The sequence below is a fragment of the Neolamprologus brichardi genome, chromosome 9 (genome assembly GCF_056152115.1).
Source record: "Neolamprologus brichardi isolate AB-2024 chromosome 9, ASM5615211v1, whole genome shotgun sequence".
Classification (NCBI taxonomy): Eukaryota; Metazoa; Chordata; class Actinopteri; order Cichliformes; family Cichlidae; genus Neolamprologus; species Neolamprologus brichardi.
The window spans coordinates 10,240,637-10,353,695 of NC_142112.1; the positions used below are offsets into that span (position 1 = coordinate 10,240,637).

The 113,059-nt window shown below is 46.6% G+C and overlaps 8 protein-coding genes across 11 annotated transcripts in view; 3 read left to right on the plus strand and 5 right to left on the minus strand.

Moving 5' to 3' along the window:
• The window catches only part of nid1b (nidogen 1b), a 44,004-nt gene extending 42,677 nt beyond the window's left edge, over positions 1–1,327 (minus strand). The window contains exon 1 of the mRNA XM_087845890.1: positions 1,040–1,327. Coding sequence (XP_087702016.1) covers positions 1,040–1,252 — 213 coding nt within the window. The 5' untranslated portion in view covers positions 1,253–1,327. The remainder of the gene's footprint in view (positions 1–1,039) is intronic.
• A 26,540-nt stretch (positions 1,328–27,867) lies between these two features.
• On the plus strand, positions 27,868–34,087 carry gpr137bb (G protein-coupled receptor 137Bb). Its single transcript, XM_087845891.1, has 7 exons — positions 27,868–28,931; positions 30,581–30,630; positions 30,728–30,950; positions 31,040–31,189; positions 31,459–31,587; positions 31,677–31,798; positions 33,365–34,087. The coding sequence occupies exons 1-7, from the start codon at positions 28,533–28,535 to the stop codon at positions 33,477–33,479; spliced, it is 1,188 nt and encodes a 395-aa protein (XP_087702017.1). The 5' UTR covers positions 27,868–28,532; the 3' UTR covers positions 33,480–34,087.
• Positions 34,088–38,151: 4,064 nt separating this feature from the next.
• Positions 38,152–56,995, minus strand: ero1b (endoplasmic reticulum oxidoreductase 1 beta). Of its 2 annotated transcripts, none has more exons than XM_087845892.1 (16): positions 56,554–56,995; positions 52,611–52,730; positions 49,670–49,753; positions 49,472–49,513; positions 46,398–46,480; positions 45,196–45,269; positions 44,830–44,950; positions 44,710–44,756; positions 43,688–43,699; positions 43,569–43,595; positions 42,820–42,912; positions 42,250–42,496; positions 41,461–41,530; positions 40,079–40,165; positions 39,282–39,415; positions 38,152–39,199 (listed from the first exon to the last, which is right to left on the minus strand). In XM_087845892.1, the coding sequence occupies exons 1-16, from the start codon at positions 56,716–56,718 to the stop codon at positions 39,139–39,141; spliced, it is 1,467 nt and encodes a 488-aa protein (XP_087702018.1). In that variant the 5' UTR covers positions 56,719–56,995; the 3' UTR covers positions 38,152–39,138. The 2 variants fall into 2 exon arrangements, with proteins under 2 accessions (XP_087702018.1, XP_087702019.1); XM_087845893.1 differs by lacking the exon at positions 56,554–56,995 and adding an exon at positions 55,758–55,972.
• A 6,818-nt stretch (positions 56,996–63,813) lies between these two features.
• On the minus strand, positions 63,814–67,507 carry gstt1b (glutathione S-transferase theta 1b). Of its 2 annotated transcripts, XM_087845895.1 has the most exons (6): positions 67,457–67,501; positions 67,035–67,248; positions 66,659–66,746; positions 66,434–66,584; positions 65,859–66,035; positions 63,814–64,352 (listed from the first exon to the last, which is right to left on the minus strand). In XM_087845895.1, the coding sequence occupies exons 2-6, from the start codon at positions 67,144–67,146 to the stop codon at positions 64,155–64,157; spliced, it is 726 nt and encodes a 241-aa protein (XP_087702021.1). In that variant the 5' UTR covers positions 67,147–67,248; positions 67,457–67,501; the 3' UTR covers positions 63,814–64,154. The 2 variants fall into 2 exon arrangements, with proteins under 2 accessions (XP_087702021.1, XP_087702020.1); XM_087845894.1 differs by having other exon boundaries at positions 67,035–67,507.
• Positions 67,508–74,424: 6,917 nt separating this feature from the next.
• Positions 74,425–77,866, minus strand: ddt (D-dopachrome tautomerase). Its single transcript, XM_087845896.1, has 3 exons — positions 77,592–77,866; positions 74,880–75,055; positions 74,425–74,763 (listed from the first exon to the last, which is right to left on the minus strand). The coding sequence occupies exons 1-3, from the start codon at positions 77,697–77,699 to the stop codon at positions 74,691–74,693; spliced, it is 357 nt and encodes a 118-aa protein (XP_087702022.1). The 5' UTR covers positions 77,700–77,866; the 3' UTR covers positions 74,425–74,690.
• Positions 77,867–80,583: 2,717 nt separating this feature from the next.
• On the minus strand, positions 80,584–84,084 carry chchd10 (coiled-coil-helix-coiled-coil-helix domain containing 10). The gene is made up of 4 exons (XM_087845897.1): positions 83,940–84,084; positions 81,366–81,588; positions 81,101–81,242; positions 80,584–80,763 (listed from the first exon to the last, which is right to left on the minus strand). Exons 1-4 carry the CDS (start codon positions 83,978–83,980, stop codon positions 80,744–80,746), a joined length of 426 nt encoding a protein of 141 aa, XP_087702023.1. The 5' UTR covers positions 83,981–84,084; the 3' UTR covers positions 80,584–80,743.
• Positions 84,085–85,624: 1,540 nt separating this feature from the next.
• LOC118455827 (uncharacterized) lies at positions 85,625–89,834 on the plus strand. Its single transcript, XM_087845898.1, has 3 exons — positions 85,625–86,079; positions 87,224–87,354; positions 88,915–89,834. The coding sequence occupies exons 1-3, from the start codon at positions 85,791–85,793 to the stop codon at positions 89,827–89,829; spliced, it is 1,335 nt and encodes a 444-aa protein (XP_087702024.1). The 5' UTR covers positions 85,625–85,790; the 3' UTR covers positions 89,830–89,834.
• Positions 89,835–105,652: 15,818 nt separating this feature from the next.
• LOC102790736 (uncharacterized) lies at positions 105,653–109,111 on the plus strand. 2 transcript variants are annotated; one of them, XM_006808690.3, is made up of 4 exons: positions 105,653–106,078; positions 106,618–106,694; positions 107,683–107,797; positions 107,877–109,111. In XM_006808690.3, exons 1-4 carry the CDS (start codon positions 105,805–105,807, stop codon positions 108,899–108,901), a joined length of 1,491 nt encoding a protein of 496 aa, XP_006808753.2. In that variant the 5' UTR covers positions 105,653–105,804; the 3' UTR covers positions 108,902–109,111. The 2 variants fall into 2 exon arrangements, with proteins under 2 accessions (XP_006808753.2, XP_035771682.2); XM_035915789.2 differs by having other exon boundaries at positions 107,686–107,797.
• Positions 109,112–113,059: the final 3,948 nt, after the last annotated feature.

A 113,059-nucleotide genomic window follows, 5' to 3' on the forward strand; every position in this document is an offset into this window, starting at 1 on the left:
ACTCTGACCACCGTGCTTTCTATTTTTGCCCCGCCCCCCAAAAAAGCCACAAACGATACTGAGGCTGACACAGTCTATGAGGTTTAGTATTAAATATTTAATACTTACTTTGTTACTATAATACTACAGTTTCTGTCACAGTTAATTTTACCTGTTATAGAGTGAAATCATCTTTGATCAAACACTGAAGCGTTGGACACGAGCGAGCTGGGAGCAGCCTGGCTCTGCTCCAGTAACAGCTCACATTTAAATTCACATATTCATAAAGAGTCGAGCACCTGTGTCAGACTGAGCCAATCCAATCGCACACCTGTCTGTTCACACGACAAAACCTGAGATATGTCACACAAACCCACAAATCAAACAATGAAAGCAGCAGGAGGATGGGGAGCTCACAGCTCTCAGAGGACAGAGGCGCCAATAAAAAAGCTTATCAGGTGACAAACAGACAACGACTGCACTCCTCAGGTAGGTGTGTGGAGCCTGAAACGAAGGCAGAGCTGTATTTACAAAGTGAACTAAGTTTGAATCATCAAGAGTGAGTGAAAGACGGAGCGGAGCGTCCTGGAGCAAAGCGATGCCACTTCAACTGGAGCTGAACGAAAAGATGAAGAGCTGTGAGACTTCACTGAAAACGTCACTTAAACATGTGATCAGCGTTATAAAGATGGAGGACATCCTCACCTCTCTGACCACACACCTCTGAAAGCAGTTCCCAGACATGTTTCGCTAAACTTCAGCGTTCAGCCAACATGCGCACGCAGCGCACGCAGCGCGCTGAACCTGACCATGAGCAGATCCTACAGGACGCAAAACCTCACAGCGACTTTACTTCAGCCCTCAGCTTTGTCCTTAGAAACTCTAATAAATCAGAAATGATTTCTCCCACTGGGCCTCTCAGTCTTTACCAGCTTCACTTCACTTTGGTTTTTGAAAGGTGACAAAAAGCTGATTCTGGATTTTTTTTTTCTGCGTACTCCTCTTTTTAGAAAGAAACTTTAACACATCATCATCATCATCCTCTGGATATGACACTCACATAAACTTTGTCGTATTTTTCCTCCAAGTACACCAGTGACCCTTTCAGAGGCAGCGCGGCCGTGGAGTCGGAGCCGGGTGGCAGCTGCAGGTCTCCGGCTGCTTCTCCAAACTCAAACAGCTCCTCCAGCTTCAGAGCCCGAGTCACAGCACCCAGACCCGCCAAGGACCAGCAGAGCCACCAGCAGAGTCGGGACACGGCCTTCATCTCCATCTTCACCTGAGGATTCCCACCGACCTACGAGCTGAGCGCAGCGGCGGAGTGAGGACGGGCGCACGGATGGATGGATGGAGAGCGATGGGAGTGACGACCGCACAACTTCCGGTGACTTTTTCAAAATAACGTGAAGTAAAGTTAGAACTTAGAACTTTTTAAAAGATAATTGTTTAAAACACTGAGTGAGGGACAGCTTTAGAAATGTGCGCCATGCTTTTTTGCTTTTAGCCTTTACACGTGACGTGTTGTCTAAGTTGGACTCGTGTCTGTAAAATATAAGTTTGTTACACAGTGCTGCGTCGGTCCCATGCGTCACTGCCATCTACTGAGCGCAGTCTGTAACTTCATACAACCACAATCGGACTTGTTCCGGAAACCCGAGAAGATGATGGGCTGATTTGTGCAGCTGGGGTCAGCAGGGAGTCAGGTGTGCAGCTACCTGAGGTGCTCCAGGGCCTGTGAGGGCATGAAGGGCAAGGCCAGTTTAACAGAAGCATCGTCACAGGAGCCTTTTTTAAAAAGGTCACAGGTTTGAATCTGGTGTGAGGTGTGATGCAGGCAACATCCAATCAGCTGCAAAATATTTTTTAATCCTTCAACAGATTAATTGTCCTTACAAAGCCTGTATATAAAGGGTGGAAGTAACAATTGTTGCTTATTGGTTTCAATTCAATTCAATTTTATTTAAATAGCGCCAAATCACAACAAAAGTCGCCTCAAGGCGCTTCATAGATACAGAGAAAAACCCAACAATCATATGACCCCCCATGAGCAGCACTTTGGTGACAGTGGGAAGGAAAAACTCCCTTTTAACAGGAAGAAACCTCCGGCAGAACCAGGCTCAGGGAGGGGCGGGGCCATCTGCTGTGATTGGTTGGGGTGAGAGAAGGAAGACAGGATAAAGACATGCTGTGGAAGAGAGACAGAGATTAATAACAGATATGATTCAGTGCAGAGAGGTCTGTTAACACATAGTGAGTGAGAAAGGTGACTGGAAAGGAAACACCCAAGAGGAAGAACATTATATATATATAGTATATACATTGGGTGCATGTGCAGTAGTAGCAGCAAGCAGGTGAATTCTGTACATTAATAAGAATAGACAATCTGACTATTTTACAGAATAGACAATATAAACATATTTAAAATTAAATGTACATTGTGCCTGGGTTTAGAGTGTCTGGAAGAGAGTCCTGTCTCAGTCAATTATAGATGATGTGAGGGGTCGGGTGTGTGTGTTTAGGGCCTGGATGGCTTGGGGATAGAAGCTCCTCTTGAGTCTCTCTGTCCTTGCCTGGATGATGCAGAACCTTCTGCCAGATTGCAGAAGTTGGAACAGTTTGTTGCCAGGATGTGCCGGGTCCTTCAGTATCTGCTCTGCTCTAGTCTGGCATCTCCTGGTGTAGCAGGGGGAGAGCAATCCTGCAGCAGCGTTCTGCTGTACGGATCACTCTCTGGAGAGCTTTTTGGTCCTTCACACAGCTGTTCCCAAACCAGGATGTTCTGTGTGAGGATGCTCTCCACAGCGCCTGTATGTTTTTTACAAACCATGTAGGTAGAAGGATTTTAAACTTTGTGGACAGACTCAGCAAGTTGTGTTATTTGTATGAGGTGCCGTAAGGGACATCACTACTGAAACACTCTCACACACACACACACACACTACTGAAACACTCTCACACACACTACTGAAAAACCAAGGCGTTTCAGTTGAACAGGAAGTTAATTCTTGACAAGGAAACTGAAGGAAAAAGTGGTAGATTTCCACAAACCACTACACAGATGTCTACTCAGCAACCTGCTAGTTAGGGGTGGGTTTTGATAATCAATTTATCGATTAAAATCGATTCTGGCTTGGATAACGTGAAATCGATTCATTAAAATCCTGAATCGATTTTTTAATTCAAATTTATTTTGCCCGAAATGCCAGAATCTCAGGTTGAACCTCACAAAATTTCAACAACCACCAAACAGCTAAAACAGTAAATGAGAGCAGGAACACGGATTCTGCACAAAGACATAAACACACACAGGGAAAGTAATGCGGCTGCATCACTTAGGCTACAAGCACAGCCGTCCCCAACCCCAAGGTCCTGGACCAGTACCGGTCTGTGAGTCGTTTGGTACCGGGTCGCAAGAGTTGAGGCTTGAGTTTGAAATGTATGGTTTTCATGGTATTTATCGTTTTTTTATTTTTATATCGTTTACGTGGCGCAAAAAAGGTTGGGGACCGCTGTACTAGCAGGTTGCTGAGTAGACATCCTTCTGGTGTTTTAAAATATACCACTTTTTCCATCAGATTCCTTGTCAGGAAACAACTTCCTGTTCAGCGGAAATGCCTCTGGTTTCAGTGGAGTGCGTAAGTGCATTTCAGTTGTGTGAGACCGTTTCAGTAGTGTGTGTGAGAGCGATTCAGTAGTGTGTGTGAGAGCGTTTCAGTTGTGTGTGTTAGAGCGTTTCAGTTGTGTGTGTTAGAGCGTTTCAGTTGTGTGTGTTAGAGCGTTTCAGTTGTGTGTGTTAGAGCGTTTCAGTTGTGTGATAGAGCGTTTCAGTAGAGTGTGTGAGAGCGTTTCAGTTGTGTGATAGAGCGTTTCAGTAGTGTGTGTGAGAGCGTTTCAGTTGTGTGATAGTAGTGTGTGTGATAGAGCGTTTCAGTAGTGTGTGTGAGAGCGTTTCAGTTGTGTGATAGAGCGTTTCAGTAGTGTGTGTGAGAGCGTTTCAGTTGTGTGATAGAGCGTTTCAGTAGTGTGTGTGATAGAGCGTTTCAGTAGTGTGTGTGAGAGCGTTTCAGTTGTGTGATAGAGCGTTTCAGTTGTGTGATAGAGCGTTTCAGTTGTGTGATAGAGCGTTTCACTAGTGTGTGTGATAGAGCGTTTCAGTTGTGTGATAGAGCGTTTCAGTTGTGTGATAGAGCGTTTCAGTTCTGTGTGTTAGAGCGTTTCAGTTGTGTGTGTTAGAGCGTTTCAGTTGTGTGATAGAGCGTTTCAGTAGTGTGTGTGAGAGCGTTTCAGTTGTGTGATAGAGCGTTTCAGTAGTGTGTGTGAGAGCGTTTCAGTTGTGTGATAGTAGTGTGTGTGATAGAGCGTTTCAGTAGTGTGTGTGAGAGCGTTTCAGTTGTGTGATAGAGCGTTTCAGTAGTGTGTGTGAGAGCGTTTCAGTTGTGTGATAGAGCGTTTCAGTAGTGTGTGTGATAGAGCGTTTCAGTAGTGTGTGTGAGAGCGTTTCAGTTGTGTGATAGAGCGTTTCAGTTGTGTGATAGAGCGTTTCAGTTGTGTGATAGAGCGTTTCAGTTGTGTGATAGAGCGTTTCAGTTGTGTGTGTTAGAGTGTTTCAGTTGTGTGTGTGATAGAGCGTTTCAGTAGTGTGTGTGTTAGAGCGTTTCAGTAGTGTGTGTGTGTGTGAGAGCGTTTCAGTAGTGTGTGTGAGACCGTTTCAGTAGTGTGTGTTAGAGCGTTTAAGTAGTGTGTGTTAGAGCGTTTCAGTAGTGTGTGTGAGAGCGTTTCAGTAGTGTGTGTTAGACCGTTTCAGTTGTGTCTGTGTGTGTTAGACCGTTTCAGTTGTGTGAAAAAGCGTTTCAGTAGTGTGTGTTAGAGCGTTTCAGTAGTGTGTGTTAGAGCGTTTCAGTTGTGTGTGTTAGACCGTTTCAGTAGTGTGTGTGTGTGTGAGAGCGTTTCAGTAGTGTGTGTGAGAGCGTTTCAGTAGTGTGTGTAAGAGCGTTTCAGTTGTGTGTGTTAGAGCGTTTCAGTAGTGTGTGTGAGAGCGTTTCAGTAGTTTGTGTGAGAGCGTTTCAGTAGTGTGTGTGAGAGCGTTTCAGTAGTGTGTGTGAGAGCGTTTCAGTTGTGTGTGTTAGAGCGTTTCAGTAGTGTGTGTGAGAGCGTTTCAGTAGTTTGTGTGAGAGCGTTTCAGTAGTGTGTGTGAGAGCGTTTCAGTAGTGTGTGTGATAGAGCGTTTCAGTGGTGTGTGTTAGACCGTTTCAGTTGTGTGATAGAGCGTTTCAGTAGTGTGTGTGAGAGCGTTTCAGTTGTGTGTGTGAGAGCGTTTCAGTTGTGTGATAGAGCGTTTCAGTAGTGTGTGTGAGACCGTTTCAGTTGTGTGATAGTAGTGTGTGTGATAGAGCGTTTCAGTTGTGTGTGTGAGAGCGTTTCAGTTGTGTGATAGAGCGTTTCAGTAGTGTGTGTGAGAGCGTTTCAGTTGTGTGTGTTAGAGCGTTTCAGTTGTGTGTGTTAGACCGTTTCAGTAGTGTGTGTGTGTGTGAGAGCGTTTCAGTAGTGTGTGTGAGAGCGTTTCAGTAGTGTGTGTTAGAGCATTTCAGTTGTGTGATAGAGCGTTTCAGTAGTGTGTGTGAAAGCGTTTCAGTTGTGTGATAGTAGTGTGTGTGATAGAGCGTTTCAGTAGTGTGTGTGTGAGAGCGTTTCAGTAGTGTGTGTGAGAGCGTTTCAGTAGTGTGTGAGAGCGTTTCAGTTGTGTGATAGAGCGTTTCAGTAGTGTGTGTGAGAGCGTTTCAGGTGTGTGATAGTAGTGTGTGTGATAGAGCGTTTCAGTAGTGTGTGTGAGAGCGTTTCAGTTGTGTGATAGAGCGTTTCAGTAGTGTGTGTGATAGAGCGTTTCAGTAGTGTGTGTGAGAGCGTTTCAGTTGTGTGATAGAGCGTTTCAGTTGTGTGATAGAGCGTTTCAGTTGTGTGTGTGAGAGCATTTCAGTAGTGTGTGTGAGAGCGTTTCAGTAGTGTGTGTGAGAGCGTTTCAGTAGTGTGTGTGAGAGCGTTTCAGTAGTGTGTGTTAGACCGTTTCAGTTGTGTGTGTGTGTGTGAGAGCGTTTCAGTTGTGTGTGTGTGTGTGAGAGCGTTTCAGTGGTGTGTGTTAGACCGTTTCAGTTGTGTGAAAGAGCGTTTCAGTAGTGTGTGTTAGAGCGTTTCAGTTGTGTGTGTTAGAGCGTTTCAGTTGTGTGTGTTAGACCGTTTCAGTAGTGTGTGTTAGACCGTTTCAGTAGTGTGTGTGTGTGTGAGAGCGTTTTAGTAGTGTGTGTGAGAGCGTTTCAGTAGTGTGTGTTAGAGCGTTTCAGATGTGTGTGTTAGAGCGTTTCAGTAGTGTGTGTGAGAGCATTTCAGTAGTGTGTGTGAGAGCGTTTCAGTAGTGCGTGTTAGAGCGTTTCAGTGGTGTGTGTTAGACCGTTTCAGTTGTGTGTGTTAGAGCGTTTCAGTTGTGTGTGTTAGAGCGTTTCAGTTGTGTGTGAGATTGTTTCAGTAGTGTGTGATAGAGCGTTTCAGTTGTGTGTGATAGAGCCTTTCAGTTGTGTGTGATAGAGCCTTTCAGTTTTGTGATAGAGCGTTTCAGTAGTGTGTGATAGAGCGTTTCAGTTGTGTGATAGAGCGTTTCAGTAGTGTGTGATAGAGCGTTTCAGTTGTGTGTGATAGAGCGTTTCAGTAGTGTGTGTGAGAGCGTTTCAGTAGTGTGTGTGAGAGCGTTTCAGTAGTGTGTGTGAGAGCGTTTCAGTGGTATGTGTGTGTGTGAGAGCGTTTCAGTAGTGTGTGTGAGAGCGTTTCAGTAGTGTGTGTTAGAGCGTTTCAGTAGTGTGTGTTAGAGCGTTTCAGTAGTGTTTGTGTGTGAGAGAGCGTTTCAGTAGTGTGTGTTAGAGCGTTTCAGTAGTGTGTGTTAGAGCGTTTCAGTAGTGTTTGTGTGTGAGAGAGCGTTTCAGTGGTATGTGTGTGTGTGTGAGAGCGTTTCAGTAGTGTGTGTTAGAGCGTTTCAGTAGTGTTTGTGTGTGAGAGAGCGTTTCAGTGGTATGTGTGTGTGTGTGAGAGCGTTTCAGTAGTGTGTGTTAGAGCGTTTCAGTAGTGTGTGTGTGTGTGAGAGCCTTTCAGTAGCGTGTTTGAGAGCGTTTCAGTAGTGTGTGTGTGTGTGAGAGCGTTTCAGTGGTATGTGTGTGTGTGTGAGAGCGTTTCAGTGGTGTGTGTGAGAGCGTTTCAGTAGTGTGTGTGTGTGTGAGAGCGTTTCAGTAGTGTGTGTGTGTGTAAGAGCGTTTCAGTAGTGTGTGTTAGAGCGTTTCAGTAGTGTGTGTTAGAGCGTTTCAGTAGTTTGTGTTAGAGCGTTTCAGTAGTGTGTGTGAGAGTGTTTCAGTAGTGTGTGTGAGAGCGTTTCAGTAGTGTGTGTTAGAGCGTTTCAGTGGTATGTGTGTGTGTGTGAGAGCGTTTCAGTAGTGTGTGTGAGAGCGTTTCATTAGTGTGTGTTAGAGCGTTTCAGTAGTGTGTGTGTGTGAGAGAGCGTTTCAGTAGTGTGTATTAGAGCGTTTCAGTAGTGTGTGTGTGTGTGAGAGCGTTTCAGTAGTGTGTATGAGAGCGTTTCAGTAGTGTGTATGAGAGCGTTTCAGTAGTGTGTGTGTGAGAGCCTTTCATTAGTGTGTGTTAGAGCGTTTCAGTAGTGTGTGTGTGAGAGCATTTCAGTAATGTGTGTTAGAGCGTTTCAGTAGTTTGTGTTAGAGCGTTTCAGTAGTGTGTGTTAGAGCGTTTCAGTGGTGTGTGTTAGACCGTTTCAGTTGTGTGTGTGTGTGTGTGAGAGCGTTTCAGTAGTGTGTGTGAGAGCGTTTCAGTAGTGTGTGTTAGAGCGTTTCAGTTGTGTGATAGAGCGTTTCAGTAGTGTGTGATAGAGCGTTTCACTAGTGTGTGTTAGAGCGTTTCAGTAGTGTTTGTGTGTGAGAGAGCGTTTCAGTAGTGTGTGTGTGTGTAAGAGCGTTTCAGTAGTGTGTGTGAGAGCGTTTCAGTAGTGTGTGTGTGTGTAAGAGCGTTTCAGTAGTGTGTGTGTGTGTGAGAGCGTTTCAGTAGTGTGTGTGTGTGTAAGAGCGTTTCAGTAGTGTGTGTTAGAGCGTTTCAGTAGTGTGTGTTAGAGCGTTTCAGTAGTGTGTGTTAGAGCGTTTCAGTAGTTTGTGTTAGAGCGTTTCAGTAGTGTGTGTGAGAGTGTTTCAGTAGTGTGTGTGAGAGCGTTTCAGTAGTGTGTGTTAGAGCGTTTCAGTGGTATGTGTGTGTGTGTGAGAGCGTTTCAGTAGTGTGTGTGAGAGCGTTTCATTAGTGTGTGTTAGAGCGTTTCAGTAGTGTGTGTGTGTGAGAGAGCGTTTCAGTAGTGTGTATTAGAGCATTTCAGTAGTGTGTGTGTGTGTGAGAGCGTTTCAGTAGTGTGTATGAGAGCGTTTCAGTAGTGTGTATGAGAGCGTTTCAGTAGTGTGTGTGTGAGAGCCTTTCATTAGTGTGTGTTAGAGCGTTTCAGTAGTGTGTGTGTGAGAGCATTTCAGTAATGTGTGTTAGAGCGTTTCAGTAGTTTGTGTTAGAGCGTTTCAGTAGTGTGTGTTAGAGCGTTTCAGTGGTGTGTGTTAGACCGTTTCAGTTGTGTGTGTGTGTGTGTGAGAGCGTTTCAGTAGTGTGTGTGAGAGCGTTTCAGTAGTGTGTGTTAGAGCGTTTCAGTTGTGTGATAGAGCGTTTCAGTAGTGTGTGTGAGAGCGTTTCAGTTGTGTGATGGTAGTGTGTGTGATAGAGCGTTTCAGTAGTGTGTGTGTGAGAGCGTTTCAGTAGTGTGTGTGAGAGCGTTTCAGTAGTGTGTGTGTGAGAGCGTTTCAGTAGTGTGTGTGAGAGCGTTTCAGTAGTGTGTGTGAGAGCGTTTCAGTTGTGTGATAGAGCGTTTCAGTAGTGTGTGTGAGAGCGTTTCAGTTGTGTGTGTTAGACCGTTTCAGTAGTGTGTGTGTGTGTGAGAGCGTTTCAGTAGTGTGTGTGAGAGCGTTTCAGTAGTGTGTGTTAGAGCATTTCAGTTGTGTGATACAGCGTTTCAGTTGTGTGATAGAGCGTTTCAGTAGTGTGTGTGAGAGCGTTTCAGTTGTGTGTGTTAGAGTTTTTCAGTTGTGTGTGTTAGAGCGTTTCAGTTGTGTGTGAGAGCGTTTCAGTAGTGTTTGATAGAGCGTTTCAGTTGTGTGTGATAGAGCGTTCCAGTTGTGTGTGATAGAGCGTTTCAGTAGTGTGTGTGAGAGCGTTTCAGTAGTGTGTGTGAGAGCGTTTAAGTAGTGTGTGATAGAACGTTTCAGTAGTGTGTGTGAGAGCGTTTCAGTTGTGTGTGATAGAGCGTTTCAGTAGTGTGTGTGAGAGCATTTCAGTTGTGTGTTAGAGCGTTTTAGTTGTGTGATAGAGCGTTTCAGTAGTGCGTGTGAGAACGTTTCAGTAGTGTGTGAGAGCGTTTCAGTTGTGTGATAGAACGTTTCAGTAGTGTGTGATAGAGCGTTTCAGTAGTGCGTGTGAGAACGTTTCAGTAGTGTGTGTGAGAGTGTTTCAGTTGTGTGATAGAGCGTTTCAGTAGTGTGTGTGAGAACATTTCAGTTGTGTGATAGAACGTTTCAGTAGTGTGTGTGAGAGCGTTTCAGTAGTGTGTGATAGAGCGTTTCAGTAGTGCGTGTGAGAACGTTTCAGTAGTGTGTGAGAGCGTTTCAGTTGTGTGATAGAGCGTTTCAGTAGTGTGTGATAGAGCGTTTCAGTAGTGCGTGTGAGAACGTTTCAGTAGTGTGTGTGAGAGTGTTTCAGTTTTGTGATAGAGCGTTTCAGTAGTGTGTGTGAGAGCGTTTCAGTTGTGTGATAGAACGTTTCAGTAGTGTGTGTTGGAGCGTTTCAGTAGTGTGTGTGAGAGCATTTCAGTTGTGTGTGTTAGAGCGTTTCAGTTGTGTGTGTGAGAGCGTTCCAGTTGTGTGTGATAGAGCGTTTCAGTAGTGTGTGTGAGAGCGTTTCAGTAGTGTGTGTGTGAGAGCGTTTCAGTTGTGTGATAGAGCGTTTCAGTTGTGTGATAGTAGTGTGTGTGATAGAGCGTTTCAGTTGTGTGTGATAGAGCGTTTCAGTAGTGTGTGTGAGAGAGCGTTTCAGTTTTGTGTGTTAGAGTTTTTCAGTTGTGTGATAGAGCGTTTCAGTTGTGTGATAGAGCGTTTCAGTAGTGTGTGTGAGAGCGTTTCAGTTGTGTGTATTAGAGTTTTTCAGTTGTGTGTGTTAGAGCGTTTCAGTAGTGTGTGTGAGAGCGTTTAAGTAGTGTGTGATAGAACGTTTCAGTAGTGTGTGTGAGAGAGTTTCAGTTGTGTGATAGAGCGTTTCAGTAGTGTGTGTGAGAACATTTCAGTTGTGTGATAGAACGTTTCAGTAGTGTGTGTGAGAGCGTTTCAGTAGTGTGTGATAGAGCGTTTCAGTAGTGCATGTGAGAACGTTTCAGTAGTGTGTGAGAGCGTTTCAGTTGTGTGATAGAGCGTTTCAGTAGTGTGTGATAGAGCGTTTCAGTAGTGCGTGTGAGAACGTTTCAGTAGTGTGTGTGAGAGTGTTTCAGTTTTTTGATAGAGCGTTTCAGTAGTGTGTGTGAGAGCGTTTCAGTTGTGTGATAGAACGTTTCAGTAGTGTGTGTTAGAGCGTTTCAGTAGTGTGTGTGAGAGCATTTCAGTTGTGTGTGTTAGAGCGTTTCAGTTGTGTGTGTGAGAGCGTTCCAGTTGTGTGTGATAGAGCGTTTCAGTAGTGTGTGTGAGAGCGTTTCAGTAGTGTGTGTGTGAGAGCGTTTCAGTTGTGTGATAGAGCGTTTCAGTTGTGTGATAGTAGTGTGTGTGATAGAGCGTTTCAGTTGTGTGTGATAGAGCGTTTCAGTAGTGTGTGTGAGAGAGCGTTTCAGTTTTGTGTGTTAGAGTTTTTCAGTTGTGTGTGTTAGAGCGTTTCAGTTGTGTGTGAGAGCGTTTCAGTAGTGTGTGATAGAGCGTTTCAGTTGTGTGTGATAGAGCGTTCCAGTTGTGTGTGATAGAGCGTTTCAGTAGTGTGTTAGAGCGTTTCAGTTGTGTGTGATAGAGCGTTTCAGTAGTGTGTGTCAGAACGTTTCAGTTGTGTGTGTGAGAGCGTTTCAGTTGTGTGTTAGAGCATTTTAGTTGTGTGATAGAGCGTTTCAGTAGTGCGTGTGAGAACGTTTCAGTAGTGTGTGAGAGCGTTTCAGTTGTGTGATAGAACGTTTCAGTAGTGTGTGATAGAGCGTTTCAGTAGTGCGTGTTAGAACGTTTCAGTAGTGTGTGTGAGAGTGTTTCAGTTGTGTGATAGAGCGTTTCAGTAGTGTGTGTGAGAACATTTCAGTTGTGTGATAGAACGTTTCAGTAGTGTGTGTGAGAGCGTTTCAGTAGTGTGTGATAGAGCGTTTCAGTAGTGCGTGTGAGAACGTTTCAGTAGTGTGTGAGAGCGTTTCAGTTGTGTGATAGAGCGTTTCAGTAGTGTGTGATAGAGCGTTTCAGTAGTGCGTGTGAGAACGTTTCAGTAGTGTGTGTGAGAGTGTTTCAGTTTTGTGATAGAGCGTTTCAGTAGTGTGTGTGAGAGCGTTTCAGTTGTGTGATAGAACGTTTCAGTAGTGTGTGTTAGAGCGTTTCAGTAGTGTGTGTGAGAGCATTTCAGTTGTGTGTGTTAGAGCGTTTCAGTTGTGTGTGTGAGAGCGTTCCAGTTGTGTGTGATAGAGCGTTTCAGTAGTGTGTGTGAGAGCGTTTCAGTAGTGTGTGTGAGAGCGTTTCAGTTGTGTGATAGAGCGTTTCAGTTGTGTGATAGAGCGTTTCAGTTGTGTGATAGAGCGTTTCAGTTGTGTGATAGAGCGTTTCAGTTGTGTGTGTTAGAGTGTTTCAGTTGTGTGTGTGATAGAGCGTTTCAGTAGTGTGTGTGTTAGAGCGTTTCAGTAGTGTGTGTGTGTGTGAGAGAGTTTCAGTAGTGTGTGTGAGAGCGTTTCAGTAGTGTGTGTTAGAGCGTTTAAGTAGTGTGTGTTAGAGCGTTTCAGTAGTGTGTGTGAGAGCGTTTCAGTAGTGTGTGTTAGACCGTTTCAGTTGTGTCTGTGTGTGTTAGACCGTTTCAGTTGTGTGAAAAAGCGTTTCAGTAGTGTGTGTTAGAGCGTTTCAGTAGTGTGTGTTAGAGCGTTTCAGTTGTGTGTGTTAGACCGTTTCAGTAGTGTGTGTGTGTGTGAGAGCGTTTCAGTAGTGTGTGTGAGAGTGTTTCAGTAGTGTGTGTGAGAGCGTTTCAGTTGTGTGTGTTAGAGCGTTTCAGTAGTGTGTGTGAGAGCGTTTCAGTAGTTTGTGTGAGAGCGTTTCAGTAGTGTGTGTGAGAGCGTTTCAGTAGTGTGTGTGAGAGCGTTTCAGTTGTGTGTGTTAGAGCGTTTCAGTAGTGTGTGTGAGAGCGTTTCAGTAGTTTGTGTGAGAGCGTTTCAGTAGTGTGTGTGAGAGCGTTTCAGTAGTGTGTGTGATAGAGCGTTTCAGTGGTGTGTGTTAGACCGTTTCAGTTGTGTGATAGAGCGTTTCAGTAGTGTGTGTGAGAGCGTTTCAGTTGTGTGTGTGAGAGCGTTTCAGTTGTGTGATAGAGCGTTTCAGTAGTGTGTGTGAGAGCGTTTCAGTTGTGTGTGTTAGAGCGTTTCAGTTGTGTGATAGTAGTGTGTGTGATAGAGCGTTTCAGTTGTGTGTGTGAGAGCGTTTCAGTTGTGTGATAGAGCGTTTCAGTAGTGTGTGTGAGAGCGTTTCAGTTGTGTGTGTTAGAGCGTTTCAGTTGTGTGTGTTAGACCGTTTCAGTAGTGTGTGTGTGTGTGAGAGCGTTTCAGTAGTGTGTGTGAGAGCGTTTCAGTAGTGTGTGTTAGAGCATTTCAGTTGTGTGATAGAGCGTTTCAGTAGTGTGTGTGAAAGCGTTTCAGTTGTGTGATAGTAGTGTGTGTGATAGAGCGTTTCAGTAGTGTGTGTGTGAGAGCGTTTCAGTAGTGTGTGTGAGAGCGTTTCAGTAGTGTGTGAGAGCGTTTCAGTTGTGTGATAGAGCGTTTCAGTAGTGTGTGTGAGAGCGTTTCAGGTGTGTGATAGTAGTGTGTGTGATAGAGCGTTTCAGTAGTGTGTGTGAGAGCGTTTCAGTTGTGTGATAGAGCGTTTCAGTAGTGTGTGTGATAGAGCGTTTCAGTAGTGTGTGTGAGAGCGTTTCAGTTGTGTGATAGAGCGTTTCAGTTGTGTGATAGAGCGTTTCAGTTGTGTGTGTGAGAGCATTTCAGTAGTGTGTGTGAGAGCGTTTCAGTAGTGTGTGTGAGAGCGTTTCAGTAGTGTGTGTGAGAGCGTTTCAGTAGTGTGTGTTAGACCGTTTCAGTTGTGTGTGTGTGTGTGAGAGCGTTTCAGTTGTGTGTGTGTGTGTGAGAGCGTTTCAGTGGTGTGTGTTAGACCGTTTCAGTTGTGTGAAAGAGCGTTTCAGTAGTGTGTGTTAGAGCGTTTCAGTTGTGTGTGTTAGAGCGTTTCAGTTGTGTGTGTTAGACCGTTTCAGTAGTGTGTGTTAGACCGTTTCAGTAGTGTGTGTGTGTGTGAGAGCGTTTTAGTAGTGTGTGTGAGAGCGTTTCAGTAGTGTGTGTTAGAGCGTTTCAGATGTGTGTGTTAGAGCGTTTCAGTAGTGTGTGTGAGAGCATTTCAGTAGTGTGTGTGAGAGCGTTTCAGTAGTGCGTGTTAGAGCGTTTCAGTGGTGTGTGTTAGACCGTTTCAGTTGTGTGTGTTAGAGCGTTTCAGTTGTGTGTGTTAGAGCGTTTCAGTTGTGTGTGAGATCGTTTCAGTAGTGTGTGATAGAGCGTTTCAGTTGTGTGTGATAGAGCCTTTCAGTTGTGTGTGATAGAGCCTTTCAGTTTTGTGATAGAGCGTTTCAGTAGTGTGTGATAGAGCGTTTCAGTTGTGTGATAGAGCGTTTCAGTAGTGTGTGATAGAGCGTTTCAGTTGTGTGTGATAGAGCGTTTCAGTAGTGTGTGTGAGAGCGTTTCAGTAGTGTGTGTGATAGAGCGTTTCAGTAGTGTGTGTGAGAGCGTTTCAGTAGTGTGTGTGAGAGCGTTTCAGTGGTATGTGTGTGTGTGAGAGCGTTTCAGTAGTGTGTGTGAGAGCGTTTCAGTAGTGTGTGTTAGAGCGTTTCAGTAGTGTGTGTTAGAGCGTTTCAGTAGTGTTTGTGTGTGAGAGAGCGTTTCAGTAGTGTGTGTTAGAGCGTTTCAGTAGTGTGTGTTAGAGCGTTTCAGTAGTGTTTGTGTGTGAGAGAGCGTTTCAGTGGTATGTGTGTGTGTGTGAGAGCGTTTCAGTAGTGTGTGTGAGAGCGTTTCAGTAGTGTGTGTGTGTGTAAGAGCGTTTCAGTAGTGTGTGTGTGTGTGAGAGCGTTTCAGTAGTGTGTGTGTGTGTAAGAGCGTTTCAGTAGTGTGTGTTAGAGCGTTTCAGTAGTGTGTGTTAGAGCGTTTCAGTAGTGTGTGTTAGAGCGTTTCAGTAGTTTGTGTTAGAGCGTTTCAGTAGTGTGTGTGAGAGTGTTTCAGTAGTGTGTGTGAGAGCGTTTCAGTAGTGTGTGTTAGAGCGTTTCAGTGGTATGTGTGTGTGTGTGAGAGCGTTTCAGTAGTGTGTGTGAGAGCGTTTCATTAGTGTGTGTTAGAGCGTTTCAGTAGTGTGTGTGTGTGAGAGAGCGTTTCAGTAGTGTGTATTAGAGCGTTTCAGTAGTGTGTGTGTGTGTGAGAGCGTTTCAGTAGTGTGTATGAGAGCGTTTCAGTAGTGTGTATGAGAGCGTTTCAGTAGTGTGTGTGTGAGAGCCTTTCATTAGTGTGTGTTAGAGCGTTTCAGTAGTGTGTGTGTGAGAGCATTTCAGTAATGTGTGTTAGAGCGTTTCAGTAGTTTGTGTTAGAGCGTTTCAGTAGTGTGTGTTAGAGCGTTTCAGTGGTGTGTGTTAGACCGTTTCAGTTGTGTGTGTGTGTGTGTGAGAGCGTTTCAGTAGTGTGTGTGAGAGCGTTTCAGTAGTGTGTGTTAGAGCGTTTCAGTTGTGTGATAGAGCGTTTCAGTAGTGTGTGTGAGAGCGTTTCAGTTGTGTGATAGTAGTGTGTGTGATAGAGCGTTTCAGTAGTGTGTGTGAGAGCGTTTCAGTAGTGTGTGTTAGAGCGTTTCAGATGTGTGTGTTAGAGCGTTTCAGTAGTGTGTGTGAGAGCATTTCAGTAGTGTGTGTGAGAGCGTTTCAGTAGTGTGTGTTAGAGCGTTTCAGTGGTGTGTGTTAGACCGTTTCAGTTGTGTGTGTTAGAGCGTTTCAGTTGTGTGTGTTAGAGCGTTTCAGTTGTGTGTGAGATCGTTTCAGTAGTGTGTGATAGAGCGTTTCAGTTGTGTGTGATAGAGCCTTTCAGTTGTGTGTGATAGAGCCTTTCAGTTTTGTGATAGAGCGTTTCAGTAGTGTGTGATAGAGCGTTTCAGTTGTGTGATAGAGCGTTTCAGTAGTGTGTGATAGAGCGTTTCAGTTGTGTGTGATAGAGCGTTTCAGTAGTGTGTGTGAGAGCGTTTCAGTAGTGTGTGTGAGAGCGTTTCAGTAGTGTGTGTGAGAGCGTTTCAGTGGTATGTGTGTGTGTGAGAGCGTTTCAGTAGTGTGTGATAGAGCGTTTCAGTTGTGTGTGATAGAGCGTTTCAGTAGTGTGTGTGAGAGCGTTTCAGTAGTGTGTGTTAGAGCGTTTCAGTAGTGTGTGTTAGAGCGTTTCAGTAGTGTTTGTGTGTGAGAGAGCGTTTCAGTAGTGTGTGTTAGAGCGTTTCAGTAGTGTGTGTTAGAGCGTTTCAGTAGTGTGTGTTAGAGCGTTTCAGTGGTATGTGTGTGTGTGAGAGCGTTTCAGTAGTGTGTGTTAGAGCGTTTCACTAGTGTGTGTTAGAGCGTTTCAGTAGTGTTTGTGTGTGAGAGAGCGTTTCAGTGGTATGTGTGTGTGTGTGAGAGCGTTTCAGTAGTGTGTGTTAGAGCGTTTCAGTAGTGTGTGTGTGTGTGAGAGCCTTTCAGTAGCGTGTTTGAGAGCATTTCAGTAGTGTGTGTGTGTGTGAGAGCGTTTCAGTGGTATGTGTGTGTGTGTGAGAGCGTTTCAGTGGTGTGTGTGAGAGCGTTTCAGTAGTGTGTGTGTGTGTGAGAGCGTTTCAGTAGTGTGTGTGAGAGCGTTTCAGTAGTGTGTGTGTGTGTAAGAGCGTTTCAGTAGTGTGTGTGTGTGTGAGAGCGTTTCAGTAGTGTGTGTGTGTGTAAGAGCGTTTCAGTAGTGTGTGTTAGAGCGTTTCAGTAGTGTGTGTTAGAGCGTTTCAGTAGTGTGTGTTAGAGCGTTTCAGTAGTTTGTGTTAGAGCGTTTCAGTAGTGTGTGTGAGAGTGTTTCAGTAGTGTGTGTGAGAGCGTTTCAGTAGTGTGTGTTAGAGCGTTTCAGTGGTATGTGTGTGTGTGTGAGAGCGTTTCAGTAGTGTGTGTGAGAGCGTTTCATTAGTGTGTGTTAGAGCGTTTCAGTAGTGTGTGTGTGTGAGAGAGCGTTTCAGTAGTGTGTATTAGAGCGTTTCAGTAGTGTGTGTGTGTGTGAGAGCGTTTCAGTAGTGTGTATGAGAGCGTTTCAGTAGTGTGTATGAGAGCGTTTCAGTAGTGTGTGTGTGAGAGCCTTTCATTAGTGTGTGTTAGAGTGTTTCAGTAGTGTGTGTGTGAGAGCATTTCAGTAATGTGTGTTAGAGCGTTTCAGTAGTTTGTGTTAGAGCGTTTCAGTAGTGTGTGTTAGAGCGTTTCAGTGGTGTGTGTTAGACCGTTTCAGTTGTGTGTGTGTATGTGTGAGAGCGTTTCAGTAGTGTGTGTGAGAGCGTTTCAGTAGTGTGTGTTAGAGCGTTTCAGTTGTGTGATAGAGCGTTTCAGTAGTGTGTGTGAGAGCGTTTCAGTTGTGTGATAGTAGTGTGTGTGATAGAGCGTTTCAGTAGTGTGTGTGTGAGAGCGTTTCAGTAGTGTGTGTGAGAGCGTTTCAGTAGTGTGTGTGAGAGCGTTTCAGTTGTGTGATAGAGCGTTTCAGTAGTGTGTGTGAGAGCGTTTCAGTTGTGTGTGTTAGACCGTTTCAGTAGTGTGTGTGTGTGTGAGAGCGTTTCAGTAGTGTGTGTGAGAGCGTTTCAGTAGTGTGTGTTAGAGCATTTCAGTTGTGTGATACAGCGTTTCAGTTGTGTGATAGAGCGTTTCAGTAGTGTGTGTGAGAGCGTTTCAGTTGTGTGTGTTAGAGTTTTTCAGTTGTGTGTGTTAGAGCGTTTCAGTTGTGTGTGAGAGCGTTTCAGTAGTGTTTGATAGAGCGTTTCAGTTGTGTGTGATAGAGCGTTCCAGTTGTGTGTCATAGAGCGTTTCAGTAGTGTGTGTGAGAGCGTTTCAGTAGTGTGTGTGAGAGCGTTTAAGTAGTGTGTGATAGAACGTTTCAGTAGTGTGTGTGAGAGCGTTTCAGTTGTGTGTGATAGAGCGTTTCAGTAGTGTGTGTGAGAGCATTTCAGTTGTGTGTTAGAGCGTTTTAGTTGTGTGATAGAGCGTTTCAGTAGTGCGTGTGAGAACGTTTCAGTAGTGTGTGAGAGCGTTTCAGTTGTGTGATAGAACGTTTCAGTAGTGTGTGATAGAGCGTTTCAGTAGTGCGTGTGAGAACGTTTCAGTAGTGTGTGTGAGAGTGTTTCAGTTGTGTGATAGAGCGTTTCAGTAGTGTGTGTGAGAACATTTCAGTTGTGTGATAGAACGTTTCAGTAGTGTGTGTGAGAGCGTTTCAGTAGTGTGTGATAGAGCGTTTCAGTAGTGCGTGTGAGAACGTTTCAGTAGTGTGTGAGAGCGTTTCAGTTGTGTGATAGAGCGTTTCAGTAGTGTGTGATAGAGCGTTTCAGTAGTGCGTGTGAGAACGTTTCAGTAGTGTGTGTGAGAGTGTTTCAGTTTTGTGATAGAGCGTTTCAGTAGTGTGTGTGAGAGCGTTTCAGTTGTGTGATAGAACGTTTCAGTAGTGTGTGTTGGAGCGTTTCAGTAGTGTGTGTGAGAGCATTTCAGTTGTGTGTGTTAGAGCGTTTCAGTTGTGTGTGTGAGAGCGTTCCAGTTGTGTGTGATAGAGCGTTTCAGTAGTGTGTGTGAGAGCGTTTCAGTAGTGTGTGTGTGAGAGCGTTTCAGTTGTGTGATAGAGCGTTTCAGTTGTGTGATAGTAGTGTGTGTGATAGAGCGTTTCAGTTGTGTGTGATAGAGCGTTTCAGTAGTGTGTGTGAGAGAGCGTTTCAGTTTTGTGTGTTAGAGTTTTTCAGTTGTGTGATAGAGCGTTTCAGTTGTGTGATAGAGCGTTTCAGTAGTGTGTGTGAGAGCGTTTCAGTTGTGTGTGTTAGAGTTTTTCAGTTGTGTGTGTTAGAGCGTTTCAGTAGTGTGTGTGAGAGCGTTTAAGTAGTGTGTGATAGAACGTTTCAGTAGTGTGTGTGAGAGAGTTTCAGTTGTGTGATAGAGCGTTTCAGTAGTGTGTGTGAGAGCGTTTCAGTAGTGTGTGATAGAGCGTTTCAGTAGTGCGTGTGAGAACGTTTCAGTAGTGTGTGAGAGCGTTTCAGTTGTGTGATAGAGCGTTTCAGTAGTGTGTGATAGAGCGTTTCAGTAGTGCGTGTGAGAACGTTTCAGTAGTGTGTGTGAGAGTGTTTCAGTTTTTTGATAGAGCGTTTCAGTAGTGTGTGTGAGAGCGTTTCAGTTGTGTGATAGAACGTTTCAGTAGTGTGTGTTAGAGCGTTTCAGTTGTGTGTGTGAGAGCGTTCCAGTTGTGTGTGATAGAGCGTTTCAGTAGTGTGTGTGAGAGCGTTTCAGTAGTGTGTGTGTGAGAGCGTTTCAGTTGTGTGATAGAGCGTTTCAGTTGTGTGATAGTAGTGTGTGTGATAGAGCGTTTCAGTTGTGTGTGATAGAGCGTTTCAGTAGTGTGTGTGAGAGAGCGTTTCAGTTTTGTGTGTTAGAGTTTTTCAGTTGTGTGTGTTAGAGCGTTTCAGTTGTGTGTGAGAGCGTTTCAGTAGTGTGTGATAGAGCGTTTCAGTTGTGTGTGATAGAGCGTTCCAGTTGTGTGTGATAGAGCGTTTCAGTAGTGTGTTAGAGCGTTTCAGTTGTGTGTGATAGAGCGTTTCAGTAGTGTGTGTCAGAACGTTTCAGTTGTGTGTGTGAGAGCATTTCAGTTGTGTGTTAGAGCATTTTAGTTGTGTGATAGAGCGTTTCAGTAGTGCGTGTGAGAACGTTTCAGTAGTGTGTGAGAGCGTTTCAGTTGTGTGATAGAACGTTTCAGTAGTGTGTGATAGAGCGTTTCAGTAGTGCGTGTTAGAACGTTTCAGTAGTGTGTGTGAGAGTGTTTCAGTTGTGTGATAGAGCGTTTCAGTAGTGTGTGTGAGAACATTTCAGTTGTGTGATAGAACGTTTCAGTAGTGTGTGTGAGAGCGTTTCAGTAGTGTGTGATAGAGCGTTTCAGTAGTGCGTGTGAGAACGTTTCAGTAGTGTGTGAGAGCCTTTCAGTTGTGTGATAGAGCGTTTCAGTAGTGTGTGATAGAGCGTTTCAGTAGTGCGTGTGAGAACGTTTCAGTAGTGTGTGTGAGAGTGTTTCAGTTTTGTGATAGAGCGTTTCAGTAGTGTGTGTGAGAGCGTTTCAGTTGTGTGATAGAACGTTTCAGTAGTGTGTGTTAGAGCGTTTCAGTAGTGTGTGTGAGAGCATTTCAGTTGTGTGTGTTAGAGCGTTTCAGTTGTGTGTGTGAGAGCGTTCCAGTTGTGTGTGATAGAGCGTTTCAGTAGTGTGTGTGAGAGCGTTTCAGTAGTGTGTGTGAGAGCGTTTCAGTTGTGTGATAGAGCGTTTCAGTTGTGTGATAGTAGTGTGTGTGATAGAGCGTTTCAGTTGTGTGTGATAGAGCGTTTCAGTAGTGTGTGTGAGAGCGTTTAAGTAGTGTGTGATAGAGCGTTTCAGTAGTGTGTGTGAGAGCGTTTCAGTTGTGTGTGAGGGCGTTTCAGTAGTGTTTGATAGAGCGTTTCAGTAGTGTGTGTGAGAACATTTCAGTTGTGTGATAGAACGTTTCAGTAGTGTGTGTGAGAACGTTTCAGTAGTGTGTGAGAGCGTTTCAGTTGTGTGATAGAGCGTTTCAGTAGTGTGTGATAGAGCGTTTCAGTAGTGCGTGTGAGAACGTTTCAGTAGTGTGTGTGAGAGTGTTTCAGTTTTGTGATAGAGCGTTTCAGTAGTGTGTGTGAGACCGTTTCAGTTGTGTGATAGAACGTTTCAGTAGTGTGTGTTAGAGCGTTTCAGTAGTGTGTGTGAGAGCATTTCAGTTGTGTGTGTTAGAGCGTTTCAGTTGTGTGTGTGAGAGCGTTCCAGTTGTGTGTGATAGAGCGTTTCAGTAGTGTGTGTGAGAGCGTTTCAGTAGTGTGTGTGTGAGAGCGTTTCAGTTGTGTGATAGAGCGTTTCAGTTGTGTGATAGTAGTGTGTGTGATAGAGCGTTTCAGTTGTGTGTGATAGAGCGTTTCAGTAGTGTGTGTGTTAGAGCGTTTCAGTTGTGTGTGAGAGCGTTTCAGTAGTGTGTGATAGAGCGTTTCAGTTGTGTGTGATAGAGCGTTCCAGTTGTGTGTGATAGAGCGTTTCAGTAGTGTGTGTGAGAGCGTTTCAGTAGTGTGTGTGAGAGCGTTTCAGTAGTGTGTGATAGAACGTTTCAGTAGTGTGTTAGAGCGTTTCAGTTGTGTGTGATAGAGCGTTTCAGTAGTGTGTGTCAGAACGTTTCAGTTGTGTGTGTGAGAGCATTTCAGTTGTGTGTTAGAGCGTTTTAGTTGTGTGATAGAGCGTTTCAGTAGTGCGTGTGAGAACGTTTCAGTAGTGTGTGAGAGCGTTTCAGTTGTGTGATAGAACGTTTCAGTAGTGTGTGATAGAGCGTTTCAGTAGTGCGTGTGAGAACGTTTCAGTAGTGTGTGTGAGAGTGTTTCAGTTGTGTGATAGAGCGTTTCAGTAGTGTGTGTGAGAACATTTCAGTTGTGTGATAGAACGTTTCAGTAGTGTGTGTGAGAGCGTTTCAGTAGTGTGTGATAGAGCGTTTCAGTAGTGCGTGTGAGAACGTTTCAGTAGTGTGTGAGAGCGTTTCAGTTGTGTGATAGAGCGTTTCAGTAGTGTGTGATAGAGCGTTTCAGTAGTGCGTGTGAGAACTTTTCAGTAGTGTGTGTGAGAGTGTTTCAGTTTTGTGATAGAGCGTTTCAGTAGTGTGTGTGAGAGCGTTTCAGTTGTGTGATAGAACGTTTCAGTAGTGTGTGTTAGAGCGTTTCAGTAGTGTGTGTGAGAGCATTTCAGTTGTGTGTGTTAGAGCGTTTCAGTTGTGTGTGTGAGAGCGTTCCAGTTGTGTGTGATAGAGCGTTTCAGTAGTGTGTGTGAGAGCGTTTCAGTAGTGTGTGTGAGAGCGTTTCAGTTGTGTGATAGAGCGTTTCAGTTGTGTGATAGTAGTGTGTGTGATAGAGCGTTTCAGTTGTGTGTGATAGAGCGTTTCAGTAGTGTGTGTGAGAGCGTTTAAGTAGTGTGTGTGAGAGCGTTTCAGTTGTGTGTGATAGAGCGTTTCAGTAGTGTGTGTGAGAGCGTTTCAGTTGTGTGTGAGAGCGTTTCAGTAGTGTTTGATAGAGCGTTTCAGTTGTGTGTGTTAGAGCGTTTCAGTTTTGTGTGATAGAGCGTTTCAGTTGTGTGTGATAGAGCGTTTCAGTAGTGTGTGTGAGAGCGTTTCAGTAGTGTGTGTGAGAGCGTTTCAGTTGTGTGATAGAGCGTTTCAGTTGTGTGAAAGAGCGTTTCAGTAGTGTGTGATAGAGCGTTTCAGTAGTGTGTGATAGAGCGTTTCAGTAGTGTGTGTGAGAGCGTTTAAGTAGTGTGTGTGAGAGCGTTTCAGTTGTTTGTGATAGAGCGTTTCAGTAGTGTGTGTGAGAGCGTTTCAGTTGTGTGTGATAGAGCGTTTCAGTTGTGTGTGTGAGAGCGTTTCAGTTGTGTGATAGAGCGTTTCAGTAGTGTGTGTGAGAACGTTTCAGTAGTGTGTGTGTAAGAGCGTTTCAGTAGTGTGTGATAGAGCGTTTCAGTAGTGTGTGTGAGATCGTTTCAGTAGTGTGTGTGAGAGCGTTTCAGTAGTGTGTGTGAGAGCGTTTCAGTAATAATGTCCCTTACATCACCTCATATATTCTCTCCCAGATACAATAACAGTAGATTCTTTTGTTTACACAGCAACTTTCCAGCCTGAAAAAAACCCCTAAAAGTTTATTTTGTGATCCAGAAAGAGTAATATTTCAAACGCTGCTTTCCTCTGCAACTTCGTCGTTTGAGTTTCAGACAAAATGCATTCTGGGATTATTGCCTGGGTTTGGCTACAGCAGCTAGCGAGCTGATTGGAGACCGTAACAGCCAGTCAGTATTGTTTGCGTCCAAGTGATTGTTTGGTTTTGTGGCACACTTATAACGGTGTACAGAGAGTGGAGCGCGCAGGGAGCAGAGATGTTGTGACCGCGAACAACACACTGAGAGCAGGTCTGCAGATGTCTGTGAGCACACAGAGCAGAGAACAGAGGGGCTGTTATTGTATGTGTATATGGATAATTGCAAACACTGAAATACATTTCTTGGATGCAGAAATAAATTTGTTCGCTCAAATTAAACTTTTATTCTGCTCAAAATAACTTTCTCCTCAACACGAAACATTTGTGCTTGCAAAACTTTTTTGCGTGCGCTCAGAATAGAGGCACTAAAGTAACACCATAGAGTCCCAGTTTAGTGACTGGTGTGTACTTAAACATCCCCGGACATGGTTAAGCAAACAGTTCCCTGAATAGTCCAAATGAACTGTACCAGGGTACAGTTCATTTGGACTTAGTTCAAGTACATATGCAACTTAATCGTAACACGATGGAGCACAAAACTCTTCCCCAACTAAAGCTGCTCTGTGAACTCTGTCATGTAAATGAAAATAACAGGTGTGTAAGACATGTAAGAGGCATGTTCTGATTCCCCAGTAAAGCCACAATATATGTAAACTATAAACCTAAATCTGCAGTGCAAGAGTGTCCGTGTGTGGTAAATGGACTGATTCTTATATAGCGCTTTTCTACTCTCTCGGAGCACTCAAAGCGCTCTATACAACATGCCACATTCACCCAATCACACCCATTCTCACAAGCACTTTATCTATACTTAGTGCAATTTAACTACATTCACACACATTCATACTCCGATGGACGCATCGGAGAGCAACTTGGGGTTAGTATCTTGCCCAAGGATACTTGACATGCAGACTGGAGGAGCCAAGGATCGAACCACCAACCTTCCGATCAGTAGGTGACCTGCTCTACCTCCTGAGCTACAGCCACCCCATCTGTGCTCAGATAACCTGAGGTCTACTTGGGATCATCAAGTACAGTGTGCATTCACCCTGAAATCAGTAGAGGGGGTTACGTATTAGCTATATTAGCTATTTTCTATCATGTTCATACATATATGTATACATTTCAATACTTTGGATTATTGATATTGAAGCAATTTGTCTTTTTAGCCAAGTTGGTGCAGTTGTCGTTGTTTTAGTTTCACAGCAGTCCAGCATGTGGCAGTAAAAACTACACCTTAGTGGATCAAAGCAGCCCTCTCTCTTTCTAACGATGTCCCTCCAACTGTTTTGTCATGTTCATTATATTTTCCTCCATCACTCTGTTGTTGGGACTCTTCATGGCTAATGCAACAGCAGCGTCCTGCGACTGTGAGGGCTTCCACACTGAAATCTGCTCTGCGAGGTGCTCGAGCACACTGGGATGGCGGGTGAGCAGCTGGCTGTGCTAAGAGATTTGATTGAGCAATCCAGTGTCAGTAATGAAAATGAACTGCTGTCTGTGTTTGTAAAGCGGGCAGGCACTGGCACTTTGTCAATACAATTATGCAGACTATGGACTGACTCAAAGAAAACAAAATTCTATTGGCCCACAGTTGCATCAGCCCAATGGGCAAAGGCCCAATAAGCCAGATTACCACTCAAGGGCTGAATGTGCAGCTATAGTCATGGTCTACTCATCTGGAGCATCATGCCATGGAAATTTGGGGGTTTCTAATAATTACTTTGAATCATTATTCCATCCCCTTTGTCCAGTGTACCATTATCACTGGCAGCAAAACCGCTCCAGAGCATGATGCTACCACCACCATGTTTGACAGACCGTACAGTGTTTACTCATCCAAACATACCTGTTGTTGTTGGGGCCAAACAGCTCAACCTTTGTGTCTGCGGACCATAAACCTGCAGAAGGAACTAAGCTTGTTTATGAGGTATCTGCACACTTTAGTGGTGCCTGAAGGCACTGATTTTCTCAGTGCACAGTAACTTGAAACTGTGTCGGACAGTTCAGTGACGCTGGTGTTCCAACAGTTTCCAGGTCATAACACTTTCCTCTTATCTGAAGGGTGACCATTTGGGTTGTTTTCCAGACCTCAGCAAAGTGGTGGCACATCAGAATAACTTAGTTACAAAAAATAATACAATAGAATTCAATGAAATTATTAATAACTATTAACACTCACCACAAATAAACCCATCTAAAAATGAAATTGATCAGTTTCTTGACAATATAACCCTTCCAAAATTACTAGACAGTCAAGCAATGGCACTGGAGTCACCACTGACATCAGGTAAACTCCAGGAACCGAGGGGGGTGGGGGGTGGGGGGGGGTGGGTGGGTGGGGGGCTAATCCTCAACTCAAAGCAAGCTAAAAAATTACATGGGTGCGAACAATCTACTTACCTAATGTTTCTAACAGAAAAGACTCTACACGAGTAGGTGTATGGGGTCCCCAGACTAACCTAGACCCCTTTACTCAGACCACAGCCTTCAAACAAAAGAAATACACCAGAGGAGCTTTGTGCCAAACAATTCTAAGCAAGGAAGAGAGAAAACGCCCAGCCACAGGTGAGTCTCCTTATTAAGGTGTGCACTCCTGGTTTGTCCAATCACGCCTCCTTCCTCTAATTAGCTGGAGATCCCCAAAATGACAGCAGCCTGCAGTCTGTGTACCTAAGGGAATGGCAAACAAAAGGAGAGGGAAAGAAAACATGCAGACACGTATCAACGTGAGTGTTGAATCTCTTTGCTAGAATTATGTTTGGGTGTGTCGAATGTTTGACGCGTGCTGTACTGATAGTTGCTCTATGTATCATTACTACAGACCACAGATGAATAAATCAACCGAACTTGGAAGCTGCCACCGTGTTCTTTAACCGGAACACGACCACCATACCGTGCCACTGTAAATCAGCTACACTCCCAGAGACGACATTCTCTCCATTTTACACCCCTCTTAATACTGTATGTGGAATCATGTAATCCTGCAATGAGATCTAAGGTTGGTTAGAGCTCAATTCAGATACACAGACTGGGTCCACGCTTCACTATAGTGGTTGATGTGGGGGTAGGTACAGGCTTTGGGTGTCTGGGGATTCCCTAGGGACGTTTTTCCTGGAGGGTTCAACCCGGGGTCATGAACTGGTTGGGGCCCTGGTGGCTCTTGGATGGTGTTTTCCTGATGGACCCTCCCCCAGCAGGGGGAGGGTCCATCAGCAGCTGGCCTGGTAGCCTAGCTGCCCCTGGGTGGGTCCAGGGTGGGCTTGGGGTTCTGGTGGTGCCCCCCCCCCCGCCAGAACGGGCCTGGGCTCTCAGGGGTCCCCTGGTGCATCGGTGTAATTGGGGGGGTGTTCAACTGGTGGGGATGCTGTTACATCCTTGCAGAAGTTCTCTGCTCTCCAGGACTTCATTCTGCAGGTGGGGGCGATATATAGGAAAGGTGGTGAATGAACTCAACCTGGGTGTCTATTGTCTTATGTAGTCTGGGAGGTGATTGGATGATGGGGTAGGTGTGGTTTCCTCTCTGGCGTGGTCGGGTGGGCCGCCCCGGGCTCTATGGGGGTTGGCGGTGCTACTGCTGTGGACCCCGGTTTGATTGCCCCTCTGGGGACGATGGCACCTGGACCTGGGGGTATAAGGCATGTTCTCAGTGTCTGGGGCTGGGTGCTCATGTATGTACTGGCTTACTCCCGGGGGCTTGACAGGGCCTGGCACTCATGGCTCAGTCGGGCTCCTTCTGGGGGTTGGGGGGCCCTCGGACCTCTGGGCCCGGGGCTCGGTCCGCACTGGCGTGGGTGCTGGCAGGGCCTGCAGGCATGTTACCACAGCCCCCTGTGGCTTCTGCTGTGGCCTCTGGATGGCTGGGGCCTGGACCTCCTCCATGCCTGCTTTATGTCGTTCCTGGGGGATGGAGCTATGGTTCCCCACACCCTCTAGTGCAGCGGTCCCCAACAGTTTTTTGACTGGCCTTTAAGGTGTCGCAGATAAATACAACAAAATAAAACCAGTACCAAAACAAGAAGATTTATTCATAACACACGGAAAAAGACCCAGGAAAACAGAGTTAATGATAAAAATGATAAAACCCCCAGAAACCATAAATTTCACACCCGAGCCTCAACTCTCGCGTCCTGGTACCAAATGACTCACGTCCCGGGGGTTGGGACCGCTGCTTGAGCAGATAGTTACATGGAGAAGCCTTTTGAATACACAGGTGTACACACGGGTGTTCAGACACACATTGTCGTCCTTGGCTGCTGCCTCAAAGCACATCGTGTGTTGTCGATCTTCCGTGCTGCTCAGTAACATATTTACTGTTACTTGTACTTATCTAGGTTGTTGCTGTGGTCTCTCTACCGTGTCGTTCTCTTTTGCTGGTTTTCTTTTCTTTTCTTCCAACAGGTGATCCAGCTGATTTTTAGTGTCTTTTCTCTCTGTCCCTCTTTCCCTCTAACTTTCTTTCTCCCAGTCAAGTCTGTCTAGTTTGTAATAACTTAAAATAAAATAAAGATCAATCAGGGACTGACTGTTGGCGAACAGTAGAAAACACTGCTGACAGACAGACGCTGTGATATAATAGAAGCAAGGGCGTGGAGTATGTTACTGACACAATGTGAACTGGGCTGATGGGATTGTGCTAAAAAGGCCAAAGCACGATGTAACGGCATATTTCTACTATTTCTTCAAGTCCATCGCCTTACAGCAGTGAATAAAAATAGAGATGTGGGAGGAGCCTGGCTTGTCGTCAGTGTGGTGAGGTGAGACCAGCTTCACAGCGCCTCCTGTTATCTAACAACCTGCCTGTTATGTAACAGCACACAAGAAAATTTTGCAAAGACATGAGGAGGAGGTCTGCATTAGGCCTGGACTGATAGCAAAGTCGATACCGTTTATTCGAACCACAGAGCAGCCCGAGACGAAGGGAATGATCACATCTGTACTAGTGAATGAATTCATGCTGTCATGATCAGTAAATATGAATTTACCGTGCTTATCCTGCTGGATCTCTGCAGATACCTTTAAAGGTTTCAGCCTCAGCTTTTGACTTCATTCTACTGTAACCATGTTAAAATGTCACAGTACGTCACACACATTCAGTTTGTTGTAGCCTTCTTTTTGTTACATTTGTCGTTTTTGATGCTTCTGGATGTGTAAATGTGGCGAAGCACAGTGTCTTCATAGACCATCATGACCACGACTGCTGCCATGATGAATGCCTGCTGGCTGCTGTTCTTACTCAGGGTTGTTCGAATGTTAATCAAACCAGCATTTCTGTGAGTGTGCAGTGCATGCACCATATCAATCACACAACTGAAATATTGTGAACTGTTACTCTTTACAAAAACGGAGACCATTTATATTCAGTTTATTATAACACTTAGTTATAATAAGGTTATAAAAAGTGCGATTAGAGAGTTCTTTAAGCTGTAAGTCTGCTACACTGTTCAGAGAGTCACATGAAAATAAGCACGTTAGTCAAATTTCAACTGTTTTTTATTGAAGCATGCTTTGATTTCTTTTTTTAAAAATCAGTTATTAACAACAATAGAGATGTGATATTCATTTTATTAAAATAAAGTCTGCATCACAGCATCAGTCGGGTAATAACTGGATACCTCATTCATCTCCGTGCACACTGATTCACTCCCTCATCTCTTTATACAGACATGGGTGTAAACCAGCATCAGTCTGTCTGTGTGACGCTGCTGTGACACGGTTGGTGTGTGTGTGTGTGTCTGTGTGTGTGTGTGTGTGTGTGTGTGTGTGTGTGTGTGTGTGTGTGTGTGTGTGTGAGGGGGACCACAGATTCCAGCTTACCCCTCTCTCCTTCCAGATCCATCTCTCCAGTTTCCTCCCTGCAGCATCCCTCCTCCTGCTAAGCCAATCACCTGGTGCACAGCAGTGTCATGTGACCAACAACTACCAATAGTGTACTACCAGGCACCGGCGAAAAGAGGGGAGGTGTCTCTCTGTGTTCTTCTCTTCACTGTGAGTCAGACGGCATCCCTGGATGAGAATGGATGGACGGACACGCAGGATTCATCTGACTGCAACAGAGAGGTTTCTCCTTTTTACTTCACCCTGAGGAGGAAGCGTGCTGCTCCATCTTTAACCTACTCCCTCCCTCCCTCTGCTACTGGCACACAGAGGAGATGAATGGGGAGGCGATGGACCCGGCACAAGAGCAGCAGCAGAATGCCGGTAACACCTCCCACCTACCTCCCCCTCCAACCATCACACCGGCCATTCCCCCCTATGTGAAGCTGGGTCTGACCATCGCCTACACCGTCTTCTACTCACTGCTCTTTGCCTTCGTCTATGCCCAGCTGTGGCTGGTGCTGCGGTACCGGCACAAGCGCTTCAGCTACCAGACGGCCTTCCTGTTCCTGTGTCTGCTGTGGGCCGCCCTGCGCGCCCTTCTCTTCTCCTTCTATTTCAGAGACTGTGTGACCGCCAATGCACTTGGACCCTTTGCCTTCTGGCTTCTGTACTGCTTCCCCGTCTGCCTGCAGTTCTTCACGCTCAGTCTCATGAACCTCTACTGTGCACAGGTGAGCGGGCTTCTGCTGCTGTTACTGCCGTAGCAGAGACCGGTGGCTCTGGGAACGGCTAACAGGGCTCAGACTGTGGCAGGCTTTAGTCCCACACGGGTTAATCTGCAACAAATCTGAGGTATCCTTTCATTTCTTGTTGATGTGCTGCCATCTGTGGCCCCTGATGGTAAGAACATGAATGATTAAATAAGCAGGTTCCCACCTTCACTAGTCCCAGTGGCAGACAGTGGCCCAGTAAAAGCCAGTCTGAATTACAGTGGGGGGGTTCTGTGTACTCAGGAATCTGTGGGGCTGAAGAATGAAGTACAACACACTGCAGTTCTTGAAACGGCCACTTGAGGCTGACTCTAAAAGCGAGTCAGTGTGCCATGAACATGTTTACGGTAGCTTTGGCCTCTGTGGATCGTTTCCTCTGTACTGCATAAAGGTTTGATGTTAGGAGGCTTCAGTGTGTAGGTGGACGCCCAATAGCACATAGAGCTGGAGCCAATACAGTCACCCTCGCTGACTGAGCTTGAAGTCCAACAAGTTTGTATTTCAGTTTTAGTGAAAGTGTCTGGTACTTAGTACTGATTAGTATGTCTGTGGTGACCCTGCATCACGGTGGTGTTGCTATACGCATCACGAGCCTGTTACAACCTGGTGGTGCTCGCCCTCGCTGACATCGAGACCATCAGCTCCTTTGACTTTGACTGGTACAGCGTCTCCGACCAGGTTAGAGCTTCTGCACTCCTGATATCAGCATCTTGCTGGTATTAGTAACTGCAAATAGTAAAAGTAGAGCTAACACTGAGGCTTCCTGAACCAACTTCCATCTTTTATCTACAGTGTTTGGGGTGGTTGTGTCAGGCAAACAAAGCTTGAAACCACATTTGGACTTTTCTGTACTTGCTGCCTTCATATAAGAGCGAACACTGCTTACTGTCGTGACATCTGTCACTGATCAGCTCTGATGAGTGCAGCTGCCTCTTCACTCATATTCATCGACAGCAGCTGCTCAACTAGACCAGGAAACAGAGTTTTCACATGAGAGGAGACTCAGCAGCGCTGGTCTGTGAGAAAGATGACACCGGTTATTTTACTACAGTCTATTATCTCCTTAATGCGGGTACCTTCAGGAGATGAGCTGCTGCAGGCTCTGAGGCAGCACACACAGTTTGTAATGCTTGCATGCTGAACACATGACAGATGAAGCTGTGTGGACAGAGTGACGCTCAGACAAAAGTCTGTGTGCTGTAAATGTGCAGTTGTTGTTTTAGAAGTGATCCAAGTGCGACTGAGATTAACTTGTGACTCGTTGTTCAGCCGTAGGTAGTGAAACCTGGAGCTGTTGGGGGGAAACTGTTGATCTTTGGCAGTGAAGCATGTTAATAAGCTTATATTATAGTGCTGTTTCATTTATGAGCTGATAATCTGACAAAATAAAGCTTCCTGCTTCCTGGTCGTGGAGGTAAAGCAACCCTGAGATGCTTCTCAGGAAGATCCAAAGTGTTCCTTTGAATAGACCTGGAGCCTGCATTAACAAAAGGAGAACAGAGTCCTGACTGGCCAGCAGTCATTGAGGAGGCCGGCTGTTGGACTACATGTGTCCATCAGATCACCTCAGAGGTGCGAGCGAATAATCTGTCTCTGCTTCTTCCTCACAGGTTTACTTTAAGGCAAAGTCCAAGTACGCACCAGCCCTCCTGAAGTACAGGTAACTTGACTAACTTGTGAAATCGAAGGTTGTCAAAGCAGGAAGTGGTGTTTTCCGAGCTTTTCCAGAATCCACAGCGCTGTCTCCCCTCTCCCAGACTTCCTCTGTACCTGGTCTTCCTTTGCGTCAGCCTCATTTTTCTGGTGGTTAATCTGATCTGCGCCCTGATGGTCAAGATGACCGCTGCCGACGTGAAGACCATCGTTCTGGTGAGGGTGACCGTTAACGACAGCTTGTTCGTGCTCTGCGCCATCTCGCTGTCCGTCTGCCTCTACAAGGTGGCCAAGATGTCACTGGCCAACATCTACCTGGAGTCGAAGGTAGAGTCTCATTGACAACATGTGCTAAACTGTGAGGAACGAGAGATCACGCTGCACAAAATTGAATAAACTGATGTCTCCGTGTGTAGGGAACGTCCGTGTGTCAGGTGACCCTGATCGGCATCACGGTGGTGTTGTTATACGCATCACGAGCCTGTTACAACCTGGTGGTGCTCGCCCTCGCTGACATCGAGACCATCAACTCCTTTGACTATGACTGGTACAACGTCTCCGACCAGGTTAGAGCTCCATCCAGCTTTAACAGCAGCTTCTTATGTCACTCTCATGTAGCTAGGACGGGGCAGAGGTCCTGATAGAGCTCCATACATGTTTATTCAATCAAACCCATACCTGACCTGACGGGTGCCGTCCCTCACTGTGGGAGTGTGAGACCACACGGACACACTGAATGTGCCATGTTGTGTGTGTGGAAACATGCACAGACCAGTGTGCCGCTGCACGTCAGCAGGTTTGGAAAGCTGTGTCTGACCTGTGTGTGCGTCCTCAGGCAGACTTGCGGTCCTCTCTGGGAGACGCCGGTTACATCGTCTTCGGGGTGATCCTGTTCGTGTGGGAGCTGCTGCCCACCTCACTGGTTGTGTTCTTCTTCAGGGTGAGACGGCCGCCTCAGGATCGGGTCAGTGCTCCTGCAGCTTCATGAAGTTTTTCTCTCTACGTTAACGATATCACTGTCTGACTGCTGCTCTGATATATTTGCTCCAACAGAGCACCGCGGGAATCCCCAACCACGTTCTCTCCTCCAGAGGATATTTCTTTGACAATCCTCGCCGCTATGACAGCGATGACGACTTGGCGTGGAGCATTCCTCCCCAGAACGCCTCAGCGAGGTGTGAACATCATTTCTGACTTTACAATGTCACTGGTACTTATGGATGCCTGTGGCTGGGTTAACTGGTGATTCTGAATCGCCCATAGGTATGAATGAGTGTGAGTGGTTGTCTGTCTCTCTGTGGTAGCCCTGCAACAGACACTGGGACAGGTTCACCATCACCTGCATGTAGCTTCAGGCAGGACAGAGGCCTGGTTGTTGGACGGCTTCATTTATGGCTGAATGACCATGAGGCAGGTGTAATGGTGGGCGTGCAAATAGTAGAGATAGTGAAGGTCGACTCCTGCACGTAGTGTTTTCAGTGGGTGTAATGAAACGACCGAGGAAGTCACGTTTCTCCCACTGAAACGTTCAGATGAACAGAATCAACCTTTTAGGATCTCCTTACTGGGGATGGGTATCGTTTAGGTTTTATCCGATACCGGTGCCAAACCGGTACTTTTGAAACGGTGCCGGTGCTTAAACGGTGCTCAAACCGGTGCTTAAAGAATGAAGAACACAAACTTTGTCCAAAAACCTCTCATGTTTAGCTGTTTTCCACTTTTTCTTTGGTCATTTTAGCCTTTTTGTCCAGGGTGAAGGGAGCATCTGCCATCAAACAAGAAGACAGCTGCATGTAGCTATGATGGTGTTTGCTAGTTCACCTTACATGCATTAATGTAATAACGTGGTTAGCCTACTCAACGTAAATTACACACGAACAACATTAAGCTACTCACGCAGAGAAGAACGGCTGCTGCATCATCATCCTCATCATTTCTGCTACACTGGCAGGGCTAGGGGCCAGGACTCTACTCTTCGGGTTTTTGGGGGATGTTGCTAACTCCGGGTCGATAACAGGCACCACACCCGCAGTAGATGTGCTCGGTGTGAGGTCTCGCAGCAAGCTATCAAATACGGCGCATTTCTCGGCTTTTAAAAAAACGCTATGCGTCGCCAGGTGTTTCATCAGATTCGAGGTGTTACCTCCTTTGACAGCATCACAGTATCAGCTTAAAGCACTTGTTGCAGCTGCTGAGTTTGCATCTTTTGCTGTGAAGTACAGCCAGACTTTGACCGCTTCGCCTTGGGCATTTTTAATCTGTAGCTCTGCTCTAAAAGAACGTACGTACCTGGGCCCGCCTACTATCCTCGAAACGTAAAATGATTGGCTAGAATCTAAAGTGTATCACAGTCAGGAAAAAAAAGCACCGAAATAAAGCAGTGAAATGTGTGCTGCTTTTCGGTCTGGTTACTACCGTTTATGACAGAACCATGTGCCATCATGGCACCGGATACCGGTACCCATCCCTACTCCTTACTGGAGAGCTCCTCTGACACAGGTCTGTGACAGAGCGGCTCCTGTAGCTGCGTTATGGAGCTGGCGAGTGTATAACTTGAACCCTGACCTTAAACAGTCAGCTGTGTGCCTTTGCCTGTGTCCAGATATACAATATTTGCTCCATTAAAGTTGTACAAGCCTCTGAAGGACAATGGGTCTGATTACGAGGGAGCAGAGTTGACCTGACGAAAACCTGAAGCATTTTCACAGGCTTGGTCCTGACTGCCATATTTTCTCTGACAGCCTCTCCTCTGACTGCTACGACTGGGGCAGCCGCCACAGCAGCTTCACCGTGCATCCCAACAGTGACGAACAGCGCCTGACCACCGCTGCCGGGGAGCTCCGCCCTTATCCATGAGTCCGCTGCTCTGTGTACAGCATCACTCTGCACTTTGACACGGTTCGGTTATTGTGTTTGTTATTGTCACTGTAGAACATAAAGAATGTCTTACAGCAGGGGTCTCAAACTCGCGGGGCCACTCGTAGGTGACGTGAAGAAATATGATGCGGTTCGGCCGTTGAAGTGTGCCACGTGTCTGCACGAGCAGAGAGGACCAAAGGCTCCAGTTAGTGAAGAGTCAGTTTTATCTTCTTATGCAACATTTGAAATGTAAACAAACAAACAAACACTTTGTTTGTTTGTTTCGTGCTCCTGAAACACTAAAGTGGCCGTCCAATGAGACCACAGTGGTCCGCAGCCCACTTCAGTTTGAGACCCCTGCCTTACAGGTTTCTACACAACACAGTTCATCACTATGTGTCCTTAATTTTTGGTCCCCCAGCCGATCGCCCCAAACAGTCCCAGAAAATCACGTGTTTGGCTGTAAACACAAACATTTGAATCTCACGATGTTGGACTTTTCCCACAGCTACAATGTTGCTGCTTCTCGCGGTATGAATATGATGTTGTGATGAATGTTTCGAGTATTTCAATGAAGATAATCCAGGTAGTGAATTAAATTGGAAACAGTTCTTTTCATGAAGTCAGCTTTGTATTTATTCACACACTCACAAAGACAACGAGCAGCCTCAGTGCTGCAGGTAATCACAGACACGTCTGTGCTGGGACGCTGCAGGGTTCGCTGATAGCAAAGCCAGTTAAACGTGGCCATCATCTGCACATCTGTTTAGTCCACATGTTTCTGCTGTGAAATACTGCAGCAGGTCAGAGTTAAACAGGAGAACAGTGCACATCATTACTATAGGAAACACAGTGGGCACTAGCATAAAGCTGGCCTGTTTCCAGTCTAAATGTATTTGAAGTTTTCTTTTACTGTAAATGTGTGGGAGTCATTTTTGTTTGAAAAAGGTTAGAAAACCATTTTCGTTGCTAATGTTAGCGACATATTAGCAGTGAACATCTGTCCAGATGTGTTTTAAAAGCAACAATTTAATAATGTGTTCAAATATCTTCAGTGGAGAAGACCTCTGCAGCTTTTTAAAAGACGGAGATGCACAAAATGCTTCATTAAAAATTCATCTGGAGCCACATAAGGTTTGATAAAGATGATCCGCAGCAGCGTACTGGTTACCACCTACACTGTCAGTGTTGACAGGTCAGCTGGGATTCCCAGCACATCAACTAATCCCAGTAGGAAGGAGTTCATTATGCTGCTCATTACACTACTTTAACATTTCTCCCTAAAACGACCTGAAACAACAAAGCCAGCTGCTGGTTTGAGGACACACACGTGTGATCTGTGTCTCACATTCAGGTCTGAGCACAGAGCAAACATGGTGTTAGCATGCTGTCTGTTAGCAGCAGGTTACACTTCACCATCACGCTCTCGTCCTCAATAATAAGAAAAGTAACATCCATGCTCACGCTGCAGACGGAGCCGTTATCTTCCTCCTCCTGCACACATACTGAAATCAGCTGATTGATCCTGGTTATTGGTTCTCCAAACTTTGCTTTGCTCAACCTTTGTTCATTTTATTTCAGAAGAAAGATATTAGAGCGTGTGTGAACTCTCAGTGGTGACTCTGGGGTTATCTGCATTTGGCAGACTTCCTTACACTCTTGAAGTCTGTCAGCTGTCCTGGACACGTCGCTGTTCATCGCCTGACGTCTTGGAGCATGAAACTGAAACTAAACTGAAAGGATTCTTAGGCAGAAACGACCCAAACGACTTATTAGTCACTTTGAAGAAAGCATTCAGTGTTAATGGAGGGCTGTAGGTATTTCTGAAAGGAACTAGCAGATCATTTTCTTTAATCCTTGAAAAGCTCCTCATCAAAATTTTTCCTCTTTTTACTTTGTGAGAAAAAGAGGAAGAGTTGCTGAAGAAGCCACACGTGTGGGAACGACACTGATTTAATCAGTAACCAGGCAGCCAATCACGCCACGCGTCGTATACCACATCTGAAAATCACTTCAAGGTTGGTCTTGATGCATCTCAATCATCCAGGAAAGTAAATCTCCAAAAGTTGATTCTGTTCGTCTGGACGTAGCGTTTTCTGGGAGAAACGTTTCGTCATCATCAGGTGACGTCTTCAGTCTCAGCTGACTGCAGGTTTCAATCTTAGAAACAGGACATTTGCATAATGACTGAAACCAGCCCACTGAAGGAACAATGGGCTGGGAGGTCAGTTCCTTCATCTTAATTATGCAAATTCTCATGACCATTGATCAACAACCACTGATCAAAGCTCATTGATCAAAGACCACTGACCAAAACCCACTGATCAGTAACCATGAGTCCCATTCACAGAGTTGGGGAATGGCTGCAATCACAGCATGTGAGATGGAGACAGATGTACCCAGTTTGTGCTCCAGTGGATGATGAGAGTCAAACCTTAGATACTGATCCGTATGTGTACTTATTATGTGTATGTATGTGTAGGCCATTAACATGAAAAGGGAAAGACCATCTCTGAATCGAGGAGGGGGCCTAAGGGTACATCTGTCTCCATCATACATGCTGTGATTGCAGCCATTCCCCAACTCTGTGAATGGGACTCATGGTTATTGATCAGTGGGTTTTGATCAGTGGTTATTGATCAGTGAGCTTTGATCAGTGGTTGTTGATCAATGGTCATGAGAATTTGCATAATTAAGATTAAGGAGCTGACCTCCCAGCTCATTGTTCCTTCACTGGGCTGGTTTCAGTCATTATGCAAATGTCTGTTCATGAGATTGAAACCTGCAGTCAGCTGAGACTGAAGACGTCACCTGATGATGATGAAAGGTTTCTCCCAGAAAACGCTACGTCAGGATGAACAGAATCAACTTTTGGAGACTTCAAGGTTGGGTATCGATCACCGTTCCCACACCCATCAGCGTCCTGCACGGCTCGGGACGAGCTTCAGCTCCACACTTCTAACAGATTTACTGCTTTTGTAAGATTTGTAACACTTCACGTGTTTTGTTGTTGAGCTTTTGTGTGTTTGTGGTGTGAAATAAAGACATGCAGCCAGTGAAGGACAGCTCTCAGAAGAAAGGAGATGGAGAGAAAGTAAACACCACATTCAGGTTCAGAAATATTTATTCCTCTTGTCAAATAAATAAAGTTCACAGGTTCAGCCTTTTGGACCCTTTTGTGTCGAACTTCTGAACTGGTTTGGTTTTTAAGGCTGCTGAGTGGACTGAACAAGACTGCTGCTGGGCGAGCGAGGCTCAGAGAAAGGCAAGCACATCTCTCTCTGCACGCCTCTGATGGAGGCGGAGCCACAAACTGAAACTAATGTCGGGTAACTTTACATCTACTCTCAAATAACCAGTCAGCTGCCACTGGCCTGAAGTGGGCTAACTCACTGCCACAGCGGGAGGTGTGTGCTCTGAAACTCAGGTATCACAGCATGTCTGACCAGCACACACCTCACCTGCTGTCTTATTGGCTTCCAGCCGACTGACAGTAACCAACGATAATACATCAATAACTGATTGGTCACATGATCACAACATCTGGATCCTGAAAGCTTCGAGCCAGTCTTACATGTTACAGGTGTGAGTGGTCTCGCCTCGCGCCCTGCGGCAGCTCCGTGACCCTCTCACATCAGCATCATTAACCTTTCATCTTCTCAGCTCAACAACAAAAACAAAAAATATATAAAAATGTAAAAACCAAACTGATTTCTTAGTTTTAGGTTTGTGTTGCTGAAAGCTGTGAATGTTATTTTTGTTTAGCACGAGAATAAAAACGCATGATTAAGATCAGGTGGCACAAAGCTGCAGTATTGACTCACCTGTGCTTTAAAACAAGTGAATTCCTGAAATGAAGGAAAAAAGTCTTTCTGTCCATCGTGGTGACGTTTCTTACTCAGCTAACAGGCCAGCACTGACCGTCAGCATCACACAGAACAACCTGTTCTTCTAAATGTTCATTTAAGTCCAGATTCATGGCACGCCCCTCTGCACACACACACAGACACACACAGAGCTGCAGCTGGATGATTTTCCTATTTTTACTTCAACTTCACAGAGAAAACAACGAGCATCAAAGAAGCTGCTGAAGCTGCTCTGTGGGTTTGATGCTGCGTCACAGCATTTATTCTGTTTTTAAACATCTACTCAGAATCAGGACGTAACAGCTCAAAATAGCTTCAACACACAAAAGGATAAAAATTCAAATCAAGGCAACACAGAACTCTTTGGTCCACCTGCTGCTTTAACTGCTGAGCAAACAGAGTTCGTCTGAAAGACGTTTCGTTTGAGGAGGTGGATCTTTTTTCATCACACGGCGGTTTATTTGTGTTAACATGTGGATCTATATGATTCCAGCTGTGAATCATGCACAGCTGCTTTTCCTCACAGCACCCCTGAACCTGTGCTCGTCATCCTCAGCTTCACTCGTATGAACAGACGTTTGATTTCTGTGTGAATAATCCAGTTGACATTGTTTCTAACACTTTTTAAACAAATGTGTCTTTAAGCCAACAGACCTGCAGCCAAACAGCAGCAAAGCGAGCTAGTGGAGCCTGAGCAGCACGGCTCACACAGCAGGAAACAGCAGTCCATCAGCTGCTCTGTACTGGCCAACACACACACACACACACACACACACACGCACACGCACACGCACACGCACACGCAAACACACACGCACACACACACGCACACACACACACACACACACACACGATGTGTCTGCAGGTGTCTGGTTTCTGTGACGGTTGGAGAGACGTTTGAAGCAGTCACTAAGCGGCGTGCACATCCAGTGAAGTATGACCGAGGCGTGTCTGTCCTACACATGCTCAGCAACGCTCCAAACTACAGCTGGCTTCATGCTGCCTCCATCCATGATTTTACAAACAAATGATTTTATCAACATCTCTCACTGATGTAATCAGTGACAGATGTTGATGAAAACAAACAAATATGAACTCTTATGAGGGCCGAGTTTACCTCTGCCTGCACGGACTGAAGCCCGGTGTTCTGAGGGCGCCTCACTGACTGTGAGAGAGGACGATCACACACACACACACACACTCCTCGTGGATATGGTACGATAACATTTCCACATGCCCCTGGTACACTGCGTAGAAGCACTTTGCCACACACACACACACACACACACAGCTGACATGAGTTAGGCCTGAGGTGGCACACACGAGCAGACATGAGCAACAACAGTAAAACGTAAAGACACACAAAGGCAGCTGTGCGCTGACAGACTCCTTCCTTCTTCTACAGGAAATCAGGTGTCAGTATAAAAGACAACAGGATGTGAGGTCAGCAGAGGGCGCAGCGTCTCCTGCTGCGGCGGGCCTCTCGGCGCTGAGGCCTCGCTCCGTTCCTGTTGTCCTACATCAACATCTTTTTACTTTTCAAAAATAATTTGAGGACAAGTTTCACGAGCAGAGAAAAACGTGTCGTTTAAATGTTCCAAATCTTTTCTGGTGAAGGCGAGAGGAGGCTGAAGAATTAACATTCATGATGTGACGGGGGGAGGGGCTTATAGAGGGGCGGTTCATGGGACAAAAACAGGGTCACTGCTGGTCCTCAGGTCCTTCTTCTGAGAGCAGGTAGACGGCTGCAGTGTGGGACGCCTGCTGTCCAGGTGGAGCGTCGCCTCCTGTTACCTCTTCTCCTCCAACAGCTGACGGAAGTGATGGAGCTGATATATGCTGGTGGATAACCTATGGAGACAGACAGCACCGACACGTTCGACTGCTGGACAGAGTGCACAGTGACCCACGCTCACACGGAGCAGAAGCTTACCTGCCGAAGCCGTTCATCAAGGCCACGATCTCCTGACGAGTGAGCTGGAAGCCTTTGGAGGGGCTGTGTTCAGGAAGGTTCTTGATCTCCTTCTCAGAGAAGAGGATCTTCAGAGCAGTACCCAGACCCTGAGTCTGCACACAACACAAACTCTATGACACTCAAGCCTACAAATCACAGACACATGACGGGGAACAGACAGTCTGGGGGCAGACTCTAAACCCCCACAGTGCATTTTAAACCCAAAAAGCTTTATTTTAAACGGTTTTATTGCAATAACTGATGCTGTGTTACATTCAAATAAAACATCTCATAAACCTGTATTTGCTTTTAGACTGTTTCATGAACAACACAGAGGCTGCAGGAACACTGTACGGGTAAACTGACATCACGGGTGGGAGAGAGTAGAGAACACACACAGCCCTGCAGCGTGCACACAGCGTTATGTTGGGTTTGTCTACAGTTGACACTTGTTCACTGGGACAACACGGACTTTACTAATGACAGCAGACTAACCGTGACTCGAACCTTAACAATGAGGTCTTGCTGTGGAAACTGAAGACGTGTTAAGGACACCGTGGTGCGGTCATATATGATGCTACGTCTTCACAGTTACTGTGATTCCATTCAGTGCTACGCAGCCTTTTACGCCTGAGCTCTAACAAACATGGAGAGTGTGTCTTTCTTCCTAATGAAGGCTTCTATGGTGGCTCCACATCAGGGCACCTTACCTCCACCTGCAGATCTGAGACTGTGCTGCTTTAAAACGCACAAACTGAACACATGCAAAGACGCACCTGCAGTTTCCCCCAGAGGCGACATTTACTGCAGCCCACACAGTCCATGATCCTGGAGATGTTCTTGAAATGCAGACGAAACTCCTCCTGCAACAAGAACGATTACAGGACGCTGTGGATTATGACTGCGCTGCTGCTCATGCTGCGGACAAAGAGACTGAACCAGAGCAGCAACAGAGTCGTCGTTATACTGCTGACTGTCACAGGACCAGACACCTCAAACACACTCATCACAGAGGACGCTGTCACAACTAAGAGAAACAGAGGATAGTACAGACAGACACACAGACACACACACACACACACACACAGAGACAGACACACAGACACACACAGACACAGAGACACACACACAGACACACAGACAGACACACAGACACAGAGACACACACAGAGACACACAGACACACACAGAGACACACAGACACACACACAGACAGACACACAAACAGACAGACAGACACACACAGAGACACACAGACACACACAGACACACACAGAGACACACAGAGACACACAGACACACACAGAGACACACAGACACACACAGAGACACACAGACACAGAGACACACACAGAGACACACACAGACACAGAGACACACACAGAGACACACAGACACACACAGACACACACAGAGACACACAGAGACACACAGACACACACAGAGACACACAGACACAGAGACACACACACAGACAGACACACACACAGACAGACAGACACACACAGAGACACACAGACACACACAGAGACACACAGACACACACAGAGACACACAGACACACACAGACACACACAGAGACACACAGAGACACACAGACACACACAGAGACACACAGACACAGAGACACACACAGAGACACACAGACACACACAGAGACACACACAGAGACACACAGACAGACACACAGACACACACACACACAGAGACACACACAGAGACACACACAGAGACACACACAGACACACACAGACAGACACACAGACACACACACACACAGAGACACACACAGAGACACACACAGACACAGAGACACACACAGAGACACACACAGACACACAGACACACACAGACACACAGACACACAGAGACACAGACAGACACACACAGACACACACAGACACACAGACACAGAGACACACACACACAGACACACACAGACACACACAGAGACAGACACACACACAGACAGACACACACACAGACACTCAGACACACAGACACACAGACAGACACACAGACAGACACTCAGACACACAGACACACACACACAGACAGACAGAGCTACACCTTCACATGAGGAGGTGAAGTATAACACAGGATGGAGACTAAACAGAGTTTCATGTGCTGATGTTCATGTAGCAGCTTTAGTTTTTACCTTTAATGTTTTGGCTTCCAGTTTGTGTCCAGCAAACATGGACTTCTCATCGAAGTGCATGGGGAAGGCTCTAAAGACACAGAGGTCCAGAAACAGTGATGATGATGATAATACTCTCTACATAAGTAATATAGTATTTATGGCTGCTGCCTTTGTCTCCATGTGACAGCTTCACTTATCTGCTGATGATCGATTTTTCCCCACAAACCTATTATGTAGCAAAAATGATTTAAATTCGTCTCTGTTTCCGTCTTAGATCAAGTTATTAAAAGGGAGTGTTTGCTTCCCACTGTCACCCAGTGCTTGCTCATGGGGGGTCGTGTGACTGTTGGGTTTTCTTTGTATGACTGTGGCTTTACCTACGAATATAAAGAGCTTTGAAGTGACTAATGTGCTTTGGTGCCATGTACATATAATATAACATATAATCCTGGTGTGCAGCATCACACAGCATGTGATCTTTGGGCTGTGTGGATCATTTAACCTGCTCGTTACCATGACAACATTGTGTTAGCTAAAGGCTCGGTCACAACAGCTTTCAGAGCAATCCTCTACAGGACTGCAGCACATCAATGGCAGCCATGGAGGGAGGAAGCTATCAGAGCTTAGCTGGAGGTCTATACTGAGTCGCAGAAGCTGCTTCACCCCACATATTTTCTTTAAGGGGTCAAATAAGAAAATAAAGCACTGATGTAGTAGGTCCCACTAACTCCTGAAACAACCCCACTCAGATATGGGTTTTAGCTCGTGCTGGACTCTCCTGACAAGAATCAAGCTCCTCCTTCTTACTTGATCTCATTGAAGATCTGCAGCAGCAGGTCTTTGGTCTCTCCGTCCTCCTGAGCGTTTCCCGTGTATAGGTTGACGATGGCTCGTTCAAAGTACGGCGCCACCTTGTAGAGCGCCCGCAGCTCGATCAGGTACAGGAAGTAGAGGTTTTTCAGGCGTCGCGTGCCCTCCCCCTTTGTCTCTGCCATGTCAAAACGCTGACGAAACTCCTGGACGTTTGGACCCCACACTGAGCGTCCCCATCCCTCTGAAGAGCCAAACAACAACAACTTACAGCGTGAAAAGCACCATCGCTGATTCAGCAGCATAACTAACCCCAAAAGCAAAATGTACACGCGACTCATCAGCCGAGCTTCAGCTGATTCTGCTAAAGAGACGTGTAAATGATCACATCCCAGTTCGTGCTCCAGCTTTGGTCAGTGATTTATTTTATTAGTCTGTTGCTTAGCAATAACCAGCAGGTGGCTGCTAACCAAGCTAGCTAACATCAGCTGGTATCTTAGCACACTACACTGTCATCCAAATAAAACAATAACACCCGAGGTGTGTTTGCTCCGTATGATGTCGTACCGTCCAGCAGGTACTCGGCACACAGGTGGATGTTGATGCTGCTGTGGAGGCCTGAGATGAGTCGGTAGAAAACTCTCTTCTCCAAACATAAACCTGCAGAGACAGCGATGACAACGGCTCAGCTTAAAGCTTCAGTCCACCCAAAACTGTGTAACACTGGGGGACAGGGGATGATGCCTTAAACATCAACCAGCACTACAGTCTAACCCTGCACCGGCGCCACACTGCAGCCAGACTTATCCCACAGATGTGACTGTTGTGTGATGAAAACCTCAACATCTGTAATAAATGTGTTTGGTAGTGTTGGGACATCAGCTTCACTTGTGACGGTGCAGAGATGACCCAGCAGCTACTGAGCACAGGACTTTAAATAAGGGACGTGACAGCTTTCATCACACAGAGAGGGGGTGTTTGGGCTACAACAACTTTAACGGGCTGCAACATCACATCCTCAGGAGGGCCCAGAGCAGCATTTTATCACATCTACGCATCAGTGATGAGCCACAGCTCTGTGGCCTCCTGTCAGCAGCCTGCCCACACAAAGTCTTCCACAGGAAGCAGAGACGAGACCAGTTTAACTTCAGAACACAGACGCTGAAAACCACAGGAAGTGACATGCCTGCTGCAGCTACACAGACGCTTCAGCTTTATGTGATTTACATGACAAAGAGATGGGACTAAGGAACGATAACGGCGTTCTTCAGGTCAGTCTGGGTGGTGGAGGCGTGAGCACACGAGGCAGCACCCACCTTCAAGCCAGGTGTAGAAACCTTCCCCTGCAACATGAGCGACACGGACAAGAAGAGTGAGGTTTCAACACGGCTAAAACACATCAACATCAACGTCAACGGAAGTTTAGTTTACTCACCATCATCGTCTCCTGAACACACAAACAGAAGGAAGGAAACTGTTAGATCGGTGCAGTGATTAGGCACACACATAGCACACAAGTATGAGCTCTAGTTTCACACACAGACATCTAAGATACACTGAAGAGCTGCGTTTTAATCCAGCTCTTTACTCAGGCTGTAGTAGCCTGTGACACAGCCTGAATAAACAGGAGGAGGCGAGCCGCTGAAGCAGGTACACTGATGTGTGAACAGTTACAGCAACATGACAGGAAGTTCTCAGAAACACTTCAGTTAGGTCATTTATACCTGACTAATGTGTGCGTGTTTGAGAGCCCAGGAAACAGCTCGTGAGCTACTGTTTACGTGTTTGCTGTAGAAGCAGCTGCTCGCCTCGCAGTCTGACTACAGGCCGGTCTTTCTGGAAACGGTGACGGTGTGGAAGAACCGGAATGGCCTGTGCAGGCACTCGGCTCCCTGACAGCACACCTTCATTCAGCTGGCAGACTGTGTGCTGGCAGCATGACATCACCTCAGTCTGCCATGAGCACAACTGACAGCATCCAAACACACAGCCGGGTCTGGAATGGCACAGGCCATTCCGGTTCTTCCACACCGTCACCGTTTCCAGAAAGACCGGCCTGTAGTCAGACTGCGAGGCGAGCAGCTGCTTCTACAGCAAACACGTCAACAGTAGCTCACGAGCTGTTTCCTGGGCTCTCAAACACGCACACATTAGTCAGGTATAAATGACCTAACTGAAGTGTTTCTGAGAACTTCCTGTCATGTTGCTCTTCTAACTGTTCAGCCGCGTCTGCTGCAGCCGCACACCACACACCTGCTGCAGCCGCACACCTGCTTCCCCATTCAGTTCCCACCTGTCCTTCTCTCACCTGTGCACTCCAGTCTGGTTAAAGCTCTGGAGTCACTCTAGGGTTTGTCTCACTGATCATTAAAATTCCAACAACTGAACCGTGAGCGGCTGCTAAGCCCTCCTCCCACGTATACCTGCACAGCAGGGTCTGTAAAGGTAGCAGCTCACCTCTGCTGGGAGCCAGAGGGTTCAGAGGTCGATACACCGACCTGGGCCTGTGGACACAAAAACACATTTTCAGTAGAACCTCAGAGACGAGCATTTGTGTGCAGGCAGCTCCAGGCTTACTTGAAGCAGTTCTCCTCGTAGATGCTGTTCCACACTCTCCAGGCGGACGGACCCTTATATCCGGTGAATCGCTCTGGATTCAGGAGCAGATCCACATACTCGGCATCTGGAGACGTCTCATCTGAAACACGTTTCATGGATTAAAAAAGCCTGACGGCAGCGGCTCGGGGGCATCATTAGAGATATTTCCTTCTTAGCAGCGCGGCTACAAATGTGCCGTTTAACTGAGCACATTCATGTAAAGAGCTGGAATAAGGACACATCGTGCCCGTTACACTTTTGTATTTTGGGTTTTTGTAAAGGAGGAGTTTGTCCTGGTAGTGAAGTTTGATGCCTCACAGATACACAGAGTAAAGAGATGCTCACCGTCCAGCTCACAGAAGTGATCCTGAGCGTCGTCGTGTCTCGCCCAGTCAGCGAACGCCTCCTTACTCTGGTTACTGGAACCAGAAAAAATACACATGTTCTAACTTTACTCGACAGCTAACAACACATGAAGACCAAGATCACAGTTTGATCACAACGTCCACGTAAATGTTCATTTTCATGTCTCCCATCACGTGATTCTTAATGAAGGAAGTCTGTTTCCAGTAAAGGTCACGAGTCTGAAACCAGCATCAGCAAAAGCTGCAGGGATGTTTCCCTTACTGCACATGCAAACTGCACATGCAAACTGCACATGCACTTAAGTGTGCGTCTGTGGAGTTGCTGTCAGTTTATTACACATGCCTCTGCTTGAGCCCAGTCTGCTCCTCTGTGTGAGGAGGAGCACAGACTGGACACTGGGAGCAGAGAAACCAGTGCAGCCACAACTGATGGCTCACATCTGTCATGAGTTCATTTCAAATTCCAGTAAACACAACGAGATTAAACTAAATGACAGGAAGTAAGAGAAGCTCAGCTTCTCTAAAAACTACACGGGTGAGATGAGACTGGGAGATCACAGGGATACAGGACGAGCATAAAGTCGTTAAACCAGACGTCTGATCCAGATCTAAGGATTCTTCAACTCCAGAGGTTCACAGCTGTGAAAACTGACTCAGGATCAGAACATGCAGAGATGCATGTAAAGCTCCGATTTGTGCATTTCAGCTCTGACGTGTCATCTAAGCTCACTGCATCGTGCTGCAGGGACAACATGCAGGCGCCGCGCAGCACAAACTGTAGATGACGTCACAGCGGCGCTGCAGTTGGAGGACAGGAAGTGCCGACCAGAACAAAGAGATCACGGAGTGGTTCTTCTTTACTGACGTGTCGTTAACACGCAGCGGCGCTCAGTCGTGTGGTCACTGCGTCACGCGAGGTTAGACAGTCTGAGAGGTGCACATCTGGCCACATCAGCAGATGTGAGTGTGGTGGCTGTTTTCATCAGGACATGCTGCCTCCTGCCTCTTTGTTTGTTACATTTCAAACCCACGTGAGTAAAGCGGCGTTTGTAACACACGGTCACATCCTGTGTGCGCACCAGCCGCTGCTTCACAGAGGAGCCTCCAGGGTTGTAGGAGAAAGCTCTGCTGCTGCTGAGGTGAAACCAGCTGCAGATAAAGACGGAGCAGGTCTGGACTCACCTCAGCGTGCTGTTGATGGCCCCCAGCTCCTTGGCCTGCTGGCACTCCACCACGTCCGACATCGTATTGGCCGCCTGCGAGTACTGGACACAGGAGGGATTCTTAATAACACCGTTTATCACAGACACCACTCAGACGTCACATCATCTTCACTGGGCTCGATGAAAGTGTTCCAGCTTATCAAAGTGGCCTGTAAGTATGTAAAATGGCCTGTGTTTGTAACAAAAAAAAGTTAAAGTTAAAGTGCTTTACAAAGCACTTTAACTTTGTAAAGTGCTTTATACATCCAGTCATCCTCACATTCACACACTGGTGATGGCAGCTACATTGTAGCCACAGCCACCCTGGGGCGCACTGACAGAGGCGAGGCCCTCTGACCACCACCAGTAGGCAGCGGGTGAAGTGTCTTGCCCAAGGACACAACGACCGAGACTGTCCAAGCCGGGGCTCGAACCGGCAACCTTCTGATTACAAGACGAACTGCCAACTCTTGAGCCACGATCGCCCAAACAACAGCTGCTGTACACAACAGCCCAACACTCAACCGTCGCACAAAGACACAAACATAACGCTCGACTCAGAGGTTAAACCCTGCTCCACCTTCTGCTTGTGCCAGGTAAGCACAGCCCAGTGTGAGCTGATAACACGACGGTCATGAAGAGCCAAATACACGATTCTTATAAATCTGTGCTTTGATTTAACAACGGAAGAAAAAACAAATTCTTCTTGTTTCTGAGTGAACATCGAGACGATGAGTAAGGAAACATCTGCACAGACACTTTTACACTTTACTGCTTTTGACACATCTCAGGCCCCTTCAACCCCCACCCCCAGCTCTAGCTCCACCCCTAGCTCTAGCCCCACCCCCAGCTCTAGCTCCACCCCCAGCTCTAGCTCCACCCCCAGGTCCAGCAGCGAGTGCACAAACACGTGACTCGTCCAATCTTGGTGTTTTTATTTCAAACAGAAAACTCCACCTGAAAGGACACGTTCAGGAGTACCCGAGCAGTCAAACGGGTTTGTGTGTGAAACAACAGCCTCTGCGTCTCAGTTACATTTAGAGGAGTTTTTACTATTTCGATCATATTCAAATGCTTTGATTTCACTGTGACCTCTCCCTGACCGTCGAGGCACCTGCGGTACTTCTCACGGCCACTCTGAGGCTCGCTTTAAGTCTGGCTGCGTCTCCCAGCTGACGGTCGGGGAAACATCTGCCCCTGACTGAGACCAGAGCAGATGTGCAAACACTTCTGGGTCATTTCAAGGCAAACGCCAGGCTGTTGGCCGAGAGCGACAAACACGCTGCTCTCAGCGTCTCCATGTAGACGCTATCAGAGGAGATAAGAAGAGCGGCTGTGTGTGCGCTCAGTCCAGGAAGTGCTGGAACAAACGCAGCAGCTCTGAAACTTCCTCTGAAGTAAGAGACCGACAGCAGCTACGAGGCCGCCGCCACAGCCGCCATTCAAAGTGTCTCCTGTCTGATGTCACAGAGCGCGTGCACAACAGTGCAGCGCTGACACGTCCACCTAACGTGGATTCACTAACACGACTCAGCGACATGTTCCCGCTGAGTGAACAACGGGCTGGGAGGTCAGGTTATAAGTGTCATAACCACTGATCAGGTGAGCACAAACACATGCAACACTGCAGAGGGAGTGAGGCACTAACCTGTGTGTAAATCATGCTTATGGAAGTTTGATGCACAGATCAGATGCATCAATACTTCCATACCTGACAGTGTTTACACAAAACGCACAAAAGTGCCTCATACAGCACAACAACAATAATGATGACATCAACAACAGAAGGTGTGGACTTCAACCTTTGGATCTAAGAATGCTCAGCAGTGCTTTCACTCAGTCTGATGTCCTGCACGAGGTCCCTGTGGAGACCCTGATGACCTCACTGCTGTGACTGTCAGCTCAGGCTGGAGATCAGCTGCTCGTCTTTCACGACTCACTTTTTGGGTTTGTTTTTGACCCGAGCGGCAGCGAGTGTCTCGGCTAAATTAACAACGTTGGTAGAAATTGTGTTAATATGTCAAGCAGTGAAACAAACTCCTGACATTTCACTGCTGCAGTGCACTAGTGCACTAGTGCACTAGTGCACGAGCTGCAGGAGCTGCAGGAGCTGCAGGAGCTTTGATCACCACAGTCAAACCTGCACAACTATTATTACGTTAGTTAAACCCAGAGAAGCAGGACTGAGGGCATTCCTGACATGACTGCACAGCACAAACGTTCACAAAGCTTCACTCAGAACTGCACACACAATGATGACACTGCTACACACTCAGTACCCACTGACACTCGTCTTCAGTCCACTCATTGGTCAGAGGAGTCTGGGAGGCAGCACCAACAGTCCATACAGGAAGAAGGTGCTGTGTGTCCCCCAGCAGCTCCATGTCACATGTGCTGTTTAACATGTGACTCACTGAAACCGACGCAGTCAAATATCAGCCAGAAGTGCCGGGCTACACCTCTGAGCCAGAGCGAGTGAGACAAAACACAATATCTGCACCTTCCTCCACCTTAGGCTACGTTCACACTGCAGGCAAAAGCGCATCAAATCCGACTTTCCTGACCCTCTGCGACCCATATCCGATCATGTTGTGACAGTGTGAACGGCACAAATCCGATATTTTCAAATCCGATCTGGGTCACTTTCGTATGAGGTCCTGAATCCACAACATTTTATTTGTTCTGTATAATCTGCAGATTCTGACAGAAACTATCCTTTGAAGCAGCGCTCCTCTAAAACAGCAATAAGGATCATTATTAGGTTATTTACATTATTATGTCAATAACAAAATAACTTAAAGCAAAAATTGGGAAACGGAAGTCCGAAGTCTTTATATTAAGGTCCATCAGTCAAACATACTGTTGGTCTGGGTCTAAGACCTGCAGAGTGAACGTAGCCTTAGTCTTGTTTTTAAAGTCCTGTGAGCTGCAGAAACTGCACTGGAACAACAACAGTCCAGATACACACAGCACTCATGTGCAGGCGATCATGTGACCACAGCTGTGCATGATAACAACAAGCTGTGCAGCTCAGTCAGGAACAGCTGGTCTCACCTTGTTGTAGTTCCCAGACTTGATGCCAACAGGAACCTTGCTCTGTGAAATGAAACAGACCATCAAACAATGATAGGTGACCATGTTCACACTGAGAAAACACATCTAAGGCAGCATGTGACAGTTAGGTTGTCTCCGTCCTCAACCAGCCGGCGTGACTGACTGGGCGGTAAAGAGACTGCAGTAAGGCGGGCTGACCTCTGGGCAGGGCTCCACGTGGCAGTCTTTGATGGAGCAGTGTCCGTCATCAGGCCAGAAAGGACACGGTCGCTTCAGGTTCACCTGCAGCACAGACACAACAGACACTCAGCACCGACTCATTGATTATTACTGTTACTATGACAGAGGCAGGAAGCAGAGGCTCGTCCACATGAAGGACAGACGCTCGCTGCCTGACGCTGTAGGCTCGCCGCACAACCAGGGTTCAGTGACAGAGAAATCAGGTGTGGGTGTGAGGACGAGGGCGTGGCGTGTGATCGGCTCCACAGCTGTGGGTGGCTCACATCGTGTTTTTAGACACGCCCAAGTGGTGCCGCGAGTGTCGATGTCACAGGGAGGCCCGTGCCCACTGACTGTGGACGGCTGCTGACGTGCACGTAGGACACACGCTCGTTTCCCCTGCAATCATTCTGCTCGCCCGGACGCCATTCATACAAACGCTGTGATTCGTGTTACGGTACACTCAGCCACGCCCACCGCGTCTCGTCCTCGCTCACAGCGTGAACATATTAAAACTATTACAGACAAACTTGCACTGGCCTTTCTGAAGCGCACCAATCAGAGCACTGCTTACAACACAACTAGTGTGTGTGTGTGTGTGTGTGTGTGTGTGTGTGTGTGTGAGACACGGTGGGAATTTGTATTTATCTGGTACGTTGGTTTTGTTCATTTTTAGTTTATTGAGTGTAGTTTTTATTTGGGGGGGGGGGGTCACATGATTGTTCTCTCTATCTATGAAGCACCTCGATGCGACTTTGTTGTGATTTGTTGTGTGTAAATAAAACTGAACTTGCATGGTTTTATTGTTTTATTTGACTCCGCCGTGCTCTGGCTGCACACGGGACAAATGAGCTGATTGGGATCACCTGCTGAGGTGTGGGTGTGTCCAGAAGGGGCCTATCAGCTGTGACCTTTTAAAAGCAGACTAGCTGAGCGGCCCCAGATATGAGGAGGAAGGCCAGGTGACACGAGGGCCCCGCTGCCCTCTCGTCAGGGCACGACACCTAATCGGCCAGCGTGACGTGGTGACCCGGTCCTGACAGCGAGGGACGGCGACAGTGGGAGAGAACGTGTGACTGGCAGCGGGGCGGAGCTGGAAACTGAACTGAAGACAGACACAGGAAGTGTTTGTCTGCTTCTTGTGTGCGTCTTCTCTCCACGTCACACTGAAATGACACTCGGACACATCCAGTGACTCGCAGCATTAAGGTGACCTCAGGTCTGCTGTGTGAGTGAACGACATGATCAGTGTGTGTGTGCTGCTCACAGACACACACAGAGCAGCCGCCTGTTCACGCCGCCGCCGCACCTCAGTGTGATGGTGCTGCGCAGCTACAGGCGACCCCGAGCCTCCACCCACCTCCGACACCAAACACACACAATCGATTTGTGGAAACATGTTCAACACTTTGGCATTAAAAGATTTTAATGTGTGAGCAGTTTGATCACACAGAGGTTAGCACAGAACCATGTTTGTGCTGCAAGCTGCAGCTGAGGGAGGCGGTACGTTTGGTCTGTCCTTAAAAACGTGCTGATCTACAAGCTGATATGGATCATTATAGCTGCAGATCCGTCTGTCTCGCTCCCTCTGCGCCTCACAGCATCCACGTGCTCATGCTTGTGCTGCTCAGACTGCTGTGCTAATAAAAACACAGCCAGACAGAAGTGTAGCAGCGTCTTCATCAAACACAGCTCCTTCCAGGAGACTGCACGACTTTTTATGGCAGCACTGACAAACTACAGTGTAACACGACACCGGTACAAGAGTCAGACGTCACTTCCTGTTCTGTAACACCCAAACTAGAGACACAAGAAGAAAGGACGAGAAAGTGCTGCATGAGTCTATACGTGAGAATCATCTACACAGATGTTTAGGAACGTGTCATCCAACAGCTGCACGCTGGGAGCCGAGGAAAAGGATCCATCCACAGCATGTTTGTCCCACAGTGGGGATTTAGATTTGTCTGTCATCATTTTATTCTGATTGATTTATTTGTGAGTGTAGTTTTTATTTGCATGAACCCACTGTGGACTGGCTGGGCTTGGTGTGGGCGTGTCCTATCAGCGGGTGAAAGGGCCTGTTTAAAGCTGGCTGAGCAGTGAGGGCGGCCCTGATATGAAGGGAAGGAACGCGCAGAAGGGAAACAGTGCGCTGCCCTCTCGTCAGGGGCGTAGCACAGCTGCACCTCCGCCTGCATTTGTGAGCAGCGTCTCCACTGTTGTTCACCGGGTGCAGCCGTGTTGGGAGAGGATCGCCATGGCTATAACCAGGCCAGATTCCCAGACGATGTTTCTCTGCTCGCAGGGCGATGCCACGCGGGAAGACGCCACGCGGGAAGACGCTGTGGCAGCGAGCGTGCGGCTCAAGGGCGGAGCATAAGTTGGGCTGTGATGGGACGAGACTGAGATGGGAGGCTTCTCCTCGTCCTCCTGGGACGGCCTGGTGTGGTCGCTGCTCCGAAGAGAAATGACTCCCCTGGTTTCAAAAATGAAGAAGATTCGCTCTGGGTTGTGGGAGCAGTTGCATCGTGGGACTGAGCGTTGTTTTAACGTACAAAGACGTTTTGTTAGAATTGTGTTGATGTATTCATGTGTTTGTTGTTTTCAGGATTGTTTGGTTCTTGTTTTGTGGCCTGTGAATAAACCGTGAGCGAGTCGTCCTGTAGCGTCTCTGTGCCCGTCTTTAAAACAAGAACCTCCGTGGTGTGACGCTCAGTCTGCATGTTCACGTGTGCTCTGTGGGAGGACACACCACTGAGGTCTAACAGTAACTCATGTTGTGACAACATGTGGCTGTAAACACAAAGACCTGCAAATAGACAACAGCGCGCACACATGCAAAAGAGATCCCTGTGATTTCCATCTGTTTTCACTACTGCAGTGAGCCTCACTGGTCCACTGTAGCTGCAGCAGCTCTTACCCTGTAGTATCTGAAGTAGTCTCTCTCTGTCAGCTTCCTGATGCGAGGGTGGAGCTTGAAGTTGTTGAAAATGTCGATGCTTTCGACGTCACAGAAGCAGTCGTCCAGGACGCCTGTGAGCTGAAGCAGAGCAGGACACTTCGTTTAACGACACCTCATCTCTAAATAACAGTGTCAGTGTTTCCACTCATCATAAATAATCATGATGTCATCTCAGGTGGTTTAAGTGAAGCTGTGTGCTAGAAACACACGACAGACGCGTGGACTCAAACCTGACAACGTCACGCAGCACAAGTCGAAGTCTGAAGTTTGTACTAAACTCTGACCATCAGACGTGGCAGCCTCAGTTTGCCATGGATGAGATTGAGGCTACGCCCACACTAGATTTGAAAACGCTCCACGCCCACACTAGAGTTTTCAGTGGTTTTCACAGAGGTGTGCGTCCACATTGAAACGGATGAAAACGCTGACGTTCCAGTCCTGCGCAAACGCGAGTGAGAATTAAAGAATTTGAAGGAGAGCTATAAGAACAAACGGATATTCGTCTTTTTCAGGGCGACTGCTGTATGACGCCCTCCACTATCTTAGCTTGGTCACGTGACTGCATCACATGACTAAAATGCGTCATCGGTTTAGAAAGTCTGCGACGGGACAGCTCCCTTTTGAAATGCGTGCGTTTTTGAGAGCGTTTTCAAAACGCTGTGTTTTCCCACGAGGAAAACGGCGTCTCGGTGTTGACGGGACGCCAAAACGTTTTCGTTTGAAAATGCATTCGTGTGGACGTAGCCTGAGAGCACTTCAAAGGTCAGTGATAGTTACGCCTTCACTGGGAGATGTAACACCTGAAGACAAAATTACTGCCGTGAAGCTCTTTGATGGGTGACAACAGAAGTGAGCCCTGAGGTCGGGCTGCGCCACATGACCACGATCTCACATCCCGATATAAAACATCCATCATCGTGATAACGATATAAATCACAAACATGGAACATTTTCTGTAAATCCTGTCGTGTAGCTGGAGTCGAGTGTTTTAACCGATGCGTGAAACGATACATTTTTAGACATAAGTTGTAACGGCGCCGGTTTCGTGTTTATTACACGGCGTGCTGCGGGGAAAAGCCTGTTCTGACGTTTGAGTCTAAGGTTTATTTTTTAGCACCTGACGACTCTTTTTAATCCTCATCCATAAACTCTCTGCATCTTTCACCTGATTCAGTTTATTTTGAAAAGTCTCAACAGGATCTTGAGCTTTATTGTGAAAGGTTCATGTGGAAACTAAACCAGCGGACACGCTATGGTTTTACCGTCATTGTTGCTAACGACAACGCATTAAAACAGGCGCTTGTCCGTCAGTAGTGTGGTTATACTAAATATAAGAGAAAGAGAGAACTTAATATAGCCACTACTGTGACCATCAGAACCATGATATTGCCGTAAACAGTTTATTTTGCGACACCACGAAACAAACGACAGCGTAAAATGAAACGACAGACGTTTTTATATCGTCATCAGATATATATCGTTATATCGAACAGCCCTACCCTGAGGGATCTCACATAGGAGAGGAGCAGATGTTTAGCTTTTATTCCAAAGTGTCTGTTTGAACACAGTCACACAGACAGCATTTTACATCAGCTGGTCATGTTTTTAAAGAGCAGTAACCATCATCCCGTTCTTAAACGGTCTTCCTGACCGACTGACTCGAGTTAATCTGAACAGATGTTTTAACCACAGCATGATGGAACAAAACAGTTAAAACACAAGTTCAGCTGAACTGGATCCAGAGACTCGGTTCATAGAGACAACAACATGCAGCATTAGCAGGTGCAGGCAGTCTCACATCCCTATTTCGGACATTTAGACAATCGTTCCCTACTTGGTGGGTTTTATGCAGCGGTTTGTGCGCTTTTGCATGAATTTATGATGGAAAACTGTTGTTTCATGTAAAGGAACACCACACCTGCTACTGTGCTTCTTGTTCTGTGGACAGCCATAGATGGCAGCTCTCTTTAGAACTTTACAATAAATTAAAACGCTGTAAAAGTCTAAAGTGCGCCTTGTTAGGAGACATTACAGTTGCTGTTAAGTCTTTTTGTGGCTTCGCCTCCTCTTATCAATGAGCCACGTTTGCTTTGGACCCGTTCCTGACACAACCCCCCACCCCCAGGTAGGGTTCACATGTCTGATGACTACTATAATTTTGCTGCTGTTACAAATTTATAATCATGTTCTAGAAATTACATTAAGAAAACAAGAAAAACTATTAGGATCAGGTGATGATGCTCCGCCATCAGACAAACCACCACCTACCTGCACGTTCATACATAATACATCCATCACGCTGTGTTACCTGAACCCACAAAGCCCATCGTCTGCTCTACAAACCGTCAGCTGCTGACTGAAACCTGCAAATGTGTTTGAACTGAAGAACAACCCAGCATTCACATGTTAAGAAGCTTGGTAAACAGTCAAATGGCTCGGGCTAGTTTTGTTAGGTAGCTCAGCTCTGTGCACAGCAGGTAGAGCCTCAAACATCACCAAACATCTGCTCTAACTGGCTGGAGAACAGCTCTGGACACTCTTTCAGTTCAGTTAGCTCATGATTAGAGTCTCAGAGGCTTCATTAATACTGTAGTCTGCAAATTAAGAGAAAATGAAAGATAAATAAAATGTTATTAACAAAATATCCCAAAATATTCCTCAATACTGAGTAAAGATGGACATTGTACTGTTTGGGGGCTTTTTTGCATTTGTGTGTGTGTGTGTGTGTGTGTGTGTGTGTGTGTGTGTGTGTGTGTGTGTGTGTGTGTGTGCGTGAGTGAGAGAGAGACAGAGTTATTTGAACCGAAACCGAACAACTACAGAAGTACTTTACAAGTATGAAGTTGTAAAAACTTGTAAAGTACTTTCACATTCTTTATATTTCACAACAGGCTTTTCCTTTTCAAGCTATCAAAGATGTGACAAAACATATGGCAGCAACTGCTCAGCTCTGTAAAGAGCAGTACAGCTAAACTACGTGCGGGTATTTTAGAAACCTTTGTAAACCCTTTACACTAGTATTATATATACTTATATACACTCCAGAAACACAAAGACAATCTTACTGTGACAAAAACTAATGACAAACACCAAACCACAGCAGACCTCAGAGTGCAGCAGTCCACTGAGCGCCAGGAAAAGAACCGTTTTTCTCAGCATCCTGTTGTTCGCCTTCAGCTTTCTGTGTTTCAACTTCCTTCAAATTAAAACTTCCCCCTCGTGTAACTGTCCATATGTCACAGCGGCAGCTGTATGTCTGTGCTGTCATCACAGACCCGCACTTCCATGCCCGCCAGAAGCCCCGCCTACAAACAAGCCGCTGTCAAAACAAACGCCGCCCCTCTGACGGCGCCTCCCCGTTTGTAGTCATCTACATGTTATAGGTCGCTAGGGACACTTGGCAACTTCTACGCAAAAGACTACAATGTCCGTGAGGAGGCTGTAAAGCGGGAGCTCTGACACAGCCAATCAGATCACACCACGCTTTTCGCCCAACTCGCAAGAACTTCGGCCGGTTTAACTCGCTGCTGGGTCCGAGGACAGGAAGAGGAGCGCTCTCCACTCTGCTCATTAGTCTACTTTAAGGACTCACTGTTCAGTACAAACAAGAAGAGATTTCGGTTTAAATACCAATTTAGTCGGTCAATTGTAACCATATCTATTTATTTATCAAATGGCAGAAAATAAAACAATTTGTGCACTCATGGACAGTCGCTAACTAGCATCTCACGTACACACAGTGACGTCAAAATAAAATGACAGTAGAAAGTGCTGGAAGCTCCTAAAACAAAACTGTGACTTTCGCAGATTACAAGCTTCATGAAGAACAACAAACTATGTTATTAAAAAAAACAAACTGTATCTCTCCGGTGACAAAAGCTCCGTGTTTGGGGCTACTTACGTGACAGAAGCAGCTCTGGTCCTGGCTCTCCGAGGTTCTGCTCGGATGCTGCTCGCTGTGCTGCGTTTGGGCTTTGGTGTTTTGCTGAAACCAGCCCAGAACAAAGTTTCCCAACAACCACGCCAACAGCAAAACACCGAGCGCTTGAAACGTTACTTTCCACATCACTCACTGCGCTATCAGCTTGGAAAGCACAAGAAAGTCAAACCTGGCGAGTAGTAGCTAGCTAACTATAGCAGCTTTAGGCTAGCTGGAATGTATCATCCGCAGCGTGTCGCCAAACCAACAGCCCGATCTCCAAGGAGTCTCGCGTGGATATTTAGACTCCTAGCTGCCCCACATAAACAGAGTCATGTTGTAAACATTTTTTACATGACTTACGAAGCGCTTTCAACCAGCCTCCACTTTATTTTCAAGGTAGCGCAAGAAAAATGACTTTTGCTTCCGGTTAAAAATTTCAAAATAAAATGCATAACTCGCTCTTGTAGCTATAACAGGTCGATCTCAATCGGAGCCAAAACACGATCCTTTTTTCCCCTAAACAGTAAATTAATATAATATAAAAGAAACAATGGAAAACTTCTTAAAACCAGCTACACAAAAGACAGCATTGTCTTCCTGTGGGAGTTGTCGCCACTTTGCGTGCGTTTGGAGTTGTAGGGTGTGTCTCTGTTAGATTAATAGACTGGTTTTAACAAAGCGCTTTTCTACTCTGCCTGACCTCTTACTTTATACAACAGGTCTCCTTCACACGCAAACATACAAGCAGGAAGTCTGACGCTTTGTATGTGGGGTGTAGCTCCGGAGGTAGAGCAGGTCACCTACAGATCGGAAGGTTGGTGTCGATCCTGGCTCCTCCAGTCTGCATGTCAAGTATCCTTGGGCAAGATACTAACCCCAGGTTGCTCTCCGATGCATCCATCGGAGTGTGAATGTGTGTGAATGCAGTTAGAAAGCACTAAGTGCAGAGAAAGTGCTTGTGTGATTGGGTGAATCGTGTTGTATAGAGCGCTTTGAGGACTTGAGTACTGATAAGAATCAGTCCATTTATGTAACATTCACACGCACTCTGGAGCAGCTTGGGGTTCACTGACCTGCCCAAGGACACTTTGGCATGCAGACCGGACTAGCCAGGGGTCAAACCACTAACATAATTAATCAGTAATGATCTTTGGTCACTGTGTCATAGCTTACATTGGGTCTTGGTGCTTCTCCTCACGTTTATCTGCCTTCTCTGCGCATCAGATGACTGGTGGATCCAAGCAACCAACATTTGGAGTTATTGAAACCCTATAAGACAGTGATTCTTAACCATGGGATCATGGCCATGTTTGGACATTTCTGTAGATATGTGCTGTGAGATGATCGGAGAGGCTGCTCCAAAGAAGCTACTGACCATCCCACTTTCAAACGACACTGTGAGCCACCGTATCACAGACATAGCCCCAGACATACAGCATCAGCTTCTGGAAAGAATAAAAAGTAGTCCGTTTTTTCTCTTTGGAACTAGACGAGGCCACTGATGTCACAAATGGTGCATTGCTGCTGGTTTTTGTTTGTTATACTGGGACAGCAGTTGGCAGCTGGTAGATGTTGGGGTGTGCAGTGATGGTGCAGCTTCAATAACTGGCAGGCATCACGGCGTCATTAGGCAGATTCTTGATCGTGCACCAGTAGCTAAATGGACCCACTGTGTTCTCCACTGTGAAAGCCTTGCAGCAAACCACGATGTGATGGATGTAAGTGTGAAAACTTCATAAAAATAATGCTGTAAACTCCAGTTGTTTTGCTGAGCTTTGTGAAGACATGGAAGCAGATCACGTCCATCTGCTCTGCCACAGTGAGGTGACATTGAGCAGGAGAATGAGGTCTTCTCTTTTCTTACAGAGAAAAATCTCCTCTTGTACATTATTATGCTAACGCAAAGTCCACCGCTGAGCGTGCCTACCTCACTGCTGAACCAGCTGAACAGCAACATGTTTTTATTGCAGACAAAGTTGAAGCTTTCAAGAGGAAACTTGCTTTGTGGACTAAGAGGGTCCAAGAGAAGACGATGGACATGTTTCCACTTTTGTCTCACATCTTGGAAAACTCTCCTCAGGTGAAGGTCAGTGACTCTGTCTATCTGTCTGTCTTGATTAATGTTTCCCTGAGGATCCCAGAGAAGCACATGTGTGGATTTTGGACCCATTTTCTGTTGATCCCACTGAAAATGATGCTGCTTTGCTCTCACATCTGGAATCCCAGCTTCTGGAAGTTTCCACTGACAGCACTTTAACGTTGCAGTGGGGCAAACCGGATCTGGGCTCCTTCTGGATTGCTGTCTCAAAGGAGTACCCATGTCTGGCACTGAGAGCTGTGAAACTCCTCCCAATCACAACTACATATCAGCGTGAATCAGGATTTTCCATTGTGGCCACCACCAAGCCCAAAGCCCGAAACAGACTCAGAGCAACAGTGGAAGCTGCTCTGAGAGGGATCCTCTCCTCCACTCCACCCAGACTGGATCTGATGGTGTCTCAGGTAAAGGGGAGTCTCAAATATAAAGAGTAACTTCTGGTTCTGCCAATGAAAAAAGGTTTACTGCTGAAGTAACTTTCAGATTCACTCACAGATTATAAGGCTATACTTTCATTTGCACTTCATTTACATTTTATAACAGCTTATTTATTTATTCAATTAATTAGAAAATAATTTTGAATGTATTTATTTTATCACCACATTATTTATCCAGTTTCTATTTTCCCCTTTTTCCCCTCGTCTCTTTTGCTGTGGTAAAATTAAATGATCAATTATTTCTGTGTTATTAAGGCTGACGTCAGCCTTTCAATGTCTTCTTGCAGTCTGACTTGTTCCATGAATTGTTTTATGTGGTTCACATAATAAATGAATGTCTGTGTGAGTATTACATTGTATCATGTCATCATCATTAGCTGTTAAAATTAAGTAGATTTGATTTAGTTATTAAATATGAATCAAACCAAAAACACCATCAGTGTATTGAGTACAGTGTTAATATGTGAATGGGCCCCGAGGTAAAAAAGGTTAAGAACCCCTGCTTATAGGACACTTGAATTTTCAAATCGGTCGCCATTTTCCAAGATGGCTGTCACTTCCTATACAGGAAACAGCTGTTGTACAGAGATCCAGTCACTTGTTTAAGTTCAGAGCTTGCACTCTATTTTTTACTGTAAGAATGACAACTTTAAACATTTCTCCAGAGCTTCTTTGTTTGATTTCTAACAAAACCTTTAAACAGGAAAAAAAAGTATAACTACAAGAAAGCATTTGTGAAGCAGATGGATCGGGCGGGTGTTTCACTCTGACTTCACAGCTAAGAATAGAGGTGCAGCCGTTATTATCAAAGGGATCCCCTTCATAGTGTCAAAATAGTATCAGACCCCCGTGGGCGTTATATCATAGTTACAGGGAAACTTTATAACAATCAGGTTACACTAGCAAATATTTACACCCCTAATGTTGATGATGCAGGCTGTATTACATCATTTATCCTCTTTACCTAATATAGATACCCATAAACTGATAATCATTCAGCCCCTGAGTCAACACTTTGTAGAACCAGCTTTTGCTGCAGTTGCAGCTGCCAGTCTTTTAGGGTCTGTCTCTACCAGCTTTGCACATCTACAGACTGAAATCTTTGAAACAGCTCCAGCTCAGTCAGATTAGATGGACAGCGTTTGTGAACAGCAGTTTTCACATCTTGCCACAGATTCTGGATTGGATTCAGATCTGGACTTTGACTGGGCCGTTCTAACACATGGATATGTTTTGTTTTAAACCATCCCATTGTTGCCCTGGCTTTATGTTTATGTCGTTGTCCTGCTGGAAGCTGAACCTCCGCCCCAGTCTCAAGTCTTTTGCAGACTCCAAGAGGTTTTCTTCCAAGATTGTCCTGTATTTGGCTCCATCCATCTTCCCATCAACTCTGACCAGCTTCCCTGTCCCTGCTGAAGAGAACCCCCCCCAGAGCATGATGGTGCCACCACCATATCTGACAGTGGGGATGGTGTGTTCAGAGTGATGTGCAGTGTTAGTTTTCCACACAGAGCGTTTTGCATTTTGGTCTCATCTGACCAGAGCAGCTTCTTCCACATGTTTGCTGTGTCCCCCACATGTTTGCTGCGTCCCCCACATGTTTGCTGCGTCCCCCACATGTTTGCTGCGTCCCCCACATGTTTGCCGCGTCCCCCACATATTTGCCGCGTCCCCCACATGTTTGCTGTGTCCCCCACATGTTAGCTGTGTCCCCCACATGTTTGCTGTGTCCCCCACATGTTTGCTGCGTCCCCCACATGGCTTGTGGCAAACTGCAAACAGGACTTCTTATGGTTTTCTGTTAACAATGGCTTTCTTCTTGCCACTCTTCCATAAAGGCCAACTCTGTGCAGAGCACGACTAATAGTTGTCCTATGGACAGATTCCCCACCTGAGCTGTAGATCTCTGCAGCTCGTCCAGAGTCACCATGGGCCTCTTGGCTGCATTTCTGATCAGCTCCTTGTTCTGCTGTGAGTTTAGGTGGACGGCCTTGTCTTGGTAGGTTTACAGTTGTGCCATACTCCTTCCATCTCTGAATGATGGCTTGAGCAGAGCTCCGTGGGATGTTCAAGGCTTGGGAAATCTTTTTGTAGCCTAAGCCTGCTTTAAATGTCTCAATAACTTTATCCCTGACCTGTCTGCTGTGTTCTTTGGACTTCATGGTGTTGTTGCTCCCAATATTCTCTTAGACAACCTCTGAGGCCGTCACAGAGCAGCTGTACTGACATTAGATTACACACAGGTGCACTCTATTTAGTCATTAGCACTCATCAGGCAACGTCTATGTGCAGCTGACTGCACTCAGACCAAAGGGGGTGAATAATTACACACACCCCACTTTGCAGTTATTTATTTGTAAAAAATGTTTGAATCATGTCTGATTTTCGTTCCACTTTGTGTTGGTCTTTCACGTGGAAGTCCAATAAAACTGATTCATGTTTGTGTCTGTAATGTGACAAAATGTGGGAAAGTTCAAGGGGGACGAATACTTTTGCAAGCCAGTGTATGTTGTATGTCATTCTGGGGCGGGGAACATAGAGCTGATTGGGAACAGATGGAAAGTTTGACTTTTTTCTCTAATACTCTTAAATCTTTGGCTCATTCAAACTCAGATCTGTGTGAGCATAAATGTAAAATAGTCCAACTCACTAAAAACTTGGTCTCAGATTAGAAAGCATTTTCATTGGCGTCAATGTTCAATCTTTACACCATTAATTCATAATCAAGCACACACATTGTTCCCAGGATCCACATTCCAGCTATGGACTTCCAAACGGAAACACACAATCAAGGATCTGTTTATTGATAATCTTTTTCCTTCGTTTCAACAACTTCAGCAGAAATTTTCCATAGAAAACAGAGATTTTTTCAAGTATTTACAAATACGTCATTTTATTAAAGACGTTTCCATCCTTTCCCAATGAACCACAAAAGCTAGTTTCAGATGATCTGTTCCTGATGAACCCGCTAAAGGAAGGAGCTATTTCCAGGATCTACAACCAACTTTTGCAAATAGACAGAACAACTACACTGGAACATTTGACAAACGCTTGGAGAGAGGAACTGGGTACTAACATCACTGAAGATCAATGGACTAAGGCACAAGAACTGGTTCACTCACTTCTGTCTGCTGCAGGCACTACTACAGTTTAAGGTCCTGCACAGGCTCCATCTGTCTAAACTGAAGGTCTCAAGGATGTTTCCAGGGGCGGAGTCAAGCTGTGATCGATGTGGCCAGAATTCTGCCTCATTGTCACATGTTTTGGACATGTCCCAATATCGCCACCTACTGGTCTAAAATATTTAAAACATTGTCTGACATTTTTTAAAAGCAGCTCCCCCCAGACCCAGTAATGGCACTTTTTGGTGTAGCTACAGTTAAATACTTAAATAACAAACAAATTCATGTTTTGAGTTTTATAACATTGCTTGCTAGACGTCTTATACTTCTAACCTGGAAAAATAAAGCCTCACTCTGCTTTGTTAAGAGACACAATGTATCATTTACAGTTGGAGAAAATTAAGTTTTCTTTGAGAGATCATGTTAAACAGTTTTACCTAATCTGGCAGCCCTTTATAGATTACTTTAATAAGTAAACTGGGAGCGATGGCTCCTCCCATATCTGCTCCAAGTTTATATATATTGGTGTGGGCAGGTGTATTGTTCTTCTCCCCCCCCCCCCTGTTCAAACAAATTCAAACAAAATCAAACATTCAAACAAATGTATTTGTCATTTCCACTGAGGTGGTGCTGTGGGTGCTGCTTTCCCTCTGCTGTGTTCACCATAATAAGGATTTGCTGCTGCTGCCTCGATCTCCTTTCTTTCTTAATGCTGTATTTGTTCTTTATAGATTTTAATGGGTTTTGATGACATCTCTGGAGTAGGTTGGACTCATCGCATCCTTTTCTGTGGATCTGTCCCTTTTAGACTGGTCAGATGGTGCCAACCCCACTTAAACCCTGGGTGGACCGAGCTGGTTGATAACCCTGTGTGAGAGATTATCCTGACCACTAATGTTAGAGTAAGTGAATCCAGACAATGAAGAGATCCTGGGTACACTGAACTGGCTGTAGTGTAGACCTCTGGTAAAGCAGCATGTTGTGGTGGGCGGCCATCTTTGAAGAACGGTCAGATTGAGAAAATGAAGCAGATGTGAACTACAAGAGGGACCTGTTTGTGTCACGATGGAAGATTTGTTAACTACTAGAAGACTAGAGGAAATATTAGTTACATTAATGGAAACAAAAACACACTCCCTACATTTATTTATTTATCTTTCCTTTTTCTTTATGTGTTTTTTCTTTATTTGTTTGTTGTTTCCTGTTTTGCTTCGTTTTCTTTTCTTCTTTCATTCTTATTGTATGGATATTTTAGTTGTTTAAATATAGAAAAAAAGAAAAAAATATATGTACTGACATATAGCTGAAGTTGATGGTATTGTATAGTGATTCCAAAATGTCAATTAAAAAGAAAAGAAGAAGAACAGTCAGATCAGGCAACACTTTCTACGAGAAAGCGCCATCTCTGCTCGTGAGTACAAGTCTTGTTTGTTCTACAGTATGTCTGTATTGTGTGTATTACACTTGCACTGATTACTGTGCATGTAAATAGTAAACACTAGGTGGCAGCAGTGCACCGTTGTTTGTAAACATCCACACAGATCTGCACCAACACAGTAAACACAAAGGCAGGAAGCCAGGCTGAGAGTGCTGCAGGCACTTTATTAGGCTTGAAAGAAGATGAACAGCAGGTTCGTTATATATGAGGACAGAGCTTTTATAACTGTGCATTTATTCTGAAAGTTTCACATTCCTCTGTTACATCATCAGGTCTGCAGAGCCAGTCTGCCTGTCTCCATGGAGCAGCCCTGCACTGTAACAAGAGTGTACTGAGTGTACTTGAAACATCTGGAATGCATACGACACTATCCTGTTAGCACAGACATACATGTACTAACAGCACAGACATACATGTAAGACGTTGTGTGTATTTGTTGTATCGACACACATGAGATGAAGTCGTTTGGACAGAGTCGGTGCCGTTCACATGAAGAGCCTGAGGATCTTGGGCTTGTAGACCTGCATCTTGCTGGAGTCCATGCTTTTCACACTCTCCTGTGCTCCCAGGATATACTGGTGTGCCTCATCGAAGAGCTCCTTTCCAACAGCTTCCTGGACTCTGTCCCGCCACGCACTCAGCTCGGGTCTCCCCTCAAACACGTCCACGCCGGCGCCCACAGGCTGCATCGAGACAAGCACGAGAAGAGGGTTCAGGTTTAGTCCCCACAGAGATCAGAACCGGTTTGTTCGTCGACCTCGTTCCCAGCAGCTGTTTCAGCTCAGGAGGAGCTGAAAACACCGGGGATGTGTGCGACCAGTCACAGTGTTGCTACGGTTACTAGTCGTACCAGGCGAACTAGTCGTTGGAGCTGTTTGTTGGTGAGAAACACCGTTAATCTAGATGAACTGGAACAAGGAAATACCATTCCTAAAACCAGTGGTTCCCAAACTTTTTTCGCTGGGCCCCCCTTTGTTTCACAAGAAAAATGCCCCCCCCCAAAACAAAAAAACCTTCCTCCAACCACACGCCCATATTTTGCTCCATTGCTGTTTATTTCACACCTCAAACATTTAGTAAACAATTAAGCAAATACAAGTAAACTGCAATAAATTACAGGTAGTAAGAAAATAAACTACCAACTCTGTTACGCTGCGTCCACACCTACACGGGTGATTTTGAACACGCAGCTGTTTCGTCCACGTAAACGGCGTTTCCAATCACGAAAACTGAGATTTTTTAAACTCCTTTTTTGCGCTTACGTGTGGATGAGGAATACAGAGTTCATCAGGCAACGTCAAAGGTATGTGCCTTTTTTCACGTCACGCTGTGGCCACGTTATTGTTTACATGAGAGGAATCGCAGAATGGAAGATAAACAGTATTTTGTCTCTATCTGCAGGTTTTACACGCAGTTACTGTCCCTCCATTTACAAAGGCAGAGGCGTCACAGTGTCATTATTTTACATGTAGTTGTTTTGTTCCTGTGTAATAATATTCAACATTACTATCAATACATTTTTCTCTCTGTGCAAAATGTGTTCAAGAACATAAACAACTGTGGGATCCTGTTTGTCTGTGATTTGAACGGGGGAACAAATCGTGTCAGGATCAGCCTGATGTTATTTGTATCCTGTAACTTTACTGTATAAAGAGCAAACATCCAACATGTCAGGAGTAGTTAGTCATTACAACAAGTGTTTGTGAACTAAAAATCAAGAATGTGGGATCCTGTTTGTCTGTGGTTTAAACAGCCCAGCGCTGCTCCCGACTCAGGGAGACCAATCCTGCAGGGAGACCTACCTCAGCACTTGTGCAGGTGAAACCAAAGGGAAGATTTGCTTCACCATATTTTCTAGTCTTTGTCTCAGAATGAAGTTGGTTTGGAAACATATTCAGTGATGCTTCATCTCCTGCTTTGTGTTTGTGTGGGAACCCCGTGCTAGCAGTGTCCAAGCGTTTTTCCCCTTCTTTTCATACCCCCCCGCAATGGCTCTGCGCCCCCCTCGGGGGTGGGCCCCACACTTTGGGAAGCTCTGGACTGGAAAATACATTTAAAATGTGATAAAAGGGACAATATGCCAAAATGATGGTGTGACAGAGACCTGAACGAGTTTAAGATCACGTGTTTGCTCCTCTCATGGTGGGAACTCTGATTCCTGTTACTGCGGGAACATTCGGGCCGCTCACCTGCATGATCTCCACAATGGCGACCAGATCAGCCAGTGAAATGTGATCTCCAGCGATGAAGGGCCTGTCCTGGAGGAACTTTTCTTCAACCAGTTTCAAGGAGGAGTTCAGATCGTCCAAGGCCGCGTTCATTTTGTCCTCCGGGACTTCCACGCCCATGACCTTGGGAATCATGACCTACAGGCACAATGGATCCAGTGTGAGTGAAACAATGAGCTTAATGCTGAACACAATCAGGAGATGAATGATGACACGGCGACTCAGAAGCCTGGTTTTTCTTTGAGCAGAGACCAACAAACTAGGAAAGTAGCATCTGTCCCAAAGAGGTGGGCGAGGAAAACCTCGAACACGTGGTCGCCTTCTCTCACACGCCGGGGGAGGAGACGATGCAGGCAGAGGACGTGTGTCTGGGGGCTGCGCCTCCGCCTGCTCGCATGACTTGCTCAGTGACATCACTGCACAGTGATTTTACTTCCTAACCAGACGAAAGGATATTCCAACACAGCTAGAACATGATGGCGGTAAGACATTACTAATCTAACAGCACCTTCACAGATCAGTGAAGGGGAACGTACCCGGAGCCAGAAGATCTTGGAGCCGTGCATCCGGATGGCCGTGTGCTGCCACGACAGGTACTCGTTGACGCGAGCACGCTGCCGGAGGTCAGCTGGGTACCAGAAGTCGGGAGTCTTAAACTTCTCAGCCAGGTACAACATGATAGCGACGCTGCAGAGAAGACATCACGGTGACGTCACGGCAGACCAGCGCTTCCTCACCTCACCACTGTTTGACATAATCACCTTTCAGCCAGGCAGAAGTCTCCATCTCTGAGAGCTGGCACCTTCCTGATCAGGCTGATCTTCCCAAAGTCCTCCCCATACTGCTGGCCTGGGACCAACACACGCACACGCGCATGCACACGCTTTAATAGCAGATATTTGGAAGAATCACATGATCATCGTAGACATAACCAGACAGCGTCAGTTCTGTTCACAGTCTTATCAGTGCGGACCGACGGAGCAGCTGCTCTGCGAGCGAAGGAAGTTCAAAGAAACTCTGATCTACACCCTCACAGACTCACAACTCAGACCTGTGCTCGTCCAAACCTCCTGCTGCTGTGAACGCTCACACTGCCGACGTTCGTGTCTGCGTGCGTGCGTGCGTGCGTGAACTCACCGTCCAGCAGAGAAAGCTTCTTGAAGTCGAAGCTGATGTTGTTCTTCTTGGCGAAGATGTACACGGAGCGGCAGGGCTGCGAGAACAGGTCCAGGTAGAGCTCCAGCGCCATGACGGTCCCGTGTCGGCTCCTTCCGAGCAGCGTGCGGACACCACAGAGTTTAAAGTCCTGTAGATAGTTGGCGCCCCGCCCCCTGCTGTCGTGTGCCTCACCCTGACAGTGGAGTTAATGGCGATGGTAAAAACATAAACATGTTTAAAAAGCACACAAAATTTGTTTAAACACACGTTTTAAAGTGTTTTCAAACACAAGGCGTGTCCAGTGAAACGCAGCAGCTGCAGAGCGCTGACTAGGTTCACTCTCCTGGAAACAAATGAAAATAAACTGGTAACTTTTACCAACAGCCTCACATGAGACGCACCTAGTATCTCAAAGCTGCGCTTGAGGTCCAATCTGTTTCCATCAAAGGTGAAGTACATTAAGCCAATGACAAGCCTGCATTATTCCCCAATGACCACCAGGGGGCAGCAGACCAACGGGCCAGAATGTTTTCTTGCGTCGTTGTGTCGTCACTGCTGATGAACAAATCGCCTCGGAGTCGTCATATCGATTCTTTTATTCCGTATATAGAACAACGCCTCCACGCAACTGTAAACTGCTAAGCTAGCACATGAACACACAGCCGGCGTACCTTTCTACTTCCGGTGATTTCAAAATAAGAGTTGGAACATTACAGGCGTGTCTAAGATATTATTATGACCACACTGCCAGCATAAGAGGAACTGGAAACAGCAGTTTCATCACACAAACATATGGTTGCAGAGGTAACCATGGTTCTATGAATGAGTGTATTACAGCTTGAGACGCGTTTAAGGACCAGGCAGGACAAATATTTCACTATATACAGCAGGTCCCAAAATATTCCTCGTCTGATGGAGGCAGAGAGGTGGTTGGTATGATGGAGAGAAGGAAGACACGTGGATGTGGGCACGCTGAACTCCAGCTGAGCCGTCTGCCATCATTGCTGCACTGCTGGTAGTGCCTTGCTTGCATTAGCGTGCACCTCCTCCCTCTGATTCATTCCCAGAGAGTCGTCTGATTGTTTTGGTAGGAAGCCAACACGGGCAGTGTTTCAGCATCAAACCTGAGAGTCAAGTTTAACAGACATCTGGCTTTCATGTGGAGCGTCAGACAAACTAAGGAGACTGATGAGGAAGTCTGGCTAAAGAACGCTGGGATCTCCCACCTCGACTGATTCATGGATGAATAATCTGTGGATCCGCAGATGTTTGAATGTGAACTGAGAGAAATACTTTTGACTTTGGTTTTGTGGTGATCTCATTAACCTTTTATCACCTAAGTAGCATACAGGCGACCTGGCATTATTTTGTCATTTTCACTGTAAAATTCCGAGTCCCATCCTTCAGGAATCATCTGGATTTCCTCTCTAGCTCAGAATAGTTGAGGAGTGATGAGAGGCGCGAGTGGTAACATCTAGGAGGAGCTTCTGTCTGTGTTCACGCAGCAGAACCAATCACAAATGGAGCTGGAGTCTTTAAAGAGCAGTGCCACCGCTGGCTGATGCTCAGAGCGTCTGCCTGAAGGGAAGGCATTTCAGGATTGAGATGTGAATGTACTGAAGAGTGATGAGTGTTGAAAAGCTGGAAGGAGTGCTGTGACCAGCTGATGGATGAAGAAAGAGGAGGACAGCTAGGAAGAGCAGAGGATTAGTAAGGAGGAGGTGAGGGCAGCTATGAAGAGTCGGTTGTTTAGGAGGACGGTGGACTAACCAGGATTTTCACAGGAGAACTGTACTGGTGCAGATCTGCAGAGGGTGATGTACAGAGCTGCAGTAACCACAGAGGGCTGATGAGCCACAGCATGAAGATATTCAGATGTCCAGGTGTTCACTGGGAGTGAGCAGGATGGACAGGACTAGAAATGAGTCCATCAGAGGAAGAGCTCAGAGTCAGAGAGGCTGGGATGGTTTGCACGTGTGCAGAGCAGGGAGGGTGGATGTACTGGACACAGGATGATGAAGATGGAGCAGCCAGGCCGGGGGGAAGAGGAAGACCTCAGAGGAAGTTCATGGGTGTTGGTGTCACACAGGGGGATGCTGGGAGAGGCTGAGACAGAGGCTCCTAAACCGACCAGCTGAACGTCTGAAAAATCACCCGAGATCCTAACTTTGTTCCTCGTTAACTTTTGTTATGGCCCTGACCAAAGATCAGTCACGTCTCCACTGACAACTGGTGACCTGCGTGATTACTAGGGGTGCAACGATACTCGTATCGATATTGAACCGTTCGATACAGTGCTTTCGGTTCGGTACGCATATGTATCGAACAATACAAAATTTTTAATTTATTTTATCAACTTTCCTTCTGACGATGCTGTCTGTGTTGAGCGCTCAGTGGATCTGCGCTCGACAGTGCAGCCTAGGCGGAGTAGTCGAACACAGATTCACTGAGGGCAGCGCAAGCTAGCAAGACAGAAGCTAAGCTCGTTGCAACATGGCAAACTGAACCTCCCCCACCCTCATTCAGATCTGGCCTTTGGAACTATTTTGGTTTTCATGTGACGTATGACCCTGAAGGTAAGCGCGTCATGGACTAAAGTAAAACAGTATGTCGGATGTGCCACGCAATGCTACATTGGTGTAACCAATGTAGCATTGTGTGGGAACTACTGCATTAGCGCAGTTAGCTCGTTAAAGTGTTGGCCGTCCAGCCCCACGCACGGGCGATCCGCGGTAGCTCGTTAACGGAGATTTGCCGTGTTGTGGCGTTAACGTCATTTCAGATTAACGCTGACAGCACTAGTGGGAACACAACGAATATGACTGCACATTTACTCCGACATCATCCTCGTGCAAAGACAAGTGGAAGCAGACAAAAACAACAAGCACGCATGCTACAAACTTTACCGAGTCATTTAGACAGCCGTTAGCACATGATTCTCCTTATGGGGACCTGATATGTTTAATATGCTGCTGAGAATATAGCCCAGAAGAAGCGTATAGTAGAGCTTTTATTTTGGAAAGAGACATTTCTCTGTAATAAACTCTCTTTTCCAAAGATGAGGGATTCCTCCATCAGATAGATTTATTATTACTTTGTTGTTTCAGCAACATTAAATTTAAAAACTGTACTTTTGATTTAAAATATATATTTATAATTTTAATAAATGACAAATTAAAAAGGCATGAACATTTTTTTTGTATCGAAGAAATATCAAACCGTGACACCAAAGTATCGAACCGAACCGTGAATTTTGTGTATCGTTGCACCCCTAGTGATTACGTTTTTGTCTTGTTCTGGCTGCATTAACAGTCAGTGTTTTCTGCTTATACACTGTGATATTTAATATCAGGTGCTCTCTGCAGGTTCGTCTCACAGCTGCTGCAGCGGTGTGAGCCAGATGATTCAGGGAGTTCAGTCCAACGGGAGTCCTCTTGCTCCATCTCTGCTGTCTGAGCTGATGGGCTCCAGACAAGCTGCAGAGCACTGGGTCAAAGGTCATCTGAGCATTTACATTACTCAGAGCTACGCTCCTGTTGTTGCTCTTTCAGGGACAGATGAGGGTCAGTGACGTCCTACGACAAACACTTGCCTGTATAAATGTACCCGTGTTCACTCAGCTGGTGAAGTCAGATCTTACAGCTCATCGTTGTGTTAGTCAGGCCAAAGCAGCTTGTTTGGAACATCCAGTTATTCTCTAACCCAGAATCTAAACCCTTCACACGGATGTTCACTTAGATTAAACTCACCTTTTTCAGCCAACACAGGAGCTTTCCTCTGCTCTCACACATAAAGACTGTTGCTCAGTAAGGACGAGGCATTTAGCCATGTCTTCTTTAGATCAGGAATATTAACACATTTAGGATACACATGTAAAAAGTGCTCCTCCGTGAATCGCAACCTTATCGTGGTGGAGGGGTTTGTGTGTCCCAGGGATCCCAGGGGCTATGTTGTCTGGGGGCTTTTGCCCCCTGGTAGGGTCTCCCATGGCAAATTGGTCCTGGGTGAGGGACCAGACAAAGAGCGATTCAGAAGACCCCAATGAAAAAAACACCGAGGGAACAGTTTACCCTGCCCGGGATAGGGTTACCGGGGCCCCGCCCTGGAGCCAGGCCCGGGGAGGGTGCCCGAGGGCGAGCGTCTGGTGGCCGGGCCTTAGTCCATGGGGCCCGGCCGGGCACAGCCCGAAGAGGCGACATGGGCCCATCCTCCCGCAGGCCCACCACCCGCAGGAGGCGCCATAGGGGTCGGGTGCATTGTGTGCCGGGTGGCGGCCAGGAGCGGAGGCCCTGGCGGACTGACCCCCGGCTGCCAAGACTGGCAATAGGGACATGGAATGTCACCTCTCTGGTGGGGAAGGAGCCTGAGTTAGTGCGTGAGGTTGAGAGGTACCGGCTAGATATAGTCGGGCTCACCTCTACGCACGGCTTGGGCTCTGGAACCAGTCTCCTGGAGAGGGGCTGGACTCTGTCTCAGTCTGGAGTTGCCCCTGGTGAGAGGCGGCGGGCTGGGGTGGGTATTCTAATATCCCCTCGGCTTGCTGCCGGTACGTTGGGGTTTTTCCCGGTGGACGAGAGGGTTTGTTCCCTGCGCCTTAGGGTCGGGGAACGGGTCCTGACTGTCATCTGCGCTTATGCGCCGAGTGGCAGTTCGGAGTACCCAGCCTTCTTAGAGTCCCTGGGGGGGGTGCTGGAAGGTGCTCCACCTGGAGACTCTGTTGTCCTGCTGGGAGACTTCAATGCTCACGTGGGTAACGACAGCGAGACCTGGAGGGGCGTGATTGGGAGGAACGGCCTCCCTGATCTGAACCCGAGCGGTGCTTTGTTATTGGACTTCTGTGCTAATCACAGTTTGGCCATAACGAACACCTTGTTCGAACATAAGAGTGTCCATAAGTGCACGTGGCACCAGGACGCTCTAGGCCGTAGGTCGATGATCGATTTTGTAATCGTATCACCAGACCTGCGACCATATGTTCTGGACACTCGGGTAAAGAGAGGAGCTGAGCTGTCAACTGATCACCACCTGGTGGTGAGTTGGATCAGGTGGCGGGGGAGGACGCTGGACAGACCTGGTGCACCTAAACGTGTAGTGAGGGTGTGCTGGGAACGACTAGCAGAGGCCCCAGTCCGCGAGATCTTCAACTCACACCTCCGGCAGAGCTTCAACAGCATTCCGAGGGAGGCGGGGGACATCGAGTCCGAATGGACCATGTTCAGCGCCTCCATTGCCGAAGCTGCTGCATTGAGCTGCGGCCGCAAGGTGGTTGGTGCCTGCCGTGGTGGTAATCCCCGAACCAAATGGTGGACACCAGAGGTGAAGGGAGCCACCAGGCTGAAGAAGGAGTCCTATCGGGCTTGGTTAGCCTGTGGGACTCCGGAGGCAGCCGACAGGTATCGACAGGCCAAGCGGAACGCGGCTCGGGCAGTGGCTGAAGCAAAAACTCGGGTGTGGGAGGAGTTCGGAGAGGCCATGGAAAAAGACTTTCGGACTGCCTCGAAGAGGTTCTGGCAAACCGTCAGGCGTCTCAGGAGGGGAAAGCGGTGCTCTACCTGCACTGTGTATAGTGCTGGCGGAGCGCTGCTGACGTCGACTGAGAAAATTGTCAGGCGGTGGAAGGAATACTTCGAGGACCTCCTTAATCCCACTGACGCGTCTTCCGAGGAGGAAGCAGAGTCTGGGGATGAGGGGAATGACCCGCCAATTTCTGGGGGCGAGGTCACTGAGGCAGTTAAACAACTCCTTGGTGGCAGAGCCCCTGGTGTTGATGAGGTCCGCCCCGAGTTCCTGAAGGCTCTGGACGTTGTAGGGCTGTCCTGGCTGACACGCCTCTGCAATGTTGCGTGGAGATCAGGGGCAGTACCCGTGGATTGGCAGACCGGGGTGGTGGTCCCCATCTTTAAGAAGGGGGACCGGAGGGTGTGTTCCAACTACAGGGGGATCACACTCCTCAGCCTCCCCGGGAAAGTCTATGCCAGGGTGCTGGAAAGGAGAGTTCGTCCGCTAGTCGAACCTCTGATGCAGGAGGAACAATGCGGTTTTCGTCCTGGTCGCGGAACACTGGACCAGCTCTTCATCCTCTCGAGGATACTTGAGGGTGCATGGGAGTTTGCCCAACCAGTCTACATGTGTTTTGTGGACTTGGAGAAGGCATTCGACCGTGTCCCTCGGGGTGTCCTGTGGGAGGTGTTGCGGGAGTATGGGGTGTCTGGCCCATTGCTACGGGCCATTCGATCCCTATACAACCGTTGCAAGAGCTTGGTTCGCATTGCCGGCAATAAGTCGGACTCGTTCCCGGTGGGTGATGGGCTCCGCCAGGGCTGCCCTTTGTCACCGGTTCTGTTCATAATTTTTATGGACAGGATTTCTAGGCGCAGCCAAGTGGCGGAGGGCTTTCACTTTGGTGGCCTCAGGATCTCATCTCTGATCTTTGCGGATGATGTGGTTCTGTTGGCTTCATCGGGTGAGGGCCTCCAGCTCGCACTGGAGCGGTTCGCAGCCGAGTGTGAAGCAGCGGGAATGAGGATCAGCACCTCCAAATCTGAGGCCATGGTTCTCAGCCGGAAAAGGGTGGAGTGCCCACTCCGGGTCGGGGATGAGGTCCTGCCCCAAGTGGAGGAGTTCAAGTATCTCGGGGTCTTGTTCGCGAGTGATGGGAGAAGGGAGCCGGAGATCGACAGACGGATTGGGGCTGCGGCTGCAGTAATGCAGACGCTGCACCGGTCCGTCGTGGTGAAGAGGGAGCTGAGTGTAAAAGCGAAGCTCTCAATTTACCGGTCGATCTACGTCCCTACCCTCACCTATGGCCACGAGCTGTGGGTAGTGACCGAAAGGACGAGATCGCGGATACAAGCGGCGGAAATGAGCTTCCTCCGAAGGGTGGCTGGCATCTCCCTTAGAGATAGGGTGAGAAGTTCGGCTATCCGGGAGGGGCTCAGAGTAGAGCCGCTGCTGCTCCACATCGAAAGGAGCCAGCTGAGGTGGTTTGGGCATCTGACAAGGATGCCCCCTGGGCGCCTCCTGGGTGAGGTGTTCCAGGCATGTCCCACCGGGAGGAGGCCCCGGGGCAGACCCAGGACACGCTGGAGAGATTATATCTCTCGGCTGGCCTGGGAACGCCTTGGTGTTCCCCCGGATGAGCTGGAGGAGGTGGCTGGGGAGAGGGAGGTCTGGGCCTCTTTGCTTAGGCTGCTGCCCCCGCGACCCGGCCCCGGATAAAGCGGATGAAGATGGATGGATGGATGGGATGTAAAAAGTGGCACCTTTCTCACTGATGTGTGTGAGCCAGGAGCTACCAGCTGTACGTCGCACTTCTTGTGATGGCTCCCACGTGTCTGCTAACATGAGAAAGAAGGCAAACACACACATCAGTGAACTGTGTTTATTGCATCCACATCACAGTAACCTTGTTTCCAGAGGAGCCCTCTGCTACATCAAAACTCAAACTTTAGAGCTCTTTCTCCGTGCGCTTCTTCGTAACAAGTATAGAAACCCAGCGAGTGTAACAGTCGCAGAGCTCGGGTTTGGTTCAGACAGCAGAAATGATCCTGGTGTGAAAATGAAGCGAGTGACCTTTAAACGACTGTGCAGAGGGGGCGGGTGCTGATGTGGTACAGCTGGTCTTTCAGGGAGCCTTCACAGGAAGCTCATGACGGTTCCCTTTTTCCCCACTTGGTGAGGCTCCAGCGCGTTGAACATGATCACGATCCTGCCAATCAAACACAGCAGTCAGTCCAATTTCACTGCAGGTGTAAACTTTGCATGTGATCACTGTGAAGCTGTTAAGGAGACAGTAACTCCAGCGAGTGTGCACAGCAGGCTCACCTGTCTTGGCTCAGATCGAGCTCCTTGGTCAGAAACTCAAAGATCTTGGCGCTGTGCTCCTTGTTCTTCTCGGCGGTGTCGGTCACACCGATAGCAGACACTGACAGGATCACACACGGAGAGGCGGAGCCTGCCATCAGCATCGGCAGCCCCGGCGTCACCACCACGTTCATCCGCTGCACCAAAGACACAGACACTCGCATTGAAGCGCGACTGAGAAAGAAGGCTGCACGGGCAAGGCTTCATCAAACTACGTGTGCAGCAGTTACTCCTCTGTGTCCTCACTGCACCGCAGAACATGATGTAGCTGAAACACGAGCATCAGCTCAGTTAATCCACTGAATAACACAGTGTTCAATAGTTTGGTGTTATCAGTTCGTGTTGCTCTAAGAGTCACAGTCTTTCATGTAGGGGTTTAAAATCCAGAGTTGTGGACACAGTTACTCTGACCTCTGACCTCCTACAATTCAATTCAATTCAATTCAATTCAATTTTATTTATATAGCGCCAAATCACAACAAATGTCGCCTCGTAGCTACAGTGGCTACGACCCTGACGAAGGTGAAGCGACGCCCTGTACGAACATGTTGCTCTCCATACTTCTGCGTTGTTTGCTTGGGAAGTCTTTTTATCTGAGAAGGTTTAAATTTGTATTATTAGCTTTTCCTTCTTTTTGAGTCGAGACGAAGCTGCTGCCACGTTACTCGCTGCTACCACAATCACCTGATCTGCTGGATGAATGTATATTTTCATACTGGTGGCACATTGAAGTGCATGCTGACCCTGACCTGACACAGGATCCCAGTTTAACTGTTCTCCTGTAAACTGGTGGGACAGCGTCCTCTGTCCGGGCTCCAGATGTGAGCGCTCTCTGCCAGCATGTCATTAGGTTTGGTAAAAAACAAGAGTTCAAGCAAATGCACATACATGTTAATATTATCACTGGATACACACGACATGCTGATTAAAATGCTGTTTGTGTGTTTGTGCTCCATGGAAACTGGTTTTAGCAGCGTGCTCAGACAAAAACACTGACAGCAGATCTGCAGAACATCACATCCAGGTTTGTCTACAGTCTTTGTGTTTCTCTGATGAGCATCAGTATTAACCTCCTGGACCTGCGTCCACATATGTGGACGTCACATTTTGGGTTATTTAGACCGAATACTCAATTTAGCTCTACAAGGGCCTGATATCCAGTTACGAGGACATTATGCTGCTACTGTTCTATCACAATATTAAACAAATATCCTCATATGTGGCTCTGATTTTTCATAAAAACAAAAATAAGGTTAAAAAAATCTGGTAATTCTTTGTTTTTACATTCATCGGGCCCCAATATGTCCAAATATCAAAGAGAAATGAAAAATGCTGCCGTGGAAGAGTTCGGGTCTGAGGAGGTTAAATATGGATTCTTATTAGCAGCTTCACTGCTTGTTGGCTTTAAAGCTTTTATAGCCTCAGTGCTCCTAAACCGAGTCGTTCGTACCTGCTGCTAAAGCTGGAATTCACTTTATTCTTTACATCAGAGCAGGTGGGGAACACCAGGCCTCGAGCGCCGGTGTCCTGCAGGTTTTAGACGTGTCCTTGACCTGCATGGCTAAATGACCTGCATGTGTTGAGGTTCTCCAGAGGCCGGGTAACAAACTCATCATGATTCAGGTGAGATCTACAACCTGCAGGTCCCCACGCCGATCCAGAGGCTGCAGCTGCAAGAATAGAAACTACACCGTCGTTTCATCAGACACGTGACTATCATCCTGTGCCGTGTCCTGCTGATGGAGCTGTGATACTGAATCAACTTTATTGACACAGCGGCTCTTTGGCTGTATCCCAATTCAGGGTCTGCAGCCTTAAAGGCCGCATTTTAAGGCTTTTTACGTCACAGCGATGCGACGAAGGCTGTCCCAATCCGAAGGCTGCTTGAAATGCGGCCATCAAATGCGTCTGAATTTTAAGGATGTGGCGGTGTAGACTTCGTGGCCCAACATATCCCAGAATGCATAGCGCGGCGGTGGGTGTGGATAAAAAAAAAAAAAACGGTGGATGAGGGGCGCCCGAAGAGTAACTTAGTAAACTAAGCACTGAATATGACGTCACTTATTTATGTGCAAATGTTTAACAAGAACATTAAAACATTCCTGTTGGCCACATGTCGGCAAAGTCATGTGACATTAGTGACGTTTGTACTAACTTGGTTTTACAGCCTTTACTTTCAAATATACGCGGTTCAATAGCTGAGCTTAATCAGAGAATGATCAAAGCTCATGTAGAAACAAACAAATGAACAAAAGATTTTCTCCTTCATTTCTGTCAAAGCTGTATGAAACATTTCCAGCTGTTAGTATCATGGTTGCTAGGCAACCTGGGCAGCGCGAGGCTAGACCGCCTCATTTCACAAGCCTCGCACTTCCGGCCTCAGCGGTCTTTGAGTACGCGGCCCTTGAAGATCGTTGAGGCTGCAGACGCTGAATTGGCCTGTGACGCGTGTAAAAACACTTTTGACGCTCTTTCACTGCGCGGTGACTTTCGCCGGTTCAGCGTCATATCCCACTCTTCCCGATCGGTGCTTGTGATTGGTCACCTGTCGTACGTGGATCAGAGAGGGTGACGAGAGAGCTGATGATGCAGACAGCGGACACGTATCCTCGGTGTGCGACCTGCAGGCCTGTGAGCCTGGAGGTCGGAGGTCCGTGTGTGTGCGGTACTCACGTCCTCGGGTTTGCCCAGCGCCGCCGCGGTGCTGCAGCACAGCCGCTTCAGAAAGGCCTCCGGGAACTGTCCGGCGGGCAGGTTGCTCTGTAGCTCGATGAAGGGCATGTTGCTGAAGCTCGCACGACGTGGCCGTGGGAGCTGAGACGGATGTGTCGTAAGAGCTGGCGAAACCGGAAGTAAACATGTAAAACCTTAACTCTTTACCTGGGCTGTAAACACACGGGAAAACTACAACTGTAATCCATGACGTCAGGTGTTATCAATCACAGCCCCCCCTGCAGTCACATGTCTGCCCCCCCCCCCCCTCACCACCACCACCACCACCAGCAGTCACGTGTCTGCCCGCATGTTGGACCGTCGGCTCTGGTTGGGGTCCAGAAAGTGATGTGAGCACAGAGCTGCTCTCACTTCTGCAAACCTGGACAAACGTGTTCAAACATAAACCGTCCACGGCTGCAGTGCGTGCCCCCACACTGTGCGCGCTCACAGTGCGTGCCCCCACACTGTGCGCGCTCACAGAAGCAGCTTCAGTGTTCAACATCAGGTTGTTATGAAGCCCTACACAGCCTCGCACGGGACAGTCAGAGCTGTGTGGAGATTAGAGAAAGATTTTGCTGCTATGGTTCATAATCATCACCATTGCATTAATGATACAGTTTACAGTACTGATATTGAGTTCAGATGTTTAAACATGTTGGTACCCAATCAGCCTTTATCACAGGTGCAGTTATAACCAGTTAAACTGTTGAGTTAAATCAATAATCTTAAATGCGTTTGAATGCTTGTTATAATCTTAAACGTGTACGTGCTGATTCTGTTGGGTCATAAAAGAAAGGCCTAACTCTGAGTACACTCTGAGTAGACAGGAAGTGCAGGCTTTTGCAGAGCGTGCTTGTGAAAGTTACTTTGAGGAGCTGTCTGGATGCTATTTGAATAACCAGGTTATTCATTATCGTCTTTTATTCATTTATATCTTTTAAGCTTTTAGCAGATGTTCTTCATTAGGACATTTATTCAACATATTACAGATGTAGTTTCAGTTAGGTTATTGTGCACAGGAGAATCGGCCTCTCTTCTCGTGAGACCAAGTTTGTGTGAGGTCGAGCCACACACACACACACACACACACACACACACACACACACACCTGCACTGTAGGTAGGCTTATGTTCTAGGTGAGAGTTCAGACATATTTGCTTGCAACTGCATTTTTGTGCGTGCAGAATTGCTAGTTTGTTGCAGAGCACGGCCCGAGGTTTTGGAGAAGCGAGGGTCAGAAGATGGACAGGAAGCAGCTGCCGTGGAGACGATGTTCTTCTCAAACTGTGTTAAAAGTCATTGTGGTTTTGAAACTATGTCTGTGTTGTATCTGTTTGACGTTGAAGGGGCGTCATTAAATTTACACCCTGCTGGTATAAAACATCTGCTTGTGCATTGACAGAGATGGATGCTGTCTGCGTACAGCGGTCTCTCCACGCGTGTCATTAAAATCATCGTCTGACCGAACCCTCCTGGATCAGTGGTGTTTCCGTGTCCCTGCTCAACATTTGAACCTGTAACAACTGTTAATGAACTTAACCAAGACTGACAGGGAGGACTTTGTCCCGGACGGCTGCTTTAACGTGTTCATAGTTCAGGCCAGGCGGCCGTGTCTTCCATCGCCGTGGTTGTTTCAGGTCTGAGTGCTGACCTGGAGGCAGGTGGACGTTTTTGCAGGACCTCAGAACAGCTTCAGTTCTTTCCTCTGGTGGACCTCGCAGGGCTCCGTAGGAGCTCGCTTCCTGTTTGTGCTGTAAAAAGAAAACTGGACTGAATCACAAAGATCCAGATCAGACCCTCACACAGTCATTAGGGAGCATTTGCATTTTAAATATGTTAACCCCCAACCGGACACAGCAGATGGCCCCGCCCCTCCCTGAGCCTGGTTCTGTTGGAGGTTTCTTCCTGTTAAAAGAGTGTTTTTCCTTCCCGCTGTCACCAAAGTGCTGCTCATAGGGGGTCACATGATTTTGGGGTTTTTCTTTACCTTACGATATAAAGCCTCTTGAGGCGACTGTTGTTGTGACTTGGAGCTATATAAATTAAGCTGAGGAGCAGTGCTATCAGAAAGATTTCATAAATCCTTATTGGCTATCATTTTTGCTCCAGCAGTTGAATGATGATGAAATTTGGTAACAAAGAGTTTGCAGAGTGTCTGGGAGGAATCGACTCCTGCATGAGAGGAGGAGGGCTTCAGGGGGGGTGACATGACCTGTGTGTATCCTGGGACGACCACATCAACAGGAGGGACGAGCAACACAGAGGCTGCACACAAGAAGGTGACGAGATGTTTGCTTTTCAGTCGCTGCGGCGAGCTCGGCCGACACCAACAAACTGAATGAAGGCTGCTCTGTGCTGCAAACTGGAAGCTGTGGTGGGGAGCAGGGCCCTGAACAAACTGGTATCCATCATAGATGATCTGCACCAACCTGCAGCAAAGAGACTCAGCTCTGCTGCCACACAGATCATTCAGATACACAGATAATCTGTCAGATTGAGTGTTTCTGGAGTTACAGTCAGTCTTATTTTGAAAGCAGTTTTGTGTGGCTCACGTTGGGAGCTAACACACAGACCTCTGTGCAACCTCACCATGCCTTGCCGTTCTGTCAAACGAACACATCTACACTCACCTGCTGTTTACAAGCTCAAAAAGGCTCAAACTTAACGCGACTATTAAAAAACACCTGGTGAAATTTAAAATGCAGCTTTGATGTTGAAACATTTCTATAATGTTCAGATCCGTGTGCTGTTTACATGAGTGCAGCGTGGCTCACACACTTTAACCTGCTAGCAGAGTCATAGCACCGATCCAGCAAACAAACCTTTAATGTTCAGTGTTTACCCACCACCATCATCATCATCATCATCAGTTTCCCACACTGAAAATAATCAAAGCAGGAAGTGAACACTTGTTTGGCTGGAGCATCCCGAAGTAGGACAGACCAACACGTGACAGCAGCTATTTATTAAAGAGTTCATCACTGTGATAGTCAGCCCAGACCAGCACACACACACACACACACACGCACACGCACACACACACACTCTCTGAAGTACAGCGCTCCCGTTGGTGTCACGTGATCTTCACCATGATCGTGGGGGTCCGTTCATCACACCAGCGATGTCACACCTGCACAATGACAAACAAACACGAGTGACCACCTGCAGACGTCAGTCGTCTCCCAACATCACCACTTTGTTTCAAAGGGAACTAATGAGGGAACCAAAATAACCAGGATCGATTAGAGGTTCTGAATGTTTGTTGACTGCCCACCCCCACTGATCATGTGACTGCCCACCCCCACTGATCATGTGACTGCCCACCCCCACTGATCATGTGACTGCCCACCCCCACTGATCATGTGACTGCCCACCCCCACTGATCATGTGACTGCCGGTTGCTGCAGGTTTTCGTGGCGTGCTCTGAGCTGCAGTATGAGGCTCCACGCCGCCTCTACCAGACTCACCGTGGGAGAACTTGCACTGTTTGAGCGCCTCGTTGAAGCCCTCACAGAGAGTGAGGTCTGTGTGGTTGGTGGCACAATCCAGAAACTGTTTGACTTCAAAGTGACAGGGGCCGGGCTGGGCTGGAGCAGACCGGGGGGACTCCTGAATGAGAGCATGAAGAAGCGTCACACACGTGGCATTTCAAACCACAGCAGCTGCAACATTAGAGCTGAGGAAACGGGTTCAGGTTGGGCCTGCTGGGCCACATTTCCAACCACCTCTTACCTGGGATGTAGCTTTGGCTGGTTCTGGACTGCTGCTGCTGCCCCCACCGAATGCTCCCGTGAGGGCGCTGCCAACCACGTGGCCCACAGCTGAGCCGACAGCAACCCCTGCAGCTGTGGTAGCCATCTGGGCCATGAGTCCTGGACCCTGGGACTGAGCAGGAGCTGGAGCCAGCGAGGCCGGAGGTGCATGAACAGGAGCTGGAGCGTGGGATGGAGCTGGGCTACAGACAGGAGAAGAACAGTCATGCAACACTGCTCAATTCAATTCAATTTTATTTATATAGCGCCAAATCACAACAAATGTCGCCTCAAGGCGCTTCATAGATACAGAGAAAAGCCCAACAATCATATGACCCCCTATGAGCACCGCTGTTAGCAGGACGAGAGCTTCCAGCTGCTGAACGCTCTCTGTGCTGCTGGTAGTTTCACATCAGAGCGTCCTCGCTCCCACAGCCTGAGAGAGGACGCTCAGAGTTAGCAGAGTTCGTTAGCATACTATGTGTGGATTTGTGATACGTCATCCGTCGCAGACCAAGTTCTGTTCCAATCCAAATCCCAGATGTGCTCCGGCTCCTCCCGTCCTATCCAGGATGCATTGATGGTGGTGGCCTGACTCAGTGCAGCCAAAAATCCCAGAATGCATTCAGTCCAAACGTCAAACGTCACTTTGCTCATTTCTAAATGTTGGTGTTTGGTTTCTTTGTTGCTGACTAACGTTCAGCTTCATAACTGGATCGTTTGATTTCATCTGTCAGCACATGTTGAACTGGATATTTCAGCTGTCATGTCTCTGATCGCCGTTTTCTCGTTTGGCTCTCAGCGGAGGCGGTCGCACTTTTCTCCTCTCCTCCTTACCCTTATCTTCCCTGCTTAGCCTCTCTGTCCTTGTCTGTCTCATGTGCATTACTTTTTCCCTGGAACAGTCTCTCACTGTCGTTCTCTAAAACCTAAAAGAGAATTATGGATTTGATCAACTGGTCTCTGAATGCTATTGACACCCTCTTCTCAACGAGAAGTCTGGGCTCGGGAGAGCCCGAGTGCCCCGGAGGGACTTTCCCTGCCGGATACACGATGGACGGGTGGCAGAAATGGAGGCTCGTGTGCCTGGCGGGACTGTCGATCGAGGACGCTGAAGATATTTACCTATTCGGAACCATGATAACGGGGTTCTTGCTGATCGGAGCTGGCATGGCCCTGACTTATCGGAGAAATAAGAGAGCGGAACCGGCTGTTCAAACCCCCCCAAAGCTGCCCGCTGGAATTGAAGCGACGGGACGAGTCGCGACCTCTCACAACGAACGCAGCATGGTTAACACCTTGGAGACGCTTATGGCTGATGTGAAGGCTCAAAACAACACCATTGAGCGTATGGTGGGATACATCAGAGAGGGCCCTGCTCAAAATGAGAACCTTGAGCGAAAGCTGGATCACATCACAGAACGGATCACAGCAGTTGTGAGGTCTCAGAATCAAAAGAATGATAACACCACGGATCAGAAGTTTGATAACATCATGGGGAGGCTCGCGGCTCTCCAACGGGAGATAGAGAGACCAGTATCAGAGTGTTAAAGATCAGCTTTGAAAATTCTCAATAAATCAACAAATTCGGGATCAAATGCAGACACCACCACGGCGCCAGCTGCACAGGCCCAAGGCTGAAGCCGGACAAACACTCCCTGATAACGACTGTGATTTGACTATTCTCCCCATCCCATGCAAGGCCACCTGGATTGGCTGGAGGACTGTTTACTTAGCCTGATAGGGCGAAGGACACTGTCTCAGCTGAACTATGGACACGCATACACACACACTTACACTGATAAGCACTCACTCATCTCCCCTTCCCTTTCCAACGCCTTCGATGCTTGTTACCTCCTGGGAACACGAGGCGGGTCTGGGCCCGCGCTGGCGAGTCGGCGCAGTGGCAGGATGTCTGCTGTGTTGCCTGGGATTACTCCATCCCCCTACTCCCACCCTGTGGCTTGTTATGTCTTCATAATGTTGTGCTGTGAACATTCATGTGCTTTTTTTTGTGCAGAGGAGTTTTTTTGTTTCCTGTTCTCGTGCTGTCCTACCATGGAAGCACAGCATGAGTAGGGGTCTCTTTTTTTCCTCTTGTACCTTCCCATTGTGTGTACATTTCAGTGTTTTTTCCACAACTGCCGATCTCCGACTTGTAACCCCCATGTAATGTCTGTGTTATGTGTGTAAGGTCGGGGGGGGGTGTCTCATTTCACTGCGGGGCAACCTGTATGTGACAAATAAAATCTGAATCTGATCTGAATCTGAATCTGATGTAAACTGTGCTGCTCTTATTTAAACAGCTGGATTCAGGCTGACATTAAACATATTTTAGTTCAGATCAAATTATGTTTACAACATTTGTATAATTGTCCGAGCTCGGAGCTGTGAGCTAACGCTGCTTCCTGGAGGAAAACTGCACTCACCTTTTGTGACCTTTGTGACGCAGAAATAATGTCAGCGGTGTTTCAGGCGCACGTCACCGAGACAAACTCACGTGTGCGGCGGAATCAGCTGAGATATTAACACACAGGTGCTGTGACGGTCTCACCTGGCTGGAGCCGAGGGACGGCTGCGGCTTCCTCGGGCCATTGGAGATGATTTAGCGGACAACGCAAAGCCTGGACACGCCGACCTGCTCGCCTCTACACCGGCTCGACTGACCTTGTGCAACTCGCCTGTAACCCCCCAAAGAGTAACTGGAGGCAAACATCGCGAGATTTAGGCGTTACTTTAAACTCCAGGCGGGGGGGGGGGGGGCTCCACTCCTTGGGTTTTTTAAAGTTTCATTGGAGGTTGGTAAACAGCAAAACGGCGCATTAGCGCCACCTGCTGGTGTGGGGGATGATCTCAGCTGCTGATAACGTCCATGGCTGCAGAGCTGCAGCAGCTCACGGAGGTCTGGCCAGTGTTGGTCAGGTTACTTGAAAAAAGTAATCAGTAACTAATTACTTCCCCAAAAAGTAATCCCGTTACTTTACTGATTACCTCTTTTCAAAAGTAATTAATTACTTAGTTACTTAGTTACTTTTTAAAAACACGATTTACAACCTGAATAGGTGATAAAGTGATAGATCTTTCAGCCCAATTCTACTTTTTCTGCATAATCATCATACAAAATGTAATCAAATGGAAAAGTCTCTTTTTAAAACTTGTTTTATTAGTTTTAATCTTTTAACTTTATGCATCAAGCAAAACTTTAATTATCTGCAACATTCTCTGACTGGAAGAAATTAGTTTAACATTTAAACCTATTTTCTGCACATTCCAGCACATAAAATAAAATATTTTGTGTGTTTACACTCAGTCTTTCAAATAGATGCAAGTAAAACACAGCAGAAAATAAATAAAGTCAAAGACTAGCGGTCCTGTTGCTCTATTTTCACCTGTAAAGCAGGAGTGGTAACGCGTTACTGCCCATCTCTGGATCTGGCTGCCTCTTTGTCTTCCTGTGGGTTTGGCTCACTTCAGTGACGCCTGTCCTTCCCACAGTGGTCACAGGGCCCTGGATGAAAACTGTGCTGCTCCCTGCGTCTCATTTCTGTGTTTGGTGGATTTTCTGAAACCATTGTCCTTTCCTTTCTTGCTCCTTTCGTTAGAGTTTGTGCTCTGATGTCTGAGCTGCAAACTGACCCGTGGTCTTGCATCGTCGTCCGGCTGCAGAGCTCAAAGAGCCCATTGCTGATCCTTTTCCCCAATCTGACATGAAACTGGGAGAATAAACGCTGCGTGTGAGGCAGTACAGATGTGGACAGAACTGTAACACTGCTCCATGTCTGTGTGACTGTGTGCAGACGTAGAAAAGAAGCAGTCATGTAAGACACACCCCACGGCAGTGCTGTTTCTGGGCGACTGTCCACCCACAGCTCTGTGCTTCTCCTCATTTCCACAGGTTTCTGTAGTTTGATGTCATAACCAAGGATTCATCTTTTCATTCTGTCCCTTTACACAATGAAAAGATGAATCCTTGGTTATCCTTGGTTCACTGTTACACACAAATCACGAAAGCAGCCACTGACAACCCGTCACGTACTACAGCTCGTGTCACTGCCCCCTGACATCAGCATCACCCGTGGATGCATGGTTTCCACTCCACGGTGCTTCTCGTGCTGTTGTGAACACTGGTCCGTGACTGCAGCGTGGGCTGGCTGTGTGCCCTCGTGCAGCAGCGCGGGGAGTCCTCTCAGCTCTGGCTGAGCGCTCACAGGCAGTACCGCCCCTGACCGCAGGGGGCGCTGTGTGCTGATCGCCGGGGTTCCTTCTGGAAAAGCTCCGTCGCCGTTAAAGCTTCCGAGGAGCGTCCGTCCTGCGAGCCGAGGTGCAGGTGGTGGTCCCGGGTTATGCATGTCAGATAGCAGCGGCAACAACGCACAGGCTCCGCCTTCTGTGAGAAGGTCTGAAGATGTCTGCCGCCGTGGACTTCCACTCTCAGATCGCCTCCATCATGGAGGTGCTGGCTAACGCGGCCGTGGCGGAAATCTGTAAAGTTGTGGACGATGGGTACGCGGTGGTTCACCTGGAGATGTCCCGGAGCCAGAAGGAGAACGAGTTCCTGAGGAGGAAAATCAAGCTGCTGGAGCTGCAGATCGCCCGGTACCGAGCGGAGAGGGTGAGGGGGGCAGACGGCTCCATCAGCAGCCGCTTCCCCGGGGTCCGCCTCTTCAGCCGGCAGAGCAGGGACTCACAGGCGGGTAGGTAGCACCGGCACCGGGGGGTGAAGCGTTACCGTCGTAGGACAGGCTGGACACGGCGCGGACGGAGGGCAGTGGGCCGTGACTCAGCGTGACACAGTCCACTGGGCACTCGGTGATTTCGTGTTTGACCACGGCCGCGGGCCTGTCCTGTGTAGCGTCCTCCTCTGGTGGACTCGAGTGTCAACGCCACGGGCTGCTTATATCCAGGCTCACTCATGTTTGCAGCTCCACTGTTTCTGTGGGCTGATTACCTGCTTTAAAAGCCTCGTGTAGTCCATACACACCGCTGACCTCTGACCTCTGTGCCTGAGTCTTTGATTCGTTGGCTGCCACTGGAGGAGAAAAGTGTCTTCGTGTCATTTACAGCCGTAAATCTGTAAATATGTGTTCAGCTGCTCAGTAACAAACCCACACTGACCCTGGGTCCCCTCATGTGACCACTCACACTGGTTATTGTACCAGCAGCTGATTGGTTGGACCAGTTAAAGCACTCAGAGTGGGGCGGAGCTGCTGTAGCCTCAGTGCTGGTTTGACTGTCAGTGACAAACACAACAGAGGTTAAACTACGCTGTAAACTGTTTGCAGCCAGCAGAAAACAACGTTTCCTTTAAGAATCGATATCAGACGTTAGAGCAGGCGTCCCCAGTCCCAGTCCTCGAGGGCCGGTGTCCTGCAGGTTTTAGATCCACCCTGGATCACATGATCAGCTCATTACAGGCCTCTGGAGAACTGAAGACATGTTGAGGAGGTCATTGATCCATTTAAATCAGCTGTGATGGATCATCTAAAACCTGCAGGGACACCGGCCCTCATGGACTGGGACTGGGGACCCCTGCGTTAGACTGTCACAGGGATCTCCCAGGAGTGGCTGTTTTCTGGAGATCTGATTGGTCAGTAGGTGGTGATTTGTACCTGTTCACCTGTGATGAAGTCTGTCTGTCCAAAAACTCAAATCCAGCTTAGATGTTACGATGATCTACTGTAAGGAGGCTGACTCAGAGCGGCGAGCCTCTGTGGACATGCAGCTTTGTAACGTGCACGTGTGTTTGGCACTACATTAAACACCTGATCGTTTATATGAGTCTTTATTTTGAATGATCAAACTCACGAGCCTCTAATCCTTCTCCTGGTATCCCATAAGGCCCCTCTCTGCAGGGCCGGACCAGGTTCCTGAACCGAGGGCCAGCAGCTCATCAGTCTGTGCAGAAGCTCCAGCTCGTCAGTCTGGACCAGGATCCTGATCAGGAGGTCGTGACCACCACCAAAGCCGAGGTAAGTCCTCCATAAAGACGTCCTCATCCACACACGTCCAAACTGTGTCACACTTACAGACACAAAAGGGTTTGAGTTGTTTTTAAAGAATCATGGCTGCAGCAGCAGACTCCCTTTGTTACTCTCCCCCCGTTTAAAACGATCCACACGGACAGGCTCAGAGCAGATGCAACCCACACACCTCACCACGGTCTCCTCGTACGTGTCCTGCACCACCTCACTGCTCTGCCCCTCCTGCCCTCTCCATGCAGCCCCACAGTTCCTCTCAGCAGCCTGTCATCTGCTTCCTCTGATCCTCAAAGACACAGTGAAGCTCCATCTGACCGTCTCTGTTCTTCTCATCATCACCCTCAAACATCTTCTGCTCACTGATCTCTTTAACCTCGCCTCCACAGCTCTGTCCCACGTCTTCCTGCTGTGGCTCATCGTCCCTCTGTAGCTACTGCAGATCTGCAGCAGCACAGTTCTCCTCCTGCTTCAACAGCCTCTCATAGACATCTTCATACCTGGAAAGCTCATCTGGTGTATTTCCACTCTTCATCCTCTTGTAGCTGACCTCACTTCCTGCTAATTATTCCTCTACACTTCCTGATTCACTAACTTCCTTTCACCCTCCTCCTTCCATCGCTCTCTGTTTTCCCAGTCGTGGGAGGAGCTACGAGGACTCTCTGGGAACACAATAGAACAGATGTAGACATTTCTGTAGTAGAGTGTGAGTGTCTGTGACCACAGTCTCATGTGGTTTAGTTCTTTCATGGTGCTCTCTGTGAGTGTGCTCACACTTCTGTCCCACTGCCTGTGAACACCTCACGACGTGATGTTTCTGATGTGACCCACAGATAAGCATGTCTGACGTCGTAGCGTCCACAGACAACAGTGACAAACATTCTTGGCTTTTTCTTTCCTCCGGTGCATTTTCATTCAGCAAGAACACCTGCAGGAGCTAATGTGTCTGCATTGAGCAGAAGCCTGTATGGATCGGTGGAAATGCTCACGTCTCTGTTTCCAAGCCACATTTCTTCACTGGCAAAATATGTGAGGGTCTGTTTGTGCAGCTCCCCTCACTTCCTGTCCACAGCTCTGCTGTTAGCATCCTCCAGTTCGCTGCTGCTGTCATGTGGCCAACATGTCCCTCATTTAGAGTTAAAAGTGTTCTTGTCGTTGTTGAGCGTGAATAAGAAATCGAATGTTGGTCCATAAATATCTGGAGGATGACGGCACAGCAGACAAGCAGCACAACGTCTCAGTATTTGCTGATGCCTGTGGGCTTCAGACTGTCGTCATTCACTGCAAACCAATAAACAGTCCTAATATTTAAAATGTGCACGGTGTAGTTACCCGTCTGCCTGTGAAAATGGGCCTTTGTCACCAAACATGGTGGGTTTGTGGAAGCATCAGTCGGATTCCTGCAGACGAGCTGCAGCTTTGCTCTGGAAACAGTTTTTATAGATGTGACACGTTACTGTGTAACTATTTGTTCTACTTGTGTTGTGATGATTACATTTGAAAGAGTTTGATGTGAAGAACAGTGTTGTTCTCAAAGTGGGTGTGTCCTCTCAGTCAGCAGAGCCTGAGGGCGAGGGCGAGCTGCTGATCGTCAAGGTGGAGGGAGCGGTGGACGCCGTGTCTGTTAACCACAAGCTGCCCAGACGAGACGCTGCCTCCATCACTGCTACGTCACTCGACGTCAGCCAGACATCCAGACACCTGAGGGAGAAAGAGGTCAGTGGATCCAACGTCGTCGGCTTTGTTGACGGTGGGACGGCTGAGACTGAGGGCGGCGACACTTTTCACAGCTCCCAGCCGCAGCAGACCGGAGCAGGGGAGCGTCGGCCTGACACCGCGCTGGGTGCAGCTTCCTGTGAGGATGACAGCAAAGATAACCAGGCGGCATCGGAGCCCTCCAAGTGCCCGCTGCCAGAAGTGATCGTCATTGATAGGGGAGGGGCGTCGGACAAGGAGAGCGCAGGGGAGGGGGGTGACTCGTCAGATGCAGTCCAGACAACCAGAGAACAGATCAGAGGACGAGACGGACACAAGGACGCGATGTCACCCCAGACTCGGTCCTCGGGTCTGTGCTCAGCCGGAGACGGGTCTGCTCTTCCTCACCCTCCAGGAACCTCCAGCACCAACTCCTGCAGCGACACGCACCTCCTGACTTTACACCACCCCGCGGGCCAACACAAAGCCCTCCCTCTGTCCTTCTACCAGGCCGTCACAATGGAGCGTCCGTACGGCTGCACCATCTGCACCAAACGCTTCTTCATGGAGTCGGACCTGCAGAAGCACATGGCCAGGCACACCAGGGAGAAACCCTACACCTGCCTGCTGTGTGGCAAAAGCTTTGTATGCCAGAGCCAGCTGGATATCCACCGCAACGTGCACACCGGGGAGAGACCCTTCAGCTGCTCCGTCTGCAACCGCCGCTTCTCCCACCCCAGCAACCTCAAGAGGCATCAGAAGATCCAGCACTGAACCCAAAGACACACACAGACACACACAGAGACACACACAGACACACAGACACACACAGAGACAGACACAGACACGCACAGACAGACAGACACAGACACACAGACACACAGACACACACACACACAGACAGACACACACAGACAGACAGACACAGACACACAGACACACACAGACAGACACACACACACAGACAGACACAGACACACAGACACACACAGACAGACACACACACACAGACAGACACAGACACACACACACAGACAGACACAGACACACAGACAGACACACAGACACACACAGACAGACACACACACACAGACAGACACAGACACACACAGACAGACACACAGACACACACAGACAGACACACACACACAGACAGACACACACACACAGACAGACACAGACACACAGACAGACACAGACACACAGACAGACACAGACACACAGACAGACACAGACACACAGACACACAGACAGACACACAGACACACACAGACAGACACACACACACAGACAGACACAGACACACAGACAGACACACAGACACACACAGACACAGACACACAGACACACACAGACAGACACACACACACAGACAGACACAGACACACACAGACAGACAGACACAGACACACAGACAGACACACAGACACACAGACAGACACACAGACAGACACACAGACACACAGACAGACACACAGACAGACAGACACAGACACACACGCACAGACAGACACACAGACAGACACACAGACACACAGACAGACAGACAGACAGACACAGACACACAGACACACAGACACACACAGACAGACACACACACACAGACAGACACAGACACACAGACAGACACACAGACACACACAGACACAGACACACAGACACACACAGACAGACACACACACACAGACAGACACAGACACACACAGACAGACAGACACAGACACACAGACAGACACACAGACACACAGACAGACACACAGACACACACAGACAGACACACAGACACACAGACACACAGACAGACAGACACAGACACACAGACAGACAGACAGACACACAGACAGACACACAGACACACAGACAGACACACACAGACACAGACACACACGCACACACAGACACACACACACAGACAGACACACAGACACACACAGACAGACACACAGACACACAGACACACAGACAGACAGACACAGACACACAGACAGACAGACAGACACACAGACAGACACACAGACACACAGACAGACAGACACAGACACACACGCACAGACAGACACAGACAGACACAGACAGACAGACACAGACACAGACACACAGACACACACAGACAGACACACACACACAGACAGACACAGACACACACAGACAGACAGACACAGACACACAGACAGACACAGACACACACAGACAGACAGACACAGACACACAGACACACAGACAGACAGACACAGACACACACGCACAGACAGACACACAGACAGACAGACAGACACACAGACAGACAGACAGACAGACACAGACACACAGACAGACAGACAGACAGACAGACACAGACACAGACAGACAGACAGACACAGACACAGACAGACAGACACAGACACAGACAGACAGACAGACAGACACAGACACACAGACAGACAGACAGACAGACAGACACAGACACAGACAGACAGACAGACACAGACACAGACAGACAGACACAGACACAGACAGACAGACAGACAGACACAGACACACACACACAGACAGACAGACAGACAGACAGACACAGACACACACACACAGACAGACAGACAGACACACACAGACACACAGACAGACACACAGACACACACACACACAGACAGACACACAGACACACACAGACAGACAGACACAGACACAGACACGCACAGACAGACAGACACACACAGACAGACACACACACACAGACAGACACAGACACACAGACACACACAGACAGACACACACACACAGACAGACACAGACACACACACACAGACACACACAGACACAGACACACAGACACACACAGACAGACACACACAGACACACACAGACAGACACAGACACACACGCACAGACAGACACAGACACACACGCACAGACAGACACACACGCACAGACAGACACAGACACACACGCACAGACAGACACACACGCACAGACAGACACAGACACACACGCACAGACAGACACAGACACACACACACAGACACACACAGAGGTGTTTCTATCCAATCAGACCATGAACACTGTGAGCAGCATGAATCAGCTGGCTGACATCAGCACCTCTGATCTTTCCATAGTAACGAGATGCTGACTCATCATCATCATCATCATCATCATCATGTCCTTTATGACGGCCCGTACATCATCATGATGTCACAGCTGTTGGTGTGTGGTGCACTGGTTGCCGTTAGTTTGCTGCACCTCTGTCTTTTGTGACCTGCTTCCTGTGTGTGTGTATTCACATGAAACAGTCGCCTAATCAACACAAATGTTCTACAGAAAGCAGCCAATCAACACGAGCGTCAGCTGGGGATGGCACAGATTTAGTGTTAACTCCATCGCTGAGATCTCCTGCATGTTCTCACTGCTCTAAGCAGCACATCAGAGACGTTACATCATGCAGATTCATTGCACGCTGTGCTGGAGGTGTTTCAGTGTCCCACACACCAACACAAGTCCCAGTGAGGACACATGTGATGTTTGTCTTTGCGTTTAGGAGCACAGAGACTTGATCGTCTCAGGGAGGCCGCCTGCTCGTCACTTTGTTACCTGATGAAGGCTCTGGCTGCTGGTCTGCAGCACACACGCTGCTGTAGCATCACTCTGGGCTCTTAGCTTAGCGTTAGCATGCTGCCTGTAGCGTTGGCTGTCTGCACCATGCTGACACACTGGCAGTGACTCATCATCATCCTGGTGCCTCCACACTGATGAAGAACTAAAACCTTTCTGTGCTCGTAAAAACACGTCTGATAACCAGGTCAGTGTCAGATCCAGCAATCAGAACCATCGTACCTGCTGAGCACCTGTGTGGACATCAGACTGGATTCAGACACATTAAGTGAACAGAGTCACAGCTGCTGCCTTTAGCAGCAGAGGCTAACTCGCTAACCCAGCTGCTGTTGACTGATGAAACTAAGTTTGTGTGAACTTGTCCAGACTTTGTGGGTTTTCCAGCAGTGGGGTAAAGATATAAACCCCCCACCTTTAACTATCATCACACCTCATGGCTGTCCTGGTGTCCTCATTAATCTGCAGCGTTGACTTATCGTACAGATTATTCGTCCACACCAGGTCAATGGGAGCTCATGCCACGCCCCCTGTGTGTAACGGGCTGTGTGAGCTGATGGCTGCAAAGAAGCTTTCATTTGGTTTCCTTTGTTTCCTTCATGCATTCATTTGGGATCTGAGCCGAGGTCATGACATCATCACAAACATCTTCCTGTTGACGTACAAACTTAGCTTCACCTTTGAAATGAATTAAAATCTGAGCTATGAGTTCAACAAAGAGAGAAACGTTGTCACTGCTTTGTACTCGTGAATATGGTGACATGTACATTTGCTAATAAATTGTATTTTCAAACACTTGTATTTTGTCGTTTCCTGTGTCGTACGCTCCGGACTCAGTGGAAGCTCCTCGGCCGAGCTCGCTGTCGGCACCACAGCGGTGCGTTAGTGCTGGTGCAGCTCGGATGGGTGTTTTAAGCCTGTGAGCAGAATAGATGCACAGCTACAAAACCAGACGCTCCTCCACGCTGCGTCTTCACTGCTCCAGGGCTGTGCGGGTGCACTTCCCTCCACATCCTGCCGTTAGCACTGCACCGAGTCGAACACGAGTATGAGATGTGATGGTGCTGTGAAAGCACGGTTCATGCCACAGCTTCAGCTGACTTCCACAGCCGGTCATGACCCCCCCCCCCCCCCCCCCCCCCTCACTGTTTGAGTGCCCCCTGGCTAAACGCCTCCCTCCTCTTTCCAGGGTCAGGTCTGAATAACACGAGCAGCTCTCAGATCCCGGAGGAAGACGTGGATCAGGTCCAAGGTATCATCTGTTTCTCACATTGTTTCACGTGCTGCCACGAAGGCTGTTCACCGACTGACCATCGGCCCTGGTCACTGCATAGACAAACAGAGCAGCCAGTGGCGCCGCCATGTCTGCAATAAACCAATATTTGAAGAATTCATTACATTACAAATGATTACAAACCTGAGTCAGGAAACAGATCCCAGAGAGGCGATGGTACCTGAAGCTTCATCGTTAGTACTCAGCAGCAGCAGCAGCAGCGCGGTGTGTGGGCCTGAGCCAGGAGAGAGTACCATCCACGCCACAGTGGCTGAGCTCCAACACACTCAAGACTAACACACATACACCAGAATGATGTTTTCATCAAATGCTCAGGACTCTCAGCTGTAGGCAAAAACTCCACACTTGATTTCAGTCTGTGTTTGGGTGAACATGCACGCTGCTGTGGATCCTGTTATGGATGTTGGTTCATGTTCTGTCTGAATGAAGCTATCATAAGACCTGGAGACTGTTTGAGTGTTCAGAAGTGAACTGACAGATTCAGCCGTTGCACCAGCGCACTGGAAACGTAGGACTGAGACTAAAGTATCCAGATCAGTTAAAAAAGCACTTTGGCGTCTCACTGAAGGTGAAAAAGAGAAACTTGTCAGGTATTACCTGAAAAATGCCGTTTCTAACCCTGTGTCTTTGCTGTGGGCTCCTCAGGCTCCACTCCAGGGAAACAGTCCCTCCCAGGGGCAGCTGGACTGCAGAAGGACGTCAGGACTGAAGATGTGGAGCAGCCTCCCTGTTCTACACTCAAAACTGCATCAATCAACAAACCAGTTCAAAGCCAGCCTCTGGTTTTCCACCAGGTTCCAAGATGGCTCAGAGTGGAGCTCTGCTGCAGAGCTTGACGGCGCTGCAGCCGGCTTACCGCCACGTGGGGCTGACAGACGCGGTGGGCCGTCGGTAGGAGGTGGAGATGAGGGAGTGCTGACGTCATCAGCTGTTGCTGTGTAAACAGCCGGAGGTGTGGGGTTTAACGCCTCTCCTGTTGCCATAGAGACAGTGGACTCCCAGGTCCAGCTAACATGGCCGTCGTGGTCGCAGATGCAGCAGATGGACAACTTATCGAGTCGAGCAGTTTACGACGGCCCCGGCAGTCAGCTGACCCAGCCACTGTGACAGAAAACAGCCTTCATCTAGTTTTCCTGACACGTTCAGAGGTGACTCTGTGAGCTTGAACGACAGCGAATGATGGTCAGACTTTCTGCCTCAGGACTGTCTGGTAGAATTCATGGTTTCATCGATTACAGCAAGTCATCCAGGTCATGCAGCTGCAGTTCACCCCAGAGCAGAGGTCAGCAACCTTTCTGATGACGAGTGCATCTAAACTTTCCTCAGACGTCAGTGTGCCATATGATGCATTAGCAGTAAATTTAATAACTCTCTATATCAACAGTTACAGACTATATAGAACCACTTTATAGGATTATATTTGTTCACAGATGTTGGCAGCTGTCAGCGAATAGTTATCAGCTATTATGAAACAAAAAAAGACTTTTTCTCCATAACAGCAAATGAACTGAACAACAGAAAACACAAATGCTGTTTATGGTCTCCTCACAACAGTGATAAGAAAATAAACTGAGCCAATATGGCATGTTTGTTAATACAGGGACACACATGTTAATGTGATCTCTGGTCTCCCACTCAGAGACACAGGTCTCCAAGTGTCCAGCATTCAGACCTGAGGACTCATGTGAGAGAAAAGCTGCTCACACAGACATGTAGAGCCAAACACTGTCAATAAGACCTCTGCAATGTTCTGAAGACAATTAAACCTGTCAGGTAGTGATGTCCAGCAGGTGAACATGCAGCTCCATGAACAGCTGTGGATTCCAGCTGCTTCCATGTTGCCTTAACTGGCATTAACTCAGCCAGTTAATGTGAGACAAATCCAGCTGCTCATTAAAGATTTCTGGTTTGATCAGAAAATAAAACATTGGTCCAAACACCTGAAAGTCCTGAAAACACATTGTGAATTCTGTCTCGAGTCTACGGATGTATCCATGTATCTCTGTGGTGCTGATGCTGAGCGGACAGCTGCTGAAGCTTTTGAAGTGTCAGAATGTGGAAAGCTAACAACGTCCCTCTCACCAGTAGATAAGTTATTTTTAGCCAATTACAAGTTGAATCTGGTAGTTGGGTTGTTAGCTAAGATACCGTCATTAAGAAGCGGCACAACTAATGTGTCTATGCGAGCTAATCTGCGATGTGCACCGCTGGCCCGGCCATTTATTTTTTAATGCACCTTCTCAGATTAACTCTCTGTGTGTCGTGCCCAGAGCTGGACTGGGACAAAAAACCAGCCCGGGCATTTTGACCAGAGACCGACCCCCCAGGTATTAAAGCCATAAAGCCTTTGAATGAAAACAGATGCTGTTGTGACAGTGATGTACAGTCTTGTTGGTATATGTGTGATTTCTATACATTTTACGTAGGATAAAAACTTTGGTTGTAAGATTCAGATAATTATTTAATAACAGCGAGACATTTTAAATGAGAATAAGAAAAGTATTTCTTTGTGCCCCCCTCTCCCTGTTAATGCCCTGTTAAACAAATGATTGATAGATTGATGCATATATACCATCAGAACAGTGTACATCACTGTCACAACAGCGTTTGTTTTGATGATGATATGATGATGATATGTTTTTTTATTGATTAGCATTCAAATATCTCAGTGAAGACAGAACAAAGATCTACCACAAAGCAAGAAAGCATGAGACAAGGCTAATCAAAAGGTATTGGCTGAAGCATTTGCTTATTACGCCAACCCTTTTAACAAAAGATCTTTTAGCATGCAGCTCCTGTACACAGGGCTCGAAGCAAATAATAAAACAAAGCAAAAACAAAACAAACAAACAAACAAACAAGAAAAAAACAAAAAAACAAAAAACTTTCCACCTTAGTAAGTAACTACATCAAAGCAAAAGAATCAAGAGGTTTTTTTGTTTTTTGTTTTTGTTTTTTTTTTTGCTCTTTTCATTCTTGATATATATACTTTTCTAATACTCTATTTTTAAACATATTTTTAAACAAGGAAAATGAACTACGCCTTTTTAAATCACTGTCATAACTATTCCACAGGTTAACTCCTCTAACAGAAACACATCTCTGCTTTATATTTGTCCTTATCTTGTTTTTTTTAAAGAAATCTGTTCCCCTTAAGTCATATTGACTCTCTCTGACTTTGAACAGCTTCTGAGTACTGGGGCAAAGCAAGTTATTTTGTGCTTTATACATTATCTGTGCCATTTTATATTCAACTAAATCATAAAATTTCAGGGTATTCAGATTAATAAACAAAATGTTAGTTGGTTCTATATAGTTTGATTGGTTTATAATTCTTATAGCTCTTTTTTGCAACTTGAAAATAGGAAGAGTGTTCGTTTTATATGCATTACCCCATATCTCCAGACAGTAAGTCATATATGGAAGCAACAGAGTACAATAGAGTGTGTATAATGATTTTTTGTTCAGGACATGCTTTGTTTTGTAGAGGATATCGATGGTTTTTGACATTTTTGTTTTCACATGGTTTATATGAGACTTCCAACTCAGCTTATCATCAATTATCACTCCAAGAAATTTATTTTCGTACACTCTTTCAATTTCAATTCCATTAACCCTGATTTTAGATACATTTTTCATTTGTCTAGTGCCAAAAATAATCAATTTTGTTTTCTTTATATTTAATGATAACTTATTTACATCAAACCAGTTTTTTAATATATTTAACTCCTTTTCCGCTGTAGTCAGAAGCTGTTCTAGGTTTTTACCTGAGCAATACAGAGTGGTATCATCAGCAAACAATACACATTTTAACAGTTTGGAAATGCTACATATGTCATTTATGTATAATATAAATAATTTAGGGCCCAGCACAGAGCCCTGAGGAACACCACAAGTTACCTTCAACTGCTTAGATTTTACATTATTGATTTCGACATATTGATATCTGTCATCCAGGTAACTTTTCATCCACTTGTATGCTAACCCTCTTATGCCATATCTCTCTAGTGTATTCATTAATATAGATCAATCGTATCAAACGCCTTTTTTAAGTCTATAAAAACACCAACAGTATATTCCTTATTATCTATAGCATTAGATATCCCTTCTACAAGTTCCATCACTGCCATCGAAGTGGACCTTTTCACTCTAAAGCCATATTGGTTATCACTTAGGAGATTGTGCTTCTCAATATATTTATCAAGTCTATTAACAAATAACTTTTCTAAAATTTTTGAGAACTGTGGGAGCAGTGATATTGGCCTATAATTGGTAAACTGACTTCTCTCTCCGTTTTTATGGATTGGAATAACTTTTGCTATTTTCATTTGTGAGGGAAATACACCAGTTTGAAAGGACGGATTACAAATGTATGCGAAAGGTTGCACTATATATTCTATAATACTTTTAACTAATATCATGTCAATACCAAAACAGTCAGTGGACTTTTTATTTTTAAATGTCTTCACAATGTTAATTATTTCTCTATGAGTTACAGCACCAATAAACATGGAGGACACATTCTGAGTAATATGTTTATTTAGGTCGTTATTATTTCTTGACTCTGGAATTTCTTTTGCTAAATTAAAGCCAACATTTACAAAGAAATCATTAAATTCATTTGCAATGTCTTTAGTTTTATCAAGCACAATATCTTTATCTTTTTTAAAATAATCTGGATAATTCTTATTTTTTGAGCCCTTTTTGATTATACTATTTAATATCCTCCATGTTTCTTGTGTGTTACTTCTACTTTGCTCCAATAATTTGTGGTAATATTCTTTCTTACTTGTTCTTATAATATTTACTAATCTATTTTTATATAACTTGTACTTTATTTCAGCATCTTTTGTCCTCTGTTTTATGAATCTCTTATATAGATTATTTTTCTTTTTACATGCATCTTCTATCCCCTTTGTGATCCATGGCTTATTTGATCTGTGATGCTTTCTAGTGATTTTCATTAAAGGACAATGTTTTTCATATAGTGAAATTACAGTTGATAAGAATGCATCATATGCACTATTTGAATCTTCATTTGCAAAAACCTCAGTCCAATTGTTCCTTTAAGTCCACCTGGAGGGCAGCAATGGCTCTTGTTCTAAGTCGTATCATATCAAATATTTGATTCTTTTGTTTAGTTTTAATCCCAAAATAATTTTGAAAAATTGCAAAAACAGGAAGATGATCGCTTATATCAGTTATAAGAAGTCCACCTACTATTTCATGGTCAATTTTATTTGTGAATATATTATCTATCAATGTAGCTGTATCAATTGTTATTCTACTTGGTTTTATAATTACAGGGAAAAGGGAGTTACTATACATTGTATTTATGAAATCTGTTGTTTTCTGATGTCCATTTGGGTTTAGCAAATCTATGTTAAAATCACCACAAATTATTTGCACTTTTTTATCATTTAGGTTGCTAAACATAGCAGCAAGTTTTTCATTGAATGTCTCAAGGCATGAACCTGGTGTCCTATAGATGCAACTTATAATTATATTGTTAGCTTTTTCAACATGGATTTCAATAGTGACACATTCCAATACGTTATCTATGGTGCTTGACATACATTCAATCAGACTACATTTCAAAACTTTATCTACATATAAGGCAACACCGCCTCCTTTTTTATTCACCCTGTTCATTGTAAATAATTCGTATCCTTCCAGTCCCATTTCACTAATTTTCTCATTATCGAGCCATGTTTCTGATATTGCAATTATATTAAACTTTTTTAACTTACTTAAACATTCTGTAATTTTAGAAACATTTTTATACAGGCTTCTACTATTGAAATGTATGACCGACAATGCATTTGCCATTTTAATATTCATATTGAATTGGTCATCTGTAGTTTTCATTCAAAGGCTTTATGATTTTTCCTATAATGGCGGCCGGTCTCTAGTCAAAACGCCCGGGCCGATTTTTTGTCCCCGTCCAGCCCTGTATGCAGCTCATATGCAGTCTGCTGTTACCTACATCTTCCTACTCAGAAGGCAGAATTTCCGAGTTCTGAGTACAATCAAAGCACCACGACTGCAGTTTTTGTGTTGGATGTAAAAAGCGCACATGACGCTGTGACGTAGGCTAGAATCATGGCAGCAGTCAATGACGGTCCAGGCAATTTCTCTCGTGGAAATATGCACATTATCTTTTCCTTTCTATTGGTAGGTGGCACAGAGCACTGTGGCAGGATAGTGCTAACATGTAAGCAAGCTAGAAGACTGGCTGGTATCCAGTTACAGAAGCAACACATTAACAAGAGAATTCTGAGTAAAACCAAAGTTACTTTCCCTAGTAACTAGTTACTTTGACAGTAACAAGTAACTTAAAGTAACTGAGTTTCTTTTGATAGAAGTAACTAGTAATGTAACTAAGTTACTGATTTAAAGTAACTTACCCAACACTGGACTGTCCGAGTATTTAATCCTGTTTCCATCTTTCGCCCACTGTATTTGTGTTTAAAACATGCACAGGTTATATTTTCATTCGTTTTAATGCTGTGAAGTTATTTGAATAAAATCTAATTTGAGTTGATTTGTTGCCTTCATGGTTTCTTAACCAAGTCGTGTAATTTCACACGCTTTTCTCCAGGTTGCGTGAAAACAGTACTTATGTCATTTTCTTGATTTCTTCTATAACTTTATATTCTGAGTAAAATGCAAAAAATCCTAACTATTAGTGCACAGAATGTAAAAGATGCTTTGGCTTTTATTGGGAGGGGGATGTCACCAAAATCTGGATTCTTTCTAATATTTAGGTGCAGGAAAAACACTTTTTGTCTCGTTGAACTCTAGAAGGAGGAGAGTCCTCCCACTTTACATTTAACCAGCTGAATGTGGACTTTTGCTTTAGATGATGAACACATGGGTTTATCGAGCTCACACTGCTGAAATGTGTGCACTGGTGTATCCAGGTGCTCCACAGCTTTGAGGACAAAGATGTGAGGGTCTCAGTGAATGCAGTCGCTAACAGCAGCATTAAGGTGGTTTAAAGAAAAGAAATCCTCTCATGCCTCAGATATTAACTCAAATATAGCAGGAGCATTTCACAGACTGACTGAGACGGGCGACACAAGCAACAGCAGTTAAAACAGCTTCACTTTTACTTACAACATGAGAATAGGTTTTAAAACTACAAACAGCTGATTTCATTTAAACTGCACAGTCATTAAAAACTGTACAAAATGAGAACAAAAGAACAAAACATTAAAAAAAGTGTTTAAAAGAGTGAAGTAGAACATGAGGGGAGTCAGGAACACCTGCAGAAACAGACGCTTTAATCAGCCACGTTCAGCATCCAAGCGTCTTGTTCCTGATAACAGACTCGTCTGCAGGCTTAATTATAATAACACTGATTTCTGATCCCAAACCAAGTAAAACCCAGGATGGTATCAACGACACTGAGCCGATACTCTGTACAAATGTTTCCTGGTATTTCATAATACAATATATAATTGTATTATGTAATTGTAGTAATAATATAAGGATATAGCTTCATAATGATTACAGGACATCAGACTACTTGTTCTTACTGCTTAATAATGCAGAATAATCATATAGAAATAAAAACCTGAGGTTGTGCTATTTGAACACGTTGCCTGCCTGCAGCACTAAAGGACTCTGAGACGTCTGTCTCGCCCTGCAGCACCTGTCCCTGTCCTCCTCTTCAGCCTCAACATACGCTCGTCATATTCTGTGATAGGATTTACTCTGAGGTGTTTGACGAGGTCAATGATGTTGCCACAACTCCTCACTGCCTTGCCACATTTATCGCAAACCACGTCTCAGCTGTTTGTGGAGGTAAAATACGTCCACACATGACTCCGTTTACGCTCAGCCATTGTTGTGAGTGCGCACGCCAGGGGCTGGACACATTTATACAGCCGTGTTTCACACATGACTATGAAAGCTGAAGGTGTAGTTCCTTCCAATTTAGATGATTTGAATGACAATAGTTTCTTTCCACTGGGTTCCTGTTAATGAAACGCTGCAAATTTACCCCAAAGTACTAAAATATCGATATTTTAATGTGAGAATTGATTCTAGAACATAAATTACTGGAATCGGAAGAATCGATATTTCAGTATCGATCCGCACATCACTAACGTGCAGCTTCAGACAGATAATAAATCATATTTAAATAACTAAAACCAATAAAAATGTCAGTGTTCAACATTTATTCAATATCAAATTCTGATGTTTCAACATTAAAAGGTGCAAAACTGACGTTAAAACAATGTCAGATTTCAACGTTAATTCAATAGAATTGCCTGATATTCATGTAACATCATTTTAATGGATATTTGCTATAAAATGTTTATCTTACCTATGAAATCATTTTCAACTGAATTTTTATGTCTTAATTTTGGGTGTAATGAAAAAAAAAGCGTCAAAGTTTTCCAGTTTGTTGTACTGTGTTGTATTTCACACACACTAACCCATTCCTTCTCTGTTATGGTCAGTTCAGCTTCCCATTGTTGTATTCTGTCTATCGTCTAATGATCTGTAGAAGGTGGAAATTGCTTTGAATTGTTTCTGTTCATAGCAATTGTTTACTGATAATACCCGATGGTGTTTCAGATCAGAACACTGACACTGATTTAACGTCAAATCTTCAAACACTGTTAATGTTGAAACAATGTTAGAGTCTGATATTGAATCACTATGAACTCTGATGTTGATTTCCCATCACTTTTGCACCCTTTGTTACTATTGAAATCACCAGTACTTAACAGGTATTTGTAACAATCATATGCTGGACATTATCTTACAATTTGTCATGTCCATGATATTGTCCCTATAATATGAAACATCTGGCATTATGTATAAGAAAAACGACATAATTATTCTTATGTATAAGAAAAATGACAGACATCTCTGTATCAATAAAGTATTGAACAAAGTAACAGGACCAGGACTCCGCTTTTATAAATGTTAATAGTGTAACCTTGGGCCTGCCATGTCTGGTAGCAAGAAGCACCGCTGGGTGTTATTGTATGTAGTTCTTAAAACAGTGCAGTTGGTGGAGGTGGGTGGATGGATACCAACGGTGGTATTTGTTCCTGTTGTCTAACAGGGAGCATATAACCCACTGAATCAAACTGCTGTCTGTACTGACTAATTATTGTGGAAAATAAAGGTCACGGTGATTTTAGTTGTCATGGATTTGCAAACTGATGACGAGTCGTCTCAGAAGTCATGTGACTCTCCCTGATACTAGATGCTGGGTAAAAGCATTGCTATCAGTACTGGTATTGGCAATACTGTCCCTACATTTACTTGGTATTGGACAACAGTGAAAAGGGTGTGGCCTGACAGATGTGAGCCAGTGAGAAGGCGGGATGCTGATTGTCTGAAAAGCTGAATATGACAGAGGGGAGCAGAGTTCAAACAAAACAAAACTTTTGCGAGATCTCGCAAAAGTCCGTCTTCATCTTTTTTTTCTCCCATGTCCCCTGCAGGGCTCCGTATATTTCTAACCACTGATATACAACTTTATCCTTTCAACAGCTGCTGAAAGTTAGGGGACCTAACCGCTATCGGATATTTATGTAGAGATCCTCCAGCTTCAAACTGTATTACCCTTCAAGGACCTGCAGTTCAAAAAAAGCACCCCTCCAACAGCCAAACCCACCTGTTCTCTGATTGGATTGTTACATTTGTGATTGACATGACATTGACCAATCAGATGAAAGGAAGAAAATAGGGTTTAAAATTCGTACTTGTAATTTGCAGGTTTTTTTTGGCTAAGTCCACACACAAATCTTTTTTACACATACAAACAGTGGCGGTCCGAGCCTGTTTGGCGCCCCGGGCAAACACTCCCTCTGCCCCCCCCCCCCCCCCCCCGACACACACACACACAAAACATAATAAGGATTGTACATTAACATAAAACTGTTGTCGGAACCATACAGAATTTCACCAGAGAAACACACACACACATGAAGAGAGAGAGAGTATGCATTGTATGCAAACAGCTACCAAACAGCCGTCATAATTCGTCATACAATCAGAACAGGACAAATCAACAACTGACAATGACTCATTAATATTAAAATCTGTAACATAATGTATTGTTTGGAGTTTAGTCTGTTACTGTTTTTATTTTTACCATTTCTTCTTGGAGCAACTGTAACCCCCATTATTTCCTTAGGGATTAATAAAGTATTCTGATTCTGATTGGTTCAGGATGACCTGCCATTATCCAATCACACGTCTGCTTACCTGCATCTTTGGCTCATTTCTCCTCCTCTTCTTTTCTCTTTTTTCTAAACTGAGCACCTGATGGCTTTGAACTTTTCTTGTCCATCTTCCATTGGTTTTAATTTTGCACTCCAGTATGAACACAAATCCCTCAACCCAAGGATCACCACAACATGATCTAATAGACCTACACCTTAGTTCACAGACTCACTTTGTCTAAGGTTTATTTCTGGGATTTCACACAACCCAGGATTCAAATCATGAATACATAATGGGCTTGGATTTACAACATTATGAATGAAATGTGCTCTATTTGGAAGCAGCCCCCCCCCCCCCCCTTTCGACGGCTTGTGTGAGACTTTAAATCATCAAACTGTAAATGTTAAATTGTTATTGATCCCTTTACCCCGAGTCCTAAAGTGTATATTTATTTTCTTACTCTTCTTATATTTAGTTTGTTTACTTGCACTGCTGTAACTGGAGCCTCGTCGTCTCTCTACATACTGGACTGTATGTAGCGGAGATTATAAAATTTACTTTGACTTCAGCAGCGAGCAGGCGCACCGAGGAAAAACATCGGTGCAAATTATAAGTCTGTATCATGATGTCTGGTGTTTTCGTGTTTGTTTTTATTTTGTTTTATTTTGCGAGTTGGTTATTAGATGCTGCTCCAGCCACCAGAGAATCCCCCGCCGCCCCGGCCTCTCCTCTCTGCGCCGCAAGCAGCAGGCGCACCTCGCAAACGGAGGGCGCCCTTACTCCCAGCAAATGGGCGATAGAAAGCCGATCGGTGCCTGTACCATTCCCACTATGCGCTGGCTGACGTCGGGGCAGCATGAGTACGAGCATTTTTTTATTTATATTTTTTTGCCGATGCCCGTGTCGCCCGTATCAAAAACCGCTACTGCATACAAATCTTTTTTACACATACAAAACTGATTTACAAGTACAAAATATTTATGACCGCATTTTGAGCCCATATAATCAGCCTTAAAATACCTTTAAGGCTGCAGACCCTGAATTGGGATACAGCCAAGGTTTCAGGTGAACCCACTGTGAAACCTGGCCCCACCCTATCATTTCCTCAGGTCAGATGGCCCACGAGGTGAGAGGGCGTTAAGGCGTCTGGGAAGGATCTCAAACTGGATTACAGATGGCAGACTTGTGTAGCAGCACGAGACGCTGCAGAGGTGACCCGCGTGTGTGTGACGAGCCATCACAGCCCCTCCACAGCACAGGAGTGCCATGGTAACACTTCCTGTCAGGATTTAGACCTCAGACTGCCTGATGATTAAGGCCTGTGTCTTTAACACACACACACAGACACACAGACAGACACACACACACACACACACACACACAGACACACAGACAGACACACACACGCACACACACACAGACACACAGGTGATTATTTTTGTGACCTGAATGCTGTCACGTGTGGGGCGGCAGCCTGCGACATGATACTAAACAACAAACTGACGTCATCAGCAGGCGACTCCCACCTGACGGCGCTATAGCGCTCGGAGCGCCCGGGAGGCCGACGCCGAGCCTGTGCATGTCTTCGGCCACACATCAGTGCGCGGATCTCCTGACGCCCGTGCACCGCAGCGTCTGCCGCGCGCATCTGTCCGTGCACTCCGACAGCGCGGGCCACGATGGCGGACTGCGTCGGCTTCCAGGCGCAGATCGCCTCCATCATAGAGATGCTGGCCAACTCGGCGGTGGCCGAAATTTGCAAACTGGTGGACGACGGCTACGCGGCGCTGCGCTCTCAGATGGAGCAGGAGCGGGAGAAGAGCGAGAAGGAGAACCGAGCCCTGCGGCAGAGGCTGCGAGACATGGACGTGAAGATGCGGAGCTGCGAGAGGAGGATGAGGAGACGGAGTCAGCGCGAGGAGCATCACACGGCGCATCTTAGGCCGCCCAAAGGTAGGGGAGCGGGACACCCTGCACAACCATCCAGCTGTGAGCTCAGTAATGATTATACTGCTGCACCCAGCCCCGTGTGCTAGTCTGAGAAATTCGTCCAGGCTCCCATGAAGAGCATGGTAAAAGATGGCTCGCATGATTTGTCCCAGCAAACCTTCAGGTGTCCTCCAATGCTGGTTGGTGTAACATGCACCTGCTGATCTGCTGGGCTCTTCCTGCACAGCCACCTGTGGAGTTCAGCAAAAGGCACAATATCCAGTGAGCTCAGTGAAAAGGTGTAGTTGATGTTAGAGCAAATCAGAGCTCGTTACAACCGAGGTGTGCAGGATGTGCTACAGAAGAACAGGAAGCACTGCTCACACAGGCTCAGCAGAACTGGAGACGAGTGGAAACACTGGCAGGTGTGACGAGTTTCTGCTGCCACACGGTACAGCTCATAGACATCAGATATGGGGATGTGTGTCTGATAATGTGGCTGCGTGACACACAGCTGAAACACGTGGGCGAGCACATGTTCAATGTCCTGTGTTATTTTTCAGGACCTGATGACCATCAGCCCCCGGCACTCCCTCCTCTGGCTCTTTCTGAAGGCAAACCCTTTCATCCCGTTTCAAAGGTAAAGATGAATCGTGCACTAGGCTGGTACCTTATATAACCTCAGCTCTCTGCACTTTGTGAACCTCAAATCCAAAGATCAGTCTTTTTTTGTTAATACAAGAATCCAACATTATTTTCGTCAGTGTTGATCTGAGACCGTGTGACAAAGAGAAAAGGTCCACATCCTAAGGTTGGACTCAGATATGTCTGAGTCCACCCTCTATCATGTTTCACATGTTCTTCACTCTAAAACATTACTTTGTCAGGTTCAGGATCTTTAAAGGGTTCTGTTGGTTTAGGCCCTAAAGAAGGAACGGTTGGAGTTGGGAATACAACATAAACTGAATCAGAAAAAGTTCATGGTTTGGGTTCAAAGTCAGCTTTATTGATACAGCTCCAAATCACAGCAACAGTCACCTCAAGGTGCTTTATACTGTGAGGTCGACTCTACAATGATACAGAGAAATCACAACAATGAGCGAGCACTTTGGCAACAGTGGGAAGGAAGAACTCCCTTTTAACAGGCTCAGGGTGGAGCCACCACCTGAGACCAGTTAGAGGTGAGGGGAGGAAGACAGGATGAAGACATGCTGTGGAAGAGAGACAGAGATGGATAACAACTAAGGATTCAGTGCAGAGAGGTCTGTTAACACATAGTGAGTGAAGAAGAAACACCCAGTGCATCATGGGAATCCCCGGCAGCCTATCACAGCATCACTAAGGGAGGATTCAGGGTCACCTGGTCCAGCACTAACTATATGCTTTAGCAAAAAGGAAAGTTTGAAGCCTAATCTTGAAAGTAGAGATAGTGTCTGTCTCCTGAATCCAAACTGGAAGCTGGTTCCTCTCACATTGTTGTTCTTGGTTGCTATGACAACCTATCCCCACTGTGTGCACCACAGACACAAAATCTGCTCCCTACTGAAACACACTACTCCTGCTGCTGTGTGGGACAGAAACGATTGATGCAGTAGCTGAAACTGTTGGGCTCGTTTGTCTTTTCTCAGCAGGAGGAAGCCAAGATGTTGACGCTGGTGAAGCAGGAAAAAGAGGAGAGAGATGACTGCAACTTGGACCTGAAGGTGGAGGTTAACATAAGGGCGGAGTGTGGCCTCTCTGCAGGTGAGTGTGGCCCCCACACAGTTACATCAGTGTTTTGTTGGCTGCTCACATGGTTTCACTGTTACTGTCTGTCCTACAGCTTTGGAGCCCAGCGAGGAAAGCCCCCCTGCTGACACTGTCCTCGACACCAGCGTCAGCAGCCTCACATCCTCCACATCACAGCTGTCCTCCTCTCCCGCTGATGCCACCATGGACCTGACCTGCAGGCCTCGAGCAAAACGTAAGGCTGCTAAGCCCGTAGGCAACACCGAGGGGGTCCTGGCCTCCGAAGCGGCTCGCAGGGACCCTTCGGGGAGCCTACCTGATATGGCTCTGAAGCCGGAGGTCCAGACAGATGAGCTCACAGAAGATGAGCTTCATCCCTCTCAGCTGTCGGCCACTATAGCCTCTGATGAGTCGAGCTGCGACCGCCTCAACAGCCTGGGCCTGGATCTGGCCTGGATGCAGGAGCGTGTCAGCCACCTGGGAGCAGCCTATGCCGTAGCACAGCTGGGTTTGGGGAACTCGGACAGCGGGCACCCTTCTGCCTCCTTCCCCTCACAGGGAGGTGGAGAAAGTCTCGACGGCCCCCCGACTATGCTCTTTACAGGCGGCGCTCACGAGATGGCTGCTTTTGCTGCCTCCTTCGACATGGCTGCTGCTGCCGCCGCCGTAGTGGCTGCACCCCCTCCACCTCCGCCCCCTCCCCCTCCTCCGACAGCTCCCACTGGCACTGCCAGCAGCCAGAGGCGGCCTTACAGGAGCAGCACCGCCGCCGCAAAGGAGCCGGTGGCGTGCGCCGTGTGCGGACGTGTGTTCCCCAGCACCGCCGGCCTGGAGTTGCACCAGCGGGTGCACACCGGGGAAAGACCTTACACTTGCCCTCACTGTGGGAAGGGCTTTGCCCAGCCCAACAACCTGCGGGTTCACCTCCTCATCCACACCGGTGAGAGGCGTTATCGGTGCACACTGTGCGGGAAGAGTTTCATCTCATCGAGCCATCTGAAGAGGCACCGTACGGTTCACACGCAGGAGAAACCCTACAGCTGCTCGCGCTGCGGCCAGTCCTTCAGCCAGATGTGTAGCGTCCGCAGACACCGGCAACAGTCTCAGTGCGGCCTGTAGCATGAACGCTGTAGCAGCATGTGACACACTCTGGACTCTGAATGGTGAACATTTAAAGATGGTAGCTTGAGCGTAGATGAGGTGATGTCATGATGACGTTCAGAGTAAATGTTTGTAAATGTTTGTCCTAAATCAGTTCTACGGTTGGTCTACCCCACACTGTCTTCATGTTGGTGGTTTGACAGTGAGACACGGTCACACAGGTGAGTTTCTGATAGTCTAAGCTCAGAGTCTAAACCCTGAGTCTAAACCCTGAGACTAAACTCTGAGTCTAAACTCTGAGACTAACAATAAGCTCAGAGTCTAAACTCTGAGACTAAACTCTGAGTCTAAACTCTGAGTCTAAACTCTGAGTCTAAACTCTGAGTCTAAACTCTGAGTCTAAACTCTGAGTCTAAACTGAGTCTAAACTCTGAGTCTAAACTGAGTCTAAACTCTGAGTCTAAACTCTGAGTCTAAACTCTGAGACTAAACTCTGAGTCTAAACTCTGAGACTAAACTCTGAGTCTAAACCCTGAGACTAAACCCTGAGTCTAAACTCTGAGTCTAAACTCTGAGACTAAACTCTGAGTCTAAACTGAGTCTAAACTCTGAGACTAAACTCTGAGTCTAAACTGAGTCTAAACTCTGAGTCTAAACTCTGAGTCTAAACTCTGAGACTAAACTCTGAGTCTAAACTGAGTCTAAACTCTGAGACTAAACTCTGAGTCTAAACTCTGAGACTAAACTCTGAGTCTAAACTGAGTCTAAACTCTGAGACTAAACTCTGAGTCTAAACTCTGAGTCTAAACTCTGAGACTAAACTCTGAGACTAAACTCTGAGTCTAAACTGAGTCTAAACTCTGAGACTAAACTCTGAGTCTAAACTCTGAGTCTAAACTCTGAGTCTAAACTGAGTCTAAACTCTGAGACTAAACTCTGAGACTAAACTCTGAGACTAAACTCTGAGACTAAACTCTGAGTCTAAACTCTGAGACTAAACTCTGAGACTAAACTCTGAGACTAAACTCTGAGTCTAAACTCTGAGTCTAAACTCTGAGTCTAACAATAAACTCTGAGAACTCGTTCGAGTGAGCTGTGACCCCTCGTTAATAAAACGCGATGTCGAGAGCAAATAAAAGGGCAGAACCTCTATTTTAATCTCGTGGGCCGAGGAGCATGAATGTGTACCAGTGTGGCTCGTGCTTTTATCAAACATCGGTGTTCATGACTAGATGAAGCTGGAAGCTGACCGTGCAGTGTGGTGGCACAGCTGCTGATTCCAGCATGTTGTGTTTCATGCTGTCAGCAGCTGTAAGTAGCAATGACAACAGAAAGTCTGACTTTGCTGTGCAGACGCTCCACCTAACTGTTACCTGGTGCTATATACATAAAGTAGTGATGGCAAACAGCATCTGCACATCTGTTGAAGGTGATCCCTCTATTTAGAAGAGTGGACTTTATTCCATCCATTAAATATTGGTTGATAAAGTTTAGGGACCTGGTTTGCAAACACAGCACTTTCTTTAGTCTAACATCAGAACATCGGTCATTGATGGGACTCTAAATGTGCCAAATTCATGTTTGAATGTATTATTAACATAATGAACATTAGTAAATCCTCCACACAGAGAGTGTGTGCTACATGTGGCACAGTAACAGTACCTTAGTTATGTCTCAAATCCCAGAACGCCGTCTGTGTTTGTGTGGATGCTGCGCTTTGTTTGGGAGAAACGTTTCCCATCCCGGTCAGGCTGCAGCTTTCCCACCGTGCACACAGTACAGCTGACACGAGCACCACTAGCTCCGTTTCATAAACATTAATATGCAAATTGTCATGAACATGATCGCTGACCACGAGTGCGATTCACAGAGTTCACAGCGCTCGTCTCGTGGATGGCCTGGAGCGTTCCTCAGGCCTGTTGGGATAATCGCGTTGATCTCTTTGTCCTTTTCTGGAAAAGTGGACATAGAAGGCACGTTGTAGCGGGACAGTGGGTTTCATCGTATTTTAGCTGATATGAAGAAGACGTGTGTCCTGGTTTGATGGGAGGAGCTGCGAGGGGCGGGCTGCTGCAGGAAGGCTAGGATGCCACAGCTGTGCAGCGGCGTCCATGTTGCTGCACGCTTACAAAAGCTATAACAAACTGAGTAATGTTATTGTAAGAAAATTCCAGACTCTTCCGTTGAAGCACTTTAAAGGTTCCCCTTTGTTAAAAGGGGAAACTGGAGCCGTAGGTTGATTCTCTCTGTATCATCATGGCAGTGTCGTGGACGAGCGGCCTCCTCAGACCTGTGCAGTGACTCTGAAGTGTTGAAGCACATCTCGTTGCCCAAGCTCGCACCTTCTCGTTGTGCTGACTACATTTATGTGTGCACTCCACATTCACATTGAATTGATGGAAATGTAATAAGCTGTTGTGAAGAGAGTTCGCCTCATGGTTTGTTTCCCAGAGATTACATTTGGATTATTGTTATTATTATGTTTGGATGCAGAGCCTGACTGGAGAAGCTTCCAGGTCCAGGCCTGAAGACGAATCTGTTAATGTCAGACATTCATTGTCCACATTTCAACACATCACAGGACTGTAAAAAGATGTAAAGTGAAACATATATATCAGTCGTGTTAGTGTGTGTTGGTGTCTGGGTGTAATCGGCTGTAGCAGCTAAAACAAATACTTCGAGTATTCTTTCATGACATGTTTCAGTGTTGATGTCATTAAATATGTAGGAGGTTTGCAGTGAACCTCGCTATGCTGTGCTCATCATTTCTGCTGTGTGCTGTCACTTTGTCACTTGTATGTTCCAGAGCTGTCACTTCAGAGGTGGCTATCACCCGAACCACTGTTTACCTGCACATCCTCTCTGTGGAGACTAGGGATGGATACCGGTATCCGGTGCCATGATGGCACCGGTTCTGACATAAACGGTAGTAACCAGACCGTAAAGCAGCGCAAATTTCGGTGCTTTTTTTCCCTGAGATGTCACACACTTTGGATTCTAGCCAATCATTTTACGTTTCCGAGGATAGTAGGCGGGTCCAGGTACGTACGTTCTTTTAGAGCAGAGCTACAGATTAAAATGCCCAAGGCGAAGCGGTCAAAGTCTGGCTGTACTTCACAGCAAAAGATGCAAACTCAGCAGCTGCAACAAGTGCTTTAAGCTGATACTGTGATGCTGTCAAAGGAGGTAACACCTCAAATCTGATGAAACACCTGGCGACGCATAGCGGTTTTTTAAAAGCCGAGAAATGCGCCGTATTTGATAGCTTGCTGCGAGACCTCACACCGAGCACATCTACTGCGGGTGTGGTGCCTGTTATCGGACCCGGAGTTAGCAACATCCCCCAAAAACCCGAAGAGGAGAGTCCTGGCCCCTAGCCCTGCCAGTGTAGCAGAAATGATGAGGATGATGATGCAGCAGCAGCCGTTCTTCTCTGCGTGAGTAGCTTAATGTTGTTGGTGTGTAATTTACGTTGAGTAGGCTAACCACGTTATTACATTAATGCATGTAAGGTGAACTAGCAAACATCATCATAGCTACATGCAGCTGTCTTCTTGTTTGATGGCAGATACTCCCTTCACCCTGGACAAAAAGGCTAAAATGACCAAAGAAAAAGTGGAAAACAGTTAAACATGAGAGGTTTTTGGACAAAGTTTGTGTTTTTTCCATTGTTTAAGCTGCTTCCAGCCAAGAGTGATACCATATATGCCCCATAGCTGCAGAAAAGGCTAACATTGTTATCTTTTTACAAAAAAACAGCTGAACATGAGAGGTTTTTGGACCAATTTTGTGTTCTCCATTCTTTAAGCACCGGCACCGTTTCAAAAGTACCGGTTTGGCACCGGTATCGGATAAAACCTAAACGATACCCATCCCTAGTGGAGACATTCTGTTTTCTGTACGAGACGACAGCAGTCAGATCTTTGTGTGTCTCAGTGTTCCACAGTTGTAATTATTACATTTGCATACACACCCAGTTATCATTATTTTTATAATTTAATAGATAAAAACAGCAGAAGGTGTTGTGCTTAGCAGTAGGTGTGGCTGTAGCTCAGGAGGCAGAGATCACTAACAGGAAGGTTGGTGGTTTGATTCCTTGGGCAAGAAATTGAACCCCAAGTTGCTGCTGTATCTTTATGGTGTGGCTGGACAAGTTGTTTTTAAAACTATCAGCAC

Bases quoted from the DNA above. Each gene is read 5' to 3' on its own strand.
- gpr137bb (XM_087845891.1), top strand. From the start codon at position 28,533: ATGAATGGGGAGGCGATGGACCCGGCACAAGAGCAGCAGCAGAATGCC. The intron at 30,631-30,727 runs GTAACTTGACTA...CCCCTCTCCCAG, and splicing joins CCAGCCCTCCTGAAGTACAG to ACTTCCTCTGTACCTGGTCT. The intron at 30,951-31,039 runs GTAGAGTCTCAT...CTCCGTGTGTAG, and splicing joins ACATCTACCTGGAGTCGAAG to GGAACGTCCGTGTGTCAGGT.
- LOC118455827 (XM_087845898.1), top strand. From the start codon at position 85,791: ATGTCTGCCGCCGTGGACTTCCACTCTCAGATCGCCTCCATCATGGAG. The intron at 86,080-87,223 runs GTAGGTAGCACC...GTATCCCATAAG, and splicing joins GAGCAGGGACTCACAGGCGG to GCCCCTCTCTGCAGGGCCGG. The intron at 87,355-88,914 runs GTAAGTCCTCCA...GTGTCCTCTCAG, and splicing joins TGACCACCACCAAAGCCGAG to TCAGCAGAGCCTGAGGGCGA.
- chchd10 (XM_087845897.1), bottom strand. From the start codon at position 83,980: ATGGCCCGAGGAAGCCGCAGCCGTCCCTCGGCTCCAGCCAG. The intron at 81,243-81,365 runs GTAAGAGGTGGT...GCTCTCATTCAG, and splicing joins CAGCCAAAGCTACATCCCAG to GAGTCCCCCCGGTCTGCTCC. The intron at 80,764-81,100 runs GTGAGTCTGGTA...GTCATTGTGCAG, and splicing joins ACAGTGCAAGTTCTCCCACG to GTGTGACATCGCTGGTGTGA.
- LOC102790736 (XM_006808690.3), top strand. From the start codon at position 105,805: ATGGCGGACTGCGTCGGCTTCCAGGCGCAGATCGCCTCCATCATAGAG. The intron at 106,079-106,617 runs GTAGGGGAGCGG...GTTATTTTTCAG, and splicing joins GCATCTTAGGCCGCCCAAAG to GACCTGATGACCATCAGCCC. The intron at 107,798-107,876 runs GTGAGTGTGGCC...TCTGTCCTACAG, and splicing joins GGAGTGTGGCCTCTCTGCAG to CTTTGGAGCCCAGCGAGGAA.
- ddt (XM_087845896.1), bottom strand. From the start codon at position 77,699: ATGCCCTTCATCGAGCTACAGAGCAACCTGCCCGCCGGACAGTTCCCG. The intron at 75,056-77,591 runs GTGAGTACCGCA...TCTTTGGTGCAG, and splicing joins CGCTGGGCAAACCCGAGGAC to CGGATGAACGTGGTGGTGAC. The intron at 74,764-74,879 runs GTGAGCCTGCTG...TTTGATTGGCAG, and splicing joins CTCGATCTGAGCCAAGACAG to GATCGTGATCATGTTCAACG.
- gstt1b (XM_087845894.1), bottom strand. From the start codon at position 67,146: ATGGCGCTGGAGCTCTACCTGGACCTGTTCTCGCAGCCCTGCCGCTCC. The intron at 66,747-67,034 runs GTGAGTTCACGC...TGTTGGTCCCAG, and splicing joins GAAGCTTTCTCTGCTGGACG to GCCAGCAGTATGGGGAGGAC. The intron at 66,585-66,658 runs GTGATTATGTCA...TCTTCTCTGCAG, and splicing joins GACTTCTGCCTGGCTGAAAG to CGTCGCTATCATGTTGTACC.
- ero1b (XM_087845892.1), bottom strand. From the start codon at position 56,718: ATGTGGAAAGTAACGTTTCAAGCGCTCGGTGTTTTGCTGTTGGCGTGG. The intron at 49,514-49,669 runs GTCAGCCCGCCT...TTCATTTCACAG, and splicing joins ACGTGGAGCCCTGCCCAGAG to AGCAAGGTTCCTGTTGGCAT. The intron at 45,270-46,397 runs GTGAGTCCAGAC...TTCTGGTTCCAG, and splicing joins GCCATCAACAGCACGCTGAG to TAACCAGAGTAAGGAGGCGT.